The 140,000-nt window shown below is 49.0% G+C and overlaps 1 protein-coding gene across 1 annotated transcript; it reads left to right on the top strand.

The window, feature by feature from the left end:
• The first annotated feature begins 53,788 nt into the window (after positions 1–53,788).
• On the top strand, positions 53,789–133,979 carry TMEM8B (transmembrane protein 8B). The gene is made up of 13 exons (XM_029572179.1): positions 53,789–53,825; positions 64,093–64,282; positions 68,582–68,789; positions 80,901–81,034; positions 82,071–82,342; positions 93,163–93,542; positions 93,687–93,783; positions 98,747–98,870; positions 114,700–114,842; positions 124,141–124,319; positions 129,291–129,437; positions 132,161–132,277; positions 132,982–133,979. The coding sequence occupies exons 1-13, from the start codon at positions 53,789–53,791 to the stop codon at positions 133,315–133,317; spliced, it is 2,364 nt and encodes a 787-aa protein (XP_029428039.1). The 3' UTR covers positions 133,318–133,979.
• The last annotated feature ends 6,021 nt before the right edge of the window (positions 133,980–140,000 follow it).

Genomic DNA, 140,000 nt, shown 5'->3' with positions numbered 1-140,000 from the left:
TGCTCATTTTACTTACTGAATCACGCGGGAATGACTAATAGCGCCCGCAACGTGCATTTGCATGTTGCGGGCGCTATTAGTCTCCGGGGGGGGGGGTTGGACGCGCGTTTTCGACGCGCTATTACCCCTTACTGGATAAGGGGTAAAGCTAGCGCGTCAAAAACGTGCATCCAAATGCCGGTTAACAGTGCGCTCCGTCGGAGAGCGCACAGTGCTGTATCGGCCTGTGAGTGCTTGCTTTCCCAAGGATTTTCCCTCATTCTGTGCCTACGGGAAAAATGTTTAGCAAATGAAGCCCTACGGGAGAAGTTGAATGGCAATGATTTGGGCGGGTCGGGAGCCACACATGCGTGAGAGCCGTGGCTCGCTACGCTGTCCGGCCTCTTTGCGGGTGATAGCAGGCCCGCCCATGCCTCCTGCGCACCGGTCGGGCACCGGTGCGGCCATGAACGCCTGGCAATGTTTTACGGCGCTCCTGCGCCCCTCGTCAGCTAGGCAGCTGCTGCGGGCGTTTACTCCAGTTAGATCAAAGCCCTTCAGAAGCTCATCATTAAAAGGTGCCGGGGCTGCGCTTCAGTGTCTGCAAACAGTTTCCTAGGTGTAGGATCATCACGCCGCGTAATTGTGCCCGCCAGGCAGGTGCAGGTGCCGAGTTCTTCCAGTTCCCGCTACGCTCCTGCTGCTGTTTGTTCGTGCGACGTCAGCTGGATAAACGAGCTCTCCCGTGCCCGTTCCCCCGCAGTGCTCCCTTCATGAGAAAATCAGGCTCCCAAAAACAGCCGGGCACTATTTCAGAACCACCGCTGACGTGTGACAGGCTTTGCACGTCTCGTAATTCGGATTCTTGCTTCTAAGGCGGTTCCTCAGCAAATTCTTCCAGCTGAGAGGGCTCCGTGATTTCCCCCTCTGTCCCCTGGACTGCCGCTCGTGTCTTTCGAGGGATCACAAGCAACCTTGCATTGAATGGGGTCCTTTTGGTGCAGGCGGTGCACGTGTGCGGAGCAGTCTCATTTGTGGTATCCCGGCTGTGGTGGGGCAGGATAACTCTCCACAGGGCCACTCGTGCCTGGGTGGTGCCATGGGTGAGGAGGCTTTCACTTCCCTGCTGCCCCCGGGAAGAGCTTGGGGAGGGGTTGCACTTATACACAGACTTGTGCATTTGCAATTTTTTTCATTTTCCCTAAATAAACCACCTGCTCATATTAGCAGGTGTAATTGTGCGCTGGTCATTTTGGAGGGATACATTTCAGAGGGAAAACTTGTGTGTACATTCCCTGGGCAAACTGGTGCCCATTCCATGGGTAATTCATTTGAAATCTGTATGGGCAGGTACAAAATTACCCTCTAAATGTCCTTTTTAAGGCCAGCTCCCTGGGCGGAGGTGAGGACTCCCAGAGATGCCTGGGAGGGGTGGAGGAGAGCCAGATGCAAGGATAAAAGAGTCTTTTTACGAGCCAGTCCTGCTGTTTATGAGTCCTTCGGGGGGCCTGTGAGATTATGTCACAAACATAAACGTCTCTCTTGTTTTCCTCCAGGTGATGTGAGATGTTCTTTACCTGTCTTCACATTTTAAGCACACAAGGTAGAGCTATTTTGAGACTTGCATCATTGTACCTGCCCGATTGCTGGCATGGAAACAGGTGCGAGGGTCCATGCGTGGAAAGTATGCAGGAAGGTTTCACAAAGGGAATCATTACACCCTCCATCTACGACCATCCCGGTGTTCATGCTTGTGTCCTTTTTCCCCCACGTACAGGCAGGGCTATTTTCAAAGTAAGATTTTACGTAGTTCAAGATGCATTTACTTGTGGAGGAAACTTAGATTCCCGAATCCCATTTGCCTTTTACCGTGGAGGGAATCTAAGTATTCCCTCTTTATCACAAAACAACGGATGAACGAATTATGATCTTGTTTACGTCAAGAAGTGTCTTGTTGGTCAGGGGTTTTGTTTGACAACTTTCTTAAAAAGAAAGATCCCGTGTGTATGACATATACTAGATGTATGGAATGGACAACAGGGTCACAGCTGAAAATGCGTTTTCCGTGTTTTTCCAAAATGCCCAGCAGCAGGATTAAAATGCCTGGAGGCCTCTTCAGGGAAAGTGGGATAACCAGTGGAGAACTGCATGGCTCCGTCTTTGGGATTGTTCTCTTCACTATTTTCATAGGTGATATTGCGGCTTGCTTGGAGGGATGGGTCGTCTTTTTACAGATCCCATCAAGATCTACAAGGGAATGGATACTCCTGATGGAGCTGAGGGAAAAAGGCAGAGTCTTGGAAAACTCAAGGAGCGGTTGAGTGCTTGTCAGCTTAAGACTGAATGCAAAAAAGTTCAGGGTCTTCCATTTGGGGTGCAGATATCCAAGAGAGCGGTGCATGATAAAGGGAGAGAATCCCGATGTGCACTAAGCAGAAGAGACACCGTGAGCTGATCATGTCTGATGACCTCAAGGTTGTCAAACAGAGCGACAAGGCAATGATGAGAGCCGGAGAGGTACTGGGGGGTGCATTGGGAGAGATATAGCCAACAGGTCATAATATCCCTCTGTGCAGGTCATTGGTGAGACTGCATCTGGAGAATCATGTCCAGTTCAAGAGGCCATACTACTGAACTGGATACAGACAGAGTTGAGGTAGTCCAGAGAAAGGCCATCAAAAATGGTGGAAGTTCGGCATCTAAATCACCATGAGATGAGAGTTAAATATGCATATCCTACAGGTGAGGAGAGAAGGGGGAATATGATATGACTCCAGCACCTCAAAAGTATTAGGAGGCAGAGCATGTTTCAGTGAAAGAAAATCCTAGAACAAGAACAGGAGCTGAAAGTATGAGACTGGCAGACTCGGGGCCAACATAAGGAAATGCATCTTCCCGGAAAAGGATGGTGGATGCATGGAACAGCCTCCCAGTGGAGGTGGTGGAGACCAAAACAGGAAGAGCCGAATTCAAGGCAGCCTGGGATACTGATAATATGTTTGGTATTCAAGGAGCTCAATGTTTGCTTTTTGGTGGGGCAGGGGAGCTTCAGAGTTGCTGGATAGATTGTGGCTTCTTCTTCCTTTCATTGGTACGGGGGGGGGGGACACACACAAGTCATTTCCCAGATGTTGCTTTCATCAGCTCTGGGCCCAGCGGACGCCTGCATTGTTTGAGAAGCAAAGGGCAGCATCTCAACCCTCCCTGCCCAGCTTCTCAGTTTCCCATGGGGAAACTACCACGCGGACAGGAAGCTCAGATGAGTTGCTGCCAGCCAGGATAATCTCCAGGGCCCGCAGAAGGAGCTCCTGGAGGCGCAGGTGGACGATTCTGGAGATTGCATTCAATATTGTGGTAGAGCCGACAGGGTTGGGGCTGGAGGGGGGCCCAAGCCGAACGAATGCTAAGGCAGCCGAGCGAGAAGATCGGGTATTTCAGGCCGGTGCAGGGCTTTTTACTGTTATTTGCCCCGTGGCTGATTCATTTCCTCTCCTGTGGCTTTGCTGAGAGTTTAAGTGTGGGACTGTGTGGGGGAGCAGGCAGCACCTCAGGAAATAACCCTGCAGGCCTTGCCACTTGCCGATTCCCACGCAGAGGACAATGCTTTGAAGAGCTTTGGATTAGAAAGGCAAACTCTTAGAGGAAACTACCGAGCAGGACGTCACTCGGGAAAGCTGATTGCTTCTTTTATCCGGGGGTAAGGACTTCAGCAGGGTGAGGAGCTTCCAGTCCCATGGTTTGCCCGGGTAACTGGAAAGGGACCCAGACTCAACCCCCTTTGAAGATTGACCTCTTGGAGGTCCAAGTTATCGGCCAAGGAGCCCTTTCTGGTGTCCAAAAGAGGATGGCGGATACCGAAGACGGCCTCTGGGAGTGGAGGACTCTGTGTGCTTTACTGCAGAAGGAGACACAATTCAGAGAGAGCTAAACATCAAATGAGAACCGACAGGACTTGGCATTACCCTGCAGAGCTATTCCAAGATATCTAAGTCGAGGTTTGAACATTTACGGAGAGTTCAGTTCCTCCTCTTCCTGATCAGCAGGTTGGATCTCCGAATCTGCCCCTCAGGGGTCGGGAGAAATCTCACTGTTACTTTTTCCTAACTTGGATGCTTCTGGATTTTTTTTATTTCTTTCTCCCTCCGCGGTTACTTTGATTGTGGAAACAGCTTTCGACCCTTAAATAGGAATTTGATCCTGGAGTCCTTCTTTGCTCTCTTTGAATGTGGCAGCTTCCCCGAGGTGCGTAGGCCTGCTGAGGTTGGTAGAAAGAGGAAGGTCAGATCTCTCTCTCTCTCTCTGTTTTTGGTTCCCTGCTAAGATTGGAGGATTCAGAGTTTATTCCTTTGTCCCGGAGCACGTAAAGAGTTTCATTAGGTCCCATCAGCTGGATCAGGAGGATGCACCACAGCAAGGACGACTTCTTCGGCAGAGCCCTTGTTTGGCTCATCTTAAATTTGTCGTTTAATTTCGGATTATGCCGGGGTGCGTCACCCTTCTTTCTCCTTTATCCATTACTGGCCCGTTTGGACGGTTTATTTCTGATAGGCTGGTAATCTGTCCTTTTCCTTTCAGTCTCAGGTTTTGGAGACAATGTATTTTTGTGATCTTTTCTAAAGGGGGGGGGACAGTCGCAGGAGATGCAGGTATCAGCGGGATGCTAATGCACGTGGGATGCACCCCTAAAAGGTCTCACGTGGCCAGCATACTGCTCACCCCCCCTTCCCCTCAGGTTTCTCTGGCAGGGGTATTTGTGGGTTGTTTTTTTTACACCACATGGAACTTTTGGTGGGGGCTCTGAGAGGGCTTGCGTGGCTCCTAGTCTGACATCCGCCCATTCTCGTGATCATTGGGGTTGCCCCGTATCATCCGTAAAGCGTCACTACACCAGAGCAGCGTGCCGGTGCAATGAAGCGCACCCAGGCTAGTGCACGGGCTTTGCACGTGCTTGGACGGGCATTTTTGGAGGCGCTAGAATGGCACCCGGCGCAATAAGGAGATTAGCTCGACCAAAACGCTCGCCCGAGCAAGCGCATAGCCGATAGCGCTCATCACATGCAAATTCCATGTAGACAAGGCAATTAGCTATTACCACGCGATGCATAAAATCGCCGGGTGCCCAACGCAACGCCTTTTTAACGTGGCAAATTTAACTGCAGCCCCGGAGGTGGCGTTAAGTCATTCCGCCAGTGAAGGGCTCACGAGAAAGGAAAGAATACAGTTCTGTGGGGTTCCTCCTTCTAAGTATCGTTGTGATGCTTCGATCTCCTGCTTGCAGCGTTTAAGACTGAAGGAATAATCTAATGACCTGATCTAAAAATAAAATAAATGTTCTGGACGCACAATATACACGTCCTAGGCGTGTATAATGTGCATGCATATTGGGTGAAAAGCACTGAGGCAGGATAAAACGGACACTTGTATTGCGTGCCCATTGCAGCCACATCTCCTGGGCGCCCAATGCATTTGCGTGCTAAGGGACGCTCAAATCTTCCCTAGCGCATGCTTTTCAATGCAGCAGCTCATTTCAATATTGCATTGGGTGCCCAGGAGTCGGGACTGTGCACACATTACAAAAACGGGCACCCGGTTTGGAGGCACGTTTTTACGTGCATCTTATCGCATTGGCTTGTCATGGCGGTGATCGTGCAGTAGGTGGCCCTCTGGGCGATGTTTCCGCACCCCTCAGCAGGTCTCCTGGGATCTGGTGGCTGGGAAGATGGAGAGGAGTGGCCCGGCCACTGACGGGCTGAACGGGAGAAGAGTCAGGAAGCAGGCACCGCTAGCCAGGAGCCAGGAAGAGGAGGGCCGGCGCGTGCAATGCGGGTGCAAAACACCTACGTTCCTTGCGTCTGCATTGAAGCGTGTGCTAGGAAAGTGCACCTGGAAACCTGAACGTGCAATCGCCGGGCTCACGTCCTCTTGCCCTCCTAACTTATTCCAATGACTGAAACTGCCTGTGAGCAGCATTATGCACTTGTATCTGCACGGGGAGGGTGGAAGAATGCAAACGCACCTAACCCTGTCAAAACCTTTCATTATTGATCCCCACCTCTCCCCCAGCCTTTACTGTTGAGGAGAAAAGTGGCCCTTAACAGATACACGAAGAGAAGTGAGAGAAGGCGAGAAGGAGAGAGCCAGGAGAGGGAGAGGGAGGAGATGGCAGTGCTGGGAACATAAGACTTCCCGACCTGAAAATCAATCCCACATTAGCAGACAGATCAATGTTTTCTCACATTGACCTGCGGCTTTCCAACCATAGCTGTAAGAACCACAAGTGCTAAGCGGCAGAGGTCAGGCTCAGAGACCCAGAGGGAGCAAGGGAGGGTGGAGGGACCTGGGGGAGGAGCAGAGGTCAGGCTCAGAGACCCAGAGGGAGCAAGGGAGGGTGGAGGGACCTGGAGGAGGAGCAGAGGTAAGGCGCAGAGACCCAGAGGGAGCAAGGGAGGGTGGAGGGGCCAGGGGGAGGAGGCAGGGGTCAGGCACAGAGACCCAGAGGGAGCAAGGGAGGGTGGAGGGACCTGGGGGAGGAGCAGGGGTCAGGCTCAGAGACCCAGAGGGAGCAAGGGAGGGTGGAGGGACCTGGGGGAGGAGCAGAGGTCAGGCTCAGAGACCCAGAGGGAGCAAGGGAGGGTGGAGGGACCTGGAGGAGGAGCAGAGGTAAGGCGCAGAGACCCAGAGGGAGCAAGGGAGGGTGGAGGGGCCTGGGGGAGGAGCAGGGGTCAGGCACAGAGACCCAGAGGGAGCAAGGGAGGGTGGAGGGACCTGGGGGAGGAGCAGAGGTCAGGCACAGAGACCCAGAGGGAGCAAGGGAGGGTGGAGGGACCTGGGGGAGGAGCAGAGGTCAGGCTCAGAGACCCAGAGGGAGCAAGGGAGGGTGGAGGGACCTGGGGGAGGAGCAGAGGTCAGGCTCAGAGACCCAGAGGGAGCAAGGGAGGGTGGAGGGACCTGGGGGAGGAGCAGGGGTCAGGCTCAGAGACCCAGAGGGAGCAAGGGAGGGTGGAGGGACCTGGGGGAGGAGCAGAGGTCAGGCACAGAGACCCAGAGGGAGCAAGGGAGGGTGGAGGGACCTGGGGGAGGAGCAGAGGTCAGGCTCAGAGACCCAGAGGGAGCAAGGGAGGGTGGAGGGACCTGGAGGAGGAGCAAGGGTCAGGCATAGAGACCCAGAGGGAGCAAGGGAGGGTGGAGGGGCCTGGGGGAGGAGCAGGGGTCAGGCTCAGAGACCCAGAGGGAGCAAGGGAGGGTGGAGGGACCTGGAGGAGGAGCAGAGGTAAGGCGCAGAGACCCAGAGGGAGCAAGGGAGGGTGGAGGGGCCTGGGGGAGGAGCAGGGGTCAGGCACAGAGACCCAGAGGGAGCAAGGGAGGGTGGAGGGACCTGGGGGAGGAGCAGAGGTCAGGCACAGAGACCCAGAGGGAGCAAGGGAGGGTGGAGGGACCTGGGGGAGGAGCAGAGGGTCAGGCACAGAGACCCAGAAGGAGCAAGGGAGGGTGGAGGGACCTGGGGGAGGAGCAGAGGTCAGGCTCAGAGACCCAGAGGGAGCAAGGGAGGGTGGAGGGACCTGGGGGAGGAGCAGGGGTCAGGCTCAGAGACCCAGAGGGAGCAAGGGAGGGTGGAGGGACCTGGGGGAGGAGCAGAGGTCAGGCACAGAGACCCAGAGGGAGCAAGGGAGGGTGGAGGGACCTGGGGGAGGAGCAGAGGGTCAGGCTCAGAGACCCAGAGGGAGCAAGGGAGGGTGGAGGGACCTGGAGGAGGAGCAAGGGTCAGGCATAGAGACCCAGAGGGAGCAAGGGAGGGTGGAGGGACCTGGGGGAGGAGCAGGGGTCAGGCACAGAGACCCAGAGGGAGCAAGGGAGGGTGGAGGGACCTGGGGGAGGAGCAGAGGTCAGGCACAGAGACCCAGAGGGAGCAAAGGGAGGGTGGAGGGACCTGGGGGAGGAGCAGGGGTCAGGCACAGAGACCCAGAGGGAGCAAGGGAGGGTGGAGGGGCCTGGGGGAGGAGCAGGGGTCAGGCACAGAGACCCAGAGGGAGCAAGGGAGGGTGGAGGGACCTGGGGGAGTAGCAGGGGTCAGGCTCAGAGACCCAGAGGGAGCAAGGGAGGGTGGAGGGACCTGGAGGAGGAGCAAGGGTCGGGCATAGAGACCCAGAGGGAGCAAGGGAGGGCGGAGGTACCTGGGGGAGGAGCAGGGGTCAGGCTCAGAGACCCGAGGGAGCAAGGGAGGGTGGAGGGACCTGGGGGAGGAGCAGAGGTCAGGCACAGAGACCCAGAGGGAGCAAGGGAGGGTGGAGGGACCTGGGGGAGGAGCAGAGGTCAGGCTCAGAGACCCAGAGGGAGCAAGGGAGGGTGGAGGGACCTGGGGGAGGAGCAGAGGTCAGGCGCAGAGACCCAGAGGGAGCAAGGGAGGGTGGAGGGACCTGGGGGAGGAGCAGGGGTCAGGCTCAGAGACCCAGAGGGAGCAAGGGAGGGTGGAGGGACCTGGGGGAGGAGCAGGGGTCAGGCACAGAGACCCAGAGGGAGCAAGGGAGGGTGGAGGGACCTGGGGGAGGAGCAGAGGTCAGGCTCAGAGACCCAGAGGGAGCAAGGGAGGGTGGAGGGACCTGGAGGAGGAGCAAGGGTCAGGCATAGAGACCCAGAGGGAGCAAGGGAGGGTGGAGGGGCCTGGGGGAGGAGCAGGGGTCAGGCACAGAGACCCAGAGGGAGCAAGGGAGGGTGGAGGGACCTGGGGGAGGAGCAGAGGTCAGGCACAGAGACCCAGAGGGAGCAAGGGAGGGTGGAGGGACCTGGGGGAGGAGCAGGGGTCAGGCACAGAGACCCAGAGGGAGCAAGGGAGGGTGGAGGGGCCTGGGGGAGGAGCAGGGGTCAGGCACAGAGACCCAGAGGGAGCAAGGGAGGGTGGAGGGACCTGGGGGAGTAGCAGGGGTCAGGCTCAGAGACCCAGAGGGAGCAAGGGAGGGTGGAGGGACCTGGAGGAGGAGCAAGGGTCGGGCATAGAGACCCAGAGGGAGCAAGGGAGGGTGGAGGTACCTGGGGGAGGAGCAGGGGTCAGCCACAGAGACCCAGAGGGAGCAAGGGAGGGTGGAGGGACCTGGGGGAGGAGCAGGGGTCAGGCTCAGAGACCCGAGGGAGCAAGGGAGGGTGGAGGGACCTGGGGGAGGAGCAGGGGTCAGGCACAGAGACCCAGAGGGAGCAAGGGAGGGTGGAGGGACCTGGGGGAGGAGCAGGGGTCAGGCACAGAGACTCAGAGGGAGCAAGGGAGGGTGGAGGGACCTGGGGGAGGAGCAGGGGTCAGGCACAGAGACCCAGAGGGAGCAAGGGAGGGTGGAGGGACCTGGGGGAGGAGCAGGGGTCAGGCACAGAGACCCAGAGTGAGCAAGGGAGGGTGGAGGGACCTGGGGGAGGAGCACAGTCTGTATAAGAGGAAGTAGGGGCCGAGTTTAGGGATTGGGATAGGGGGAGGAGGGGTCTGTTAGAGGGACCTGGAGGGAGTAGGAGTCAGATATAGGGAGAAGGAGAGGAAGAGGCCAGGTTATATGGACTCAGGTGGGACTGAGGTTTGATGTAGGAACGGGGACCAGAGCAGGTTACGAGTGTAGGGGCACAGAAGAGAAGGTGCTGGGTACAGAGACCTGGAGGAGCAGGGGTCAGGCATATGACACCCAGGGAGGAGCAATGGTCGGGTGTAACAACCCAAGGGGATCAAGGAGCAGATACTGGAAACCCAAGACAACAGGGCCCAGGCAGACAGACCCCCGGGGGAGGGGGAGGTCAGAGGTCAGGTGATGAGTGCTGCATAGAAACTCTGGGGGAGACAGGGCCCAGGCATACAGACCCCGGGGGAGGTCAGAGGTCAGGTGATGAGTGCTGCATAGAAACTCTGGGTGAGACAGGGCCCAGGCATACAGACCCCGGGGGAGGTCAGAGGTCAGGGGTCAGGTGATGAGTGCTGCATAGAAACTCTGGGTGAGACAGGGCCCAGGCATACAGACCCCCGGGGGAGGGGGAGGTCAGAGGTCAGAGGGTCAGGTGATGAGTGCTGCATAGAAACTCTTGGTGAGACAGGGCCCAGGCATACAGACCCCCGGGGAGGTCAGAGGTCAGGGGTCAGGTGATGAGTGCTGCATAGAAACTCTGGGTGAGACAGGGCCCAGGCATACAGACCCCGGGGGAGGTCATAGGTCAGGGGTCAGGTGATGAGAGCTGCATGGAAACTCTGGGTGAGACAGGGCCCAGGCATATAGACCCCAGGGGAGGTCAGAGGTCAGGGGTCAGGTGATGAGTGCTGCATAGAAACTCTGGGTGAGACAGGGCCGGGCATAGGGACGAGACCTCAGAAAGTACAGGAGAAGTTTCCACTTCTCTCCAGAATGAGCTGAAGGCTTGCGCTGGGCCTCTGTTGCTGGTCCGATTCCCCCCGGAACCTATCAGAACCATAGACACCTTCTCCTGCAGGAGGACCTGCTCCCCATGGCTCCCCATTCCTCCCTGCCCAGCTTCCCCTACCTCCAATGAAGGATCCATTCAAGTCGTCACTGCAGAGATACTCAGAGGGATGTCCTGGGACGGCTGAAGCCTATCCCACAATGCACTGTGGGGAAAAGCAATCTGGCATCGGGTCCCTTACATGAAAAGAATAACTCGTCCTATAATGGGCCCCCTGTCCCCTACCACCTGACCCTCCAAGGCTTAGAAAAAGCAGTGGTTTCTCGTGCGGGACCCTCTCCACTCACCCAAGTACCCAAAAATAGTGAAATCATTCCATCAAAAGGGCGGGCAGCATCCCCTAAGCCCCATTTTGGGAAAACGGTGCCAAGTGGACCCAGGGCTAGGGGGCATCCTGGGCTCTCACTATAGGGAAGGGGTGAGTGGGAGGAGGGGCCCCCACTGGAAAGCAACGTCCTGTGGGAAGGGGCCACTGGAAAGCAATGAGGTATCTTATTCATTTTGGGAATGGTAGTGGTGGTGGTGGTGGTGGTGATGTGGGGAGTATTCTATTGGTCAGTTTTAGAGGTGAGAAGGGGACGGAGCTACCTTCGGCCATGCTGATCGGGCTGAGGGATTCCTGTCATTCTGTGACCACTTGTTAATTATTTTTGTGTTTGTTTTTGGTGCCACCTTGAGTGATGGTCCTAGGGTGAGGATTTGGTGCCACCTTGAGTGATGGTCCTAGGGTGAGGATTTGTGCCACCTTGACTGATGGTCCTAGGGTGAGGATTTGGTGCCACCTTGAGTGATGGTCCTAGGGTGAGGATTTGGAGCCTCCTTGAGTCATGGTCCTAGGGTGAGGATTTGGTGCCACCTTGAGTCATGGTCCTAGAGTGAGGATTTAGTGCCACCTTGAGTCATGGTCCTAGGGTGAGGATTTGGTGCCACCTTGAGTGATGGTCCTAGGGTGAGGATTTGGAGCCACCTTGAGTCATGGTCCTAGGGTGAGGATTTAGTGCCACCTTGAGTCATGGTCCTAGGGTGAGGATTTGGTGCCATTTGAGTGATGGTCCTAGGGTGAGGATTTGGTGCCACCTTGAGTCATGGTCCTAGGGTGAGGATTTGTGCCACCTTGAGTCATGGTCCTAGGGTGAGGATTTGCTGCCACCTTGAGTCATGGTCCTAGGGTGAGGATTTGGTGCCACCTTGAGTGATAGTCCTAGGGTGAGGATTTGGTGCCACCTTGAGTCATGGTCCTAGGGTGAGGATTTGCTGCCACCTTGAGTCATGGTCCTAGGGTGAGGATTTGCTGCCACCTTGAGTCATGGTCCTAGGGTGAGGATTTTCTGCCACCTTGAGTGATGGTCCTAGGGTGAGGATTTTTGCCACCTTGAGTCATGGTCCTAGGGTGAGGATTTGGTGCCACCTTGAGTCATGGTCCTAGGGTGAGTATTTGCTGCCACCTTGAGTGATGGTCCTAGGGTGAGGATTTGGTGCCACTTTGAGTCATGGTCCTAGGGTGAGGATTTGGTGCCACCTTGAGTCATGGTCCTAGGGTGAGGATTTGGTGCCACTTGAGTGATGGTCCTAGGGTGAGGATTTGGTGCCACCTTGAGTCATGGTCCTAGGGTGAGGATTTAGTGCCACCTTGAGTCATGGTCCTAGGGTGAGGATTTGGTGCCACCTTGAATCATGGTCCTAGGGTGAGGATATAGTGCCACCTTGAGTCATGGTCCTAGGGTGAGGATTTGGTGCCACCTTGAGTCATGGTCCTAGGGTGAGGATTTAGTGCCACCTTGAATCATGGTCCTAGGGTGAGGATTTGGTGCCACCTTGAGTCATGGTCCTAGGGTGAGGATTTGGTGCCACCTTGAGTCATGGTCCTAGGGTGAGGATTTGGTGCCACCTTGAGTCAAGGTCCTAGGGTGAGGATTTGGTGCCACATTGAGTCATGGTCCTAGGGTGAGGATTTAGTGCCACCTTGAGTCATGGTCCTAGGGTGAGGATTTGGTGCCACCTTGAGTCATGGTCCTAGGGTGAGGATTTAGTGCCACCTTGAGTCATGGTCCTAGGATGAGGATTTGGTGCCACTTGAGTGATGGTCCTAGGGTGAGGATTTGGTGCCACTTGAGTCATGGTCCTAGGGTGAGGATTTGGTGCCACTTGAGTGATGGTCCTAGGGTGAGGATTTGCTGCCACCTTGAGTCATGGTCCTAGGGTGAGGATTTGCTGCCACCTTGAGTCATGGTCCTAGGGTGAGGATTTAGTGCCACCTTGAGTCATGGTCCTAGGGTGAGGATTTGGTGCCACCTTAAGTGATGGTCCTAGGGTGAGGATTTGGTGCCACCTTGAGTCATGGTCCTAGGGTGAGGATTTGGTGCCACCTTGAATCATGGTCCTAGGGTGAGGATTTGGTGCCACCTTGAGTCATGGTCCTAGGGTGAGGATTTGCTGCCACCTTGAGTCATGGTCCTAGGGTGAGGATTTGTGCCACCTTGAGTCATGGTCCTAGGGTGAGGATTTGGTGCCACCTTGAGTCATGGTCCTAGGGTGAGGATTTAGTGCCACCTTGAGTCATGGTCCTAGGGTAAGGATTTGGTGCCACCTTGAGTCATGGTCCTAGGGTGAGGATTTGGTGCCACCTTGAGTGATGGTCCTAGGGTGAGTATTTGGTGCCACCTTGAGTCATGGTCCTAGGGTGAGGATTTGGTGCCACTTGAGTGATGGTCCTAGGGTGAGGATTTGGTGCCACCTTGAGTCATGGTCCTAGGGTGAGGATTTAGTTCCACCTTGAGTCATGGTCCTAGGATGAGGATTTGGTGCCACCTTAAGTCATGGTCCTAGGGTGAGGATTTGGTGCCACCTTGAATCATGGTCCTAGGGTGAGGATATAGTGCCACCTTGAGTCATGGTCCTAGGGTGAGGATTTGGTGCCACCTTGAGTCATGGTCCTAGGGTGAGGATTTGGTGCCACCTTGAGTCATGGTCCTAGGATGAGGATTTGGTGCCACCTTGAGTCATGGTCCTAGGGTGAGGATTTGGTGCCACCTTGAATCATGGTCCTAGGGTGAGGATTTGGTGCCACCTTGAGTCATGGTCCTAGGATGAGGATTTGGTGCCACCTTGAGTCATGGTCCTAGGGTGAGGATTTGGTGCCACCTTGACTCATGGTCCTAGGGTGAGGATTTGGTGCCACCTTGAGTCATGGTCCTAGGGTGAGGATTTAGTGCCACCTTGAGTCATGGTCCTAGGGTGAGGATTTAGTGCCACTTGAGTGATGGTCCTAGGGTGAGGATTTGGTGCCACCTTGAGTCATGGTCCTAGGGTGAGGATTTGGTGCCACCTTGAGTCATGGTCCTAGGGTGAGGATTTAGTGCCACCTTGAGTCATGGTCCTAGGATGAGGATTTGGTGCCACCTTGAGTGATGGTCCTAGGGTGAGGATTTGGTGCCACCTTGAGTCATGGTCCTAGGGTGAGGATTTGGTGCCACCTTGAGTCATGGTCCTAGGGTGAGGATTTAGTGCCACCTTGAGTCATGGTCCTAGGGTGAGGATTTGGTGCCACCTTGAGTCATGGTCCTAGGGTGAGGATTTGCTGCCACCTTGAGTGATGGTCCTAGGGTGAGGATTTAGTGCCACCTTGAGTGATGGTCCTAGGGTGAGGATTTGGTGCCACCTTGAGTCATGGTCCTAGGGTGAGGATTTGGTGCCACCTTGAGTCATGGTCCTAGGGTGAGGATATGGTGCCACCTTGAGTCATGGTCCTAGGGTGAGGATTTGGTGCCACCTTGAGTCATGGTCCTAGGGTGAGGATTTGGTGCCACCTTGAGTCATGGTCCTAGGGTGAGGATTTAGTGCCACCTTGAGTCATGGTCCTAGGGTGAGGATTTGGTGCCACCTTGAGTCATGGTCCTAGGGTGAGGATTTGGTGCCACCTTGAGTCATGGTCCTAGGGTGAGGATTTAGTGCCACCTTGAGTCATGGTCCTAGGATGAGGATTTGGTGCCACCTTGAGTCATGGTCCTAGGGTGAGGATTTGGTGCCACCTTGAGTCATGGTCCTAGGGTGAGGATTTGGTGCCACCTTGAATCATGGTCCTAGGGTGAGGATATAGTGCCACCTTGAGTCATGGTCCTAGGGTGAGGATTTGGTGCCATCTTGAGTCATGGTGCTAGGGTGAGGATTTGGTGCCACCTTGAGTGATGGTCCTAGGGTGAGGATTTGGAGCCACCTTGAGTCATGGTCCTAGGGTGAGGATTTGTGCCACCTTGAGTCATGGTCCTAGGGTGAGGATTTTTGCCACCTTGAGTGATGGTCCTAGGGTGAGGATTTGGTGCCACCTTGAGTCATGGTCCTAGGGTGAGGATTTGTGCCACCTTGAGTCATGGTCCTAGGGTGAGGATTTGGTGCCACCTTGAGTCATGGTCCTAGGGTGAGGATTTTTGCCACCTTGAGTCATGGTCCTAGGATGAGGATTTGGTGCCACCTTGAGTCATGGTCCTAGGGTGAGGATTTGGTGCCACCTTGAGTCATGGTCCTAGGGTGAGGATTTGGTGCCACCTTGAGTCATGGTCCTAGGGTGAGGATTTGCTGCCACCTTGAGTGATGGTCCTAGGGTGAGGATTTGGTGCCACCTTGAGTCATGGTCCTAGGGTGAGGATTTGGTGCCACCTTGAGTGATGGTCCTAGGGTGAGGATTTGCTGCCACCTTGAGTCTTGGTCCTAGGGTGAGGATTTGCTGCCACCTTGAGTCATGGTCCTAGGGTGAGGATTTGGTGCCACCTTGAGTCATGGTCCTAGGGTGAGGATTTGCTGCCACCTTGAGTCATGGTCCTAGGGTGAGGATTTGGTGCCACCTTGAGTCATGGTCCTAGGGTGAGGATTTTTGCCACCTTGAGTCTTGGTCCTAGGGTGAGGAGGTGGGTCGTGCTCGATCCCCGTACGTGGCTTTGCTATATTGACCTGTTTTTGGTGGTAAGGGTGGCCCTTTAAATCTAACGTGGGAGCATTGGGACCTGCGTTAGGGGCTCGATGCTCCCGCATTAGATTGTTTTTCAAACAGATGTTGCAAAGTTAACATGGCTGACAACTTTCTGAATCGACAGTGTTAATTTATCAACATCAGATTGCCTATGCATGAGCTGCTTTGCATAATTCCTGTCTACAAATGCGCTCATTGGGAGTCTGGGCCCAGTTTTGCCAAATATTGCATGGTATAGGCTGTTAAACATACATTAGAGCCCTTCCACTGCTTGATGTATCCATCAGGGCCGGCGCAAACCACTCTGCAAGTCATGCACGTGCACGAGGAGGTGGCCTGAAGGGGGCGGCGACCTGGGGGGCCACAGTCAGCCCCGAGATGAAGACAACGTGGCTGGCGCTGCCACCATCGGACCCCACCAGGAACAGGAAGAGGCCGCTGCCATGCAGCAGGTTGGGAGCGCCGGGTGACCCCGCAGCACCTTCTTCTTGGGTGTGTGGCAGGTTGGGACTGCTGCACCTTGCGGCTGAGAGGAAGGAGCTGCGGGCAACTTCCTATTCTTGGCCTCCTGCTGGGGTCCAGTGGTGGCAGCGTCAGCCGCATTGTCTTCCTCTTGGGGCTCCAGGTCCCTGCCCCCTTCAGGCCGCTGTCCTGTGCAAGTGCACGGCTTGCACAGTGGGTTGCTTCGGCCCTGCAGATTATATCAAGAAAGGTTGTGGTATCCAAGCATAGGGTGTTCTCTGAAAGGGTAGGAATTCAGGCCTGCCACTTCTCTTTGTGTGTGTGTGACATGGCATATGTGTGTGTGTGAAAGAGAAAGTGTATGTGTGTGTCTGAGCATGTATGTGTGAGAGGGATCGTGTGTTTGTCAGCATGTGTGTGGTGTGAGAGAGAGGCTGTATGGGTGTGTGTCTGAGCATGTATATATGAAAGAAGGAACATGTGTGAGAGCATGTATGTGTGTCTGAGCATGTAGGTGTGAGAGGGATCGTGTGTTTGTCAGCATGCATGTGGTGTGTGAGAGAGAGAGGCTGCATGTGTGTGTGTCTGAGCATGTATGTGTGAGAGGGATCGTGTGTTTGTCAGCATGTGTGTGGTGTGAGAGAGAGGCTGTATGTGTGTGTGTGTCTGAGCATGTATATGTGAAAGAAGGAGCATGTGTGATAGCATATGTGTGTGTCTGAGCATGTAGGTGTGAGAGGGATCGTGTGTTTGTCAGCATGCGTGTGGTGTGTGAGAGAGAAGCTGTATGTGTGTGTGTGTCTGAGCATGTATATGTGAAAGAAGGAGCATGTGTGATAGCATATGTGTGTGTCTGAGCATTTGGTGTGAGAGGGATCGTGTGTTTGTCAGCATGCATGTGGTGTGTGTGAGAGAGAGGCTGTATGTGTGTGTGTCTGAGCATGTATATGTGAAAGAAGCAACATGTGTGAAAGCATGTTTGTGTGTCTGAGCATGTAGGTGTGAGAGGGATCATGTGTTTGTCAGCATGTGTGTGGTGTGAGAGAGAGGCTTATGTGTGTGTGTCTGAGCATGCATGTGTGTGTCTGAGCATGTGTATGTGAAAGGAGCATGTGTGAGAGCATATGTGCGTGTCTGAGCATGTAGGTGTGAGAGGGATCGTGTGTCAGCATGCGTGTGGTGTGTGCGGGAGAGGCTGTATGTGAGTGTGTCTGAGCATGTTGGTGCGAGAGAGAGAGATCTTGTGTGTGTGTATGTGAAAGGGAGCGTGTGCATGAGAGAGAACGCATGTTTGTGTGTGTATGTATAGATATATCTATATCTATGAGAGAGGGAGGAGAAAACTTGTACGTCCCTCTCCCTCTAATCTATGACATTCTCAGGGTGACTGGAAATAAAAAATTCCTAAGTATGGAGAGCATGAAGCCTTATCCTTATTATTTATTAGTTTTAATTTTTGGATATTATTTGATGTGTCTGTTGTTTTGAAATATTTTATTGGTATTTGGGCAATTTAAAATAAATTTTATATGAGTTTTTAATTATTGGATCTTCCATTCATGAGCTGTTTTGAAATATTTTATTATTAGTATGTTTATATTATTATGATATGTGTGTTTGTTATAGTTCTTGATTTTATTGTTTCATGGCTGAGGATTGGTGATAGCTCTGTTTTTCCATTGTTGCACTGCATTCAGAGTCTGACTTGTAGTTTCCAGGACAGTTTTTGCCTGCATGTTTGTTTCTATTTATACTTTATGGTTTCTTTTTTCTGTATTTGGTGAGGGTCTGCCTGTGTTCTGCATGTGTGACCGAGGAGGGGAATTCTGCTAGCATTTAGGGATCTATCACAGCTTGGTTTGTTCTGTTTTCCTAATAGGAGGTGTATTGGTGTTGATATTTGCAGGGCTGCCTTCTCATTGATAGGATTCTTACTTTTAAGTGTTGGCTGTTAGTGCTGTTTTGGTATGGGAGGCTTATTATATTTTAATTGTAATGTACTGAGGGTGAAGCCCACACCCAACACGCGTTACAGTAGTCCTAGTGCCATATGGGTTCTAAGTGTCTTTTTTTGCAAGGTTTTCTGGTTGGCGCTATAGCAGTGCATGTAAATATAATATACATGTTGTGATATTTTTTATCTCAGAGATTGTACTGTGAATATTATTTTTCATATAAAATCTGTTATTATGAATGCATATTTTTAACTGTGTGAGGAGAGGGTGGGTTCCAGGGGAGGGGGTGAAGATCCGGAGGTGGGGTGTGTGTGTGTGTGACAGTTTTTAAAGTTTAGGTTGCTGGAAGGAGCTGGGCTGTTTTTGGTGGGACTAAGACAGACTGAATGAAATGTGTGTGTGATTGTGTGTGTGTGTATGTGTGTGTGTGTGTGTGTGTAATTGTGTGTGCATGTGTGTGTGTGTGTGTATGTGTGCGTGTGTGTGATTGTGTATGTGTATTTGTGTGTGAGTGCTTGAGTATGTATGTGTGTGTGCGTGTGTATGTGTATTTGTGTGTGTGTGTGATTGAGTGTGTGTGTGTGTGATTGTGTGGGTCTGTGTGTGTGTGAGTGTTTGTGTGTGATTGTGTGTATCTGTGTGTGTGATTGTGTGTGTGCGTGTATGTGATTGTGTGTGTGTGATTGTGTTTAATTGTGTGTGCATGTCTATGTATATGATTGTGTGCGTCCATGTGTGTGTGATTGTGTGTGTGTGTGTATGTGTGTGTGAGTGTGTTTGTGTGTGTGTGATTGTGTGTGTGAGTGTGTGTGAGTGTGTGTATGATTGTGTGTGTGTGTGTGTGAGTGTGTGTGATTGTGTGTGTCTGTGTGTGTGTTTGTGTGTGTGAGTGTGTGATTGTGTGTGTGCGTGTTTGTGTGTGTGAGTGTGTGATTATTTGAGTGTGTGTGTGTGTATGATTGTGTGTGTATGTGTGTGTGAGTATGTGTGATTGTGTGTGTGTGATTGTGTGTTTGTGTGTGTGATTGTGTGTGTATGTGTGTGATTGTGTGTGTATGTGTATGTGTGTGTGAGTGTGAGATTGTGTGTTTGTGTGATTGAGTGTGTATGTGTGTGTGTGTATGTGAGTGATTGTGTGTGTATGTGTGTGATTGTGTGTGTGTGTATGTGTGATTGTGTGTGTGTGTGTAATTGTGTGTGCATGTGTGTGTGTGTGTATGTGTGCGTGTGTGTGATTGTGTATGTGTATTTGTGTGTGTGTGCTTGAGTGTGTATGTGTGTGTGCGTGTGTATGTGTATTTGTGTGTGTGTGTGATTGAGTGTGTGTGTGTGTGTGATTGTGTGGGTCTGTGTGTGTGTGTGAGTGTTTGTGTGTGATTGTGTGTATCTGTGTGTGTGATTGTGTGTGTGCGTGTATGTGATTGTGTGTGTGTGATTGTGTTTAATTGTGTGTGCATGTCTATGTATATGATTGTGTGCGTCCATGTGTGTGTGATTGTGTGTGTGTGTATGTGTGTGTGAGTGTGTTTGTGTGTGTGTGATTGTGTGTGTGAGTGTGTGAGTGTGTGTGTATGATTGTGTGTGTGTGTGTGTGAGTGTGTGTGATTGTGTGTGTCTGTGTGTGTTTGTGTGTGTGAGTGTGTGATTGTGTGTGTGCGTGTTTGTGTGTGTGTGTGATTATTTGAGTGTGTGTGTGTGTATGATTGTGTGTGTATGTGTGTGTGAGTATGTGTGATTGTGTGTGTGTGATTGTGTGTTGTGTGTGTGTGTATGTGTGTGTGATTGTGTGTGTATGTGTGTGATTGTGTGTGTATGTGTATGTGTGTGTGAGTGTGAGATTGTGTGTTTGTGTGATTGAGTGTGTATGTGTGTGTGTGTGTGTATGTGTGATTGTGTGTGTGTGTGTGTGTGTGAGTGTGTGTGTGTGTGTGTGGCAGCATAATAACTGTTTGCCCAGGGCAGCACATAGGCTAGCACTGGTCCTGGAAGCAATGGAGGGATGAAGTGATTTACCCAATGTTACAAGGGGCAGCAGTGGGATTGGAACTCTTGGTTTGCAGACCACGTCTCTGACCGCCAGGTTACTCCTCCACTCTGTCTGCGGTCCTTACGCTCTCTGTTTTACATCTATGAATCTGTGCAAGGTGTCCGAGCCGGGACACTTTAACCACAAAACGCTGCAGAAGGACAGTGAAGCGCGCTGGGCAGAGGCGAGCCTGGAATAGACTGAGGACATTGTCAGGGTAGTAGCACCACCTGAACCCAGGTCAACTGAGCAGGCAGCTCCAGACCTGGTTTTCTGCATGGCCGGCATGGAGTTCCAGTTCTGGTTTTCCCATTGATTTCCTGAAGAAAACCAGAATGACAAATTCATGAGTGCAACAGGGGAAATCCAGGACTGGACCAGCTTGTCCAGCTTGCCTGTTCTGCGGGGTGGCAATCCCACCACCGGGACAGGAAGAAGCCAATGCCAGCCCGGTGGCCTGGCATGAGAGATGCTTCTCCGTCCACGTTACCCAGGCACGCCGTGCTCACCAGCTCCCCGGTCTGATTTGGGCTGGAGCTGTGAGTCTGAGGGAACTTTAATTCCATTTACAAGGTTAAGAACATAAGAACATAAGACAATGCCATACTGGATCAGACCAAGGGTCCATCAAGGTTGGCAGCGAATAACTAAACATCTCAGACAATTTCAAGCCCGGAGAGAAATAATGAGAACTGTGAGAGCCAGCCCAATGCCTTCTGTGATTTGGATATTTTCCTCTCCTGTGTGAGAAAGCTGAGGCAGGGGAGGGACTCACAGTGAATCAGGAGTGTGCCAGAGTCTGTCTCTGACGTCCCACAGAGAGCCCTGCCTGGCTGCTGTCACCGGCACCTCCTCAGGTCCTTCTCTGGTGATGCTCATCACATCCCAAGTCATTACTCCATAGCCGGCACCTTGTGCCATCCTAGTACTCAATTAACACCTTTTAATTAGCGCCGGCAGCACTGACACATCAGTATATCCCTGAGTAAGCGTTCCTGCCATGCAGGTCAATGCCCCACAGTAACACCAGGCAGAGATGTGACTGCAACCCACCGGGAGGAGAGCTCAGGTCAAACAAGGAGTCCTAACACATTCACCCGAGTACTCTGGCACTCACAGATTTCCTCTTCTCAATGAAAAATCTGCAGATCCAACCCTGATTTCTCTGGGGAATAAGGAAAAGGCTCCTCTCTCTACTCCCAGTGCTGAGCTGTAAGGGACTCTCAGAGACAGCCTCCTCTCTCTGCTCCCAGTGCTGAGCTGTAAGGGACTCTCAGAGACAGCCTCCTCTCTCTACTCCCAGTGCTGAGCTGTAAGGGACTCTCAGAGACAGCCTCCTCTCTCTGCTCCCAGTGCTGAGCTGTAAGGGACTCTCAGAGACAGCCTCCTCTCTCTACTCCCAGTGCTGAGCTCTCAGGGACTCTCAGAGACAGCCTCCTCTCTCTACTCCCAGTGCTGAGCTGTAAGGGACTCTCAGAGACAGCCTCCTCTCTCTGCTCCCAGTGCTGATCTGTAAGGGACTCTCAGAGACAGCCTCCTCGCTCTGCTCCCAGTGCTGAGCTGTAAGGGACTCTCAGAGACAGCCTCCTCGCTCTGCTCCCAATGCTGAGCTGTCAGGGATTCTCAGAGACAGCCTCCTCGCTCTGCTCCCAGTGCTGAGCTGCTACAGACTACCAGAGACAGCCTCCTCGCTCTGCTCCCAATACTGAGCTATCAGGGACTTTCAGGGACAGCCTCCTCTCTCTGCTCCCAGTGCTGAGCTGTCAGGAACTCTCAGAGACAGCCTCCTCTCTCTGCTCCCAATACTGAGCTATCAGGGACTTTCAGGGACAGCCTCCTCTCTCTGCTCCCAGTGCTGAGCTGTCAGGAACTCTCAGAGACAGCCTCCTCTCTCTGCTCCCAGTTTTGAGCTGTCAGGGTCTCTCAGAGACAGCCTCCTCTCTCTGCTCCCAGTGCTGATCTGTAAGGGACTCTCAGAGATGGCCTCCTCTCTCTACTCCCAGAGCTGAGCTCTCAGGGACTCTCAGAGACAGCCTCCTCTCTCTGCTCCCAGTGCTGATCTGTAAGGGACTCTCAGAGACAGCCTCCTCTCTCTGCTCCCAGTGCTGAGCTGTCAGGGACTCTCAGAGACAGCCTCCTCTCTCTGCTCCCAGTTCTGAGCTATCAGGGACTTTCAGGGACAGCCTCCTCTCTCTGCTCCCAGTGCTGAGCTGTCAGGAACTCTCAGAGACAGCCTCCTCTCTCTGCTCCCAGTACTGAGCTGTCAGGAACTCTCAGAGACAGCCTCCTCTCTCTGCTCCCAATACTGAGCTATCAGGGACTTTCAGGGACAGCCTCCTCTCTCTGCTCCCAGTGCTGAGCTGTCAGGAACTCTCAGAGACAGCCTCCTCTCTCTGCTCCCAGTTTTGAGCTGTCAGGGTCTCTCAGAGACAGCCTCCTCTCTCTGCTCCCAGTGCTGATCGGTAAGGGACTCTCAGAGACAGCCTCCTCTCTCTGCTCCCAGTGCTGAGCTGTCAGGGACTCTCAGAGACAGCCTCTTCTCTCTGCTCCCAGTGCTGAGCTGTCAGGGACTCTCAGAGACAGCCTCCTCTCTCTGCTCCCAGTGATGAGCTGTCAGGGACTCTCAGAGACAGCCTCCTCTCTCTACTCCCAGTGCTGAGCTGTCACAGACTACCAGAGACAGCCTCCTCTCTCTACTCCCAGTGCTGAGCTGTCACAGACTACCAGAGACAGCCTCCTCTCTCTGCTCCCAGTGCTGATCTGTAAGGGACTCTCAGAGACAGCCTCCTCTCTCTGCTCCCAGTTCTGAGCTGTCAGGGTCTCTCAGAGACAGCCTCCTCTCTCTGCTCCCAGTGCTGATCGGTAAGGGACTCTCAGAGATGGCCTCCTCTCTCTACTCCCAGAGCTGAGCTCTCAGGGACTCTCAGAGACAGCCTCCTCTCTCTGCTCCCAGTGCTGATCTGTAAGGGACTCTCAGAGACAGCCTCCTCTCTCTGCTCCCAGTGCTGATCTGTAAGGGACTCTCAGAGACAGCCTCCTCTCTCTGCTCCCAGTGCTGAGCTGTCAGGGACTCTCAGAGACAGCCTCTTCTCTCTGCTCCCAGTGCTGAGCTGTCAGGGACTCTCAGAGACAGCCTCCTCTCTCTGCTCCCAGTGATGAGCTGTCAGGGACTCTCAGAGACAGCCTCCTCTCTCTACTCCCAGTGCTGAGCTATCACAGACTACCAGAGACAGCCTCCTCTCTCCACTCCCAGTGCTGAGCTGTCAGGGACTCTCAGAGATAGGCCTCCTGACTTCACTCATAAGCTGATATACTGGAATAACTCGGAGACAAGCTTCATCTCTTCACTCCCAGTGCTGAGCCATCAGGGATGTTCAGACGCAGGCCTCATCTCGTCATGCCCAGTGGTGCATGTGAATTGCATTGGGTGGTAGAACTGCCTTTGATCCCATTACAGAGATTCACCAGGGGGATCCAAGATGGCTGCATGTTAGTAACACTGTTTGGGTTGGCCCAGCTAACTTTCCTTCTTCACTTGCTTTTTGGACTCCACCTCTTGAGATCTGGTCAAGCATAAAGGCAAGCTATGGATGCACCCTGTAATGTCCAGCTCGTTTCCTCAGGAACCAGTGGGCAGGTTCACAGTGTGCTGACCCATCAATGGACATTGTCCCAGGTGCTCCTTGGGAAGTCGTGTTTATTGTATAGACCAGGGGTCAGGAACCTTTTTGGCTGAGAGAGCCATAAACGCCACATATTTTAAAATGTAATTCCATGAGAGCCATACAATATGTTTAAAACTAAATACAAGTAAATGTGTGCATTTTATGTAAGATCACACTTTTAATGTACAATAAGTCTCTGAAAATATTACACCAGGCCTTAAGACACCAATACATACATCTCCTATTAGGAAAACGGACCAAGTCAGGCTGCTATAGAGTCCTACACAGAAACAACACGCCAGCAGAAAACCTCACCTGAATCACGTGCTGTCCCTCACCTAACATAGAATAAAGAGACCAAAACGCATAACAAGAAGCATGCAGACAAAAACTGAATTGGAAACTGCAACAAGCCAGAGTCTCTGTATGCAGTGTAACAAAGGAAAAAAGAAACATCACCCATCCTTATAAAACAAATCAAGAAATATAAAATCATCAGCATTAAAACTGTACTAACAAAAAGAACATATTTCGAAACAGCTGATGAGTGGAATATCCAATAATTAAAAACTCATAAAACATTTCCAGATACCAACAAAATATTTCAAAATAGCAGACACAAAGATCCAGTAATGAAAAATAATAAGGATACAAAAATTTTTTTGCTCTGCATACCTGGGAACGTTTGATATCCAGGTGTCCTGAGATTGTTCTGAATTAGCAGGAGGCGGGGTGGTTTGCTTGGAACTTTCTCCTCTCTCTCAGTCACATACCAGCGCTCTCTCTCACACTGGCTCTCAATGACACACCTATACACACATGCTCTCAGTACTCACTTATACCCATGCTTTTTCTCTCTCACTTATATAGGCTCTTAATTACACATTTACACACATGCTGTCTATCTTTTCACGCTTACACACACACACAGGCTTTCAATCACACACATTTCTCTCACACACAGACTCTCATTCACATGCTTACAAACATGTCCTCTCTTTCTCTCATTTACACACAGGCTCTCAATCACATACTCACATGCTTCCTCACCTAAATCAGCTCTCAATCACACACAGACACACATAGTCTCTCTCTCTCATTGAAACACAGGCTCTCAATCACATACTCCATCACCTAAACCAGCTGTCAATCAGACACAGACACACATGATCTCTCTCTTACTTATACACACAGGCTCTTAATCATACATACACATGATTTCTCTCACACACAAAGGATCTCAATCATACACACATACTCTTTCACACAAACAGGTTTTCAATCACAAACTTACACATACAGGTTCCCAATGGTAAACTTACATTCATGCTCTCTCTCACAGGCAGGCTCTCAATCACAGACATACTCTCTTTCACATATACAGGCTCTCAATCATTCACATACATGCAATCTCTCACTCACACACACAGGATCTCAAACACACATGCTTGCTCGCTCATTCACTATCACTCTCCCCCACCCCCACCCCGGGAACTCGCGGCAGCAGCAGCAGCCTCTTCCCAACGCTAACCTCCTTCATTTTCAGCCCTCGCGGAGTCGAAGGCGGAGTCCCATCGGTCGCGGTTGAAACTCTTCATTTTCCTCTGAGCTGCGCTGCAGTCTTCTTCCCATCGGACATTAGCGTGGCCTCTTCTTCCCGCGCAGGCACCCGATGCTCACCACTTCCTCTACCGGGCCGCGGGAAGAAGAGAGCTCGCTGGTGCGCTCTCTTCTTCCCGCGGCCCGGAAGAGGAAGTGGTGAGCATCGGGTGCCTGCGCGGGAAGACTCCCGCGCAGGCACCCGATGACTCCAGCGCTGGCACCCGGCTGACACCCGATGACTCCCGCGCAGGCCCCCGGCTGACTCCAGTCGGGCCGCTGGCTCTCTCTTCTCCTCCCCCCCCCCCCGCGGCCCGGAAGAGGAAGTGGAGAGCATCGGGTGCCTGCGCGGGAAGAAGAGACCACGGTCTCTTCTTCCCGCGCAGGCACCCGATGCTCTCCACTTCCTCTTCCGGGCCGCGGGGGGGGGGGGGGGGGGAGGGAGGAGAAGAGAGCACGCCGGTGCCGCTGACTCCAGCTGTCCTGCCGCGTTCCGCCCGGGCTGACAGCATTTTAAGCCCGGGCGGCGGAGGACCGGGGAGCAGCTGGGTCAGCGGGGAACCGCGAAGTGTGGCGACACTTGTCCGCGAGCCAGATGCAGCCCTCAAAAGAGCCATATCTGGCTCGCGAGCCATGGGTTCCCGACCCCTGGTATAGACTATTGAAATGCTGATATTTGCAATGCAATATTATTGCTCCCTAGACTCAATGTGCAACACACTCCTTCTATGATTCGTCAGCTCTGATATCTTTTTGCAATGATAGCATTCGTTGAATTGTTACATTCATCATTGAAGTAAGACATGAGAGTTCACAGGTGCTTTAATGGGACTTTTTCAGGTCACCAAAAAGCTGGTGTCAGGTTGATGTTCAAGGAAAGTGCTGTATCTTGTGATAAGCCTTGGGCTTTACGTTTTATTCAGATGGCAATGTTTTGTGACAACGCACTGGAATTACGTATGCATGCTCTAATTGGACAGCTGCTCCACAATGACAGTTGGTTTTGAATAGATTTTGAACCAATTTCTTTGTGGATAGTATATGATTACATTTCACAATGCAATATGCTAATCACTAAGTGACCTGTGCATATACAGTATATAGGATACCACACACATCATTTGGAATCTGCATGCAATACAATTTGTAAAAAAAATGTTTTTGAATTCACTGTGTATGTTTTGTTGTTACTTGATCATCCCTTGATCACCAGTAGAGGCAAGTCTGTAATTTCAGGTCTGAGTTCCTTTGGAGCTCTGCAGTGAATGATTGGGATACGGCAATACCGGGCTATAATTTGTTAAGGAAAGACAGAGAGGACAGAAAAGGGGGAGGACTGGCTCTTTATGTCATAAACAATATCCAAGCAACTGAACTGCAAGGAAGTGGGGTAGAGAAGAAGCATTATGGGCCGTCCTAAAAAAAGATGACGGTGCATCCATTTTTATTGGAGTGGTGTACAGGCCTCCGACTCAAACAGAAGAACTAGACAGAGATCTGGTCGAATACATCCAAACGTGGGAAAGGGAGAAGTGGTGATTGCTGGAGACTTTAATCTGCCGGATGAGGACTGGAGAATCCCTTCTGCAGAATCTAACAGTAGTAGAGAGATAGTGGATGCCCTGCGAGTGGCTCTGTTCAAACAAATGGTAATGGAACCCACGAGGGAGGGAGTTTTACTTGATCTAGTGCTCACTAATGGAGATAAAGTCTCTAATGTCCGGGTGAGTGCCCACCTCAGCACCAGTGATCATCAAACGGTACGGTTTGATATTGCAAACAGGACCCGGAGAAGTCACACAAAGACCCGAGTTTTGCATTTCAAAAATACGGACTGTTTTACAATGGTGAAGTACCCAGAGGAAGAACTGGAAGACTGGGAGAAAATGGGAGATGTGGAACCTCAGGGGGCCAAACTAAAAGCAGCAATTACAAAGGCAGCAAATCTGTATGTTAGAAAAGTAAACAAAATCAAGAGGAATAAGAAACCAATCTGGTTCACAAAGGAGGTGGCTGATAAAATAAAAGCAAAAAGAAAAGCGTTCAAGAAATATAAAGGATCCCAAAGGGAGGAGCACAAGGAAGAATATCTGGTGGAATTGAGGGAGACAAAGAAAGAAATCAGGAAAGCAAAAAGTCAGGCAGAAGAAAGGATTGCCAAAGAGGTAAGGAGAGGAGACAACACATTTTTCAGGTACATCAGAGAAAGGAGAAAGGTCCAAAGTAGTATAGTGAAATTGAAAGGTGAAAAGGATCAATGTGTGGAGAGAGACGAAGAAATGGCAGAAATATTAAATGAATACATCAGCTCGGTGTTCACTAAAGAGGACCCTGGAGAAGGACCGTCACTAGTTAACAAGATACTGGAGGGGAGTGGAGTAGATGTAACTCCATTTACAGTGGAGAATGTATGAGATTAGCTGGGGAAACTGAAAGTGGACAAAGCCATGGGGCCTGATGAGGTTCATCCCAGGATACTGAGGGAGCTCAGAGATGAGCTGGCGGCTCCGCTGTGTGACCTGTTCAATAGATCCCTGGAAATGGGAGTGGTGCCGTGGGATTGGAGAAGAGCGATGTTGATCCCGCTTCACAAGAGTGGGAACAGAGAGGAGGCAGGAAAATACAGACCAGTTAGCCTCATCTTGGTGGTGGGAAATATAATGGAGACACTGAAGGAAAGTATAGTGAACTATCTACAGTCAGGAGGATTGCTCAACCCAAGGCAGCATGGATTCATCAGGGGAAGGTCTTGTCAGATGAATATGATTAATTTTTTTGATTGGGTGACTAAAGAATTGGATTGAGGAAGAGCACTGAATGTGATCTACTTGGATTTCAGCAAAGCTTTTGATACGGTCCTGCATAGGAGGCTTGTGAATAAAATGAGAAGCTTGGGAGTGAGTGTCAAGGTGGTAATGTGGATTACAAACTGGATGATGGTTAGAAGATAGCATGCGATGATAAATAGAACCTACTTTGAAGAGAGCACGGTGTTAAGTGGAGTGCCACAGGGATCATTGTTGGGACTGGATCATTGTTGGGACTTCCTTGGAAGAAGGATCCAACAGAAGAAAATAGGATAATGCATAAACATTGGCAAGTTAAATGTAAGACATTGTTAAGACAGGCTAAGAGAAAATTTGAAAAGAAGTTGGCCGTAGAGGCAAAAACTCACAGTAAAAACTTTTTAAAATATATCCGAAGCATAAAGCCTGTGAGGGAGTCAGATGGACCATTAGATGATTGAGGAGTTAAAGGGGCACTTAGAGAAGATAAGGCCATCGTGGAAAGATTAAATGATTTCTTTGCTTTGGCGTTTACTGAAGAGGATGTTGGGGAGGTACCCATACTGGAGAAGGTTTTCATGGGTAATGATTCAGATGGACTGAATCAAATCACAGTGAACCTAGAAGATGTGGTAGACCTGATTGACAAACTGAAGAATAGTAAATCACCTGGACCGGATGGTATACACCCCAGAGTTCTGAAGGAAGTAAAAAATGAAATTTCAGACCTATTAGTAAAAATTTGTAACCTATCATTAAAATCATCCATTGTACCTGAAGACTGGAGGATAGCAAATGTAACCCCAATATTTAAAAAGGGCTCCAGGGGCGATCCGGGAAACTACAGACCGGTTAGCCTGACTTCAGTGCCAGGAAAAATAGTGGAAAGTGTTCTAAACATCAAATTCACAGAACATATAGAAATACATGGTTTAATGGAACAAAGTCAGCATGGCTTTACCCAGGGCAAGTCTTGCCTCACAAATCTGCTTCACTTTTTTGAAGGAGTTAATAAACATCTGGATAAAGGTGAACTGGTAGGTGTAGTATACTTGGATTTTCAGAAGGCGTTTGACAAAGTTCCTCATGAGAGGCTTCTAGGAAAAGTAAAAAGTCATGGGATAGGTGGCGATGTCCTTTCGTGGATTGCAAACTGGCTAAAAGACAGGAAACAGAGAGTAGGATTAAATGGACAATTTTCTCAGTGAAAGGGAGTGGGCAGTGGAGTGCCTCAGGGATCTGTTTTGGGACCCTTACTTTTCAATATATTTATAAATGATCCGGAAAGAAATATGACGAGTGAGATAATCAAATTTGCAGATGATACAAAATTGTTCAGAGTAGTTAAATCACAAGCAGATTGTGATAAATTGCAGGAGGACCTTGTGAGACTGGAAAATTGGGCATCAAAATGGCAGATGAAATTTAATGTGGATAAGTGCAAGGTGATGCATATAGGGAAAAATAATCCATGCTATAATTACACAATGTTGGGTTCCATATTAGGTGCTACAACCCAAGAAAGAGATCTAGGCGTCATAGTGGATAACACATTGAAATTGTCGGTTCAGTGTGCTGCGGCAGTCAAAAAAGCAAACAGAATGATGGGAATTATTAGAAAGGGAATGGTGAATAAAATGGAAAATATCATAATGCCTCTGTATCACTCCATGGTGAGACCACACCTTGAATACTGTGTACAATTCTGGTCGCCGCATCTCAAAAAAGATATAATTGCGATGGAGAAGGTACAGAGAAGGGCGACCAAAATGACAAGGGGAATGGAACAGCTCCCCTATGAGGAAAGACTAAAGAGGTTAGGACTTTTCAGCTTGGAGAAGAGACGGCTGAGGGGGGATATGATAGAGGTGTTTAAAATCATGAGAGGTCTAGAACGGGTAGATGTGAATCGGTTATTTACTCTTTCGGATAATAGAAATACTAGGGGGCACTCCATGAAGTTAGCATGGGGCACATTTAAAACTAATCAGAGAAAGTTCTTTTTCACTCAACGCACAATTAAACTGGAATTTGTTGCTAGAGGATGTGGTTAGTTCATTTAGTATAGCTGTGTTTAAAAAAGGATTGGGTAAGTTCTTGGAGCAATGGTAACATGGAATAGACTTAGTTTTTGAGTACTTGCCAGGTTCTTATGGCCTGGATTGGCAACTGTTGGAAACAGGATGCTGGGCTTGATGGACCCTTGGTCTGACCCAGTATGGCATGTTCTTATGTTCTTATGATATTAGGGATAGAAGGTAAAAATTTGTCTTTTTGCAGATGATACTAAGATCTGCAACAGAGTGGACATGCCAGAAGGAGTACAGAGAATGAGACGAGATTTAAGGAAGCTTGAAAGTTGGTCGAAGAAATGACAGCTGGGATTCAATGCCAAGAAGTGCAGAGTCATTCATCTGGGGTGTGGTAATCCAAAAGAGCTGTATGTGTATTGTGCACAGAGCAAGAGAGGGACCTTGGGGTGATAGTGACTAGTGATCTGAGATCAGGAAAGCAATGTGACAAAGTGATAGCTAAAGCCAGAAGAATGCTGGGCTGCATAGAGAGAGGAATAACCAGTAAGAAAAAGGATCTTATAATCCCCTTGTACAGGTCTTTGTGAGGCCTCTCCTGGAGTATTGTGTTCAGTTCTGGAGACCGAAGGGTGACCAAAATGGTAGGAGGTCTCCATCAAATGAGTTATGAAGAGAGGCTGAAGAATCTGAATATGTACACCCTAGAGGAGAGGAAGTGCAGGGGAGATATGATACAGACCTTCAGATACGTGAAATATTTTAATGATGCACATTCGACAAATCTTCTCTTTTGGAAAGAAATCAGTAGAACTAGGGGTCATGGAATGAAACTCCAGAGAGGATGACTCAGAATCAATGTCAGGAAATATTTCTTCACAGAGAGGGTGGTGGATGCCTGGAATGCTCTTCTGGAGGAGGTAGTGAAAGCCAAAATGGTGAAAGATTTCAAAGGGGCATGGGATAAACACTGAAGATCCCTAAAGGCTCGAGGATGGAAATGAGGAAAAGAGCACATGGGGTAACTTGCTGGTGTGAGGTTTACTACCCTTAACCAATAAGCCTTCATACTGTTGAAGCAACCCATTATTGCTTTCTGCTTTAACGGCAGGGGGAAAGGAGGAAAAATGGAATTTGTTTTGGACAGCAACCACCAAGGACGTTGAATTTTACAGTCTAGGAAAACAAATAAGAATGGGGTAATTGCTGATGCAACTGTTACTACCCTCAACCAATACGCCTTAAACGTGAGATGTAACTCCAACATTGGCGAGGGGGCTCGATTTCCCTGCAGTGAACTGGGTTCTTCAGCTAGATTGTCCAGAGGATGCCAGTACTTACATCCATCGGGTGGGGAGAACAGCCAGGTATGTTCTGAACTTGCCGTTGCAGCATAGCTCCCTGCTGCAACGGCAGGGGAGAAGAAAAACAACCAATAAGGGCTGAATAACACAGTCTGGGTAAAACAAATAAGCATGGGTGTAGCTTGCTTATTGCGGCGGTTACTTCCCCTACTACCCATAACTAATCAAGCTTGATATTTCACTTGGTTGCAGCTCCATCACTGCTCTCTACATTAATGGTGGGGGTGGAAGGGAAATAGAACCAAAGAGCTAAGAGAAACAGATAAGTATGAGAAAAAAAAATGTGAAGCTTGCTGGGCAGACTGGATGGGCCGTTTGGTCTTCTTCTGCCGTCATTTCTATGTTTCTATGTTTCTATATTGCTCTCTGCTTCATTGGCAAGAGATAAGAGATAACAGGGAATTGGACTCATACAGGGTCAACAAGGATCCTGACTTTAATGGTTAGGGAAGCTAAGTAAGGGGGTAACTTGTATGCTACGGCAGATGCCACCCCCCTGATGCTACTATTATAGGGGAGACCTGTATGGTGCAGCTGATGCTACCATAAGCTTGGTGGGCAAACTGGATGGACTGGTTGGTCCTTTTCTGCTGTCATTTCTATATTTCTATGAATACCGTTCTGGTGATTTGCTATTATTTAGTCACACACCTCTTCCAGATTCACAGTGATTCAGAATCATCACCTACAAAGAATGATTCTCATGTATGTATCTCCCCAACATCCTCAGTAAGGACTCAAGCAAAGAATTAATTTAGTTTTTCTGCTATGACCTTATCTGCTCTGAATGTCCCTTTTAACCCCTAGTCATCTAATGGTCAACTGAGGGCCTCGCAAGTTTCTTGTTGATGATGTACTTGTATTATTAGTTTTTGCATATATGTATGTTCAGTTACATGTGAACCGATGTGATATCTCGATCGAATGTCGGTATAGAAAAACAAATAAATAAAAATAAATAATTATGTACCCACATATACCACATATACCATGACAGCTAGCTTATCTCTAGCACTCTAGCAATTCACTAGTAATAGCAGTCTTTCTTATTAGGATCTGATGATTAGGAATATAGATAACCCAGGGGACCTGGAGATGCCAAATTATAAAATACTGTATATCAAAATGACAGAAAAGATAGAGATGGTGGTGGGATAGTACCATATGTTAAGGATGTTGTAGTTTCAGGAAGAATACAAATTTTTCAGGAAGCAAACGGCACTCTAGAATCTCTATGAATAGAAATTCCATGAATGATAGTGAAGAGTATAACACTGGGGGGTTTACTGCCATTCACCTGACCAAGATAGTAAAACAGATTGTGAAATGCTAACAGAGAAGGTTAATCTCTTTCCTCTGTCAAAGTTTCAGGCAGAGGCTGGGAGTTTCTTGCTCTCTCTTCTCTCTCTCTCTCATTTTAATTGCTTTTATTTAATGAAGCATTTTACTTTTGCAGCATTTATTTCTGATGTCACAAACCTTGGAAAGAATGGGAGATTTAACTCATGCATAAATATTTTCAATGTGTGATTTCTTGGCATCCAAAACCCTTTGCAGGCATTGACAGAAATTTTCCATAACTGCAGATAAACATTTCTACAGTGATGCTATTTACACAAGGCGTAATTTTTTCCTTCAGTTCTTGAACCACATCTGAATTATTCCTGTATACAAGAGGGTTGATGTTCCAAGACTGCAGAGTGGATAAAATAACTGGGTAAATGTATCCAATTATCGTTACATGAATAGTTAACTGAAATGAATAAGTTGTTTTTTGGCAGACTATCCAGCTAAATTTAGCCAGTTACTGGTGAACATTGTGAAAACCATTTAAATTTCAGTATTTACCCTGAGAATGTCTCTGACCTGGCCCTTTTTTTTGCCTGGCTCAATTTGTGTGGCTTGTGATTAACCCCACATTAATTTAATCGGTTAGAGGGGGCCAAAGTTTTGGGTGGGTAGATTTACCAGCTAGCACCCAATATTAACCAAGTAAATTTTCTGAGTATCAACCTTATTATCTTTAAGAGATTCCCAAAAAAACCAATCATGCAGATTCAGATCAGTTATCCAGGACCAACTAATCCCAAAGTGACCAGGATATCAAGTTGAGAAAACTCTAGTCTTGGTATATTAATTGCTGATAGCATTGATTTATTTATTTTGTCAGATTACTGAATATTAGCAAAATGATAGTAATGAAGTCTTCTTGTCACAATCGTGCCCCCATGGCTTTGTGCATGTCCATCAATTGAGCATTGATGGTTGGGGTGGTGGGGTATTAATGCTATATCACAACAATATTAAGGTTGCAACTGAAAAGTTCTGCATGACTTTTAGTGAAATGCAATCATAAAGATTGGGTTGGCTTGTTGCTAGCTTGGAGTGTTCCTCATGATTCTGGATTCTCTTTACCAGACTTATTGGAAGTTTTTGCGGAACCTGCTTAAACATTTCTGAGACTTACCTTTCTCGGTGATTTTAATTTACATGTGGAATTTGATCCCTCATAGGACTAGAGCTACCCTTCATGATGACATCTGGCACAACTGATTAGGGAGCCGACTCATTTGGCTGGGCATACTCTTTACTTTTGTTTGTTGTTCTTACGCTGGCCTTTTAGCAATAAAGATAAAGGAGTTAGAAATGAGCTCAATTTCATGATCTAATCATTTTTCGATTAATGTTAAATCATCTTATAATATTTCGAGAAAAGGCAGTAAAGACCATTATCAAAACCCAGTCCAAAAGCAAAATGAATTCAGATAATGTTGTTGCTATCTTGGGAGACTTTGTATCCAAATTCTCAAGTCTGTCTGTTGCTACCATGGTAGATTGCTAGTGTAAAGAACTAGCAAATGCTAGAGATGAATAGTTCCAACTAAAGGGGGTCATTTACTAAGCATTTCCCCCATAGATACAGAATGGGAGAAAACCTTTAGGGGTAGATTTTCAGAGGGTTACGTGCGTACATTACGCACGTAACCCCCAAAAACCTACCCCAAACCCCCCCCTGCGCACGCCGAGCCTATCTTGCATAGGCTTCCAGCGCGCACAAAGCCCCGGGACGAGCGTAGGTCCTAGGGCTTTCCTGGGGGGGGGGGGGTGTCAGGGGGTGTGTCGCAACCGGCACATAATCGGGGGCGTAATGCGGCTGGCGCATCATCCGGGGTGGGGCCGCCTGCGTGGTTCCGGCCCAGGGGCGTTCGGGGGGCATGGCCTCGAGCAGGCGTAACTTTCGCAACAAAGGTAGGGGGGTGTATATAGGGCCGGGGAGGTGGGTTAGATAGGGGAAGGGAGGGGAAGGTGGGGGGAGGCCAAAGGAAAGTTCCCTCTGAGGCCGCTCTGATTTCGGAGCGGCCTCGGAGGGAACGGAGGTAGGCTGCGCGGCTCGGCATGCGCAGGCTGGCGATTTTGGGCAGCCTTGCGTGCGCTGACCCCGGATTTTAATGGATATGCACAGCTATGTGAATATCTATTGAATTTCCGCGTACTCTTGTTCATGCCTGGTGCGTGAACAAAAGTACGCGTGTGTGCAAATTTATAAAATCTACCCCATAGTGAATGACCCCCAACATTTGGTATCTTGTTGGAAACATGTTTCATCTTATTTGCTGGACTGCATTGAGTTACTAGTATTTATTTTTCTTTAGAAGGTATTAACTTATCAAACTCTGTTATGCCACAAATCTCTAACAAAAAAATGGGTTAGAGGCCTGGGCAATGAAAAAGAAGATACAGAAAAAGCCAGAACAGATAAATATATCACATAGCCAGAGTGAGATAAGCTCCCAAACTAGAGAAAAAACAATAAGAGAAATCAAGTCAGCGAATTACAGAGATAATTTGTTAAACAGCAGCCTTTGTAGAAAAGATTTTCTATGAAAAAATTGAAAGTAAGAGCTATTAAAACATGTCTGAAAATACTACAGATCATATTTAAATGTTGAAATTCAGCAATTATTCAACCTGGAAATTTAAGATGATGAATCTTCTAAAAATTAAGTGACTTTGGAGAGTCATAGAATATGGTTCACTTAATATTATAGCTACAGGAAGTAAAAAATGGCTGGAAGAAAAATTATCAGGATTCCACGAACCCAATTTTCCAGAAATTAAGTGCTTCACAAACAAGTTATGTATTATTAACCAGACTACCAAAAAAGGCATTTGGCAACATTTGGAATAGGAAAATAGAGGATACATCCCTGAAAAATAAACCCCTGAATCTTAAGTGTGAGATAAAGATTATCAAGTGGAAGAGAGTTTAGTACTACATCCATGCAGCATGTGGAATCATTAGCTGAACAACTCTGAAACCTAGAATATCCAATAGAGGAGGTAGAAGTTGCATCCCTAACAATTCAAAGACTCCCATGGTCAGAAGTTTTGATGTATGCAACATGTCTGATCTGATTTCAGAAAAATGTTTGTAATGTAGTTTTGCAATACAAACAATACAAAAAAAAAAAAAGGATCCTCCAGATACTGAATCATCCTATAATGCATGCAGAGTCTGGAGAAAGTTCAGAGAACATGACAGACAAAAAATAAAATGTTATCACTGCAAGAATTTTGGACATTTTACAAGGAAATTCTATTTTGCACTCATGGGAAATTGGGAAATAATCTTAAAAATGCAAAAGGGGCTAAATATTTTTCTAGCAATGACAGGGATGAAAGAAAAAAAATAATCATTGAGCAAAAATAGCCAGAGACATCTAATGATGAGAAAACCACTGGATTCACTAAGAAGCAATATGCATTCCATGTGAAAACAAACCATATACATCCAGAGACAATTGATAACAAAAAGCCATTTTCAGTATATTCTGGTGCCTCAGTCATTTAACTGGACAGTGCGAATTACTCCTTAAATATGCTACAGTACAGGACAGATCTGTAACAAAGGCAGATGGGCTTCCAAGGAAGCAGTGGAAGTGGGAGTAGGAAAGCCATATGGAGACATCAGCTATGAAAGTCTGATAGCCAAAGATATACTGTATGTCCCTGGATTTGTTGACAATCTCATATCAGCTTCAAAGTTAACAGATGTTGAATTGACAGTGATTTTTGAAAAGGGCAGCAGCAAGGTCAAAAACAGCAATAAACGTTTTCTTCACGGCATGAAAAGACCATGGTATTTATTGGATGAATGCCAAGACTATACCAGTGAATGACCATGCAAATGTTGTTTCTATTTGAAAGGTGGTATATTAAGATTAAATAAACTAAAATATTGCACAAGCAGCTAATGCCAAGCTGTGGCATGAACACCTTCCAGATTTGAACTACGACACTCTAGAATCTATGATTGAGCATGGAAAAATCAAAGGTATGCACCTGAAGAAATGAGTTCTAAAGATGTGATGATTCCATTAAAGATAAATGGTCATGAAAACCATTGAAGGCAATTTCTAAGGAACCAACAAACACTCATTGGAACTAGGAGGAGTAGTAGCCTAGAGCCGGGTATTAAACAAACTTAGCTGAATAAGAAGAGGAGGGGGGTAAACCTTGAGGATACACTGCAGAGGAAAGAAGAGCTACTCTGCTCCCTAATCCAGTCCTCCTTTCCTCTTGTTCTCTCTTCCACGTCTGTCTCCAAAGAACAGAAGAGGAGGGGTGAAGCTGGAGAGAACAGCAAACAAAGAAGAATTCAGTTTTTCTTTGCACATTTCAGTTTCTAATTTGTGGTGACTTATTCTGTTTGATGAGGGTCTGTCTGGGTTCTGTGTGTATGACCATGGTAAGGTGTTCTGGTAGTATGTATGTAACCCCTTCTTGGTTGTGCCAGGACCACAATTTTCTCCCAGATCATATTCTTTTGGATAATACAAGGACTAGGGGACACTCCATGAAGTTGGCAAGTAGCACATTTAAAACAAATTGGAGATTTTTTTTTTTCACTCAATTCACAATTAAACTCTGGAATTCATTGCCAGAGGATGTGGATAAGGCAGTTAGTATAGCTGGGTTTAAAAAGGTTTTGGACAATCTCCTCTATAAAGTGCTTTTAATGAATAGGGAATAGCCACTGCTTGTTGTCAGCATTAGTAGCATGGGATCTATTTAATGTTTGGGTACTTGGATTGGCCACTGTTGGAAATGGGATACTGGGCTTGATGGACCCTTAGTCTCGCCCAGTATGGCATATCTTATGTTCTTAAGTTCTTTCACTTGTTCACAATGCATCAGGCTTCAGCCGTGGGTGCTGGAGTTCCCTGGTGGGGAGGAGGTATACACTTCTGGGGTGCTTGGTGCATTGGTAGGGATCAATATCACAGTCACTCACTTTCACCCCAATTACAATCACTGGTCAGCTTGTACTCACAGGGAGAGAAGTCCCCTTGATGCAATCAGCTCCTCAAACATGGCAAGAAGTCAGCTGTGGTGCTCAACTCAAAAAAATTCATTAAAGTTTAAAAAACAAAATCCATGCAAAGCATGGCAAAACTCGTCTAAAGCATTGGGAAAATCATAATCACAAAAGCCACAGCTCTTTCTCCACAGTGCATGGTCTGATAGCCCCTCTGACTTCCTTTGAACCAGTGCCCAGAGAAGACTGGGAAAATTCTCTTCTTCTAGCGTGTGCTAGAAGGGAGCCAAACATCCAAAATCCCTCTTCCATCAGATGGGTCAAAGTCTCCTTCCAAAATAGCAGTTTCCAACAGTTTTAACCCTCTATTGACCGATCGTGGGCAGAGAACCACCAGCAACCTTCAGCCCTTCCAACGGAGGGGAAAACTGGCCCTTTTGTCAGAAATTGGTCAAAACAGCAGAGGAATTCCAGCATCTCAGAAACCGAGACCCACGCAAAACCTCCTCTCACGAAAAGCCTTCTACTGAGCAAGAAACCCCCAAGTAGCTTCTCCAACTCCTTGGTCCATCAACTGGAGGAGAAGAAAGAGCTTTTGCGCATGCTCCAATCACACTTTCTATGGTGGAGCTAACCAATCCCAAAAGGCTGAAGGACTAGCTAGGCTATACTAGAGGAGGATCTCAGTATGCACACTCCCAAAAACATGTCACGTGGGAAAGTATTAGTGGCAGAGGCAAAGCCCTGCTACATGCAGTTTCCGTGCAGGGGTCTGTAGCAGTCCAGCTTGTTCTGGTTTCCTGGTAGGAAGTGTTTTGCTGTTTAGAACTGGTGCAATATTTGCATTACTGCCTCTTCATAGATGGGATTGTTGCGGTTTGAGTTCCGGGAGTTGCTGCTGTTTTGATGTGCAGGTATCATATAGGGGTGGTGGGTGGCATTTTTGCAGGGTTTTGTGTTACTTCACACAGTGTCTGGTAATGTAGAGAGTTTGTGTCACTGTTACTGAGGCAACACATTCATTTTAATTTTTATTCTATGGACACTAGTAAAAGGAAACATCCAGCCACGTCAGAGATTACCTTCAAACAACGCAGTGTGGATTTCTTCTCGTTTATAAATTTAGCTCTTTCTTGATTATTTGTCAGTGCAGTCTACACCGTGCATCTCAGATGACACATTCATCAGACCCGATGACATGATTTCTGAAGTATATTTGTATTGTGAATATATACTGTACACACACACACACACACACACACACACACACACAAAAGAAAGGTTAACATTTAATAACATAATGTAAAATTATGCATTTTTACAGGATTGCTCTGGGAGGGGTGGTGATGGGATCATAATGATTGTTGAATTTAATTCTTAAAATCTCAGGGCAGGGCCTGTAGGCCTGAAAGTGAATTGGAGGAGTGGCCACAAGCTTGAAGGTTCACCTAAGACATTGGGTTCCAAGCCTGTCCTGGTCTGCTCCCTGCCCGTTAGGCTTTCGGGATGTTGCAATGAAAATGCATGACATAAGTTTGCACGGAATGGATGCGTGTACGCAGATCTATTTCATGCACATTCGTTTTGTGTATATTCTGCTGGGGGTTTGGGAGCCACTGCGCTTAGGGGCTTAATACCCTTGCACCAGGCTTGCCCATAGTGCAGGGACCTTAACACCACATCCATGCCAGCCTGCACGGGCCGGAAGGAGGAAGAGGCCACGTGCCACGTTTGCATGGGTCTGTGTTGGCCAGAATGGGCCAGAATGAGCAGGCAGCAATGCAGCCGCCTTACTATCAGCCGACGCAGAAAAGGCACAGTAGGCTGGCAGCGTCAGATTAACAGGGGGGGAGGAAGGCAAGGGAGGAGGGGCAGTCAGTGGTACCCTCGTGGTTGGCTGAGAGGGCTGGAAACCAGGGAAGCCAGGGTTCAAATCCTGATTCTCTCACCGATGCTCCTTGTGACCTTGGACAGATCACAGCCCTGCGTTGCCTCATGCGGATTGCAGGGTCTCTGGGGCATGGAACTACTTATTGTATCCGACTGAACCTTGCAAAGGTGAATAATTAAATCTAAACTCCAGATCCCAGTGTGTGTAACCCTTTCCCACGGATGGCAAATTTCCTAAGGGTCCATAACAGAATGTTTTTATGTGGGCAGGTCCTTTGTCCTTTCCCTGACACCTCTGATTTCCCGGTACGAGGGGATAGGTGTCATGGCCGCCGGCTGCGGCGGTCCACGGCCGGAACCAGGTACTCACCCGCGAAGGGTGGGCCCGGAGGCGCCTGCAGGAGCAGGGAGCCTCCTCTGGCAATTCTTCCCGTGGCCTCGGCCTGCCCAGGCTGGCTGCGGAGCCCAGCGGGGCTGAGCTGACTCCTCCCTCTCCCTGGCTGCATAGAGCCCCGCGCGCGGGGCTGAAGAATAGATTTAAAGGGGCCACGACAGGAAATGTCGTGGCTCCCTCCTGAGGCTCCTCCCTCTTTCCAGGTATTTAAGGCAAGGTCTGCTCCTCAGACCTTGCCTTGGTATTGAGGTTCTGGTCCTGGATCCTGTGCTGGTGTTCCTGGTCTTCGTCCCGCTTCTGTTCTCCTTCCTTGTTGGACTGATTCTTGGCTCCTGACCCTTGGACTGACCCTTCTCTCGGCTTGACCTTGGACTGGCTGCGGACCCTTCTCCTGGCTTCGACCCTCGGAACGGTTCTCGACCGCTCTTCAGCTTTTCCTCCTGGACTGACTCGACCTGCTGGAGGCGCCAGCCGTCTGGAACCTACGACCTGCAGGAGGCGCCTGCATCCAGACCAATCTTCAGTCTTCAGGGAGTCTCCTAAGTCCCAGCGGCCGGGTTCCTATGGGCTCCTCCTGGGGGAACCGCGAGCTTCCTGGGCGAAGTCTTCACTCGACGGGTGAACGTTCAAGCCTCGCCCTCCGACAGTAGGGACCAGGGAGGGTTAACTCCCTCTCTGGCAGCGCTAACCTTACCTCGGAACAGGGGTCCACTTCCGGATCCGTAACAGTAGGGGGATAACCTTCTGGGCTCAGAAGCTGGAAACCTTCCCTGGATGTGTGTGTTACCCTTGCTCTTCGGGACAGGTACCTGGAGAAAACAGGCGGGTCTCGCTGGATGGGTGTTCAAAATAATATTGACTGGAACTGATTGTAAGAAAGTCAATAAAGTGAAACACTAAAATGCCCAAATACCCCGGGATTCCTTGCCTTTGGTGTGGTGCACGTTTGCTTGATGTATCCTTCTTCTGTGGAAGAGTCCCCTTTCTACTGAAACCTGGAACTGGTAAAGTATCACCACCATCCAGGAGGAAAGGCCGTTTCTGGAGCAGCTCCTACAGTCCCGTTCTGGGCAAGGAAGGGGCAGCAAAATGCCTTCCATCCCTGAAGGTGGAAAAGCTTAATCGAGCCAAAAGTACTGCTGCATCTTTCCTTCAGTTCTCCGCCCCCTCCTCTTGTTGGGATGAAGGGGGTTATACACAGATCTTTCCTGCACCCCTGGAGAAGGGAAGCCAGGCCCCCAGAAGTGCAGGTCAAAAAGAGCAAAAATCCTAATTCTCAGATGCAAAAATAGAAAAACCCCCCTCAACTTTCTAAATCCCTGTCCCCTCCGGTCTGCCACCAGGACTGGCAGGGCAGTGCCTGTCCCTTTTTTCCTCACGTTGGAGAGCGCACCGAGCTCACATCTGTCCTCTCTGGGGACGAGGGCCATCTGGTGGAGATCCCTACATGGGGAACAACGAAGACGGAGCCCATCCACAAAGGTTTGCCCAGGGGTCCCTAAGTTGTTAAAAGCAGCCCTGGCTTGGGAGTCGATATTCATGCTTCACTTTCTATGCAGCCACAGATAACAGCTGCTCTTTTTATTAGCTGCAGCAGGTACCTCTACTCCTGTCCCAACAGGGTTTGGTTTTAGGTCCTGACCTTTCCAAATCTGAGCTCAGGTTCAGGAACTTGGTCCCTTTCCCAGAGGGCTTACAGTTTATTTATGTTGGTAGCCAGAATGAAGTGAACTTGTCCAAAGGCACAAGTAGCATTGGTGGCAGAAGTGGGATCTGAGCTTTAACTGCTAGGCCTCTCCCCCATGCCTCTGAATAGCTGACGGTCATGTACAGGGATTCAGAACTTCACATCTGGATTATTGTAATTCTCTCCGTGTACTCGGAGATTACGTCTGATCCAGGGGCTCGCTTCACTGAGGATTTGACCCCGGAACTCACATTAGGCCACTTTTGGAAAAACCTTCCTTGCTTCCCGGTCTGTTTTCAGGCTTTAAATGACTTGGGCTCCTTACATGGGACGCAGTCCCAGCACGGAAAGCGATAAGGTCCCGGCTCGTCACCTCTGCCTTCGGAGGCTGAGTGGAATAACGCTCGAGATTAGTTTGAGAGCAGTTTTACTCCGGGAGATGAATGGTTTCCCGGGTTTTAATGTCTTTTGAGGAGAGACTCCAGATACAACCTTATTTGATTTTGCCTTTTTTTAGAGTAGGATTAGCAGCCGGACTCTGTCTCAGCTTTTATTACATTTGCCTCGCCCTGGCTTTTATCTCCTTTTAGCAGGATCACTGACATTTATTTTGATTTAGGATTTTTAATCTCTTTGTATCGGCTGAGATATTAGTTGAACTGTTTCTCGCTTTTATCGTATTATTCTGATTTATCTGGTGTAAACTGTCTCTCAGTTTTATTGTAACGTATTTTGCTGTATACTGCCTCGAGCTAAACTTTGGAAAGGCGGTGCACAAATCCCAAAACAAATAGAGAAAACAGAGAAATAAAACCTCAGAACTGCTCTGGCCGCAAGCCGCCATGCACCATCTTACCGGGAAAAAAAAAACATTTCCTTAAGGCCAACGTCTGTGCCTTGACAAAATGAGGCAAATCGGTCCGGGAGGACTCTCAGGCGCTGATCAGCTTCCGCTCTCTCGTCGTGAGAGATGAATCCAACGTTCCTGCTCTGGAAATAGCGCATCAGCCCATGGATTTCCTGCATGCAGAGCTGTTCCCATCATTTTATTTTTTTTTGGGAAAAGGGGGAGGATGTTAAAAGTTCCTATGCCCTTAGATGTATGTTCAGGTGCAAGCACATTTGATCAGTAAAACCCAGTGCTTCAAATAACTCTAGGATCACCTGCTAAAAATCGCCGGAATGGGCCATGAAAGTCAAAACACTTGTTTTCTGCTAAAAGACCGTTTCACTTGAATTAGGATGGAAAGCATTTTCCATTATTCCAAAGCATCTGGAAGCTGACATTTCGTTTCTGTCAGGCTGTTGAGTCATCTGCCAGGTTGGCCAGGACTCCGAACGAACGCTTCCCGCACACGAGGAACGTTCGTCTGGCATCCTCGCGGTCGTCCTCTTGCCAGTGGCGCTCTGCTTCTCGTCAGTAGCAGCACCGGTCTCCTCAAACGTTTTACTTAATCTGCTTACTGCTGATCTGCTTGGAGATTCTCTGCGCTCAAAGCTCATCCTGCATTGCCACAACACCCCCCTGACTGATAAAAGCATTTTCACAAGAAACTCCTGCTGCCCTGCCGCGCTCGTCATTTTGTTCGCTGCAGGGCACAGTTTAACGAAGCGACCGGGGCTACATTTACCTATGGGCAAAAGGGGCAGCTGCACCAGGGCCTGCAGAGCAGGGGGACCCATTACAGGGCTCCACCTCATGAGTTTATTGGGCCTGTGCCCCAAATGTCAGGCAGCAGAGAACAGCCCCCGGCTTCCTGCACCAGCACCTAAGCTACCAGGCAGTGAGCAGGGAACAGAAGGGTGAGCCTGGACAAGATAGAGCACCAAGTACTGCAAAGGAAAACCACTCCCACTCCTCTATCCAGCCCCTCCCTTCCAGTTATTAAGGAACAGGAGGAGGGGGGGTGAGCCTAGATAAGACAGAGCAGACAGAACACGAAGCTCACCAGAGAAAAGTGCTCTGCTCCTCTATCCAGCCCCTCCCTTCCAGTTATTAAGGAACAGGAGGGGAGGGGGTGAGTCTAGATAAGACAGAGCAGACAGAACACGAAGCTCACCAGAAAAAAGTGCTCTGCTCCTCTATCCAGCCCCTCCCTTCCAGTTATTAAGGAACAGGAGGGGAGGGGGTGAGTCTAGATAAGACAGAGCAGACAGAACACGAACCTCACCTGAGAAAAGTGCTCTGCTCCTCTATCCAGCCCCTCCCTTCCAGTTATTAAGGAACAGGAGGGGAGGGGGTGAGTCTAGATAAGACAGAGCAGACAGAACACAAAGCTCACCAGAGAAAAGTGCTCTGCTCCTTAATCCAGCCCCTCCCTTCCAGTTATTAAGGAACAGGAGGGGAGGGGGTGAGTCTAGATAAGACAGAGCAGACAGAACACGAAGCTCACCAGAGAAAAGTGCTCTGCTCCTCAATCCAGCCCCTCCCTTCCAGTTATTAAGGAACAGGAGGGGAGGGGGTGAGTCTAGATAAGACAGAGCAGACAGAACACAAAGCTCACCAGAGAAAAGTGCTCTGCTCCTCAATCCAGCCCCTCCCTTCCAGTTATTAAGGAACAGGAGGGGAGGGGGTGAGCCTAGATAAGACAGAGCAGACAGAACACGAAGCTCACCAGAGAAAAGTGCTCTGCTCCTCTATCCAGCCCCTCCCTTCCAGTTATTAAGGAACAGGAGGGGAGGGGGTGAGTCTAGATAAGACAGAGCAGACAGAACACAAAGCTCACCAGAGAAAAGTGCTCTGCTCCTTAATCCAGCCCCTCCCTTCCAGTTATTAAGGAACAGGAGGGGAGGGGGTGAGTCTAGATAAGACAGAGCAGACAGAACACAAAGCTCACCAGAGAAAAGTGCTCTGCTCCTCAATCCAGCCCCTCCCTTCCAGTTATTAAGGAACAGGAGGGGAGGGGGTGAGTCTAGATAAAACAGAGCAGACAGAACACAAAGCTCACCAGAGAAAAGTGCTCTGCTCCTCAATCCAGCCCCTCCCTTCCAGTTATTAAGGAACAGGAGGGGAGGGGGTGAGCCTAGATAAGACAGAGCAGACAGAACACAAAGCTCACCAGAGAAAAGTGCTCTGCTCCTTAATCCAGCCCCTCCCTTCCAGTTATTAAGGAACAGGAGGGGAGGGGGGTGAGCCTAGATAAGACAGAGCAGACAGAACACAAAGCTCACCAGGGAAAAGTGCTCTGCTCCTCTATCCAGCCCCTCCCTTCCAGTTATTAAGGAACAGGAGGGGAGGGGGGGTGAGCCTAGATAAGACAGAGCAGACAGAACACAAAGCTCACCAGAGAAAAGTGCTCTGCTCCTTAATCCAGCCCCTCCCTTCCAGTTATTAAGGAACAGGAGGGGAGGGGGTGAGTCTAGATAAGACAGAGCAGACAGAACACAAAGCTCACCAGGGAAAAGTGCTCTGCTCCTCTATCCAGCCCCTCCCTTCCAGTTATTAAGGAACAGGAGGGGAGGGGGTGAGCCTAGATAAGACAGAGCAGACAGAACACAAAGCTCACCAGAGAAAAGTACTCTGCTCCTCAATCCAGCCCCTCCCTTCCAGTTATTAAGGAACAGGAGGGGAGGGGGTGAGTCTAGATAAGACAGAGCAGACAGAACACGAAGCTCACCAGAGAAAAGTGCTCTGCTCCTCAATCCAGCCCCTCCCTTCCAGTTATTAAGAACAGGAGGGGAGGGGGTGAGTCTAGATAAGACAGAGCAGACAGAACACAAAGCTCACCAGAGAAAAGTGCTCTCCTCCTTAATCCAGCCCCTCCCTTCCAGTTATTAAGGAACAGGAGGGGAGGGGGGTGAGCCTAGATAAGACAGAGCAGACAGAACACAAAGCTCACCAGGGAAAAGTGCTCTGCTCCTCTATCCAGCCCCTCCCTTCCAGTTATTAAGGAACAGGAGGGGAGGGGGGTGAGCCTAGATAAGACAGAGCAGACAGAACACAAAGCTCACCAGGGAAAAGTGCTCTGCTCCTCTATCCAGCCCCTCCCTTCCAGTTATTAAGGAACAGGAGGGGAGGGGGTGAGCCTAGATAAGACAGAGCAGACAGAACACAAAGCTCACCAGGGAAAAGTGCTCTGCTCCTCAATCCAGCCCCTCCCTTCCAGTTATTAAGGAACAGGAGGGGAGGGGGTGAGCCTAGATAAGACAGAGCAGACAGAACACAAAGCTCACCAGAGAAAAGTGCTCTGCTCCTCAATCCAGCCCCTCCCTTCCAGTTATTAAGGAACAGGAGGGGAGGGGGTGAGTCTAGATAAGACAGAGCAGACAGAACACAAAGCTCACCAGAAAAAAGTGCTCTGCTCCTCAATCCAGCCCCTCCCTTCCAGTTATTAAGGAACAGGAGGGGAGGGGGTGAGTCTAGATAAGACAGAGCAGACAGAACACAAAGCTCACCAGAGAAAAGTGCTCTGCTCCTTAATCCAGCCCCTCCCTTCCAGTTATTAAGGAACAGGAGGGGAGGGGGTGAGCCTAGATAAGACAGAGCAGACAGAACACAAAGCTCACCAGAGAAAAGTGCTCTGCTCCTCAATCCAGCCCCTCCCTTCCAGTTATTAAGGAACAGGAGGGGAGGGGGTGAGCCTAGATAAAACAGAGCAGACAGAACACAAAGCTCACCAGAGAAAAGTGCTCTGCTCCTTAATCCAGCCCCTCCCTTCCAGTTATTAAGGAACAGGAGGGGAGGGGGTGAGCCTAGATAAGACAGAGCAGACAGAACACAAAGCTCACCAGAGAAAAGTGCTCTGCTCCTTAATCCAGCCCCTCCCTTCCAGTTATTAAGGAACAGGAGGGGAGGGGGTGAGCCTAGATAAGACAGAGCAGACAGAACACAAAGCTCACCAGAGAAAAGTGCTCTGCTCCTCAATCCAGCCCCTCCCTTCCAGTTATTAAGGAACAGGAGGGGAGGGGGTGAGTCTAGATAAGACAGAGCAGACAGAACACAAAGCTCACCAGAGAAAAGTGCTCTGCTCCTTAATCCAGCCCCTCCCTTCCAGTTATTAATGAACAGGAGGGGAGGGGGTGAGTCTAGATAAGACAGAGCAGACAGAACACAAAGCTCACCAGAGAAAAGTGCTCTGCCCCTTAATCCAGTCCCTCTCTGCCTGCTATTAAGAGACAGGAGGGGAGGGGGTGAGCCTAGACCTGACAGAGCGCAAAGCACATCATAGAGCCACTCTGCTCCTTAATCCTTTCCCTCCCTTCCATTTCTGTACAACTCCCTAGACTTTATTATGAGTTAAAACGTGATCCTTTCCAGCAGTGGTGTACGAAATAGTGATATAATGGAGGGGTCGAGGGTGTTAATGTGGATAGCTCCAGTGAATTATAGGGTGGAGCTCTAGCCCAGCGGCTCTCAACCACACTTCCCGGTCCCCTGCTGACCCAAGCGACATAGGTCTTCCGCCTGATCTTAAAATGCTGACAGCCCGGGGCAATGAGCCAGGAGAGCTGGAATTAGAGGCACTGGCATGGTCTCTTCTTCCCGCGCCCCGGAAGAGGAAGTGGTGAGCACCGGGTGCGTGCACGGGAAGAAGAGACCATGCTAGTGCGGGCAGCATCAGCCCAAGGAAAGAAGAGAGGCACGGCCTGAAGGATGAGCAGTGCAGCTCGGAGTAAGATGAGGAACAATGTCAAGCCCCGTGGCCGATGGGACTCCTTTCTCCACGAGGGCTGAAAGTGAAGGAGGTTGCTGCTGAATTTAGAGTTGGGAGGAAGCTGCTGCTGCTGCTAGCTTGGAGGGGGGGGGGGTTTGTGAGTGAATGAGCAAGCATATGTGTTTGAGATCCTGTGTGTGTGTGTGTATATGAGTGAGACAGCATGTATGTGAATGATTGAGAGCCTGTATATGTGAGAGTATGTGTGTGATTGAGAGCCTGCGTGTGAGAGAGCATGAAGGTAAGTGTATGATTGAGAACCTGTATGTGTAAGTTTGTGACTGAAAACCTGTTTGAGTGAAAGAGTACACGTATGTGATTCAGATCCTTTGTGTGTGAGAGAATCATGCGTATGTATGATTAAGAGCCTGTGTGATAAGTAAGAGAGAGATCTGTGTGTGATTGAGAGCAGGTTTAGGTGAGGGAACATGTGAGTATGTGATTGAGAACCTGTGTGTAAATGAGAGAAATAGAGAGAGCATGTGTGCTGTGTGTGACTGAGAGCTGGTTTAGGTGAGGGAGCATGTGAGTATGTGATTGAGAACCTCTGTGTAAATGAGAGAAATAGAGAGAGCATGTGTGCTGTGTGTGACTGAGAGCTGGTTTAGGTGAGAGAGCATGTGAGTATGTGATTGAGAGCCTGTGTGTAAATGAGAGAAAGAGAGAGAGCATTTATGTCTTTTTGTGATTGAGAGCTGGTTTAGGTGAGGGAGCATGTGAGTACGTGATTGAGACCCTGTGTGTAAATGAGAGAAAGAGAGAGAGCATGTTTGTAAGCATGTGAATGAGTCTGTGTGTGAGAGAAAAAAACAGCATGTATGTGTGTGATTGAGAGCTGGTTTTTGTGAGGGAGCATGTGAGTATGTGATTGAGAGCCTGTGTGTAAATGAGAGAAAGAGAGAGAGAGCATGTGTGTCTGTGTGTGATTGAGAGTTGGTTTAGCTGAGGAAGCATGTGAGTATGTGATTGAGAACCTGTGTGTAAATGAGAGAAAGAGACAGCATGTGTGTCTGTGTGTGTTTGAGAGCTGGTTTAGTGAGGGAGCATGTGAGTATGTGATTGAGAGCCTGTATGTAAATGAGAGAAAGAGAGAGAGAGCATGTTTGTAAGCATATGAATGAGAGTCTGTGTGTGAGCGAAAAAGACAGAATGTATGTGTGTGATTGAGAGCTGTTTTTTGTGAGAGAGCATGTGAGTATGTGATTGAGACCCTGTGTGTAAATGAGAGGAAGAGAGAGCATCTGTGTACTGTGTTTGTGTGTGATTGAGAACTGGTTTAGGTGAGGGAGCATGTGAGAATGTGATTGAGACCCTGTGTGTAAATGAGAGAAAGAGACAGCATGTGTGTCTGTGTGTGATTGAGAGCTGGTTTAGGTGAGGGAACATGTGAGTAAGTGATTGAGAGCCTGTGTGTAAATGAGAGAAAGAGAGAGAGCATGTTTGTAAGCATGTGAATGAGAGTCTGTGTGTGAGAGAAAAAGACAGCATGAATATGTGCTATTGAAAGCCTGTGTGTGTAAGCGTGAAAAGACAGACAGCATTTGTGTAAATGTGTAATTAAGAGCCTATATAAGTGAGAGAGATAAAGCACGTGTATATGTGAGCGATTGAGAGCCAGTGTGTGTGTGAGAGAGAGAGAGTGAGGAGAAAGTTGCAAGCAAACCATTCCTCCTCCTGCTAATTCAAAACAATCTCAGGGCACCTAGATATCAAACATTCCCAGGTATGCAGAGCAAAACATTTTTTGTATCCTTATTATTTTTCATTACTGGGTCTTTGTGTCTGCTATTTTGCAATATTTTATTGGTATCTAGAAATTTTTTATATGAGTTTTTAATTATTGGATATTCCATTCATCAGCTGTTTTGAAATAATCTGTTCTTTTTGTTAGTATGGTTTTACTGCTACTGATTTTATATTTCTTGATTTGTTTTATAAGGACTGGTGATGTTTCTCTTTTTCCTTTGTTGCACTGCATACAGAGACTCTGGCTTGTTGCGGTTTCCAATTCAGTTTTGTCTGCTTGCTTCTAGTTATGCGTTTTGGTTTCTTTATTCCTTGTTAGGTGAGGGTCAGCACATGTGATTTAGGTGAGGTTTTCTGCTGGCGTGTAGGGCTCTATAGCAGCCTGACTTGGTCCGTTTTCCTAATAGGAGGTGTATTGATGTCTTAAGGCCTGGTGTAATATTTTCAGTGTTGCCTTTTCTTAGGTAAGGTGGTTACTGTTTGAGTGCTGGAAATTGGTCGGGCATGTAAAATCAACATAGATGTGTGTAGATGTGGGCTCTGTGCGCAGAAAGCAAACACGCATGTGCTGAAACACATGCGTGTGCTTTTGGGGCGGTGATAGGCAGCTCCCCCTGCGGGTGGGCTGAGTTAGGTGCACAAATGGAAGTTCCCCTCATGGAGGGTATGTGTGTGTGAGTGGCGCTGTAACTCAGCACACGCCTGCAGAGCTCGGTGCACGTAAGGTTCCCCCCCGCCCCCCCCTGCAGCAGGAGCCACCCCGAAAGTAACACGACTTTCGGTACATGCAGTGATCCGCCTAGGAGCTACACCTGTATTATAAAGCTCCGTGCACATGCAACGCTTTACACATTAAATCGTTGTCACGTGTGTGCATGACCCTCGGTGTATGCCTGGAGTCAGGCATTTTATAAAGCTGGCTGATGAACGCACACACGCCACTTATGAAAATGATCCTTTGTGCTGGCTCGTCCAAGCACCCCGTCCACTCACACCCCCCACCCGAACACCGCAGGCAAAGGAAGCTGAGCTGAATACCTGCGGCTTGCCTAGCAGGTGCGGATCCCTGTGCGTGCTCCGCGGCTAGCCCGCAGCAATGCATGAGCGCAGTCTGTTCATAAATCTGACAGCGTGCACGTACCTCCAAGCCTTGCCCCAGAAGACCCTTCCCCCACGCACCGCGCCTTTCCACGTGGCTGCGACAGTCTGCTCGTCAGTCCAACCCTTCTGAAAATTCAATTACCTCTCACGGAAACTGCTGTATCCCCCTCTTACAGGGGCAACTCCCCACTGTGCACACGTACACCCATGAAGTCTCTCTGCTGTCGTTGTCTCTCAGTCTCTGTCCCCATCGGGATTCAAGAAACCTTCTGAGCCTGAACAGGACCTCATTACAAAGTACAGCAGCCGAGAGATAAGCAGGAGAAATCCCGGGACCTGGGGCTGGGCTCCGGGGTCTCCGGCCAGGTTTCACTTCTGGCCTGGTGGCGGGACCCCTCTCTTCCCCACTGTGGTTATTCAGAGGTTTTCCTGCTCACTCTTTTCGGGGAAGTCTTGGATTTTTCTCTCTCTCTGCTCTGGGAACTGTGCAGCTCTGATCTCTTTGTATTTTGCCCAGCACAGGGGGAAATGCATTTCTGTTTCTATTTCTCTGCTCTTGCGCTGCCCACAGAATCTGGCCTGTTGCAGTTTCCTGTATAGTTTTTTGCTTCTGTTTATATTGTATGCATGTAATGTTCTGCATCTGTGACTGAGGGGGTTCTGGGTAGAGATCCACAGTGGTTTAGGTCTGCTCTGCAGCCATTATTTCGGGAGCTTCTGTGGACTCGGGGTGTCTGCAGAACTGGAGGTGCAGGGGGTCTGTCTCTTTCTCTATATTTTGGATTAACGACAGACCCCAGACGACACTGACATAGATTCTACTCAATACTTTTAATAGTAATTTTATTGGCAGGTTAAAACTAGTCAACGGGTTTCTTTATCACACTGAAGGCCCTTAGAGCTTGTTTATGTGGGGTCTTTATGAGTAAATAAGCATCAAGGATTCACAGAAGCGGGATCCAGGAAATCTGTGTAGAAATGAATCTGTGAATTCTGCTATACAAGGACCCCTATGAGAGAGCCCTGAAATTGCATAGCATGGAGGGACTTAGTCCTCCCAGATGCTGTTCAACATTGTTAATTGACTTGGCTCTTTTTTTTCTTGTTGCTTGCCCACCCAGTTTAAAATGCCCAGATACTTTTAGTGTCATGCCAAGGTAGAGAAATGGTAAGGTATGTTCAACATTTTGGTTAATTTGGTAAAATGTATCTCTTCTAGATTAACCTTTAGGTTGCATGATTTGCAGTAGATTAACCTTTGTGCTGTGTGATTTGCAGTAGATTAACCTTTAGGGCACATGATTTGCAGTAGATTAACCTTTAGGGCGTGTGATTTGCAGTAGATTAACCTTTAGGGCACGTGATTTGCAGTAGATTAACCTTTAGTGCACATGATTTGCAGTAGATCAACCTTTAGGGTGTGTGATTTGCAGTAAATTAACCTTTAGGGTGTGTGATTTGCAGTAGATTAACCTTTAGGGCACGTGATTTGCAGTAGATTAACCTTTGTGTTGTGTGATTTGCAGTAAATTAACCTTTAGGGCACATGATTTGCAGTAGATTAACCTTTAGGGCGTGTGATTTGCAGTAGATTAACCTTTAGAGTGTGTGATTTGCAGTAGATTAACCTTTAGGGCACGTGATTTGCAGTAGATTAACCTTTGTGTTGTGTGATTTGCAGTAAATTAACCTTTAGGGCACATGATTTGCAGTAGATTAACCTTTAGGGCGTGTGATTTGCAGTAGATTAACCTTTAGGGAGTGTGTTTTGCAGTAGATTAACCTTTAGGGCACATGATTTGCAGTAAATTAACCTTTAGGGCGTGTGATTTGCAGTAGATTAACCTTTAGGGTGTGTGATTTGCAGTAGATTAACCTTTAGGGTACATGGTTTGCAGTAAATTAACCTTTGGGGTGTGTGATTTGCTGTAGATTAACCTTTAGGGCACATGATTTGCAGTAGATTAACCTTTAGAGTGTGTAATTTGCAGTAGATTAACCTTTGGGGTGTGTGATTTGCAGTAAATTAACCTTTAGAGTGTGTAATTTGCAGTAGATTAACCTTTGGGGTGTGTGATTTGCAGTAAATTGTGTTTTATGCTCAGAAACTTCAGGTACAGCACCCGAGACTAACATTAGCCCAAGTAGCTTTACTGCAGGTCTGACCGGGAGGTAAGCCAGTACACGTCTCTGGATCGAGAAGGACTGGCTAATGCCTTTGAAAACTCTGTATAACCACCACTAGAGACAGCTATCTACTAATTTATAATCATATCAAGAACAGAGTACTATTCTATCGCTGTGAAAAAAAATATTTGTTTAGTTTATTAATATCTTATGTTGCTTGCATTGTTCTTTCCAGTACCTACACGCTATGTGGGTCAATCTATTTTAAAAAGACTTGTTTTGCTATCTGAAAAAAAATTTTTTGGAAAAAGTAGAAGGTTTCATATATAGTGTAGGTGTCCTCGCACCAATTTGTTGCAGATTATAATCATTAACCTCCTACTGCCTCCTTGTTAATGTTTAAAACATTTATTTTGAAACATGTTGACAATAAAGTCCCCAAAATATAATGGCATCCGTCGTATTATTGGCCCTGATCTATTTGCGAGGAAAGGTAAATGAGTTCTTTCCTTTGGAGTTTACTGATGAAGATGTCGGGGTGATACCAGTTCTGGAGACGATTTTCAAGGATGATGATCCAAATGAACTGAACCAAATCACGGTGAACCTGAAAGATGTAGTAGATCAGACTGACAAACTGAAGAGTAGCAAATCACCAGGACCGGATGGAATACACCCCAGGGTTCTGAAGGAACTAAAAAATGAAATTTCAGACCTATTACAATTAATTTGTAACTTATCATTAAAATCATCCATTGTAGGTGAAGACTGGAGGATAGCTAATGTAACCCCAATATTTAAAAAGGGCTCCAGGGCCGATCTGGGAAACTACAGACCAGTTAGCCTGACTTCATTGCTGGGAAACATCTTGGAAACTATTATAAAGAATAAAATCACAGAACCTATAGATAGACATGATTTAATGGGATACAGCTAGCATGGATTTACCCAAGGCAAGTCTTGCTTCACTAATCTGCTATATTTTTTTGAAGGGGTGAAAAAACATGTGGCTAAAGGTGAATCAGATGTGATGTATTTGGATTTTCACAAAACGTTTGAGAAAGTCCCTCATGAGATGCTTTTAAGAAAACTAAAAAGTCATGGGATAGGAGGCAAGGTCCTTTTTGGTTTGCAAACTGGATAAAAGACAGGAAACAGAGAGTAGGATTAAATGATCAATTTCTTATTAGAGAAAGGTAAACAGTGGAGTGCCTCAGGGATCTGTACTTGGCCCGATGCTTTTTAATATATATATATATATATAAATGATCTGGAAAGGAATACGACGAGTGAGGTTATCAAATTTGCAGATGACACAAAATTATTCAGAGTATAAATCACAAGCGGCCTGTGATAAATTGCAGGAGGATCTTGAGAGACTGGAAGATTGGGCATCCAAATGGCAGATGAAATTTAATGTGGACAAGTGCAAGGTGTTGCATAGGGAAAAATAACCCTTGCTGTATTTGCACGATGTTAGGTTCCATTTTATGAGTTACCACCCAGGAAAAAGGTCTAGGCGTCACGGTTGATATTACATTGAAATCGTTGGCTCAGCTGCCAAAGATGACCCATATGAGAGCAGGGTTACACGAGGTGGCATGAACACACCCAAGCTCCTCATGAGCCAGAGAACAGGTAAGATGACCTGGACAGTTTTCTCCTATCCTAGAAGAGTTTAGAAGAGAACCTAAACCTGCCAAAGACCCTACTGCAGATCCTGGGCCCTGCAGGTGAATCGGGATAGGGCAGAAAGCTCAATCTTCCACAAATAGCCCCCAAATCTCCAACAAGAGCCGACATTTTGCATAAACAACCAAGAATTAAGAGTGCGCACCCCTAGACCACCATGCAGGTTTTAACCTGACAATAAGTGCATCTGGGAGTCCTGAACTGACCTTCGACGCTAGAAGGAACCCCCTGGCCAGCTGCAGCCCCCAGCTTGTTAGAATTATTTATGAGCACCATTCAGCCAATCTTCTTATGTGGGAGTGAGGCTCCTACACTCTGTGCCCCTGGGAACAGCTCCTAATGATGGGCGCAGAGCAGGATAAGGAATGCCGCCTCCTCACTACTCCCCATGCAAAAGGGAATATTCAGATTCTGGTGACACGGGCCTGCTTCCGGTACCAGGATCCTGGCGAAGCAAGAGAAAGCAGAACCCGTTCAGCACAGGCTGGAAACCTGCCATCCCAACCCAGCACTAACTGCTGCCAGGGCTCGCAGCAATAACCCTGCCTGTGAAAATCCTGCCAGTACCCTCCTCCTGGGGCACCAGAAGTGCACGCCAGCAGAAGGCCTCAGCAGAGACAGGATCAGGGGCGCGAGAAAGATGCAGACAGAAGCTGAGCTGGAAACCCCAAGGAGCAGGGCTTGGCATGCAATGAAGCAGAAATTGCACCTCCTCCCGTGCCGTGCAAAGAGATCAGAGCTGAGAGAGAAAATCCAACACTTCCCACAAAAGAAGGAGCAAGAAACACCGCCTAACCCAGGGGGAAGAGAGCAGCAGAATCCGAGGCATCCTGCTGCCGGGATCAGAGACACCGTGGACCAGCACCAGAACCCGGGACCTGCCTTTCCCATGCTCCATTCTCTGCTTTCTAATTGTATTTTATTGCAATCTTAGTTTTCTCATTTTTACTTTTTAACCGTTTCCATCCTGGGTTCCTAACGTGGGGAGAGGGGGAATGGCAGAGATTCGCTTCCCTGCCTGTTTGGCGCAGTGAGTGCTCCTGCAACCAGATGGTCCCCCCTGTTCCCTGCTCTCCCACTCCTCTCACTGCTCGTTAATGGCTCTTCCAATTAAAAGCCATCTGTCTGGGGAGAGCCTATTAGATTAAGCTATAATTAAGCAGCAAGGGCAGCAGGATCGTCTTTGCTTGAGCTCCAGAGGCTGCTCTTCCTCACACCCCCGGAGTTTGCAAGGGACTTTATCTCCGCTGCAGCTCCTTCTTTTACTTAAACAATATTATCCAGATAAGAAAATAAGATGTTGCTGTGGTGGCTCAGACCAAGGGTCCATCAAGCCCAGCATCCTGTTTCCAACAGAGGCCAATCCAGGCCACAAGAACCTGGCAATTACCCAAACACTAAGAAGATCCCATGCTACTGATGCAATTAATAGCAGTGGCTATTCCCTAAGTAAAATTGATTAATAGCCATTAATGGACTTCTCCTCCAAGAACTTATCCAAACCTTTTTTGAACCCAGCTACACTAACTGCACTAACCACATCCTCTGGCAACAAATTCCAGAGCATAGTTTAGTCCTGGGGGAATGAAGCACAGAATTCCCCCCTGCACAGAGTTACCAAATTTTGTGCAGAAAATGTCAGAGGAGACCCCAGCATGCTGCGAACAAAGCGCCATTCACTGCAAAGATGAAGGCCCCAGTGAGAGTGAGTGTGTGTAGAGAGGTGTGTGTGTGTGTGTGTGTGTGTGTGTGAGGAGGCGGAGGGGAGAGGGGTGTACGAGAAGGAAGGGGAAAGGGGTGTGAGTGCGAAAGGGAGGATGAGAGAGAGGAGGGGGAGGGGTGAGAGAGAGCGAGCAGGGGGGAGGGAGAGAGAGACAGCAGGGGGAGGGTGTGAGAGCGAGAGAGCAGGGGAGGTGAGAGAGTGTGGGGGGTTGCTTGAGTGTGGGTGCCAGAGAGAGGGAGTCTATATGAGGAGATATGAAGGAGTTTGTATATGTGTGCGAGACTGGGAGCTGGTGTGTATGAAAAAGGGATTGTGTGTATGTGAGGGTGCTGGCCTGTGTGAAGGGATTGTGTATGTGTGAGAGGGAGCCTGTGTGAAGGAGTGCATGAGAGACATAGGGAGCCTGTGTGAGGATGTATGCGTGAGAGAGAAAGGGAGCTTGGGGGCATGTGTATGCAACAGAGAGGGCCCTGTATGAGGGGATGTGTGTGTGTGTGAGAGAGGGACCTGTATGAGGGGATGTGTGAGAGAGAGTGAGGGAGTCTGTATGAGAGTGTATGTGCACTAGAGAGAGGGAGCATGTGTGTGTGAGAGAGGGAGGGACAGAGGGAGCCTGTGTAAGGGGCAGTACTGAGAATGGGGTCAAACTCTGGGACTGGTGATAGAATGGAAGGGGTTGAGCCTAGAGGTGGAGGGGAGAGATACTGGCAGGTGGAGGAGTTGGGGCCTGAGAGGGCAAATGGCCAGGGGAGAAGGGAGAGCGAGTGGAAGGGACACACTTACAGTGAATTTCTAGGGAAATTCTGCTCAAAATATTTAAAATTCTGCACTGCTAAGTAATAACTTTTTTCTGTATTAATTTAAAATGTAACTACTTAAAGACTGTCATGTAAATTGAGTTATTTTGGCCAATATAAAGTTTGCAGAATTTTAAGTTTGTGTGCACAGAATTTTACATTTTTTTGCGAAGAATTCCCCCTGGAATAATAATTGTGTTGAGTTAAAAATAATTTTCTCCGATTAGTCTTAAATGTGCTACTTGCTAACTTCATGGAGTGCCCCCTAATCTTTCTATTATCTGAAAGTGTAAATAACCGATTCACATCTACCCGTTCTAGACCTCTCATGATCTTAAAGACCTCTATCATATCCCCCCTCAGCTGTCTCTTCTCCAAGCTGAACAGCCCTAACCTCTTCAGCCTTTCCTCATAGGGGAGCTGTTCCATCCCCTTTATCATTTTGATTGCTCTTCTCTGTACCTTCTCCATCGCAGCTATATCTTTTTTGAGATGCGGCAACCAGAATTGTACACAGTATTCAAGGTGCGGTCTCACCATGGAGCGATACAGAGGCATTATGACATTTTCCGTTCTATTAACCATTCCCTTCCTAATAATTCCTATCATTCTGTTTGCTTTTTTGACTGCTGCAGCACACTGAGCCGATGACTTTAAAGTATTATCCACTATGATGCCTAGATCTTTTTCCTGGGTGGTAGCTCCTAATATAGAACCTAACATCGTGTAACTACAGCAAGGTTTATTTTTCCCTGTATGCAACACCTTGCACTTGTCCTCATTAAATTTCATCTGCCATTTGGATGCCCAATCTTCCAGTCTTGCAAGGTCCTCCTGTAATGTATCACAGTCCACTTGTGATTTAATTACTGTGAATAATTTTGTATCATCCACAAATTTGATAACCTCACTCGTCGTATTCCTTTCCAGATCATTTATATATATATTGAAATATATTATAGATTATATATATATTGAAATATTAGTATTTATATATATATTCAATATATATGATTTTTTACCTGCCGGTGAGAGATTGTATGTGTGCATGGAGGGATTCTGTTAGCATGTACTGCCTGTGTAGGGATCTGTAGCTTGTTCTGTTTTTCAAGCAGGAGGTGTATTGGTGTTCTAGGGCCTGTAGTAGTAACTGTAGTGCTTCCCTCTCATAGCTAAGGTTGGTGCTGTTATAGTATTGCAGTTTGCTACAGAAGTTCTGAGTATGTTTTTAGCAGGGTTTTGAAGTGCATCACAGTGCACCTGGTAGTGGAGAGCGCGTTTTGTTGTCAGTGAAAGCTAGACTCTAATTAGTTTAATATAATAATAATACCATAATTCAACAGAAGAGAAAAAGGCATGAGATTATTATTGTTTAAGACACACACACACCTTTTTCCATCCCTATTTGTTTATACAGAAAAGAGATCATTTTTGTTTTAGAATGTGTTGGAATGGGTTGTGGATGTTATAATTACTGTGCACAGTTTAGAGATTTTTTTTTTTTATAACAAGTGATATATTAAATTAAAAGAATGAATGAATACATGAATAATCATTTGTGTAAAGATTAAGGGTCACATCCATATTTACCTATGGGTCACAATTTTGGGATCAGGCTCACACTGATATCTATTTATAGATTGTAAATAATAATGTTACGTTGTAAGTTAAAATTTAAGCTCGTGTTGTGTATGGAGCGAGTGGGTACTTTTTTTTTACTTGGCTACGGCTCTGCCCTTCTGGACAAGGACTGAACCATTGCAGGCATCCTCAAGGGGAGATGCTGCCAGGAATGGTCTCTCCCTCCCAGCATTTCCCTAGCAGACAGAGATCTAGGGGCTGCTAGTGGGAAACCAGGGGTCCAACGCGCTGGGTATCTTCTTCAACGGGAACTTCTGTAGGCTGGAGGGGGGTGGTCTGGATGGGCACGACGGGTTTGCTGTTTCAGCAGAGAGATGTGGAATACGTCATGAATACAGAGAGACATGAGTATCTCCAGGTTATAGGTGCCGGTTGGTGGGGAAACGGTCCCACAAATTTTGGGGAGAACTTGAGCGAAGGCGTTCTAGGGCGCAGAAGTTTTGGTTGGAGTGACAGGACCGGGCAGTGCCTCTTATCCGCCTGCCTCTTCAAACGCTCCGCCACTTGTTCCAGGAGATGCTGGGTCTTCTGCCAGAGATCCTGGAATTCACGCCCCCCCATTAAGCTGCCTAAAGGACGAGCAACGGAGACCGGGATAGGCCGTCAGTTCTGCGACATGCGCCTCATTCTTCATGATAGGATGGGAGCCGTGGGACCTCCACGAGTGCTCTGGGTAGACGCGCCCCCAGGGGCTTGTGTCGAGATCCTTGAATGTACACCCTGCTGCATGGTGGGTCTCGTTTACTTTCCTTCTCTTCATAGCCCCCCTCCCATGTTTTATTGTAGCGTCCCTTCCTCTCACCCCCAGGGGCTTGTGTCGAGATCCTTGAATGTACACCCTCTTGCATGGTGGGTCTCGTTTACTTTCCTTCTCTTCATAGCCCCCCTCCCATGTTTTATTGTAGCGTCCCTTCCTCTCGCCCCCAGGGGCTTGTGTCGAGATCCTTGAATGTACACCCTCTTGCATGGTGGGTCTCGTTTACTTTCCTTCTCTTCATAGCCCCCCTCCCATGTTTTATTGTAGAGTCCCTTCCTCTCACCCCCCAGGGTCTCGTGCACATTTCTCTCAGGTCGGCCACATCATTTCAAGCTACTAAGGCTGCCCCCGCGCCTGCCATTCTGGCTTGTGCCCCAAAGCATTCTGGGGGATGTGCTCCGGTTTTCGTGTTAGGAATAGGAAGATCGTGAATGCTAGCAAGTCTGGGAGTGCGCCAGCCTGTCACGCGTGATCTGGAGGCATAGCCGGGGCGGGACCCTCTTTCTGATGGTGGCTTAAGGCCATTCCTGGTTCGCGTCTCTCATCCTAGTGCACTGTGGGGTTTGTCATCCTGCTTCTTCCTTTCAAAATATGCACTAAGGGACCAAAATAGATCCATGTTGGGGAGGTGATGGAGGACAGGGGGGTGGTGGTTTCAGAAACTGCGGTGCCTCTCCAGTCTAGGATGACGTTGCCGTAACCCCAGCCTGGCCAGTGACCCCCAGAAGCCAGATCCAGAGATGCTCTGATGAGGAGAGATGTGGGATGTTGGGAGACGATTAAGCCCTGCACCATCAGTCTGGAGAGGAGATGATGCTTAGCACCGCTTCCTTCTGTCCTGGGAGTGGGCTCCGTAAACCAGCACATGAAATCATTTATTTAGTTCCAAAATAAGCTTCCGGAAACGATTCATGCCTCTGTTTTTAGAGCTTTGCATGGGCGTCACGCCCTCTGCACCCCCGGCTGGATCCGTGGCCCTCACTTAAGAACCCTGAGAGCCCAGGCGCTGCCGTCACAGGTTGCCTCACAAGGAACTGACTGGCTCATGCAGTGCATGTCGGGTCCCTTGTGATGTCCAGTCCAGTTCTCTTCATTTCATGAGTTCAGGGGAATTATGGACAAGCAGCTCTCGCGGGTATCAGGGGATCTGGGATACTGCCCGGGTGTCGGATTCCTTCTCGCCTTGCAATGGAACTGGAATGGAGAATGAAGACACAATTATCAGGTCATCAGCCATTGGGACATCAAAGGATTTCCCTGCACCCGGACCCAGTGATTGCCCCCACCCTGAGAAGTAATGCTCTCTCCCACCAAACCCATGATACAGCAAAGTCCCCCTCCCACCCCCCAGCTGTAGAGCCTTCCCGCCCACCAACCAACGTCATACAGGCCCTCGAGCGGCCTCGCCCCACTCTTCCCACTAAGATGACCCACCCCTCTGCCATCTCAAGCTTCTTGTTCCTGAGGGTCTTCAGTTTTTTTTGCAGGCGGGAGGGACACAATCCCTGCCTCCTGCTGGCACTGCTCACCGACACTGAATGATGTTTCATAGCAGCAGGCGGCATCATTAAGCTTTCGCCAGTGGTGCCAGGAAGAGGGAAGATCTGGCATCTAGATGAGGTGCTCAGCCTTAGTTGACAATTGGCCTTCATCTGTTCCTTTCTATATTTAGTCCGTGATCCCCTGTGTGGTGAGGGTCTGTGCGTCTTCTGAACGTGTGACCGAGGTGAGGGATTCTGCTTTACTGTACGGATCTGGAGCAGCTTGGCTTGCTTTTCCCAGCAGGAAATGTATTGGTGTTCTAGGGCACTTTGGAATATTTGCACGGCTGCCTTTTGATAGGTGGGGGTTGTTGCTGATTGCGATCTGGGTGTCAGTGCTGTTTTGGTGCAAATGGTTTACTACGCGTGCGCTGAGTTTCTTTTTGGCAGGGTTTTATGTTGGGTCACGGAGTGCCGGAGCTCGTGTTGCTGTTTCGGAGATGACACCGGGATTTGAATATTCATTTTCTTGCATGATGAGGGGGAAGCTTCCTAATTCTGCCCTGTACCCAATAGTAGGGGTGTTGTTGCGGACATGGAGGGGGGGGGGGGCGGTCAGTATTCAAACCCGTTTAGACGGATAACTTTTAATTATGCATCTAAACGAGAAGCTGTGGGATACTGAGCCTCTTATGTGGACCCGTTTGTGTGGCCGGATAACTTCACACTTAACTGGTTCTATTGGAAAGAATATATAGCCGGTTATTAATGCAAGAAACGATTACAGATTTTACGGGCCTCTTCCCGTCTCCCTCCCATCCGAACTCCAGGCGCTCTGCCACCTCCTCCTCCTCCTCCTCCTCAGAGAGCTGCGTTTTTAGCTTTCAAAAATAAATATACCGGGGCCGCGAGTCCCTGCCGCTTATTCTCCGCCCCCCCAGTCCCTGCTCCCGCTTCCTGCATTTCAAAGGTTGAGATCTCGTGTCTGGACCCTTCCCCCTTCCCCCTGCCACCCCAGCCCTTTCCCTGCACCCCCCTCCGGTACCTTAGCTTCCTGTACGCTTGCAACGTGGTGGCCTGGCCACGGCAGGCGCGCCGGGTTCGGATCTCGGTCGGACGTTACCGCGATCCCCATGAGAAGATGAAGGTACCCCGGGGGGAGGGGTAGTAGGGGAAGAGTTGTGGTGGCCGGTGGGGGTGGGGGAGGCACTGGGGTCACGGTCTTTAGGGAGGAGGCAGGGCCTCTGGCATTTGGGTGGGTGGGGCAGAGCTGGGCAGGTGCAATCTATTCTATATATATATATTTTTTTTTCAGAAACGATACTTAACTGGATACATCCTTCTCGATATAATCTGCTTAAGCCTCAAGTTATCCGGCCACACAGAGCCGCACAACCTTAGACATAACCGGAGACCTTGAAATGAATACGTGGAGATGCTTAAACTGGCCGGATAAGTTAAATCGGGGAATATTCAGAAAGAAACTCTGAGCATGGCTTTTCAGCCAGGCCTTTTCGGAGAGATGATCGCTCACGGAGGCCCCCCTGGTCCCTGCTATGGACTACCCTAAAGTCCTCTTCACGCCCCTCTAGTCCAATCACATCATGTCCATCCCCGCACCAGCCCGCTGACGCCGAGCCCCCTTTAACTTAATAGAACTAACCCTGCAGCCCATTCGTCCTCCAGCTCCTTAACTACCCGTGAGCCTGAGAGTGTATTAAACCCGTAAGCTGGCTGCCCGCCCGCCACGCAGCTAGAAGTCGCCTCGTCCCCTATAACTGAACCTGTTAGCTAATAGTTAGTCGTTCTCAGTGTGTTATCTCTCTCTGTCCTGTGTAACTTGCCTGCTGGTTTATGTTAAGTTCAACCCGTTACCCATTAACTTACTCCAGTTCTCACATAATTATTGCGTTCACCAAAAGTGTATTTGCAGTGATATCATGTATAGCCCTATGTCTTTGATCATGCTAGATTATAATTTATTCGTATTACATGTTCCTTTATTTCAAGTGATATCATGTACAGCCTTATGTTTTTGATCATACTAGATTATAAGTTATTCGTATTACATGTTCCTTTATTTGAAGTGATATCATGTATAGCCCTATGTTTTTTGGTTATATTATATTATAAGTTATTCGTATTACATGTTCCTTTATTTGAAGTGATATCATGTATAGCCCTATGTTTTTGGTTATATTATATTATAAGTTATTCGTATTACATGTTCCTTTATTTGAAGTGATATCATGTATAGCCCTATGTTTTTGGTTATATTATATTATAAGTTATTCGTATTACATGTTCCTTTATTTGAAGTGATATCATGTATAGCCCTATGTTTTTTGGTTATATTATATTATAAGTTATTCGTATTGCATGTTCCTTTATGTGAAGTGATATCATGTATAGCCCTATGTTTTTTGGTTATATTATATTATAAGTTATTCGTATTACATGTTCCTTTATTTGAAGTGATATCATGTATAGCCCTATGTTTTTTGGTTATATTATATTATAAGTTATTCGTATTGCATGTTCCTTTATTTGAAGTGATATCATGTATAGCCCTATGTTTTTTGGTTTTATTATATTATATGTTATTCGTATTGCATGTTCCTTTATTTGAAGTGATATCATGTATAGCCCTATGTTTTTTGGTTATATTATATTATAAGTTATTCGTATTACATGTTCCTTTATTTGAAGTGATATCATGTATAGCCCTATGTTTTTTGGTTATATTATATTATAAGTTATTCGTATTACATGTTCCTTTATTTGAAGTGATATCATGTATAGCCCTATGTTTTTTGGTTATATTATATTATAAGTTATTCGTATTGCATGTTCCTTTATTTGAAGTGATATCATGTATAGCCCTATGTTTTTTGGTTTTATTATATTATATGTTATTCGTATTGCATGTTCCTTTATTTGAAGTGATATCATGTATAGCCCTATGTTTTTTGGTTATATTATATTATAAGTTATTCGTATTGCATGTTCCTTTATGTGAAGTGATATCATGTATAGCCCTATGTTTTTTGGTTATATTATATTATAAGTTATTCGTATTACATGTTCCTTTATTTGAAGTGATATCATGTATAGCCCTATGTTTTTTGGTTATATTATATTATAAGTTATTCGTATTACATGTTCCTTTATTTGAAGTGATATCATGTATAGCCCTATGTTTTTTGGTTATATTATATTATAAGTTATTTGTATTACATGTTCCTTGTATCTCGCCCCAAGGCGACAGTTCAGTTCCTATGTTAAACCGGTGCAATATGTATCCTATACAGGAACATCGGTATATAAAAGTTATAAATAAATAAATATTCAGTGGGACGTTTATGCCTCTGAGTGTTTGTCGACCCTGGCGTGCCTGTTTAGAGAACTGAAGGAGTAGCTTCTCTCCCACGCTGTATAGATTAGGGTGAGTGAAAGACCTGAGATCTTGACGGGAGGGTAGGTGCTCCGAAACTGGTCGTTGGTTTCTTTATGGCATAGAAAGCTCTTACAACTTTGTTCTATATCTCTAAGCTCTCTCTCTCTCTCTCTCTCTTGCTTGCAAACAGAAGGATATTTTTCTGTAGGTCTAGGGGAGCTGCCCACTGCGTGCCTGCCACGTAGGGCTGACTCTCGCCAGCCCATGCATGCCCCGCCCGCTTGCTATCCTGCCCGGCTGGACGCTGACCTTCACCCCCTTTGGCAGAACGTATCCAGGCTGTGCGCCAGCTCGCTGGCTCCTCACGCACTGGCGCTCATGCTTGTTCTGCACCTCTCGCTTCCCCCCCCTTTGCAGATGGGCTCTTTGTGACGGATTATTTCACTCGCACCCCCCGGAAGCTGAGTCCCTTTCGGTCCTTCGGCAGCGTGGAGCTCTTCCATTTCAGCGTTCCCGAGGACACCATCATAGCCGTCTGGAACCTCATCACCTTCAAGGAGCAAGGAGGGACGTTCGGAGACCGGTGCCCGGACCGCAGCGTGACAGTGTGAGTAAGGACCCCGAGGCACGGGGATGAGCAAAAGTGTCTCCCGCGTGCACACACAGTCGGGGCGAGCCAGTAAAGATCGCGGGAGAACGGGCGCCTCCTTGGCCCAGGAGAGGTGGCTCTGTCGGCGATCGATTAGGGAAACGGGTGCCGGTAAAATTGAGCGTCCATTTCCCCATCCTGACCGGCCGGCCCATTTTTTTTTATTAAAAAAATTTATTTTTTTACATTTTTGGTTCAGAAAAGCAGTATTTTCTGGGTTGCTCGTTAATTTATGAGTGTAAAATGTGCGGACTAATGGACATTTTACTTTTTGAATCAGAGGTGACTGACTAGTAGCCTCATCAACGTGCATTTCCATGTGATGAGCGCTATTAGTTTTCACAGATGTTATAGATGCCCATCGAAAACATGCGGCCAATCTCCTCTTAAACAGTGTGCATGGCTGAGCACACTTTACAGAATGAGCCTGAGTGTGAGTAATACCCCTGGAGGCACAGTGTGATATTATCCTGGGGACAGAGTCTGAGAAATACCTCCCCCCACATGCATTGTGACAGTATGAGGAATACCCCAGAGGTACAATGTGATACACTCTCACAGTAAGGGGATGAGTAACACCTCCCTCCTGATAGTGTGATACTAGTGAGTAATACCCCTGCACACACAGTGTGATATTATCCTGGGGACAGAGTCTGAAAAATACCTCCCCCCACATGCATTGTGACAGTATGAGGAATACCCCAGAGGTACAATGTGATACACTCACAGTAAGGGGATGAGTAACACCTCCCTCCTGATAGTGTGATACTAGTGAGTAATACCCCTGCACACACAGTGTGATATTATCCTGGGGACAGAGTCTGAGAAATACCTCCCCCCACATGCATTGTGACAGTATGAGGAATACCCCAGAGGTACAATGTGATACACTCTCACAGTAAGGGGATGAGTAACACCTCCCTCCTGATAGTGTGATACTAGTGAGTAATACCCCTGCACACACAGTGTGATATTATCCTGGGGATAGAGTCTGAAAAATACCTCCCCCCACATGCATTGTGACAGTATGAGGAATACCCCAGAGGTACAATGTGATACACTCACAGTAAGGGGATGAGTAATACCTCCCTCCTGATAGTGTGATACTAGTGAGTAATACCCCTGCAGGCACAGTGTGATATTATCCTGGGTATAGAATCTGAGAAATACCTCCCCCCACATACATTGTGACAGTATGAGGAATACCCCAGAGGCACAATGCAATATGCACTCATAGTAAGGGGATGAGTAATACCTCCCTCTCAATACAGTGTGATACTAGTGAGTAATACCCCTGGAGACACAGTGTAATATTATCCTGGGGATAGAGTCTGAGAAATACCTCCCCCCACATACATTGTGACAGTATGAGAAATACTCCAGATGTACAATGTGATACACTCTCACAGTAAGGGGATGAGTAATACCTCCCTCCTGATAGTGTGATACTAGTGAGTAATACCCCTGCAGGCATAGTGTGATATTATCCTGGGGATAGGGTCTGAGAAATACCTCCCTCCACATACATTGTGACAGTATGAAGAATACCCCAGAGGCACAATGCAATACGCACTCATAGTAAGGGGATGAGTAATACCTCCCTCCCAATACAGTGTGATACTAGTGAGTAATACCCCTGCACAGACACTGTGTGATATTATCTTGGGGATAGAATCTGAGAAATACCTCCCCCCACATACATTGTGAAAGAATGAGAAATACTCCAGATGTACAATGCAATACACACTCATAGTAAGGGGATGAGTAATACCTCCCTCTTGATAGTGTGATACTAGTGAGCAATACCCCTGGAGGCACAGTGTGATATTATCCTTGGGATAGAGTCTGAGAAATACCTCCCCCCATATACATTGTGACAGAATGAGAAATACTCCAGATGTACAATGTGATATACTCTCACAGTAAGGGGATGAGTAATACCTCCCTCTTGATAGTGTGATACTAATGAGTAATACCCCTGCAGGCACAGTGTGATATTATCCTGGGGATAGGGTCTGAGAAATATCTCCCCTCCATATATTGTGACAGTATGAAGAATACTCCTGAGGTACAATGCGATACACTCTCATAGTAAGGGGATGAGTAATACCTCCCTCCCAATACAGTGTGATACTAGTGAGTAATACCCCTGCACACACACTGTCATATTATCCTGGGGATAGAGTCTGAAAAATTCCTCCCCCCACATACATTGTGAAAGAATGAGAAATACTCCAGATGTACAATGCAATACACACTCATAGTAAGGGGATGAGTAATACCTCCCTCCTGATAGTGTGTTAGTAGTGAGTAATACCACTACACACACAGTGTAATATTATCCTGGGGATAGAGTCTGAGAAATACCTCCCACCACATGCATTGTGACAGTATGAGAAATACTCCAGATGTACAATGTGATACACACTCATAGTAAGGGGCTGAGTAATACCTCCCTCCTGATAGTGTGATACTAGTGAGTAATACTCCTGGAGGCACAGTGTGATATTATCCTGGGGATAGAGTCGGAGAAATACCTCCCCCCACATGCATTGTGACAGTATGAGAAATACTCCAGAGGTACAATGCGATACACTCTCACAGTAAGGGGATGAGTAATACCTCCCTCTTGATAGTGTGATACTAGTGAGTAATACCCCTGCACACACACTGTCATATTATCCTGGGGATAGAGTCTGAAAAATTCCTCCCCCCACATGCATTGTGACAGTATGAGAAATACTCCAGAGGTACAATGTGATACACTCTCACAGTAAGGGGATGAGTAACACCTCCCTCCTGATAGTGTGATAGTAGTGAGTAATACCCCTGGAGGCACAGTGTAGTACTCTCCCACAGATAGGGGTTCAGTAGTGCCTCTCCTCGCTCACAGTGTGAGCAATCTTCTCCACATTTCTGTCTGACATAAGGTTTGTTTAATTTGTAAGTATTCTATGTACATCCCAATGGTTTTGTGTTTTTCTTCACTATCCGCCTAGAACAGCATTTGCTGGCTATTTAAAATAAACAAGGTGCGCGGGATGCCACCCCCCTGAACGCGGTGCGCAGTAATGCTACCCCGTGCGGTGTGGTCTGCGTGCCCTTCCAACCCAGTGCAGTCTGAATAATCTTCCTCGGTGGCTTCCCCCAAACACAGGGGCCACTTCTCACCAGGGGAGACACGGTTTAACACCGCCCCCCTCAGTAATACTGCCGGGGTATCAGCGATGCTCCGCCATTTACGTAATGAGGCCCATTGTCACGGCGAGTTCTGTGGGTTCAACGAGCCGTCTGAAAAAGTCAACCCGCCCAAAAAAGCCGCTGCCGTGACTGTGCAGACTTTGTACCCACGGGGATGTTCACAGAGAAAGGGCACATATACTTTCATTTCCAGGACAGGCACAAGGCTCACAGGTAAAAAACTGTGTCCCGGTGCAGATGGAAGGAAACGTTCCCCTCCCCGTGGAGTTAATCATCCACCTCACGGGGGTAAACCTCATACGAAGACCTTTCACAACTCGCCCCGGCGCGTGCGGCCAACGGTGAGGGGCGTCGTCAACACAATAAACGTTTGCAGGAAAAGACCCGTCCAATCTGCCCGGTTGAGATTCCTCCGCTTTTTTGGGGGGAGATAAGCACGCAAATTCCTAGAGGCAACCCAACACCAACGCCCCCTCTCTCGGTCCTTTCCCTCCCGCTGCCGTCTGCCATATCTGTCTCAAGCGCGCCCAAAATCTTGCCGGCGATGGCCTCCGCCGTCTCAGGCCCTGCTATCACCTGACACCCAAACCCCTCTCACTACCAAACCTTGCAATATTCCTCACCTCCCTGAGTCTATTCCACACATTCACCACCTCTCCCGTCAGGAATATCCTTTGAAAGGTTGCTCCCCTTACTCTGCTCCCCCGGAACCTCGCGGCATGACCTCATGTTCTAGGTCGTTCTTTCTCCTGAGAAAGGTTCGATTCTTGTGCCTGAGTTATAGCTTTGAGGTCCTGAAATGTTTCTGTCATACCCCCTCTGTCTCTCCTCTCCTCTGGGGGGGGGATACACAGTCCCGTCCTTAGGTTTCATATCGTACGGCTTTTGCTTGTTACCCACCCTGCGCCATTTCAGTGCATCGCGTCACCTGGGACCAGGCTGTTAAGGGGCCTTCACTCTTCTTTCTAGGTTTTGCCTAAAGACAATGGAGCCCATTAACAAAATGTAACTGTGACCCTGGTGCGGTGACCGCCTTCCCTGTCTTCCTCCTGCCAGGTACTTCCGCTCGGGGGCCCCACCAGTGATCAACCCGCTCCGCAACCACTTCCCCAGGGACACCAGCATCCCAGGAGCCTTTGCGCTCACCCTGACCTGGACCCTGCCAAACAGGACCACGGGGGTGTTCAACGTCAGCAGCCCGCTGCCCGGAGACTGGTTCCTGGCAGCCCACCTGCCCAAGGACGGGGGAAAGATCTCCGTGAAGGTAATGGGGGGGACATCCGCGGTACAGAGGGGTCCCGAGGAGACCTCTCAGGCTGAAGAAATGCCGAGATGGGGAAAGCCAGGGGTGCTGGGGGGGGGGGGGGGGGCGTGGGATAGGGGGTAACGTCAGCAGGAAGGGGGGTCTTGTGCCCCAGGTCTGTTCATGAACCACCTGCTGGCTCTGTTACAGGAGAGGGGGCAGCTCGGGGCAGGAAGCAGGGGGGCATGGGGCTTAATTCAGGGGCTTAACCAGGGCCTTGGACTGAGCAGACTTTTAAGAAATTCGTTTAGGAAATTTCGTTTCATGTGAAGGTTTTCGAAGGATTCTGTTACTTTCACTAGCATTTGCAAAAGATACAAAAAAAATAGCAAAAAACGTAAAAATGGAGCTTGTGTGTTCGCCGAATAAAATGTCAAGTGCCCGGGATGCAGGTGATTCAGCAGGACGGGCTCCTCTGCCCAGCCCTCCCCTGTGATTCTGTGACTGCTTTTCCCGGCGCTGTGATGTGATTTGCCTTCTCTTTTGTGAGTGATGTCGGTCTGTATTAGGCCTGGCTCGGGCAGGTATTTTGCTGCTCCGTTCGATGAGCTCTCGTGGAAGCGCTTCCACTTTTGGCCAGCGACACGCCTTCCGCCCCCAGCACAGTAACTCTGACACCGCTCGCCTGAACGCCGGAGGAACCTTTGCGCGGAACTGCAGGCGGCGGCGCTGACGGAACGCCTTCAGCAACAACGAGTTTCTCGCGGCCTGCGCACTGTGAGAAAGCCGTAACTTTCTGCCCAGAAGCGGGATTTCGTGAGTGGACGGGATGCCGGCCCCGAGCAAACGTGCTCTCCATTTAATGCCTCCTAATTATCGATTCAAATAAATCACACGCTAGTCAATTTTGCAAGCAGACGGATGATTCATGAGCTGCCTTGGAAGAGAATTACCAGGTGCTAGATGTGCCGGGGCCTCTGATGCCAGGTCCCCTCCCCCCCCCCCCCCCCCCCGTGTCCTCTCTCTCTCCCCAAATCCTCTTCCTCCTGTCCCACCTCCCCCGTGATCCCCAGTCACTGAGCCTCTCTGCCTGCCCCAAGACTTTTCCCACTGCAGCCGTCCTCACATGGATTCTCCCCCTCCTTTCTTCTCTCCCCCTTCTCCCATGGCCCCTTCCTGGCTCCCCTCCCTCCCTCTCCCTGTTCCAATGCCCTCTTTCCAGCTCCTTTCGCTCCTACCCTCCTGTCGTCCTTACCCGGGTGCCACTGTCCCCGCCAGGCATCTCATTTGGCTGGTCCCAGGCTGGCAGAGGTCTTCAGCAGATGTCAATGGAGAGAGAAATCGGTGCAGGTCCTATCGAGCATCTCACCCCATGTGTTGGTCTTAGCCCCTTCTCCTGTAGGACTCTCCTAGGGTTTTCTGTTACCAAGAAAACCTGCGCGTGAGGTACGGCCACTGCAAATTATCGGCAGACAAATCTGATCAGTTTCTTTCATTGGATCGAGGGAGAGAGCTAGATGTGGTGTATTTGGATTTTATAAGGCCATTGACATGGTTCCACATGCGCGGATTATAAATAAACTGAGCACCCTTGACATGGGCCCTCGAGTGACCGACTGGGTTAGAAATAGGTTTGAGTGGGAGGCACCATGGGGTAGTGGTAAATTGACTTCCCTGTACGTACCCGGATCAGTCCAGACTCCTGGGTTTGGCCCCCCTCTAGCAGATGGAGACAGAAGTTTACAAACAAAAACTCCCGCCTATATCTAGGCAGGTGCCACCTGCAGTCCGGCAGTATTCTTCTGCCTCCAGCAGGTGCAAAACCTACAGTCTGTGCTAGGGCCTAGATTTAGGTGGTAGTTAGTGTGTAAAAAAAAAAGAGAAAGCAGTTTGAGAGTAGGAAGCCGAGGGATTGGGGTTGGGACCGCAGAGGCTTGCCTGCTGGTCACCCAGCTTGCCTCCCTCCTGAGGGGACCGTCCCCTCTGGTTGAGGCCGCTGTTACGTGGGGGAGCTCCACTTCCAGCGTCTATCAGGGCTGGGGGTGACATCGGGGTGCCCGGTTCCCTCCCCCCAGCTGGACCCGGACCTGATCTACCGGTAACTGTGTCTGTGTGTTTAAAAAAAAAAAAAGTACTGCCTGTTTTTTTCTTCTTTTGTCTGTGCCTCGTCTCTCCTGTCCCGTTCCTGTGAGGGGGGAGGTAGAGGACCGCCGTCGCCGGGGAGATCTTTTATGTTTTGTACTGTGCCTACCCTTTTTTCCTCGTCGGGGCCGCGATGCCGCGGAGAGCTGCATGTCAGGCCTGCGGGTCCGCGGCCACGCGGCTGTCAAGGGACAGCTTGTGTTCGTCATGCGTTTCCGGCGGGGAGGAGGGGGGGTCCGTGACGCCGGCAGGGTCACGGGGCAGCAGGCAGGTACGCGCCGATCCCGAGGTCGGCAGGCCGGCGATTAGTGCGGGGCCGGCTTCGGGGACGTTGGGTCCGGGCGCCATTTTGTTTTCTTTACTGGCGTTTTCGGCGGGAACGGCGGCCATTTTAGGTCCGAGGGAAGCCGCGGCAGGCGCGTTGCCGGCGTGTGAGGGGGAGGACGACCCTCCGCCGAGGTTATCCCCGCAGCGGGGGGGTCCCAAGGGGGACAGTCGCGCTTCTGCCAGGGGGGCTTTCTCTCCACATCCCTCTGAGGGGGAGGAAGAAGAGGCCTCGGACTCGGACTCGTCCTTTGGGTCCGCGTTTGTTCTGCTTATGCATAAGGCCTTCAAGGCCCGTAGACGGGTCAAGAAGAGGGCATGGGAGACCTCCACTCTGGATTCAGGGCCTCGGGCGGAGAAAAGGTCTAAGCCAGGTCCAGGGTCGGAGGGCCAGAGTAGGGTTCGACCACTCCGGTCCTCGGTTCCCGGGGGGAGCTGGAATCGACCACGGACACGGATGAGCCGGAGGACCCGTCCGGGGATACAGAGCTTCCATCCCAGCCCCCGAGGGGGGTTGATGGGGACGGAGACCAAGGGGCCTCGGGTTCCCAAGGGGCCCATGCTACCGAGGGGGATGACCCGAAGGTGATCCGTTTGTTTCGGAAGGAGGAGCTGGGACCTCTTATCCCGGAAATTCTGGGGGAATTAGGGATCCAGGTGCCGCAGGAGGAGTCCCGGCTCAGAGTAACGGATCCGGTCGTTTTGGGTCTCCGGGGGCCTCCTTCAGCCTTCCCTTTGCATTTTTCTGCCTCGGATTTGCTGTTTAAGGAATGGGACACTCCGGATTTGGGGCTGAAGGTGGCGAAGGTTCCCTCCCCCAGCTGGATAAACTCTATCCCTTACCGGAGGACGCCCTGGACATGCTGCGCATGCCGAAGATAGACTCGGCAGTAGTGGCGGTCACGAAGAAGACCACCATTCCGGTCACCGGAGGTACTGCTCTTAAGGATTTGCAGGACAGGAAGCTGGAGGTGCAGCTGAAAAAGATCTTTGAAGTCTCCGCATTGGGAATTCATGCGGTGATTTGTAGTAATTTTTCCCTTCGGGCAGGTCTCCACTGGGCACAGCAGCTCTTGGCCAATGAGTCTCTGTCGCCGGAAGAAGCACGCCAAGCGAGTCGCTTGGAGGCGGTGATCGCTTATAGTGCGGATGCCTTCTATGATCTTCTTCGCACTTCGGCCAGGACGATGGTTTCGGCGGTGGCCGCGCGGAGGCTGTTGTGGTTACGACATTGGTCGGCGGACGTGACTTCTAAAGCACGGCTAGCTTCCTTGCCCTTCAAGGGGAGACTGTTGTTTGGTAAAGAATTGGAAGATTTGATTGAATCCCTGGGGAAGAATAAGGTTCACCGTTTACCGGAGGACAGGCCGCGGTCTCAGGGGGCTGGCCCTTCCAGGTCGCATTTTCGCGGTAGTCGTCGGCCTCGAGGCTCCCGGGGATCCGTTTCTTCTTTTCGCCACAGTGCACAGCGTCAACAATCTTATTCGCAGTCCTTTCGCGGGCGCCGTTTCGGTCATTCGGGCGCCGGTCAGCTTGTGCAGGGGGGCAAACCTGCACAATGATGGGTGGCCGGTCCATTCCTCCGTTCCCAGAATTGGGGGGGCGTCTCGGCCGTTTTTACGAGGAATGGACCAGGATCATGTCGGACCAGTGGGTCCTAGATGTGATAAGACACGGTTACGAGTTAGATTTTTTACACCGGCCATTTCCGTTTTTTCTGGTATCCCCTTGCGGGTTCTCAGCGAAGCGACGGGCGATACGGGCCACACTAGATCGTCTCAGGAAGCTGGAGAGATCGTTCCCGTTCCGGTCAATGAACTTCGCAAGGGCCGGTATTCCATTTACTTCGTAGTACCAAAGAAGGAAGGAACGTGTCAGCTCATCCTGGACCTGAAGGGGGTCAACAAATGTCTGCGGGTTCCTCGGTTTCGAATGGAAACTTTACGGTCAGTGATCGCGTCCGTGCATCCGGGGGAGTTTCTGGCCTCCCTGGACCTCACGGAGGCGTATCTCCACATCGGCATTCAGGCAGAGCATCAACAGTTCCTTCGGTTTGCAGTGCTGGGGCAGCATTTTCAATTCCAGGTGCTCCCGTTCGGTCTGGCCACAGCGCCTCGAACATTCACCAAGATTATGGTGGTAGTGGCAGCGCACCTCCGGAGGGAAGGTCTGTTGGTGTACCCGTATTTGGACGATTGACTAATCCGTGCCAAGTCAGAGACGCTCTGCCGAGCAGTGATCCAGCGGGTTCTCCAATTGTTGGACAAGCTCGGTTGGATAGTCAATGTCTCTAAGAGTCAGTTGACGCCGTCGCAGTCCCTGGAGTTTTTGGGAGCGTTGTTCAACACGCATCAGGGAACGGTTTCTCTTACACAAGACCGAATGTTCACATTACAAGCACGCATTCGCAGATTGTTATCCAAGCAGGTGCCCATTGTCTGGGACTATTTGCAGGTGTTGGGGTCCATGACGTCAACACTGGAATTGGTACCTTGGGCGTTCACTCATATGCGGCCCTTACAGTCAGCGTTGCTCTCCCGATGGAACCCGGTCTCGGAAGAATTTCATCTGCCCCTGCCCCTGACTCTGGCAGCCAGGGACAGCTTGGATTGGTGGTTGTGTCTGGCCAACTTGAGTCACGGGGTTCCTTTAGAGATCCCGTCTTGGATGGTCATTACCACAGATGCCGGTCTGCTTGGCTGGGGAGCAGTGTGCTTACGGCATTCAATACAGGGGCAGTGGTCTCCTCAGGAAGTGTTGTGGTCCATAAATCGTCTGGAAACCAGAGTGGTTCGGCTGGCTCTTCTGGAGTTCCTACCACTCATTCACGGCAGGGCAATCAGTGTTGTCCGACAACGCGACCATGGTGGCATACATCAACCGACAAGGGGGAACCAAGAGTCAGGCTGTAGCGTCCGAAGCTCGTCTCATGTTCGCCTGGGCGGAGCGTCATCTCAGTTGTCTCGCAGCCTCCCACATAGCCGGGGTAGACAATGTTCAGGCCGATTTCTTGAGCTGAAATTGGCTGGATCCAGGAAAGTGGGAGCTAGCAGAGGATGCCTTCTGGCTCATTTGTGCTCGCTAGGGCACACCTGCGATCGATTTGATGGCAACCTTCCGCAATGCAAAAGTGCCTCGTTTTTTGCTCGAAGGCGGGAGACGGCAGCAGAGGGAGTAGATGCTCTGGCTCTTCCATGGCCGACGGACGTACTACTCTATGTGTTTCCTCTGTGGCCACTCATAGGAAAGGTGTTGTGGCGGATCGAGGCACACTCGGCGGACGTTGTTCTAGTGGCACCCGAGTGGCCACGGCGCCCGTGGTTTGCAGACCTCCTGAACCTGGCGGTAGAGAAGCCTCCGTTTCCCGTATGTTCCGGACCTTCTGCACCAAGGACCCGTGTGTTTCGACCAGGTCGATCGCTTTTGTCTAGCGGCCTGGCTTTTGAGAGGCAAAGGCTGAGATCTAAGGGCTATGCGGAACCGGTGGTCGCTACTCTATTACGCTCCCGGAAGACGTCTACTTCCTTATCTTATGTTAGGGTCTGGAAGTTGTTTGAATCGTGGTATCTGGACCGGGACGTGGTTCCTAAGCGAGCGACCGTGCCGGATATCCTTCTGTTCCTGCAGGACGGTTTGTCTAAGGGTCTTTCATGTAGTTCCTTGCGGGTTCAGGTGGCGGCGCTGGGTTCCTTACGTGGTTTGATTCAGGGGAAACCAGTGGTGGCTCATCCTGATGTAGCACGTTTCCTGCTAGGGGCGAAACATCTGCGGCCTCCGATTCGTCAGCCTTGTCCGTCCTGGAATTTGAATCTTGTTCTTCGGGCCTTGTGTGGCACTCCGTTTGAGCCTATTCGCAAAACCCTTGAAGGATTTGACACTGAAGGTAGTGTTCTTAGTGGCCATTGTTTTGGCGCGTTGGATTTTCGAGCTTCAAGCTTTGTTGTGCAGGGAGCCCTTTTTGAGGATAGCGGAGTCAGGGGTATCCTTGCGTATGGTTCCATCCTTCTTACCCAAGGTGGTTTCTTCTTTTCATGTCAACCAGTCGGTTGAGTTACCGTCGTTCTTGCAACTCGATGATTCGGATCCTTTGGCTAAGGACCTTCGTAAATTGGATGTGCGGCACGTCCTGTTATGTTATCTGGAGGTAACTAATGCGTTTCGGGTTTCCGAAACATGCTCTGGAGTGGTCCTCGAAGGGGCTATGCGGCGTCCAAGACTACCATTGCGCGATGGTTGAAAGAGGCCATCAATTCAGCGTATATGTTGCAGGGTCGGTCCCTGCCCTTGGGGCTGCGTGCCCATTCTACTCGCTCTCAGGCTATTTCTTGGGCGGAATATCAACATATCTCGGCGGAAGAGATTTGCAGGGCGGCCATGTGGAAATCTTTGCATACTTTTTCCCGGCACTACCGTTTGGATGTCAAGGCTCCCGGTGCGGGAGGGTTTGGAGAAGGTGTGCTTAGAGCGGGCCTCTCCGGATCCCATCCCAGGTGAAGTGCACTTGGGTACATCCCAGGAGGGATGCTTTGCTTTGCCTGACCACGTCGTTGACTCTCTTCAAGCCCGGACCTCTGCATTGCCTGACTACTCCGTTGCCTCTCTCCAAGTGCAGACCTCTGCATTGCCTGACTACTCCAATGCCTCTCCCCAGACCCAGACCACTGCATTGCCTGACTACTCTGTTGCCTCTCTCCAGACCCAGACCTCTGCATTGCCTGACTACTCTGTTGCCTCTCTCCAGACCCAGACCTCTGCATTGCCTGACTACTCTGTTGCCTGTCTCCAAGCCCGGACTTCTGCATCAACTGACTACGCTCTTGACTCTCTCGTCGTCCAGATCTCAGCCTTGCTTGTCACTGCTTCCAGATTGCCACTGGCCCTGACTCCAGCTTGCCCTATGACACTTCTTCAGTGTATTCAGGCTTCGGCCTGTTCTTGCTCGGGCGCCCCCTGTCTGACTTTGGTTCTATTGGCGCCCGGGTCTCAGGGACTCCACCTCGTCTAGTACAGACTTCTTCTGTCCACTGTTGCTGCCTCTGGGCTGACCTCTCGATCCTTCCATCGATGACGACATACGGAGGCCCACTCAAGTCCAGCCGGCCCTGGCACCCAAAGGCTCAACCCGCGTGGAACGAGGGCTGGTATTGGTGAAGCACCAGCCAGCCTCCGTCCTTCAGCCCACTCTGCCTGCCGAAGGTGGGGACCCATAGGATCTGTCCTATGGGTAGTGTCAACCCCACCTCAGTCCAAGGGTCCACCTCCGGCGCAACACTTTCCTGTCCCTTCAGTTCCAATCCTGGGATTCTCTTTGACTCCTCTCTTTGCTTCTTTAAGCACATCTAAAACATGTTGACTTCAAGATTCAGGTTTATTAGGACCCTAACACCTGCAATAAAGGAGAGAGAGAGAAAGGAAGAGAACCTGTGTATAGAGTCACTGTGACATGCTATTTATCTAAATGTAAGGAAATTGGGCAAAAGTCAAAAGTATAAAGTGCTTAATTGTTAAATACAAAGAAAAAACAGAAAAAAAGCACTGTTCAGCTTATCTAGAAATACGTTATTTTATTTAAATATACGAAAGTTAAAATAAAAGAGCAGCACCTGCTATATTGAACATAACACAGATTGTTTTATAACAAAATAAAATATACAACTGTAAAGTATTTGAAAAGAACTTATGTAAACATATTAAGTGGCGTGAAATACAAAAATAGCAACATGCAGACACTCGCATGGCCCACCTTACACTACCATAGAGCCATCTGCCATGCAATCATCTACCATACCGACATCGTGCAAGAACGTATTGCATATATATATATATATATATATATATATATATATATATATATATATATATATATATATATATATATACCACTGTAAGAGGGGGCACTTTCATCTCGGGGTGCCACATACACATTCAGAAGAATTAACTGCAAATTTGATATGGCTGATGAATTTCTATTATTTGAATCAATGAACGGTACCAACAATACCATCTTTATTACTACAGAGCAGTCTCTACAGCATTGTACAAATTAACTCCTCTTGCTGAATCATTGATTCAAATGATAAAAAGTCATCAGTCATATCAAATCTGCAGTTAATTCCTTTCACTGTGTATGTAAACCAGACCCCAAACCAAGCCCATGCCCCAAACCCGCCCTGAGTTGTAAATGTCCTTCTTACAGTGCTATATATATAGCATATCACACAGTGACTCTATACAGAGGTTCTCCATCTCTCTCTCTCCCCCTCTCATTACCTGTGATAATATACGATGTATATAAAAACATGTAAAGATAGCCAGAGAACCTTATCTGCCTAACTGTAAGACAGCTGAGGATATCCAGCCGATTATATCCTTCTCAAGTAAGCAGATAAGCTTATCCAGCTAACTCTAAGACAGCTGAGGATATCCAGCTGAATATCCTTCTCAAGTAAGCAGATAAGCTTATCCGGCTAACTCTACGACAGCTGAGGATATCCAGCCGAATATCCTTCTAAAGTAAGCAGATAAGCTTATCCGGCTAACTCTAAGACAGCTGAGAATACCCAGCCAAATATCCTTCTCAAGTAAGCAGATAAGCTTATCTGGCTAACTCTAAGACAGCTGAGGATATCCAGCTGAATATCCTTCTCAAGTAAGCAGAAAAGCTTATCCGGCTAACTCTAAGACAGCTGAGAATACCCAGCCAAATATCCTTCTCAAGTAAGCAGATAAGCTTATCCGGCTAACTCTACGACAGCTGAGGATATCCAGCCGAATATCCTTCTAAAGTAAGCAGATAAGCTTATCCGGCTAACTCTAAGACAGCTGAGAATACCCAGCCAAATATCCTTCTCAAGTAAGCAGATAAGCTTATCCGGCTAACTCTAAGACAGCTGAGGATATCCAGCCGAATATCCTTCTCAAGTAAGCAGAAAAGCTTATCCGGCTAACTCTAAGACAGCTGAGGATATCCAGCCGAATATCCTTCTAAATTAAGCAGATAAGCTTATCCGGCTAACTCTAAGACAGCTGAAGATATCCAGCCGAATATCCTTCTAAAGGAAGCAGATAAGCTTATTCGGCTAACTCTAAGACAGCTGAGGATATCCAGCCGAATATCCTTCTAAATAAGCAGATAAGCTTATCCGGCTAACTCTAAGACAGCTGAGGATATCCAGCCGAATATCCTTCTAAAGTAAGCAGATAAGCTTATCTCACTAATTTTGCTAGCAGCAGAGCGGATGGAAATGAAGCCCCCTTGTTTCTAAGTCTATAATATCACTAAAATCCACCTTTTCCTTTTTCAACACACTACCAAAACCCTTATGCACTCTGTCACCTTCTGGTTGGTCTACGGCAATCTGCCATTGAGTTGTCTTTCTCCACAGCGTTCTTTTCAAAATTCAAATTCCTCCAGTACTTCTATTACCATCTTCCCCCTCTTCTCACGGCTCTGTATTGGCTCCTTATCTGTTTCAAGAGCTCAAGCTACAAATCTACAAATGCATTCACTCTGCAACACCACACTGCCTCTCCTCTCTTATCCCCTACTACATCCCTCCTTCTGACCATTCACTCTGCAACACCACACTGCCTCTCCTCTCTTATCCCCTACTACATCCCCCCTTCTGACCATTCACTCTGCAGCACCATACTACCTCTCCTCTCATATCTCCCACTACATCCCTCCTTCTGACCATTCACTCTGCAACACCACACTGCCTCTCCTCTCATATCTCCCACTACATCCCTCCTTCTGACCATTCACTCTGCAGCACCACTGCCTCTCCTCTCGTATCTCCCACTACATCCCTCCTTCTGACCATTCACTCTGCAACACCACACTGCCTCTCCTCTCATATCTCCCACTACATCCCTCCTTCTGACCATTCACTGTGCAGCACCACACTGCCTCTCCTCTCATATCTCCCACTACATCCCTCCTTGTGACCATTCACTCTGCAGCACCACACTGCCTCTCCTCTCATATCTCCCACTGCATCCCTCCTTCTGACCATTCACTCTGCAGCACCACACTGCCTCTCCTCTCGTATCTCCCACTACAGCCCTCCTTCTGACCATTCACTCTGCAGCACCACACTGCCTCTCCTCTCGTATCTCCCACTACATCCCTTCTTCTGACCATTCACTCTGCAACACCACACTGCCTCTCCTCTCATATCTCCCACTACATCCCTTCTTCTGACCATTGTGAGTCAAGCAAATGCTCCTATCTCTGCCCTGTTACCTTCTTTGCTGAGTGCAGATCACATGCTTTCTGTCTTGTCTCTTGCTCCTTCCTGGCCATGCTCAATGCCTGGAGCCACCTCGTTGATATTGTTTTTCAATCCGGAAAGCCCTGACTCTTCCTAGTCTTGACCCTCTCATGTTAAACATGTTTTAGTGCAACAGTGGAGAGATTGCTTCAGAATTGTGTTCTTGTGACTGTAAACTGCATGGAGCAGGCTCTGTCTCCGTGGTGCATCTGTAGAGCGCTGCCTATGCCTCGCAAGGCCGTGGTCATGTTAGGTTGCCGTAATAGGTGAGGGGAGGTTGGTGATCGATTGGGGTTGGTGGTGGTGTACCTGTCCGATAGTGAGGTGGGATGGACTGGATAGGCGTGAGGGTCCTTGTCTGCTGACATACATGGTTGGGAGGTTGCAGTATTGTAAATGGCAAACCCCTGCATTCTCTCAACCTGCTGGACAGCAGAGGTAAGGGGAGAGATGATAAGGTCAAGACCGAGGAAAGGTAACGCACGGCCCAATGACGCTGCCGGCCATGGGGCAGCCAGGTCGGGGACAGCAGGCTCCAAGGCTCCAAGAAGCAGCTGGGTTGAGAGTGGCAGGCTGGAGGTGACTGGATACTGTCCATCAAGGCTGGGGGGATGGAGGAGGCCGGGTGTTCAGACAACAGCCTCCCTAATTTTTTGTGTAGCTGTTTAGATTAGTGCAAAGCTTGGGGGGGGGGGGGGAGAGGGGAGTGGGTGTGCTCGGTGATGGATTAAGTATGGGATGGAGGAAATCGATAACAAATTATTTGGATAAAGAGAGATATCCCACAGGCAGTCAAACGTCTACCGCTGGTAGCTGGGAGATATCCTAGCAGCGCGGAGAGGAATAAATGGGCGGTTGGATGGGCGACTTTGCCCTTCTGCCATCACCTACTGTGTTACTGTCGGTCCAGAGAGAGCTAATCTGAGGTTCGATATCAGTTGATTATTTATCTTCCTAGAGGCGTTTTGGGAGGATCTAAACCCCGATTTTATGTGACCCCTGGAGCTGGGCGTGTAAAAGCCCGCAGGAAAGGGATTTTGCAGTTTTCCATGCAATACAAAGGGGGCGGGGGAAGGATTTCTGCCCATGCACTGCGCGCACCCCCGCACGCAGGAGTCTGCTGTGGAAATCCAAGCTGGGAGCAGAAAGGACCTGCAGATCACAGCCTACGAGGGATCGCTCCTTGCAGCTCCTGCTAATTGCCTTTTCATCTCTTCTCTCCAATCCGTCCTCCCCCTTCCTCTCCCTCATTCCTCTTCTATCACTTCTCTCTCTCTCTCTCTCCTGTAATCCACTCCCTCTCCCCCTGCTCCCTCTCTCCCTACCTCCCCTCCTGCCTCTTCCTTCCCTCCTTTCACCCCTTTTCTCCCCTATCTCCCACCTCTCTCGCCAGGGTCTCTACGATGAGTGCCAGTACCTCTTCCAGCCCCAGCTGATAGTGCAGCGTCTGATTGGGATACCGGTCTTGTACCCCGACTACATCACAGAGCAGATGATACCGGCCCACAACCACTCCGTCCTCTATAAGTAAGTCTGGAGAGTCACGGCGTGCCGCGGAGAGCCCTAGATCTCCTGGCTCATTGCCCTCATAGACAGCACGGAGCCGTAGATCCTAGGGGTGTGCATTCATTTTGAACGCATATGTAAAACGCAACTTTTTTTTTTTTTTAACTTAAAAAAGTAATGAGGCGCAACGATCGCGATTTCCAACGTATTCAACATAGCTATTCAACAAGCTGGCCAAAAGTTCTGGTTGGGTCCAACGGGGGTCCCGGAGCGGAGGCGCGGTGAATCACGTGACGTCCGCGTCACTCCGACGTGACGCCGACGTCACGTGCTCCTCGCAAAGGAATACAGGAATGGCTTCCTGACTCCCCGCTGGACCACCAGGGAGTTTTGGTAAGTCTTGGGCGGGGATTAAGGAGGGTGAGGGGTTTAAATTTTTATTTAGGGAACCGGTGAACATATGGACATAGCCTCAACTTATGGAATTCTCCATATGTCCATATTGACCGAAATTGACCCTCACCTTCAACTTATGGACTTATCAACATAAACTTTTTGTCTGCAGATCCCTAGTAGATCCCCTGGCCCGTCACCAGTCGCACAGCGCATGGAGCCAGAGTGCTCCGGGGACTGCACAGAGTCGGAGATCTTGTCATCCATTCCCCATCAGAGAGTGGGTACAGTAGGGGGGGTCTCCTGACTCATTGCTCATCACAGAAAGCGTGGTGGAGCCATGGATCCTTCAGTTCACCATCCATGCTAGAGAGGTTCCTGGTGTCTCACCCACTGCAGTGAGAGTGGAGTCAGAGATCTCCTGGCCCATCACCCATCACAGAGAGTGTGGGACAAGAGGTAACAGACAACGCAAAGTCTGTAACAGACAACGCAAAGCCAGAGACCTCCTCCTCCAAATCCAGAAACCATTCCAGTAGAAGGTCGTGCAACTGGAGAAAATCCCCAGCCCCAAGGATGTGGGAGCGCCTGCAGCTCTGGGTGACTGCGTTGTGGGGAGTACGGGGCTCACTTTGTGTTTCTGTCGCGTCTCTTTCTCCTGCAGGGTGTTTGTGCCAAGCTACACGTCTGAAGTGCACGTCCTGCTCCTAGACTGCCGAGTGGGGAACAAGACCGGGGAGGGCTGCCCCGTGTACCTGAAAATGCGAGCCAAAGCCCCCCCGCTCCACAACTCCACGCTGCAGGACTGCAGGGAGCCTGCCGTGTGCCGGCTGTGTGTGCAGCTCCCCTCCTGGCAGCACTGGCACTACGTCCTGGTGGAGAAGCACAGCAGCATTGCCAGCCCCGTTTATTTCCGAGTCACGGTCCAGTTCAAAGGTGAGGGCTGTGTGCAGGTAATTGTAGTGCTCGGCAGGTTCACTCTAGGGTAAAACAGTGGCAATAACACAAGAACAATTCTTCAGGTGCCCACAAACAACTGCAGGGCACATGCATAAGAACATAAGACTTGCCATACTGGGTCAGACCAAAGTATCCTGTTTCCAACAGTGGCCAATTCAAGTCACCACAAGTCCCTGGCAGGATCCCAAGGGGCAGAGAAATTCCAAGTTGCTTATCCCAGGAATGAACAGTGGATTTCCCCAAGTCCACCTTAATAATGGTACATGGACTTTTCTTCCAGGAACTTGTCCAAATCTTTTTTAAATGCAGCTTCGCTAACAGCTTTCACCACATCCTCTGGCAACTTAATCAGAGCTTAATTATGCATTGAGTAAAAAAATGTTTTCTCATATTAGTTTTAAATGTATCACCCAGTAACTTCATTGTGTGTCCCTTGGGCTTTGTACTCTTTGAAATGTTTACTCGTTCCACTCCACTCATTATTTTATAGACCTCTGTCATATCCCCCCTCAGCCGTCTCTTCTCCAAGCTGAACAGCCCTAACCTCTTCAGCCTTTCCTCATAGGGGAGCTGTTCCATCCCCTTTATCATCTTGGTCGCCCTTCTCTGTACCTTCTCCATTGCAGCTATATCTTTCTTGCACACACACTTATCCACCAAAGTCCCAGTACAGCAGGGACACTGCCCATCAGAGCACATAACAGGAGGGGCATTGTAAAGAAAACCGAAGATAGACCGGCTCTGAAAAGCTGCAGGAATGGCTGAGTGCACGTGGGATGCAGCAGGAAAGATACAGGTGGAAGATCCGTGTCAGAGGACTCAGGGACCCATTCAAATGAAACCTTTTCCCGTAATGCCTCATAGAAAAACCAATGACAGTGCTCAGCGTGCTCTCAAATCCAGCATAGGCAGTTCCAGCCAAGAATCCCGTGCATTCTCTACCAGGAAGTATCTGGAGGCCGGTGAAGGTGCAAGAACAAGGAATAAAACTCTGAGACAAACGATCAGCAAAGGGACGGAAACTACTTCTCAAAAGTGCTTCTATCGCAGGGAGTAACGTACAAGCCTTGGGTTAACTTTCCATCCCTGCACTGTGGTACGGCTGTGGAATCAGAGATCAGTCCCTGCAGGTCCTTAGAGAGTTGGGTTTAAGAAAAAGAAAACTCTTCCATGCCTGTGTTGCGCTTCTGCTTTTCCGCCTACCAGCGGCGGTGGGTTTGGGCGAGGTCGTGGCGCTTAGACTCGCGGGTGGTTTGTTCGCGGCGCGGCTTTGTTGGACGCGCCGGTCCTCAGGCCGGAGGCAGGGGCTTTGCTTCCGGGATCGGGTCGTCGTTGGGGCTCTGCTGGGCACGCGACCGGGCTCAGTTGTCTTCCTCGGGGTTGGGTTTCCCTTGTCATCGGGTCTCCGTCGCGCGGCTAGTTTACTTTTAAATGTAAAGGGCAGTGGCTTTTCCCCTCGAGGCCAATTCAATGACAATCCAGTGCAGGCACTATACAAGGAAAGTCCCTGTCCCTGTACTGAAGGCAAAGACAGAGTGAAAGCTGAGCCCTTTAGTAGGGCTGAGGTGGACAACGCCCAGGGAGGGGTCAGCAGGGGGGCCACACCTGGCTGGCCCTGGAAAAGGAGCAGAGAGACGCGCGCTCGTGCCCTAGGAAGCTGGAGAGAAGAGCTGGAAGCTGGTGGCGTCCTCAGCCACGTGGAAGGCCAAGGAAGCAGTGGAGCAGCCCTGGGCTGGAGCTGGGTGAAGGCAGGTCAGTGGAGCAGCTCCCAGCTGCAAGGACAGAAGCAGGAAGAAGCAGAGAGAGGTAAGGCTGGCTGCAGAGGAAGCAGGGGAAGGGCTGACTGCAGGAACGGCTCCATGCCGTGAAGACAGCAGGCAGAGCAGAGAGCTGAAGCAGGCTGCAGGCACTGGCAGGGACGGCTTCCCAGCCAGGCAAGGACCCGGGCTGTAGCAGCACGTCGGGGGAAGGCAGGAACAGTAGCAGAGAAGCAGACCGCATGGCAACAGCTGTGGAAACGGCCCCAGCTGATTCAGGGAGAAAGAAGCAGCCCGACTGGCTGTCTGTGGAAGGTAAGAGCCTGCCCATGCTTCTTGTGGGCAGGAGCGTAACATTTGGTGAGGGGTCTGGCTGTGTTCTGCCTGTGTGACTGAGGTGAGGGATTCTGCTAGAGCTTAGTTTCTGCCTGGGTTGTTCTGTGTTCGTAATAGGACGCGATGGTGTTGTAGGGCCCAGTGTAATAATTACGTTCGTATTAGCATCATTTGCATAGTGCATACCAGATGCATGCAGTGCTGTATTTATTTATTTATTTATTTATTTATTTATTTATTTAACACATTTATAAACCCTGTTACCAATATGAAAATTGACCAAAGCGGTTTACAACAACATAATTATAAATCAAAACTAACTTAATATATAATTTAAAAAAATGTAAGAAACATAATAAAATAAGCAAATAAAGTTTGAATAAAAATGCAATTAAAAACATAATCAATAACATAAAATTTGGATGACTTAAGGTTATAGATAATTGGCTGCTACATTACAAAACCAAAAGAAGAGAAAAAAAGAACAAAAGCAAATAGACTAAGAGGTGATTAAGGACGTCTTTCAGTCCTCAGTAATAGGTTATAGCAGAATGGCTTCATGACAGTTTAGCTGTTAATTGGTGCTTTCTATCTTCCCGAATGCTTCCTTGAATAAATCCATGGACACATGGTGATCTTTTTCAGAAGAATTTGCCCAGGTCCCTGCTTTGTGGGTGCAAGTCGTCCTGCTGGGGGTGGGTGGATGGGGAGGAGTCTGGGGAAAGCCTGTGCAGAACACGATTTTACACGTAGCTTTCCCTGGGCTGGTGATATCCCGTTCTGGGAAGGGGAGCGTGGAGTTGAAGCGGGGAAAACCCTTTGCACGCATTCTGACGACTTCCCCAGGCCTGCGGTTAAGTGACAGCTGCCATACGGACGTCCCCACCTGTTCCGGTGCAACTCGGGAATTTTCAAACATGACTAATGCACCAGGCCTGCTTCGAAAGTTCAGGAGCTTACATTCTGGTTAAGACAGACTGACAGGCAGGACACGCAGCGAGAGCAAATAAAAGGCTTAGCGTTAAGGATTGGGAAGAGCTCAGCTAGGTGGGAGAGAGTTGGCATTAACTGAGGACGGGGCAGGAGCACCGCACTCTCCGATGCCAGGCTGAGCCCCTTCTTTCCGTCACTCTGCTCCTCTCTTTGTGTCTGGCTCGCTTCCTCGCCCTCTCTCCTGTGAAATGTCAGAGCTGCAGAATCTATAAAGCCTCAAATGTGACAGCGCAATACAGAGAAGCAGGCAGGGGAGAAAAATCTAATAAAGGCTCCCAGACACACAGGTCTCCTCTGGGAGCTGCAGCTGCTATTGGCATGTCGGCTTCAATAAGCAGCAGCCCGGCTTCCTTCCTTCCTGAGGCAGGCCCCCCCGCTCTCCTCTCCCATCCTCTCTCCAAGGACTCTCTCCACTCACCCTCACCGGGCAGCAGGGACCGTGCACCTTGGCTCTGCATAAGGAGGAAAAGAGCAGACAAGGAGAAAGCACTGAAAAAAAGAAGAAAAGCCTTTTGTTCATAGCTCACTGAGGAAGGGTCTGGCGAGGACTGATGTAGGCATCTGAAACTGTCCCTCAGGAGATTAAACTGTCATGGGATGGGAGGCCGCGGTAACTGGTTAAAGGGTAGGACGAAATGGTCAGATTCCCCGTTGGGCGATCAGATTTACAGATGATCCAAAATATTAAAAAAAAAAAAAAAATACAGGCAGCGTGAGGAACTGCAGAAGGGAAGAGGCAGCCACTGTAAATGACAGATGAAAATTAATGCAGACAAGTGCACGCAGGGGAAAAAAAAAACCCTAACTATAGCTACACAACGCTGGCTTCCAAAATGAAAAAGCACCGCGCAGCGAAAGGAGCTCGTCATGCCGAGATCAGGGTGCGGCGGCGGTCAGAGGAGCAAACAGAACGTCGGGGATCATTTGGAAAGGAGAATGGCGCACTGCCCCTGTGTCAGTCCATGCTAGGATCACATGGTAAGCACCGAGTGCAGCTGCGGTCGCCCCCTTTCACCAAGACGTAGCGGAACCGGAAAGATTAGACATGAGGGCGACTGAAAGGATAAAGGGGATGGATCGGCTCCTCGGTGAGAAAAGCTTGAACAGGTTAGGGCTCTTCTGCCGCGAGCGCGGACGGACACTCGGGAGCGTGAGCCCCGGTGCTGCGGCGGCGCGGCCTGCGCAATCCGGTGCCTGGCCGTGGTCCACGCTGCTGGTGGGCGAACACATGCAGACCTGGGCTGACTGGAACTGGAATACTCTGACTGACTTGGAGGCAGCAACTCTCGGATGCCCAGCGGGCACCAGGAAGGGATAGCCCTGCAGCCACTCTGAAAGCCCTTCCTCTCGGGCTTGCCGCTTGGGAATGGCTTGTGCGTCAGCACAGTCGAAGGCGGGGATGGAAGATGACGAGGGCTCTGAAGACTTGGACGCAGGAACGAAGAGGCCAGGGACATGGAGGAGCACAAGAAACAGGCGACCGGGTGAAAGGCCTGGAGCAATGGAAGAAGTGGCCCTTTCAAGGCCTGGCGCAGTGATATCATCAGCAGGGGCCATGGGGCTTTTCCCACTGCAGTCCCTTTAAATATTGAGCAGGGGCACGTGCACATCTGTCCTAGGGAGGACAGGAGCAAGCGGTATCGCAACAGTATCCCCTCCTCAAAACCACCCCTCAAGCCTCTTTTCTTTGGTTTCAGAAGAGACATAGGTAATCCCTTACCAACAGGGGCTTGTGGGGCAAACACAGGATCCGAACATACTTGGATCTGAAGCGCCTAAGAGGAAGCAGGAAGGAATAGGAAGTACGCTGGACAGCGGCGCCCAGCCGCACGGAGGAAACCGAGCAAGGAGGAGCAGGCAGGCTACAGGACGGCCTCTGGCCATCGGACGAGGACCCCAGGGATGACATCGCGGCTCCCTGCCGCGGGAGGAGCTGGTAGGCGCGGGAGGAGCTGGTAGGCGTGGGAGGAGCTGGTAGGCGCGGCCACACCAGGTCCTGGCGTGAGCGTCGGCAGGAGCGGCACCAGGCCGCAACGAGGGAGGGGTCATGCGACTTGGGCTGCGGAGGAGCGGCAGTCACAGCGGGTCCCTGCTGCGGAAGGCAGCGCAGTGGTCCAAAGGTGAGAAGCCTGCTCACGGAGAGTAGCTGTGCGGGCAGGGATCATAACAACAAGCTGAACTAAGAACATAAGAACATAAGAACATGCCATACTGGGTCAGACCAAGGGTCCATCAAGCCCAGCATCCTGTTTCCAACAGTGGCCAATCCAGGCCATAAGAACCTGGCAAGTACCCAAAAACTAAGTCTATTCCATGTAACCATTGCTAATGGCAGTGGCTATTCTCTAACTGAACTTAATAGCAGGTAATGGACTCCTCCTTCAAGAACTTATCCAATCCTTTTTTAAACACAGCTACACTAACTGCACTAACCACATCCTCTGGCAACAAATTCCAGAAAAGAAAGTGCCGGAAAAGTGGACTATAGATAAATAAATACATAATTATTTTTTTTTGGGGGGGGGGGAGGGGCTGATCTACCCCATCTCACTTTCCCCGGAGAAGTCATGCAGGCTGCCCTTTGCGTCACTAATCTCTCCAGTGTCAGTCAGGAGGGCTTCAAGCTGATGCTTGCCTCCTCAATAAGCCTGGGCACAGATGTTTCTCTCGGCGCTGCCACCCATTCTTCACCCTCTGGTTTCCTGCACCTCTTTATCACTTTCTTCCGGACAAAGCCTCAGCATTTCTCCTTGGCTTCCAGCCCTAGAGCATCCCTTGCTGCCAGGTACAAAAGTTCACCTCCCAGACCCCCCATCTTCCAGAATCTTTTTTTTCATGCTAGCGCCACCATGACAGTGAGAAGTAAACTGGGAATGACAGCCCTGTCTCTCTGGGCTAGCTGCCAGCCCTCCATCGTCTTCCTTACTGCTGATAAGATATATTGACCAAGCAGTGGCTGATATTCATCAGCTGGGCATGCAGCACAGCCCTCCTGAACTCCTCTGATCCTCCCCTGCTAGAGAGAGCTGCCTGCCCCTGCCTAGGCCAGCTACGACCAGTTTGCCATCATGGCGGGGTAGGCATGCGCGGCGTTCTGGGTGCTCCAGATGTTGCTGATGAAGTAATGGTTGCTATTCCTTTCCACCTTGGCCAGCTGCACATGGAGGTGAATATAGCGGTGAGCGTACAGACTGAGTGGGGATAACCTGCCAGATGTTCTCCAGGAGGTCTCTGTATAATGGGGGATGAGGGGCGTGGCAGCCGTTTAAAACCCCATGCCATCTACAGTCTCTAGAGGGGCTGCTCATCCAGGATCATCCCTTCCCCAGTGCGCCTGCGCCGCGTCACCGTCTTTCACGCTGCTTGCCTCCTACTACGGGACGGAAATGTGGCGAAAGACTTCATCTGCTCCTTCAGGGCTTGAGGCTGACAGGGGAAAGAGGCCAAGAGGTCAGCTTGGAAGACAAAGGGCTCTTTTGCTGCTGCTGCTGGTTTGATAAGAAAAACAGTGGGAAACACTTGGCAGACTAATGGTCAGATCTCCTGATACAGACTTTTTCAGAATGATGCTGCGCACCACCATTTGTAAGACGCCACATTATCTTTCCTTCCTCGATGTCCTTCCAACAATGAATGCTTTCTGCAAACCACTGGTGCTCCCTAATACTAAAGTACCTCCATGCCTCTGATATATTCCAGGATCTCCTCTCCCTCCCCGGATCCTTGGGTGCTGCTGCTGCCGGGGGTCGGTGCTGAGGGTGGACCGGGATGGAACAGTCCACTGCCCGCTTTTTCTGGGGGTACCTCGGTGGCGTCATTTTCTGCCTCCTGCAGTGCAAACCACGCTCGCAGACTCTACAAGCCCTGCTGAGCTGCTAGAAGTTCAATGTCCTCTGAGTCTGAGCATCTGGCCCAATATTTATGTATTTAAATATCTGCTGCACCCAGTGCTCAGGAGAAATGGGAAGTGCTGTGCTGCTTTTAGTGCCCCTGCCCCTCCGCTGCTGATGCCACCCTCCACTAACTCTGTCTTCTTCCTCGCACCGTAGGAAAACAAGACGGGAGCAGGTGGCAGATGGCTCTTCCAGCTTGAGCTTCTTCTTGCTCGACCCTTTCTCTGGTTTCCCCCTGCTAAAGAGCAGTCTCTTTGTATCTTGGGCATGGGACTCCTCGTCTTCTCACTAGCACGGTCTGAACTAGCCACAGGGCTCTGTAGAAGAGAATGCCTTGCCTCTTTGCCACCGTTGTTCCCACTGGTGCCTATGCCCACCTTCTCCTCCCTGTGGCATCACTGAACTGGAAACCCTCAGTCGGAGTTTAGTGTGACAGCATACTCCACCCAGCTCTGAACACCAGTAAACGTGTGAGGACTCACAGCAGAACAGACACAGCATGCCACACCCTGGCGTCTTCCTGACACAATTTGTGGAAAAAGAGTCTCACACACACTGTAGTCAGTGTAGCCTGACTTCCTTTTCCATATAGAAAAAAATCCGAGAGAACAAAATAAAAAATTGTCTGCTGTCACTAAGGCTCTCTCTGCACTGCACACAGAGACACACGCTTGCTCCTGACCAATCAATGATACAGTAACACTGACTGACAGTGAAGAGAGAGAGATGACATTGCAGGGTCTCCTCTCACACAGCGACACTGTGACAACAGGCAACAGCGCACACCACCTTGCCAGTATCTCTTTCCTTTCCAAAACATTTTCATTGGCTCTGAAAAAGGCCTTCGGAATCACAACCTCTCTTTCTGAAATCCAAGAGAAAAATGCTTCAAAATGATGACTGCTTCAAAGTTGCTCCCCTTTCAGGCTTTAAAACAACTGAGGACATCATTGTCAATCTATGCAGCTTCCGGCTGGGATCGGCTAATTGAAAAGGTGCTTCACCTTGCTTGGTTCTCTTCCTTCCTTCTCCCTTCCCTCCTCATCCCAGCTTTGATCTGTCTGACTTGCTTTTTACAGTGGAAAAAAAAAATCTTGAATGGGATCAAAAAATGAATGCAAGCAAAATGTTTCATTATTGTTGTAGCCCCATCTATTGTTTAGTTTGGCATTTTTCGGTTTGCAATACCCATTGGCTGTAAATGAATGCACATTCCTAGAGAGACTGAGAGGGGCTGTGAGATAAATAAGCTGAGCCGCCTGAGGGCTCGCTGCGTGGTGCTGGAGTGGATTAGAAACGACAGAGGATGCTGGTAAATGAAAGTCACTCTGAGGAGAGAAAGTGATTAGTGGAACGCCTCGAGGATCAGCTCTGTTTCATATCTTTGGGAGTGATGTGGGAGCACTGAGAGGAGAGGAGCACCTTGCTGGTGCTTGGAAAGGATCACTAAGTACTGCTTGGAGACATTTTTAAAACTTAAAAGTATTGGGGAGAAGTAAACTATTGGGATATATTATTTAGTGTGTTTGTGTGTTTTATTATAAACAGGTAGTCAGAAAGGCAGGCAACAGTCAGACGTTTCCCTAAGTCAGGATGGAACCAGACTGCTGGCGCTAACCTTTAAAAAGGAGATAGAGCAGCTTTTAAACTAGAACAAAGGGGAAAGCCGACAGTCGCTCAGCAGTGCATGGTTCGGAGAGAGGTATCTTCAAAGGATACTAATGATGCATTAGAATTAGGGCATCCCGACAGTGAGGTTCCAATAATTAGAAAAGTAGTCCAAGTGCCTGTAACTAAAAACTCACCTGAGCTAAAACATTCTAACTTATCCCTATCAATTAAAAAGCAGAATGAAAATACAAACAAAAAACAAACTTTGAAATGTTTGTATGCTAATGCCAGAAGTCTAAGAAGTAAGATGGGAGAATTAGAATGTATAGCAGTGAATGATGACATAGACTTAATTGGCATCTCAGAGACATGGTGGAAAGAGGATAACCAATGGGACAGTGCTATACCGGGGTACAAATTATATCGCAATGACAGAGAGGAGCACTCGGGAGGAGGTGTGGCGCTTTATGTCCGGGATGGCATAGAGTCCAACAGGATAAACATCCTGCATGAAACTAAATACACAATCAAATCTTTATGGGTAGAAATATTTTGTGTGTTGGGAAGACTATAGTGATAGGGGTATACTACCATCCACCTGGTCAAGATGGTGAGACGGACAGTGAAATGCTAAGAGAAATTAGGGAATCTAACCAAACTGGTAGTGCAGTATAAGAACATAAGAACATAAGAAATTGCCATGTTGGGTCAGACCAAGGGTCCATCAAGCCCAGCATCCTATTTCCAACAGAGACCAAACCAGGCCACAAGAACCTGGCAATTACCCAATCACTAAGAAGATCCCATGCTATTGATGCTACTGATGCAATTAATAGCCGTTAATGGACTTCTCCTCCAAGAACTTATCCAATCCTTTTTTGAACCCAGCTATACTAGCTGCACTAACCACATGCTCTGGGGTAATTAGGGAAGCTAACCAATCTGGTAGTGCAGTAATAATTACTGATCTATTAGTCAAAATTTGTAACCTATCATTAAAATCATCCATTGTACCTGGAACGGCTGCCCTATGAGGAAACTCTAAAGAAGTTAGGGCTGTTCAGTTTGGAGAAGAGACAGCTGAGAGGGGATAAGATAGAAGTCTATAAAATCATGAACGGACGTGAACAAGTAAATATAAATTGGTTATTTACTCTCTGAGATAACAGAAGGGCCAGGGGACATGCCATGAAGTTAGCAAGTAGCTCATTTAAATCAAATCCAAGAATATTCTTTTTCACTCAGTGCATAGTTAAGCTCTGGAATTCATTGCCAGAGGATGTGGTTAGTGTAACTGGGTTTCCAAATGGTTTGGATAAGTTCCTAGAGGAAGAATCCATAAACTGCTATTAATTAGTAAGTAATACTAGTTTGTGATCTATCTAATGTTTGGGTACTTGCCAGGTTCTTATGGCCTGGATTGGCCTCTGTTGGAAACAGGATGCTGGGCTTGATGGACCCTTGGTCTGACCCAGTATGGCATCTTCTTATGTTCTATGCTGTTATGGTTTGTTTTTTTCTGCGGATGACACTAAAATCTGGAACATAGTGAACACCCCCTCAGGGAGTAGACAGATTGAAAAGTAACCTAAGGAGGCTCTGAGTGGTTGAATGCTTGGCAGTTAAGATTCAATGCGAAAATGTGTAGAGCGCTGCGTTTAGGATTAAGGGAGTGGTGCACTATAGGAAGTGAGAGACTGATATGTGCAAGCAGCCAGGAGAAAGACCTCAGGATGACTGCGTCTGAGGATCTCGCGGCGGCAAAGCAAGGCTAGAACCAGAGGGATGCTGGGGTGCGTAGGAAGAGGCCTAAGCAGTAGGGAAAAGAAGGCGATAATGCCTCTGAACCGGTCATCGGTCAGGCCTCGCGTGCAATACTGGGTCCAGTTCTGAAGGCTGCAACTCCAAAAAATACGGGGCAGTGCCTGCAGCGAAAGTCCTCTCAAAATGAGACTTCAGGCCCAAAATACATACACCCTGGAGGAGAGGCGGGTGGGGAGATGGAAAAGCTGCTCAGGTACCTCCAAATTATAAATAATGCAAAGGAACGGAAACGTTTGTAGGAGAGAGCACGCTCTAGTCTAGAACCCGAGTCCACGGCCTGAAGCTGCAATGAGATAGGCTCGGGGGTAACATCGGAGCCAGAGGCTCAGGCACACGCTGAGTCGCCGGCAGCTCAAGTCTCTCTTTCTTGCCCCCTTTCTAGACTGCTCCAGGCCTGACCACGTCAAGAGCGTCCTGCTGTCCCCCAGCTCGGCCCTGAACATGCCCCAGTCCTTCGGCTCGGCCGGCAGCGGCTCCTCCACCGGCTCTCTCCCGGCTGCCGGGGTGTCGAGCCGGCCAGGGAACAAGACTCGGGGGGCGCCCGGCGAGAGCCCCTCCGCCCCCCGCCCCCCGCCCGAGAGGTCCTGCTGGCCCATCCGCCCCACCCTGCGCAACGAGTTGGACACCTTCTCCGTCCACTTCTACATCTTCTTTGGGCCCAACATCTCGGTGCCTCCTGACCGGCCGGCCGTGTTCGTCATCAACCTGCTGCCGGTGCTGGACAGCGGGGGCGTGCTGAACCTGGAGCTGAAACTCAACACGGTGAGAGCGCGCCTGCTGCTTCCTCCCCCCTCTCGAAGACGCCCCCCCCCCCGAGCCGCAGCCCGGTCGTTGCCCGTGCCCCGCTGATTCTCGGCTCCATTCATGGTTGCTTTTCCTGACCTTCCCACCTTTCTTTCTGTCCAGTCCTCAGTGAAGGGGGAGAACGTGACCGTCGTCGGATGCCTGAACCATGGAGTCCCTCTGGTTTCAGAGGACAACGCAACGGTCAACTGTGAAACAGGTAACGTTGAAATTTCAGAGACAGAGGGGGGGGGGGGGGGGGGTCAGTCATGAACCCAGGAATGAAGTGAGAAGCATCCTAAAGTACTGACCACAGTCACTCTCACAACAGTTCAGGGACGCTTGCTGTGGGGGGAGTTCCCAGCTCCTGCTGTCCCAGTCTCTCCCAGTAAGAGGTGCTGTAGGGAATGGCAGAGGAGCACTGGGTGTATTGGAGGTCTCAGCTCCTGCAGTCCTAGTCTCTTCCAGCAGGAGGTGCTGTAGGGAATGGCACAGGAGACTGGGTGTATTGGAGGTCTCAGCTCCTGCAGTCCTAGTCTCTTCCAGCAGGAGGTGCTGTAGGGAATGGCAGAGGAGCACTGGGTGTATTGGAGTTCACAGCTCCTGCAGTCCTAGTCTCTTCCAGCAGGAGGTGCTGTAGGGAATGGCAGAGGAGCACTGGGTGTATTGGAGTTCACAGCTCCTGCAGTCCTAGTCTCTTCCAGCAGGAGGTGCTGTAGGGAATGGCAGAGGAGCACTGGATGTATTGGAGGTCTCAGCTCCTGCAGTCCTAGTCTCTTCCAGCAGGAGGTGCTGTAGGGAATGGCAGAGGAGCACTGGGTGTATTGGAGGTCTCAGCTCCTGCAGTCCTAGTCTCTTCCAGCAGGAGGTGCTGTAGGGAATGGCACAGGAGCCACTGGGTGTATTGGAGTTCTCAGCTCCTGCAGTCCTAGTTTCTTCCAGCAGGAGGTGCTGTAGGGAATGGCAGAGGAGCACTGGGTGTATTGGAGGTCTCAGCTCCTGCAGTCCTAGTCTCTTCCAGCAGGAGGTGCTGTAGGGAATGGCAGAGGAGCACTGGGTGTATTGGAGGTCTCAGCTCCTGCAGTCCTAGTCTCTTCCAGCAGGAGGTGCTGTAGGGAATGGCACAGGAGCACTGGGTGTATTGGAGTTCTCAGCTCCTGCAGTCCTAGTTTCTTCCAGCAGGAGGTGCTGTAGGGAATGGCAGAGGAGCACTGGGTGTATTGGAGGTCTCAGCTCCTGCAGTCCTAGTCTCTTCCAGCAGGAGGTGCTGTAGGGAATGGCAGAGGAGCACTGGGTGTATTGGAGGTCTCAGCTCCTGCAGTCCTAGTCTCTTCCAGCAGGAGGTGCTGTAGGGAATGGCACAGGAGCACTGGGTGTATTGGAGTTCTCAGCTCCTGCAGTCCTAGTTTCTTCCAGCAGGAGGTGCTGTAGGGAATGGCAGAGGAGCACTGGGTGTATTGGAGGTCTCAGCTCCTGCAGTCCTAGTCTCTTCCAGCAGGAGGTGCTGTAGGGAATGGCACAGGAGCACTGGGTGTATTGGAGGTCTCAGCTCCTGCAGTCCTAGTCTCTTCCAGCAGGAGGTGCTGTAGGGAATGGCACAGGAGACTGGGTGTATTGGAGGTCTCAGCTCCTGCAGTCCTAGTCTCTTCCAGCAGGAGGTGCTGTAGGGAATGGCAGAGGAGCACTGGGTGTATTGGAGGTCTCAGCTCCTGCAGTCCTAGTCTCTTCCAGCAGGAGGTGCTGTAGGGAATGGCAGAGGAGCACTGGGTGTATTGGAGTTCACAGCTCCTGCAGTCCTAGTCTCTTCCAGCAGGAGGTGCTGTAGGGAATGGCAGAGGAGCACTGGATGTATTGGAGGTCTCAGCTCCTGCAGTCCTAGTCTCTTCCAGCAGGAGGTGCTGTAGGGAATGGCAGAGGAGCACTGGGTGTATTGGAGGTCTCAGCTCCTGCAGTCCTAGTCTCTTCCAGCAGGAGGTGCTGTAGGGAATGGCACAGGAGCCACTGGGTGTATTGGAGTTCTCAGCTCCTGCAGTCCTAGTTTCTTCCAGCAGGAGGTGCTGTAGGGAATGGCAGAGGAGCACTGGGTGTATTGGAGGTCTCAGCTCCTGCAGTCCTAGTCTCTTCCAGCAGGAGGTGCTGTAGGGAATGGCAGAGGAGCACTGGGTGTATTGGAGGTCTCAGCTCCTGCAGTCCTAGTCTCTTCCAGCAGGAGGTGCTGTAGGGAATGGCACAGGAGCACTGGGTGTATTGGAGTTCTCAGCTCCTGCAGTCCTAGTTTCTTCCAGCAGGAGGTGCTGTAGGGAATGGCAGAGGAGCACTGGGTGTATTGGAGGTCTCAGCTCCTGCAGTCCTAGTCTCTTCCAGCAGGAGGTGCTGTAGGGAATGGCAGAGGAGCACTGGGTGTATTGGAGGTCTCAGCTCCTGCAGTCCTAGTCTCTTCCAGCAGGAGGTGCTGTAGGGAATGGCAGAGGAGCACTGGGTGTATTGGAGGTCTCAGCTCCTGCAGTCCTAGTCTCTTCCAGCAGGAGGTGCTGTAGGGAATGGCAGAGGAGCACTGGGTGTATTGGAGGTCTCAGCTCCTGCAGTCCTAGTCTCTTCCAGCAGGAGGTGCTGTAGGGAATGGCACAGGAGCACTGGGTGTATTGGAGGTCTCAGCTCCTGCAGTCCTAGTCTCTTCCAGCAGGAGGTGCTGTAGGGAATGGCACAGGAGCACTGGGTGTATTGGAGTTCACAGCTCCTGCAGTCCTAGTCTCTTCCAGCAGGAGGTGCTGTAGAGAAAGGAACAGGAGCTCTGGCTGTGGGGGAGTTCACAGCTCCTGCAGTCCTAGTCTCTTCCAGCAGGAGGTGCTGTAGAGAAAGGAACAGGAGCTCTGGCTGTGGGGGAGTTCTCAGCTCCTGCAGTCCCAGGCTCTTCCAGCAGAGGCACTGTAGGAAATGGGGGAGCTCATAGCTTTTGTTGTGTAACTCAAGTGGCACAATCGCAGGGTGAACAGTGATGTAAATAGGGTTAGTGGAAGGATGTACAATAAGGGTGCAGATGTGTAGCTAAGGTAGGGGTTCCCGGTGGCGTGCATAAGAGATGATACTGTGGGTGCATGGAGGTAGGTCTATTGAGGGGTATAGTGAAGGTGCAGATTGGAGGGGGTACAGTGGATCTGTAGTGTCATACGGGTGCCCTTGCTGGCTCTTCTTATTCCCTGGCATCATAGAGCAGCTCAGAGCTATCCAGCAACACTCACTACAGCACTGGAAGAACAGGAAATAGGCAGAAAGGGCCTGCATTAGAGAGTGCATCCCATAATATGCCACAGCAGCACAGACCGGCAGGAGGGAAGTGAAGGAAACTCCAAGAAATCATTAGATGATGAGGTCTGGTTATAGGGATGATTGTAAGGAAGCAGCAGAAGCTGTCACCTTTTCTCAACTGCAGGTCGTATCTCTAGTGGAGGGAGATCCTAAGGGTTTGAGCCATGTTATAATGTCAGGCCTTTGGGGTGCCAGGTCCTCCACACACTGGGGTGCAGGTCCTTCACACGCTGGGGTGATTGTTCCTTCACACGCTGGGGTGCAGGTCCTTCACACGCTGGGGTGATTGGTCCTTCACACGCTGGGGTGATTGGTCCTTCCCATGCTGGGGTGCCAGGTCCTTCACACTCTGGGATGCCAGATCCTTCACACGCTGTGATGGCAGGCCCTTCACACACTGGGGTGATTGGTGCTTCACACGCTGGGGTGATTGGTCCTTCACACACTGGGGTGCAGGTCCTTCACACACTGGGGTGGCAGGTGCTTCACACACTGGAGTGCAGGTCCTTCACACTCTGGGGTGGCAGGTCCTTCACACGCTGGGGTGATTGGTGCTTCACACGCTGGGGGGATTGGTGCTTCACACTCTAGGGTGATTGGTCCTTCACACGCTGGGGTGGCAGGTGCTCCACACACTGGGGTGCAGGTCCTTCACACTCTGGGGTGATTGGTCCTTCACACTCTGGGGTGTCAGGTGCTTCACACTGTAGGTGATTGGTCCTTCACACTCTGAGGTGGCAGGTGCTTCACACACTGGGGTGCAGGTCCTTCACATGCTGGGGTGGCAGGCCCTTCACACTCTGGGGTGATTGGTCCTTCACACTCTGGGGTGTCAGGTGCTTCACACACTGGGGTGTCAGGTCCTTCACACGCTGGGGTGATTGGTGCTTCACACGCTGGGGGGATTGGTGCTTCACACTCTAGGGTGATTGGTCCTTCACACGCTGGGGTGGCAGGTCCTTCACACGCTAGGGTGATTGGTCCTTCACACTCTGAGGTGGCAGGTGCTCCACACACTGGGGTGCAGATCCTTCACACTCTGGGGTGATTGGTCCTTCACACTCTGGGGTGTCAGGTGCTTCACACTGTAGGTGATTGGTCCTTCACACTCTGAGGTGGTAGGTGCTTCACACACTGGGGTGCAGGTCCTTCACACTCTGAGGTGGTAGGTGCTTCACACACTGGGGTGCAGGTCCTTCACATGCTGGGGTGGCAGGCCCTTCACACTCTGGGGTGATTGGTCCTTCACACTCTGGGGTGTCAGGTGCTTCACACACTGGGGTGTCAGGTCCTTCACACTCTGGGGTGTCTGGTCCTTCACACTCTGGGGTGTCAGGTGCGTCACACTCTGAGGTGGCAGGTTCTTCACACTCTGGGGTGTCTGGTCCTTCACACTCTAGGTGATTGGTCCTTCACACTCTGAGGTGGCAGGTGCTTCACACACTGGGGTGCAGGTCCTTCACACTCTGGGGTGATTGGTCCTTCACACTCTGGGGTGGCAGGTCCTTCACACTGTAGGTGATTGGTCCTTCACACTCTGAGGTGGTAGGTGCTTCACACACTGGGGTGCAGGTCCTTCACACTCTGGGGTGATTGGTCCTTCACACTCTGGGGTGTCAGGTCCTTCACACTCTGAGGTGGCAGGTGCTTCACACTCTGGGATGTCAGGTCCTTCACACTCTGAGGTGGCAGGTCCTTCACACTCTGGGGTGTCTGGTCCTTCACACTCTAGGTGATTGGTCCTTCACACTCTGGGGTGGCAGGTGCTTCACACTCTAGGGTGATTGGTCCTTCACATGGTCCGTGTCCTGTGCATTTCTGGATCGCACTGCTCAATCAGTGGCCTTTTTCTTATCAGTTGTGACTTCTCTTCCCAGAATCCCTGGCTGGCTTCCTGCTGACGGTTAATGCTACGGTGAACCTCACCAGGCTGCGGATCCCATACCCCCAGACTGGGAGCTGGTATCTCAGCCTGCGCTCTGTCTGTGCAAATGAGCACAGGTAAGGAAAATCCCATTTTCCCCTTCCCCTGGATTATCCTGTACAGAAACCCAGAAACGTGGCAGCAAAAAAAAGCCATCTGACCTATGTAGTCTGTCCATCCACACAATCACTGAACTCTACACTCCCTAGCACTCCCTCAGAGATCCCCCGTGCTTGTCCCGTGTTTTCCTGAATTCAGATCCTGGCCTTGTTGCCACCGCATCCACTGGGCGGCCGTTCCATGCATCCACCAGCCTTTCTGTAGAGAAATATTTCCTTATATTCCTACCTTCTTTCACCCTCGTCCCATGACTCCTGGTGTTAGAACCTCCTTTCTTTTGTTTTTTTTTTAATTCTTGATTTATCAATTGTTTACATTACAAAAACCAAATTTTGCAAATACGGAAAAAAAAGAGCGAAGGGATGAAATATTTTTTCTGCACTTACATTTTTCCAAAAGTAAAATAAATAAGCATTCCTTCCTTTCTTAATCTATAATTCAATATAGTACGTTTACACTGGATCCGAAATTATAGAGAGATAATTATAAGTAGCAAAAAATGTTTAAACTGAAATAATTGCTGCACCTCTAGCAGCTATTTCTCAATCATTACATATTTATGGGGGATGAAGTGATAGGAGTTTTTAATTGCAAAAAGGATTTCAATTGTTCAACAGTAAAAAATTACATTTACTTCAGCAGCTTTCTTTAATACACATTTACAAGGATATTTTAACATGAAGGAATACCCCAACGGAATTGTTTCTTGGTGCAGGGTTAAAAATCCCCTGCGCCTCTCTTGTGTTATAGAAGAAAGATCTGGAAAAATGTTTACATTTTCATTGAGAAAGGAGGTCGGGAACTTTCTAAAATAATTTTTCATTATAGTTTTCATTATAGTTTGAACATTTACTAAAGATATAAGTGAGACCAGTAGAGTAGCTCTATCTAATATTTCAGTCAAGTTATCTTGAAGATTAATTCTATTTATTGTTGAAACAGCTTCAGGGAGGAAATAACATTTATTTATTGCTGGTAAATTAGTTTCCTCAAAACCAAGGACCTCTTGGAGAAATCTTTTCAAAGAAACACCCAAAACACGAGGAAAATTTGGGATCCCGATATTTAAATGTCTAGAAGCATTTTCAAGAGCTTCCACTCTTTTGGCTAGAAATTCTTTGTCTTTAACAACTGCAGCTTTAAATTTTAAGTTCTCTCGCTCCTTCTCCTCCAAACTCTCCACTTTCACACTCAGATTATTTACTGTGGTTACTATCCCCACCATTAAGACCCATAATGCGGCCATGGTGATGACCTCAGGGCATTCAGGAATCATTAGGGGCTTTATTTCTGGGGTATTCACTTCTGGTAACTGCAGGATATTACCCTCACGACTTACCCCATCTGCCCCTTCTTCGAGTCTGGGTCTTGGTGTTTCTCGGTATCTCACCCGAGGTAGCAGCAATTGCTGATACTGCCTGAAAGGCTGCGGTCGAAGTTGGAATCTCTGCAGGCAACCCGGAAGAGGTTCCCTCGTTCAACGCGTAGGTTTGGAACAACAACCCTGATCTTTGCGTCGGCACTGGCCTTAGGTCTGGGCTCAGTGTTGTCTCCTCCGGTGCTGAAACTTCTCTCTCCGTTTCCTGCACCAAGGGTTCCTCGACTCCTGCAGTTTCTAAAGCTGACGAGGTAAGTAACCAGATAATCTCCTGCTGCATAGCCGTTGATTGTGGGGGTGTAGAAGCCGGGTATACCTTAATTTTCCCCTCCTCTTTGGAGGCATATCGATACAGGAAAACAATGAATTTTCGCCAGAAGTAGGATACCACTCCGCACCTACTCGCGACGTGCAGCCAGAACCTCCTTTCTTTTGAAAGTGGCTCACTTCCTGTGCATGGAAACTTTGGAGTTATTTAAATGTCTTTATCATACTTCCACTATCCTGCCTTTCCTCCAGGGTGTACATGTTTAGATTCTTAAGTCTATCCCCATATGCTTTAGAATGAAGATCACTGACCATTTTAATAGCCTCCCTCTAGGCAGACTTAATTCTGTTTATATCCTTTTGAAGGTGAGATCTCAACAGGGACCTAAACAGGGGCAATATCACCTCCCTTTTTCTGCTGATCTTTCCTCTCCCTATGCATGCAAGCATAACTCTGGCTTTTACTATCTCTTTATCTACCTGATTGGCCACCTTAAGATCATCAGATACAATCACCCACACATCCCACTCTTCCTTTGTGCTTAGAAGAATTTCATCGCCAACAATGTACCTTTCCCTTGGAGTTTTGCACCCTAATGCATTATTGTTGGAAACGTGGACCCTTGGACGAGGTGGAGTTAGCACAACCTGCAGGGAAGAGTCCCATAGGACTCCACCATGAGCAGGAGGAGTCCAGCTGGAGTTTCTCTTTTACCAGTCCATGTTCCCCCCAGGTTGAGCCTTTGGGTGCTGGGGCTGGCAGGACTTAGGGAGGGGCCTCTGCCAATGGTTGGAGGATAACGTCAAGATCGCTGGATAGTGTAGGCAAAACTGGAAACAGACTGGGGGCAGTGGCAGGCGGTGTTCAAGGAGGTTCAATAATCTGGCAATGGTCAGTGGCAGGAGGTGTTCAAGGAGGTCCAGAAGTCAGGCCAAAGTCAATACCAGGTATCCATCTATCGGAAAGGTGGGACAGAGAGGCAGGGCAGAAAGGTGAGGAGGAGCAACACAGGAGGCAAGGCACACTGAAGAACAGAAGAACTGAAGACTGACCATGGGGACTAATGAATGACATGAGAACCAAAGAGCTGAAGAACAAAGACACTGGAACTGAACACACAAGCTCGAGAACTGGGGAATGCAGAAATAGGATCACTGAGACAACTCACGCTACTTGGCAGTAGGGAGACCTGTTGCCAAGGCAAAGAGGGGATGCAGCAGAGGCCTTTTATAGGCCTTTCCCTGTGAGGTCATCAAGGGGCATCGCTGGCCGTTTCCTGCCATGGGCCTTTTAAGTGAAAGGAAAGCAGGTTTGCATGTGCCTTGGGAAGGCTTTGGTGCCATGCTGCCATGGAAACTGTTGGCAGCATCCCGTCACGTGGGAGGGAAGAGAGATGTGGTGGCATCAGAGAGCAAACGGTGAGGCCCGGCCCGAGGGGTAAGTGTGGCGTTTTGCGGTAAGGGCCTGCAGACCGCCAAATGCCACACTACCCCCCTCCCCCCTTAAATCTCCCTAAGGCTTGGGGTTTCTTGGAGTGACATGAATAGAACTCCTATAGTAGGTTACAATCCGATATGTTAGCGGCTGGCTCCCAAGAGTTATCTTCAGGACAATAACCCTTCCATGAGAGCATGTATTCAACTTTATTGCCTCTGCAGCATGAGTCCAAGACTTCTGTAACTTCATATATTGCGTCTCCATCAGTGGATATTTCCTGTGGTTCCAGTGGTGCCCTAGAGGGCCATGTGAGCACCAGTAGTTTGAGCAGGGATACATGGAAGATGTTATCTATCCTTAGAGTAGCTGGCACCTTTAATTGGTAAGTGACAGGCACCAATCATCAAAGTACTAGGAAGGGCCCAATGTATCGCGGGGCTAGGCACATAGATGAGTCTTCCAAGTGTAGGTGCCATTTGCTTACCCAGACTTTTTCTCTGATTTTAAATTGAAGGGTTGGTCTCCTGTGGGTAATTTTAACCCTTTTAGTGGCCTTCTAGATTAGATTGTTGGTCTGAGCAATTCCTGGGTAGATAGTTGGGCTGCTGGAGAGGGCACTGTGACTAGTAATGACAGGGGAGAACATTTGTCTCCCATAGACCAATCGAAAGGGAGAGGACCTGGTGGTTGCATTTATATGGGTATTGTGAGCAAACTCAGCCTAGGATAAAAGGGTAGCCCAATTGTCCTATCACTCATTGAAATATGAGCAGAGGAAGGTCTTGAGAGACCAATTGGTGCATTTAGCTTGTCCGTTTTCTTATGGGTAATATGCTGCCACAAAGTTTAGCATGATTCCTGTATTTTTACAGATGGAACACCAGTATTTTGCTGTAAATTGTACTCCTCGATCTGACAGGATGTACTTGGGCAAGCCATGCAGGCAGAAGATGTGAAGAATAAAGAGGCGGGCCAATTCTGGTGTGGATGGGAGACCCTGTAGTGGAACAAAATGTGATATTTTAGAGAAATGATCTGTGACCACCCAGATAATGGTGGTGCCATCTGAGAGGGGAACGTCCACGATGAAATCCTTGGACAGGTAGGTCCAGGGTTCCCTGGTGGCTGACAATGGCTGTAACAGCTTCCAGGGTTGGCCAGACATGGTTTTTGTTATCTTGCTTCATTTGGGGCCACCAGTAGCACCGCCAAAGCAGTTTGAGGGTTTGAGCCCGTCTAGGGTGACCTGTGACATGAGAGTCATGGGCCCATTTCAATACTTTTTCATGTAGTTGGGAATGGTCAACCATCTTCCCTGGAGGGATGGTCATGGAGGTAGCCAGAAGAATTTTAGCAGGGTTCTGGGATGACCTCAGTCTGGAAGGAGTGTGAAAGGGAATCCACCTGTTGGTTCTTGAGCAATGGGTGAGGGTGCAGCTCAAAGTTGAAGCAAGCGGAGAATAAGGACCGGTCAGCCTGCCTTGATTTCAGTTGCTGAGCATGGTACAAACAGATGTTTCAGGTTTTTGTTGTCAGTGTATATGGTGATACAGGTGTTGAGCCCCTTCAAGCAGGTGACACCACTATCCAAGAGCTAATTTTACTGCCAAGAGTTCTCTGTCTCCAATGCCATAGTTGTGTTTTATGAGAGACAGTTTTTTCAAGTTAAAAGAACAGGGTCGAAGTGTTCCTTCTGGTGAGTATTGGCTTAAGACTGCCCCTATGCCCAGTGTGGAGTTGTCGACTTCCAGGATGAAGGGCCATGTGGGATCCAGATACCTTAAACAGGGTCATTTGTTTTTTTGTCATTTGTCAAATTTATTATTCGCTTAACACAAATAAGGCCTAAGCGATGTACAAAAATGAAAAATATTCATAATAATAAATACAGAATAATAAATACATGTATAGAAGACATAAAAACAATACAACAAAAACACATAAAACTCGAACTGCCATAAAATAGTCTTGTACGCTATTAAATTATGAAAGCCAAAGATGCAGTTCTTAATAAAATGCCTGTTTTAACAAAAAACTTTTTAAAAGAAGTCTTAATTTCTTGACACAATCAGCCATCTGGAGTTCAATGGGCAAGGAATTCCAGAAAATGGGTGCCACAACTGAAAAAATGGAGTCTCTTGTAGTGGAGAGACGGGCCTGGAGAATTGAGGGCACACCTAGTAAACCGCAATTCGAAGACCTCAATTGTCAAGATGGTTCATACATTTTTAATAGGGCATTGGACCAGGGACAGGAATCTACATTTAACAATTTAAACAATGTCATACCAATTTTGTAGAAAATTTGTTGCTGAATCAGTAACCAATTTAATTTATTTAGTACAGGAGTCCTTCCCAAAAGGAATTCTTCAATTTGTGAAATGCCTCCAAACCTTCGGGAGGCCAGTTCTTGGTATTAGCAACTTTACGGGTAAGAGCAGTGAGAAGAACTGCCATGGAGAAATATTTTGGGATTAACTGACAGTAATAGTTGGCAAATTCCAGGAACCTCTGAGGTGCTCGCAGTCCCTACTGGACAAGGCCAGTCCCTGATGGATTTCACCTTATCACGATCCATGTGGAATCCGTTGTGTGAGACTGTGCTCCCCAGCTTGGCAAATAAATTGTTCTCTCGTAGACGATGCAGGACCATGTGCACATCCCAGCAATGGATACTGAGATCTTGAGAGAAGATCAATATGTCATCTAGATACACAACCACACATTTTAAAAACAATTCATTTAGCATCTTTTGAAAAACTGCTGGTGCATTGCAAATCCTGAAGGGCAATGCTCGATATTCATAGTGTTCATCATGTGTACTAAAAGATGTTTTCCACTCATCGCTCACCTTAATCCAGACAAGATTATATGCCCCCAGGTGTCCAGGTTAGTAAAGATATTTACACCTTGAAAGCGGTCAAAGAGTTCAGATATTAATGGTAAGGGGTATCAATCCTTCTTCATGATAGTGTTCAACTCTTTGTAGTCAATACATGGCTTGAGGGAGCCATCCTTCTTAGCCATAAAGAAAAAGCCAGCTCCAGATGGGGAGGAGGAAGGGAGGATGAACCCATATTCCAAGTTTTCCTGAATATATTTGGACATGGCTTAGGTCTTCAGCTCTGACAAGGGATAGACCCTACCCCATGGAGTCTTGGCATCAGGTAGGAGCTCAATTCCACAGTTGTATGAGTGGTGAGGAGGCAGGGTTTTGGCCTTTTTCTTGGAGAAAACATATTCAAAGGCCACATATTACGAAGGGAACCTTGGCAGAATTGTAGCTATCCTCAGGCAGCGAGGAGGTTTCACACACTCAAGGCAGGAGACCCAGCAGTCTTGACCATGTATGGTGATTTGAAGTGTGGCCCAATCGATTTGGGGACAGTGCTGCTGGAGCCGGGGGAGCCCTAGGACAAAGGAGTGGATGGCCCTGGGCATTATATGCAAGCAAAGATTTTCCTGATGGAGCAGACCCATGCATAAGGTCAATGGTGTGGTGGTCATGGTGGTCTGGCCAGGCAGAGAATCTCCATGGGTGGACGAGATTATCAAGTGAGAGGTTCTGCGGATGGTCAGAATGAGAAGCTGGTTCACTAGCTCTTTCATGATAAAGTTCCCATTGAAACCTGAATCCACAAATGCCTTCTTAGGAACTGTGGGTTAGTGGATCCTTGGCCCGCAGTGAGAGATGGTACCGCCCACAGGGAGGAGACCCATGGGACTTCACTGTCGGGAGGCAAGGCCAGCAGCAACAAGTGACACAACCCAGAGAGTGCAGAGAGAGGGATGTGGGTATAATGGCCAGAGTAGGTCCCCCTAGTTGTGAGGAGCCATACAGGCCTGAAACTTGGGGATGCGACCTGAGTATGAAGGAGTGCAGAGAGAGAGCATCCCCAGGGGCAGAGTCACGGAGAGCGTCAGCACAGAGGGTATGACGTAGGCTTATCCGGGGAGCGGGCAAGCCCAGGGGTCTCTGGCAGTGATAGAGAGTGCGCTATCCAGAGGAGCAGGGAAGCACAGCACAGTCACAATTACACTATGCGCTATACCGAGGAACGGGTGGGCGCGACACAGTCACAAAGGGAAGGCAATGGCCCGCGGAGCGGGATACATCTCTGTAGATCTCCACGAAACAAGTAGTGAGGTAATGGCCCGCAGGACAGGGTACACCTCCGGTGGTCTTCACAAGTAGAGTAGTGAGGCAATGGCTGCAGGACGGGGTACACCTCCAATGGTCTCCACAAGCAGGGTAGAAAGGCAATGGTCCGTGGAGCGAGGTACACCTCCGTAGATCCCACAAAGCAGAGAAGGAAGGCAGAGGCCCGCAGGGCGGGCTACACTCATGTAGCAACTTCACAAGGTGGAGTGGTTCCAGGGTTATCCCGAGGAATGGGGAAGCACAAGGCAGAGTCCGAGGAGCAGATAGCCGGAGACAGGAACAGGGCCCCCCGAGGAGCGGGTACCCGAGAGTGTCTCATGCCAGGAAGAACCGGAACCAGGAACTGACGTCCATAGAGAGATCCATAGGAATCAACAAGGAAGGAAACTGTTGCCAAGTCGATTAGGGCCAGGCCCCGATGGAGCTTAAGAGTCTAGGGTTAGTGATGTCATCACGGGGAGACGCCCCTGAGGTTCCCGCCTTGGCATCCATAATCAGGGACCATTTAGCATGCACCTAGGGAGGCCCGGAGGAGACATGGTGGTTGGCGGCGTCCTTGCTGCTCTGGGGAGACCAGGACTGGAGCAATGAGCAATGGAAGCGGCTGGCCATAGCTGTGAATTTCCCCAAGGGAGAGAGAGAGGCAGAACACGCAGTGAGTAATAGCGGTCGCAGCCATCTGCAACCGAGGGTCGTAACTTGCCTGAGTGGAAAAGATGATATGACCCAGTTCCAAGGTCATGGGTAGCAGGAATTTGGTTGCTGGCGTGGTGAGGCCTAGGGTCATCTTCCTACTGGACTCTAGGCGCTGGAGTTTCCTGGCTTCATCGGGCATTGGTCCACGAGGTGTCCCCAAGCAGCACAATATAAGCATAGGCCCTACTGCTTACAGCGGAGTCTCTCCTCGGGAGTCAGGCAGCTGCATTCCATTTTCATGGGCTCTTCAGAGGTGGCAGCGGTCAAAGGTGCAGGGACCGGAGGCCACAGTGGCTGCTGGAGCCAGGGGGGCCAAAGCAACATTCCTGCATGGAGGGTGAACCTCCTATGCCCTCTGCTGGAGTTGGCGGTCGATCTTCCCGGTGAGGGTGATAATCTCTTCTAAAGAGACTGGGAGGTCTAGGGCAGTGAGTTCATCGATCTTTGGAGCTACTGCCTCCAGGAAGATGGTGGTTAGGCAATCTTCCTGCCAATTAAGACCACATTACGCCTGTACTTAAAGAACTTCATCAGCTCCCTGTTTTCTATAGAATCTAGTTCAAATGTCTATCCATGATACATAAAGCTCTTTATGAAGACAAAATAGAATGGTTAAATTCTGCCTTATACTTTCATACACCACAACGGAATCTACGTTCATCTGGTAAAGCTTTATTATCAATTCCTTCACCTAAACTTGCACACCTCAATTTCGTTCGCGACTGAGCATTGTCATTGGCGGGCCCAAAAATTTGGAATAGCCTACCCACTGAACTAAGATTGGAGCCCCACCTAACACGTTTAAGAAAAAGTTAAAAACTTGGCTATTTGAGCAGGCCTTTAGCAACTTACGGGCCGATACAGTAAAAATCGTGGGAGAGCGGGCGAGCGCCCGCTCTCCCTACACGCACACAGGCCACTCTCCTGTGCACACGATTCAGTAACTTAATTTATTTAAATTAGGGCCCGTGGTAAAAAGAGGCGCTAGGGACACTAGCGCGTCCCTAGCGCCTCTTTCTTGACAGGAGCGGCAGCTATCAGCGGGTTTGACAGCCGACGCTCAATTTTGCTGGCATCGGTTCTCAAATCCGCTGACAGCCACGGGTTCGGAAACCGGACGCCGGAGCGCACTGTACTGTATCGGCCTGTAAGAGTCTATCTTCTTACCCTTGCCTTTCCATCCCTTTTATAGTTTTATCATCAGTAAGAGATTTTATGACAATAATATGTGGTAATGTTAGGTATGTTATTCTATTTTATAGAGTGTTATTATAGTGAATTTAAGATGTCTTTTAATGTTTGTAATAATTTTTTGCTTGTAAAATGTAGACCGATATGATAATTATTTTTTGAATACCGGTATATAAAAGTGAACTAACTAACTAAATAAATAAATAGCTAAGGTCCAAAAATTGATGTCATACTCTGCCAGAGTTGAAAAGAACCAATCCAAGGACCGAACCCCGATGCACACTGCTAGTAACACCTCCTCCTCAGAGAAAACTCCATTTAGCACTACCCTTTGTCGTCTCCCTCTCAGCCAGTTTCTAACCCTGTCGTTCACTCTAGGATCCATACCAAGGGTTCACAATTTATTTATAAGTCTTCTGTGTGAAACCGTGTAATAGGCCCCACTAAAATGCAAGCATACTACGTCTAGCATTCTCCCTTGATCCAACTCTCTGGTCATCCTATCAAAGAAATTGATCAAATTCGTCTGACAAGATTTCTATCTCGTAAAACCATGCCTCAGATCTTACAATCTGTTCACTCTCCTCTTATTTAGCATTGTTTCCTTTAGTTTGCTCACCACAGAGGTCAGACTAACTGGCCTGTAGTTTCCAGTCTCCTCCTTACTTCCACGTTTATGAATAGGAAACACATCTGCCCCTCTCCAGTCCTCCAGATCTACTGCCAGTTCTGAAAAATCATTGAAAATGTCAGCCAGCGGAGCTGCCAGGACATCTCTGAATTCCCTTAATCCCTCTCGGATGTGACCCATCTAGTACCATCACCTCATCTACTTTAAATGTAATTAGCTCCTCACAAACACACTGTTCTGAAAATCGATTGAGTTTTACTTCACTCCCAATCTTATTTGTGTTTGTTTTATGTGGTCCTGCTCCAGGCCCTTCCACAGTGAACATCAAACAGAAATATTTAAGTAATTTCGCTTTTTCCTCTTCAGCCTCTACGTATTCCTCCCCTTCACCTCTGAGTCTCACAATGACACTTTTGCACTTTCTTCTATCACTAACAGATCTAAAAAAAAAAAAAAGTCTGGTTCTGCCATTTTACCATATTTGCTATATTTTTCTTTTATTCGAATTTTCGCATTCCTGACTACTTTTCCAGTTTCTATTAGCTTTTCCAGATATTTCCTTTTCTATTAGCTTTTCCTATCTTCCTCTTTCTGCGATCTCTTGTACCTTATGAATACGAACCTTTTCTCCTTTACCTTTTCAGCTTCTTTATAAAACCATAAAGGCCTCTTTCCTCGTCTCTTTATTTGCTTAACAAAAAGATTAGTTGCCCTTATGATATCTCTTTTTAGTTTTTCCCACTGTCCTTCTACTTCCCACAGATTTTCCCATCCAGGTAACGACTCCTTGAGGTTCTCCCCCATTTAGTGTTCCTGAAGTCTAGGACCCTCGCCTTAGAATGGACCTTCCTCTCTTGTGCCCCAATATTGAACCTCAGCACTGGTTCCCAGGTTATCATCCACTACAACGTCAGAAACAGTGTCCCGCTGGTGAGCACCAGGTCCAGTATCGCCCCCTCCTGTGTGGGTTCTGTTAAAATTTATAGAACAGTTCTGCTTCAGAGAATCCATGATCTCCCTGCTTTAGAAGAGAGTACAGAGAGGATGGAGGATTAGCCTAGTGGTTAGAGCAGTGGGCTCTAAACCACATAAACCCCATTTCAAGTCCCACCTTGAGCATGTCATTTGATTTCTATTTCACTTTTGGGCACTTCCAAGCAGATTACATTCAGGTACTGTAGGCATTTCACTCTCCATTACCTCGGGTAGAAAGTTAGATTGTGAGCCCTGTGGGGAGAGAGCAATACCTACAGTACCTGAATATAATCTCTTCTGAATGACTGAAAAAGCAGAATATAAATCAATATCCAGCGGACTGAAATCCCCCAGCAATAGCACTTCCCCTTTCACAGCAGTCCTGTGCATATCCTCCATTAAATCTCTATCCATCTCCTTGGTCTGTGATGGAGGTCTGTATATATTACAGCAGTATAAATAGATGTACATTCCCTCTTTCCAGATTAAATCTCTATCCATCTCCTCAGTCTGTGATGGAGGTCTGTATATATTACAGCAGTATAAATAGATGTACATTCCCTCTTTCCAGATTACATCTCTATGCATCTCCTCGGTCTGTGATGGAGGTCTGTATATATTACAGCAGTATAAATAGATGTACATTCCCTCTTTCCAGATTAAATCTCTATGCGTCTCCTTGGTCTGTGATGGAGGTCTGTATATATTACAGCAGTATAAATAGATGTACATTCCCTCTTTCCAGATTAAATCTCTATCCATCTCCTCAGTCTGTGATGGAGGTCTGTATATATTACAGCAGTATAAATAGATGTACATTCCCTCTTTCCAGATTAAATCTCTATCCATCTCCTCAGTCTGTGATGGAGGTCTGTATATATTACAGCAGTATAAATAGATGTACATTCCCTCTTTCCAGATTACATCTCTATGCATCTCCTCGGTCTGTGATGGAGGTCTGTATATATTACAGCAGTATAAATAGATGTACATTCCCTCTTTCCAGATTAAATCTCTATGCGTCTCCTTGGTCTGTGATGGAGGTCTGTATATATTACAGCAGTATAAATAGATGTACATTCCCTCTTTCCAGATTAAATCTCTATGCGTCTCCTCGGTCTGTGATGGAGGTCTGTATATATTACAGCAGTATAAATAGATGTACATTCCCTCTTTCCAGATTAAATCTCTATGCATCTCCTCAGTCTGTGATGGAGGTCTGTATATATTACAGCAGTATAAATAGATGTACTTTCCCTCTTTCCAGATTACATCTCTATGAATCTCCTCGGTCTGTGATGGAGGTCTGTATATATTACAGCAGTATAAATAGATGTACATTCCCTCTTTCCAGATTAAATCTCTATGCGTCTCCTGGGTCTGTGATGGAGGTCTGTATATATTACAGCAGTATAAATAGATGTACATTCCCTCTTTCCAGATTAAATCTCTATGCGTCTCCTCAGTCTGTGATGGAGGTCTGTATATATTACAGCAGTATAAATAGATGTACATTCCCTCTTTCCAGATTAAATCTCTATGCGTCTCCTGGGTCTGTGATGGAGGTCTGTATATATTACAGCAGTATAAATAGATGTACATTCCCTCTTTCCAGATTAAATCTCTATCCATCTCCTCGGTCTGTGATGGAGGTCTGTATATATTACAGCAGTATAAATAGATGTACATTCCCTCTTTCCAGATTAAATCTCTATCCATCTCCTCGGTCTGTGATGGAGGTCTGTATATATTACAGCAGTATAAATAGATGTACTTTCCCTCTTTCCAGATTACATCTCTATGAATCTCCTCGGTCTGTGATGGAGGTCTGTATATATTACAGCAGTATAAATAGATGTACATTCCCTCTTTCCAGATTAAATCTCTATGCGTCTCCTGGGTCTGTGATGGAGGTCTGTATATATTACAGCAGTATAAATAGATGTACATTCCCTCTTTCCAGATTAAATCTCTCTGCGTCTCCTCGGTCTGTGATGGAGGTCTGTATATATTACAGCAGTATAAATAGATGTACATTCCCTCTTTCCAGATTAAATCTCTATGCGTCTCCTCAGTCTGTGATGGAGGTCTGTATATATTACAGCAGTATAAATAGATGTACATTCCCTCTTTCCAGATTAAATCTCTCTGCGTCTCCTGGGTCTGTGATGGAGGTCTGTATATATTACAGCAGTATAAATAGATGTACATTCCCTCTTTCCAGATTAAATCTCTCTGCGTCTCCTCGGTCTGTGATGGAGGTCTGTATATATTACAGCAGTATAAATAGATGTACATTCCCTCTTTCCAGATTAAATCTCTATGCGTCTCCTCAGTCTGTGATGGAGGTCTGTATATATTACAGCAGTATAAATAGATGTACATTCCCTCTTTCCAGATTAAATCTCTCTGCGTCTCCTCGGTCTGTGATGGAGGTCTGTATATATTACAGCAGTATAAATAGATGTACATTCCCTCTTTCCAGATTAAATCTCTATGCGTCTCCTCAGTCTGTGATGGAGGTCTGTATATATTACAGCAGTATAAATAGATGTACATTCCCTCTTTCCACATTAAATCTCTCTGCGTCTCCTCGGTCTGTGATGGAGGTCTGTATATATTACAGCAGTATAAATAGATGTACATTCCCTCTTTCCAGATTCACCCACAGCTCCTCCTCCTTACCTCGTAAGCCCTGCAATTCTATTGTTCTTGAATGTCCCGCGCCATTACTTCTCCCTTCCTTCCTGGAATACATTGAAGCCGGGTATAACTGTGTCCCAGTCGTGCTTTTCCCTACACCAGGTCTCCGTGACTTCCGCTGTACCTAAATCCAGCCTCTGCCACGTCTGCCTCATAACCCGGACTGCCAGCATTATTAGTGTGCAAAGCTCTCCAAGGGTTGCCTTTTCCCCATTTCTAAGCAAGTGATAAATGTTTTACTTAACTGCTCAGCTTTGTTCACCCACCCCCAATGATCATACAGGAGATTTTTATAAGAACATAAGAAAATGCCATATTGGGTCAGACCCACTATCCATCAAGCCCAGCATCCTGTTTCCAACAGTGGCCAATCCAGGCCATAAGAACCTGGCAAGTACTCAAAAACTAAGTCTATTCCATGTAACCATTGCTAATGGCAGTGGCTATTCTCTAAGTGAACTTAATAGCAGGTAATGGACTTCTCCTCCAAGAACTTATCCAATCCTTTTTTAAACACAGCTATACTAACTGCACTAACCACATCCTCTGGCAACAAATTCCAGAGTTTAATTGTGCGTTGAGTAAAAAAGAACTTTCTCCGATTAGTTTTAAATGTGCCCCATGCTAACTTCATGGAGTGTCCCCTAGTCTTTCTACTATCGGAAAGAGTAAATAACCGATTCACATCTACCCGTTCTAGACCTCTCATGACTTTAAACACCTCTATCATATCCCCCCTCAGCCGTCTCTTCTCCAAGCTGAAAAGTCCTAACCTCTTTAGTCTTTCCTCATAAGTCAGCTGTTCCATGCCCCTTATCATTTTGGTAGCCCTTCTCTGTACCTTCTCCATCGCAATTATATCTTTTTTGAGATGCGGCAAACAGAATTGTACACAGTATTCAAGGTGCGGTCTCACCATGGAGCGATACAGAGGCATTATGACATTTTCCGTTTTATTCACCATTCCCTTTCTAATAATTCTCAGCATTCTGTTTGCTTTTTTGACTGCCGCAGCACACTGAACCGACGATTTCAATGTGTTATCCACTATGACACCTAGATCTCTTTCTTGGGTTGTAGCACCTAATATGGAACCTAACATTGTGTAATTATAGCATGGGTTATTTTTCCCTATATGCATCACCTTGCACTTATCCACATTAAATTTCATCTGCCATTTGGATGCCCAATTTTCCAGTCTCACAAGGTCTTCCTGCAATTTATCACAATCTGCTTGTGATTTAACTACTCTGCACAATTTTGTGTCATCTGCAAATTTGATTATCTCACTCGTCGTATTTCTTTCCAGATCATTTATAAATATATTGAACAGTAAGGGTCCCAATACAGATCCCTGAGGCACTCCACTGTCCACTCCCTTCCACTGAGAAAATTGCCCATTTAATCCTACTCTCTGTTTCCTATCTTTTAGCCAGTTTGTAATCCACGAAAGGACATCGCCACCTTTCCCATGGCTTTTTACTTTTCCTAGAAGCCTCTCATTAGGAACTTTGTCAAATGCCTTCTGAAAATCCAAGTATACTATATCTACCGGTTCACCTTTATCCACATGTTTATTAACTCCTTCAAAAAAGTGAAGCAGATTTGTGAGGCAAGACTTGCCTTGGGTAAAGCCATGCTGACTTTGTTCCATTAAACCATGTCTTTCTATATGTTCTGTGATTTTTATGTTTAGAACACTTTCCACTATTTTTCCTGGCACTGAAGTCAGGCTAACCGGTCTGTATAAATCCACAATGTTTTATCGCAGGGGGTGGGGGGTGAAATATCTCAGGAGGGTGTTCCTGTAATATTTTCCCCCGCATTCCCAGGTGTTTTTCTGGCGATATTATTGATCACAGAAGTAACCTGCGAGAAATCAATGCATGGGGCTGCGATGACTCTGAAACGCCCCTCACCACGCCTGGGGGCATCAAGCAGGACCCTCACCCCCCCACCCCCCACCCCCCCCACTGGGAAGGGCGCTGGGGCAGCGCTGTGCGATATTCCCTGTCATCTTTCTGGTATTATTCACCCTTCTTGCCACTTTGACAGGTGGTGCCGGGGGTGGGCGGAGGTCTCGCGTGACCCCCGGGTCGTTGCTGCGAGGAGTAGGGTAACCATTTTTTTTTTTTGGCCTGGTACCCTTTTAAGAGGCCTCCTGGGGTCAGTGCGATGCATCACGACGTCCCCGGGGAATAAAAATAATGCACCTCCTTGCGATGCACTACAATAAGGGGGAGGAGGGCTGTGTTTTTTCCCGTAAGTGGGCTGCTTTATTCTATTGACATTAAGCTGCTCCGCAGAGGACCCCGCCTGACCCTCGTGCCCTTCTCCCCTCTCCAGGTACGAGCCCTGCGGGAACGTGACGGCGGAGGTCTACCTGCGCACCTACCTCTCTCCCTGCATCAACGACTGCGGGGCCTACGGGCAGTGCAAGCTCCTGCGCACCAACAACTACCTGTACGCAGCCTGCGAGTGCAAAGCCGGTGAGGAGGCCGCCCCTGGCCCCGCAGCTTACGCCAGGAATGACGCGCATTCGCCCTTCTTTTATGTGGTTTCAAAACGAAACAATAGGGAAAAAAAAACAACCCACAACAGTTTGGGTTTTTCCTTCTATTGTTTAGTGTGCACTGTTTTTAAAACCTAAAAACCCACAAAAAATGTTTGGGAAGCCTCCTCAGCGGCCCCGGCATGGTCCCCCAAACCTTGCAGACACCCGACCTTGTGACCCCCAAGCTCAAGCCAGGGTGGACTTGCGCCATGGACAGGGAGCCACAGGGATAACACAGGAACGGAGCCGAAAACACCTGCCCAGGATCAGCTGGGATCTGCAATGTTTTATTTTTAGATTTTTTTAATTCATTGCATGTTGATTACTTTAGTGTGCTTATGTTATTGCGATGTGCCTGTAGGACTTCAGCTACGCGTTGTTTATGAAGAGAAAACCAAAGAAACAATGTGAATCAGGAGTCCCCACACACAGCCTGTGCGAGCAGAGCTCAGATCAGTGGCCCCCCAAACCCACAGCCTGTGGGCGCAGGACCCACGTGTCCATACATTCACTGTATCCGCTACTCTCTCCCCCAGCAGTGTGTTGGTGGCGCCTGGTTCTGATCCGGCTTGCTGCTCGCTCACGCTGTCTTTATGGGTGTGTGTACGGAGGTGTGTGTTGGTGACACCTGGTTCTGATCCGGCTTGCTGCTCGCTCACACTGTCTGTATGGGTGTGTGTATGGAGGTGTGTGGGGGACACCTGGTTCTGATCCGGCTTGCTGCTCGCTCACGCTGTCTGTATGGGTGTGTGAATGGAGGTGTGTTGATGGCACCTGGTTCTGATCCAGCTTGCTGCTCGCTCACGCTGACTTTATGGGTGTGTGTAGGAAGGTGTATGTTGGTGGCACCTGGTTCTGATCTGGCTTGCTGCTTGCTCATGCTGTCTGTATGAGTGAGTGTATGGAGGTGCGTGTCTCACCTGGTTCTGATCCGGCTTGCTGCTCGCTCACGCAGACTGTATAGGGTGTCTGTATGGAGGTGTATGTTGGTGACACCTGGTTCTGATCCAGCTTGCTGCTCGCTCACGCTGTCTGTATAGGTGTGTGTATGGAGGTGTGTGTTGGTGACACCTGATTCTGATCCAGGCTCTCCCCTCCCACAGGCGGTGTGTATAGGTGTATGTGTGTGTGTGTGTGTGTCTATGATCTGGTTCTGATCCAGCTTGCTGCTCGCTCACACTGTCTGTATGGGTGTGTGTATGGAGGTGTGTGTGTCTCACCTGGTTCTGATCCGGCTTGCTGCTCGCTCACGCTGTCTGTATGGGTGTGTGAATGGAGGTGTGTGTTGGTGACGCCTGGTTCTGATCCAGCTTGCTGCTCGCTCACGCTGTCCATATGTGTGTGTGTATGGAGGTGTGTGTGTCTCACCTGGTTCTGATCCGGCTTGCTGCTCGCTCACGCTGTCTGTATGGGTGTGTGAATGGAGGTGTGGGTTGGTGACACCTGGTTCTGATCCAGCTTGCTGCTCACTCCCGCTGTCTGTATGGGCGTGTGTATGGAGGTGTGTGTCTCACCTGGTTCTGATCCACCTTGCTGCTCGCTCACGCTCTCTGTATGGGTGTGTGTATGGAGGTGTGTGTTGGTGACACCTGGTTCTGATCCATCTTGCTGCTCGCTCACGCTGTCTGTATGGATGTGTGTATGGAGGTGTATGTTGGTGGCACCTGGTTCTGATCCGGCTTGCTGCTCGCTCATGCTGTCTATATGGGTGTGTGTATGGAGGTGTGTGTTGGTGGCACCTGGTTCTGATCCAGCTTGCTGCTCGCTCATGCTGTCTGTATGGGTGTGTGTATGGAGGTGTGTGTTGGTGGCACCTGGTTCTGATCCAGCTTGCTGCTCGCTCACGCTGTCTGTATGGGTGTGTGTATGGAGGTGTGTGTCTCACCTGGTTCTGATCCAGCTTGCTGCTCGCTCACGCTGTCTGTATGGGTGTGTGTATGGAGGTGTATGTTGGTGGCACCTGGTTCTGATCCGGCTTGCTGCTCGCTCACACTGTCTGTATGGGTGTGTGTATGGAGGTGTGTGTTGGTGACACCTGGTTCTGATCCGGCTTGCTGCTCGCTCACGCTGTCTGTATGAATGTGTGTATGGAGGTGTGTGTTGGTGACACCTGGTTCTGATCCGGCTTGCTGCTCGCTCACACTGTCTGTATGGGTGTGTGTATGGAGGTGTGTGTCTCACATGGTTCTGATCCAGCTTGCTGCTCGCTCACGCTGTCTGTATGGGTGTGTGTATGGAGGTGTATGTTGGTGGCACCTGGTTCTGATCCGGCTTGCTGCTCGCTCACACTGTCTGTATGGGTGTGTGTATGGAGGTGTGTGTTGGTGACACCTGGTTCTGATCCGGCTTGCTGCTCGCTCACGCTGTCCGTATGAATGTGTGTATGGAGGTGTGTGTTGGTGACACCTGGTTCTGATCCGGCTTGCTGCTCGCTCACACTGTCTGTATGGGTGTGTGTATGGAGGTGTGTGTCTCACATGGTTCTGATCCAGCTTGCTGCTCGCTCACGCTGTCTGTATGGGCGTGTGTATGGAGGTGTGTGTTGGTGGCACCTGGTTCTGATCCAGCTTGCTGCTCGCTCACGCTGTCTGTATGGGTGTGTGTATGGAGGTGTATGTTGGTGGCACCTGGTTCTGCTCCGGCTTGCTGCTCGCTCACACTGTCTGTATGGGTGTGTGTATGGAGGTGTGTGTTGGTGACACCTGGTTCTGATCCGGCTTGCTGCTCGCTCACGCTGTCTGTATGAGTGTGTGTATGGAGGTGTGTGTTGGTGACACCTGGTTCTGATCCGGCTTGCTGCTCGCTCACACTGTCTGTATGGGTGTGTGTATGGAGGTGTGTGTCTCACATGGTTCTGATCCAGCTTGCTGCTCGCTCACGCTGTCTGTATGGGCGTGTGTATGGAGGTGTGTGTTGGTGGCACCTGGTTCTGATCCAGCTTGCTGCTCGCTCACGCTGTCTGTATGGGTGTGTGTATGGAGGTGTATGTTGGTGGCACTTGGTTCTGATCCGGCTTGCTGCTCGCTCACACTGTCTGTATGGGTGTGTGTATGGAGGTGTGTGTTGGTGACACCTGGTTCTGATCCGGCTTGCTGCTCGCTCACGCTGTCTGTATGGATGTGTGTATGGAGGTGTGTGTTGGTGACACCTGGTTCTGATCCGGCTTGCTGCTCGCTCACACTGTCTGTATGGGTGTGTGTATGGAGGTGTGTGTCTCACATTGTTCTGATCCAGCTTGCTGCTCACTCACGCTGTCTGTATGGGAGTGTGTATGGAGGTGTGTGTTGGTGGCACCTGGTTCTGATCCAGCTTGCTGCTCGTTCACGCTGTCTGTATGGGTGTGTGTATGGAGGTGTATGTTGTGGCACCTGGTTCTGATCCGGCTTGCTGCTCGCTCACACTGTCTGTATGAATGTGTGTATGGAGGTGTGTGTTGGTGACACCTGGTTCTGATCCGGCTTGCTGCTCGCTCACGCTGTCTGTATGAATGTGTGTATGGAGGTGTGTGTTGGTGGCACCTGGTTCTGATCCGGCTTGCTGCTCGCTCATGCTGTCTGTATGAATGTGTGTATGGAGGTGTGTGTTGGTGACACCTGGTTCTGATCCGGCTTGCTGCTCGCTCACACTGTCTGTATGGGTGTGTGTATGGAGGTGTGTGTCTCACATGGTTCTGATCCAGCTTGCTGCTCACTCACGCTGTCTGTATGGGCGTGTGTATGGAGGTGTGTGTTGGTGGCACCTGGTTCTGATCCAGCTTGCTGCTCGCTCACGCTGTCTGTATGGGTGTGTGTATGGAGGTGTATGTTGGTGGCACCTGGTTCTGATCCGGCTTGCTGCTCGCTCACACTGTCTGTATGAATGTGTGTATGGAGGTGTGTGTTGGTGGCACCTGGTTCTGATCCAGCTTGCTGCTCGCTCACGCTGTCTGTATGAATGTGTGTATGGAGGTGTATGTTGGTGACACCTGGTTCTGATCCAGCTTGCTGCTCGCTCACGCTGTCTGTATGGGTGTGTGCATGGAGGTGTGTGTTGTGACACCTGGTTCTGATCCAGCTTGCTGCTCGCTCACGCTGTCTGTATGGGTGTGTGTATGGAGGTGTGTGTTGTGACACCTGGTTCTGATCCAGCTTGCTGCTCGCTCACACTGTCTGTATGAGTGTGTGTATGGAGGTGTGTGTTGGTGACACCTGGTTCTGATCCGGCTTGCTGCTCGCTCACACTGTCTGTATGAATGTGTGTATGGAGGTGTGTGTGATGGTAAACGGACGGTAAACGGAAGACAATGTGTGATGGTAAACGGAACCTTCTCTGAAGAGAGAGCGGTTTTAAGCGGTGTACCGCAAGGATCGGTGTTGGGACCGGTCCTGTTCAATATCTTTGTGAGCGACATTGCGGACGGGATAGAAGGTAAGGTTTGTCTTTTTGCGGATGACACTAAGATCTGCAACAGAGTGGACACGCCGGAAGGAGTGGAGAGAATGAGACGGGATCTAAGGAAACTGGAAGAGTGGTCGAAGATATGGCAGCTGAGATTCAATGCCAAGAAGTGCAAAGTCATGCATATGGGGAGCGGAAATCCGAATGAACTGTATTCGATGGGGGGGGAAAGGCTGACGTGCACGGAGCAGGAGAGGGACCTTGGGGTGATAGTGTCTAATGATATGAAGTCTGCGAAACAATGCGACAAGGCGATAGCAAAAGCCAGAAGAATGCTGGGCTGCATAGAGAGAGGAATATCGAGTAAGAAAAGGGAAGTGATTATTCCCTTGTACAGGTCCTTGGTGAGGCCTCACCTGGAGTACTGTGTTCAGTTCTGGAGACCGTATCTACAAAAAGACAAAGACAAGATGGAAGCGGTACAGAGAAGGGCGACCAGGAAGGTGGAGGATCTTCATCGCATGACGTACGAGGAGAGATTGAAGAATCTAAATATGTACACCCTGGAGGAAAGGAGGAGCAGAGGTGATATGATACAGACTTTCAGATACTTGAAAGGTTTTAATGATCCAAAGGCAACGACAAACCTTTACCATAAGAAAAAAATCAGCAGAACCAGGGGTCACGATTTGAAGCTCCAGGGAGGAAGATTCAGAACCAATGTCAGGAAGTATTTCTTCACGGAGAGGGTGGTGGATGCCTGGAATGCCCTTCCGGAGGAAGTGGTGAAGACCAGAACTGTGAAGGACTTCAAAGGGGCGTGGGATAAACACTGCGGATCCATAAAGTCAAGAGGCCACCAATGAAGAGTGGGTGACTCGCCAGAATGATGGCTACTGCCTGGAGACAATACCCTTAGTCAATAAACATACACATGGTTACTGTGACTCCAACATCACTCTAAGATTCAACAGCATGAGGAAATGTGGAAAAAAGGATTTGCACTCACAATGACGGGAGTAGCTGGCTTGTTACGGCGGTTACTACCCCAAACCAAATATCCAGATTACTACCTCCACCTTCCTCTATTCCTGATGCCTTTCAACTAGCTTGATCACTCCATTCTTATACTTCACTTTCAATGCATATCCAGCATAGTTCTCTGCTTCAACAGCAGGGGAAAAGAAAAACTGTTACTTCACACATCCAGCAGAGCTCTCTGCTTAAACGGCAGGGGAGAAGAAAAAAGGGTTCGCACTCACAAAGCGGGGAGTAGCTGGCTTGTTACGGCGGTTACTACCCCAAACCAAATGTACCTGATACTTCACTCTCGACGCATATCCAGCATGGCTCTCTACTTCAACGGCATCGGAGAAAGACTGATACATCACGAATTTCCAGCATAGCTCTCTGCTTCAACGGCAGGGGAAAAGAAAAACTGATACTTCACGCATATCCAGCATAACTTCAACGGCAGGGGAGAAGAAAAAAGGATTCACACTCACAAAGCGGGGAGTAGCTGGCTTGTCACGGCGGTTACTACCCCAAACCAAATGTGCCTGATACTTCACTTTCGATGCATATCCAGCATAGCTCTCTGCTTCAACAGCAGGGGAGAAGATAAACAACCAATAAGGGCTGTATAACATAATCTGGGTAAAAACAAATAAGCATGGGTGTAGCTTGCTTATTGCGGCGGTTACTACTCCTACTACCTCTAACTAATCAAGCTAGATATTTCACTTGGATGCAGCTCCTCCACCGCTCTCTACATTAATGGCGGGGGTGGAAGGGAATTAGAACCAAGAGCTAAGAGAAACAGATAAGTATGGGAGAAGAAATGAGGGAAGCTTGCTGGGCAGACTGGATGGGCCATTTGGTCTTCTTCTGCCGTCATTTCTATGTTTCTATGTTATATGTATGTGTATGGAGGTGTGTGTTGGTGGCACCTGGTTCTGATCCAGCTTGCTGCTCACTCACGCTATCTGTATGGGCGTGTGTATGGAGGTGTGTGTTGGTGGCACCTGCTCTGATCCAGCTTGCTGCTTGCTCACGCTGTCTGTATGGGTGTATGTATGGAGGTGTATGTTGGTGGCACCTGCTGTGATCCAGCTTGCTGCTCGCTCACGCTGTCTGTATGGGTGTGTGTATGGAGGTGTAAGTTGGTGGCACCTGGTTCTGATCCGGCTTGCTGCTTGCTCACGCTGTCTGTATGGGTGTGTGTATGGAGGTGTGTGTTGGTGACACCTGGTTCTGATCCGGCTTGCTGCTTGCTCATGCTGTCTGTATGAGTGAGTGTATGGAGGTGTGTGTTGTGACACCTGGTTCTGATCCAGCTTGCTGCTCACTCACGCTATCTGTATGGGCGTGTGTATGAAGGTGTGTGTTGGTGACACCTGGTTCTGATCCAGCTTGCTGCTCACTCCCGCTGTCTGTATGGGTGTGTGTATGGAGGTGTGTGTTGGTGACACCTGGTTCTCATCCGGCTTGCTGCTCGCTCACACTGTCTGTATGGGTGTGTGTATGGAGGTTTGTGTCTCACATGGTTCTGATCCAGCTTGCTGCTTGCTCACACTGTCTGTATGGGTGTGTGTATGGAGGTGTGTGTCTCACATGGTTCTGATCCAGCTTGCTGCTTGCTCACACTGTCTGTATGGGTGTGTGTTTGGAGGTGTGTGTTGGTGGCACCTGCTCTGATCCAGCTTGCTGCTCGCTCACGCTGTCTGTATGGGTGTATGTATGGAGGTGTATGTTGGTGGCACCTGCTGTGATCCAGCTTGCTGCTCGCTCACGCTGTCTGTATGGGTGTGTGTATGGAGGTGTATGTTGGTGGCACCTGGTTCTGATCCGGCTTGCTGCTCGCTCACGCTGTCTGTATGGGTGTGTGTATGGAGGTGTGTGTTGGTGACACCTGGTTCTGATCCGGCTTGCTGCTTGCTCATGCTATCTGTATGAGTGAGTGTATGGAGGTGTGTGTTGTGACACCTGGTTCTGATCCAGCTTGCTGCTCGCTCACGCAGACTGTATAGGGTGTCTGTATGGAGGTGTGTGTTGGTGACACCTGGTTCTGATCCGGCTTGCTGCTCGCTCACGCAGACTGTATAGGGTGTCTGTATGGAGGTGTGTGTTGTGACACCTGGTTCTGATCCAGCTTGCTGCTCGCTCACGCAGACTGTATAGGGTGTCTGTATGGAGGTGTGTGTTGGTGACACCTGGTTCTGATCCAGCTTGCTGCTCGCTCACGCAGACTGTATAGGGTGTCTGTATGGAGGTGTGTGTTGGTGACACCTGGTTCTGATCCAGCTTGCTGCTCGCTCACGCAGACTGTATAGGGTGTCTGTATGGAGGTGTGTGTTGGTGACACCTGGTTCTGATCCGGCTTGCTGCTCGCTCACGCTGTCTGTAGGGGTGTGTGTATGGAGGTGTGTGTTGGTGACACCTGGTTCTGATCCGGCTTGCTGCTCGCTCACACTGTCTGTAGGGGTCTGTGTACGGAGGTGTGTGTTGGTGACACCTGGTTCTGATCCGGCTTGCTGCTCGCTCACACTGTCTGTAGGGGTGTGTGTACGGAGGTGTGTGTTGGTGACACCTGGTTCTGATCCGGCTTGCTGCTCGCTCACGCTGTCTGTATGGGTGTGTGTATGGAGGTGTGTGTTGGTGGCACCTGGTTCTGATCCAGGCTCTCCCCTCCCACAGGTGCTGTGTATAGGTGTGTATAGGTGTGTATAAGTGTGTGTGTGTCTATGACTTGGTTCTGACCGGTTTCTCTCCTTGCACAGGCGCTGTGTATAGGTGTGTATAGGTGTGTATAAGTGTGTGTGTGTCTATGACCTGGTTGTGACCGGTTTCTCTCCTTGGACAGGCGCTGTGTATAGGTGTGTAAAGGTGTGTATAAGTGTGTGTGTGTATGAGCTGGTTCTGACCGGTTTCTCTCCTTGCACAGGCGCTGTGTATAGGTGTGTAAAGGTGTGTATAAGTGTGTGTGTGTCTATGACCTGGTTCTGACCGGTTTCTCTCCTTGCACAGGCGCTGTGTATAGGTGTGTATAGGTGTGTATAAGTGTGTGTGTGTCTATGACCTGGTTGTGACCGGTTTCTCTCCTTGCACAGGCGCTGTGTATAGGTGTGTAAAGGTGTGTATAAGTGTGTGTGTGTCTATGACCTGGTTCTGACCGGTTTCTCTCCTTGCACAGGCTCTGTGTATAGGTGTGTAAAGGTGTGTATAAGTGTGTGTGTGTCTATGACCTGGTTGTGACCGGTTTCTCTCCTTGGACAGGCGCTGTGTATAGGTGTGTAAAGGTGTGTATAAGTGTGTGTGTGTCTATGACCTGGTTGTGACCGGTTTCTCTCCTTGGACAGGCGCTGTGTATAGGTGTGTAAAGGTGTGTATAAGTGTGTGTGTGTCTATGACCTGGTTGTGACCGGTTTCTCTCCTTGGACAGGCGCTGTGTATAGGTGTGTAAAGGTGTGTATAAGTGTGTGTGTGTCTATGACCTGGTTGTGACCGGTTTCTCTCCTTGGACAGGCGCTGTGTATAGGTGTGTAAAGGTGTGTATAAGTGTGTGTGTGTCTATGACCTGGTTGTGACCGGTTTCTCTCCTTGGACAGGCGCTGTGTATAGGTGTGTAAAGGTGTGTATAAGTGTGTGTGTGTCTATGACCTGGTTGTGACCGGTTTCTCTCCTTGCACAGGCTCTGTGTATAGGTGTGTAAAGGTGTGTATAAGTGTGTGTGTGTCTATGACCTGGTTGTGACCGGTTTCTCTCCTTGCACAGGCGCTGTGTATAGGTGTGTAAAGGTGTGTATAAGTGTGTGTGTGTCTATGACCTGGTTCTGACCGGTTTCTCTCCTTGCACAGGCTGGAATGGCTGGGGCTGCACGGATAACACTGAAGCCTTCTCCTACGGTTTCCAGCTTCTCTCCACCCTGCTCCTCTCCCTCAGTAACCTCATGTTTATGCCTCCCGTCGCCATTGCCATTCGCAGCCACTACCTCCTGGAGGCCTCCGTCTACATCTTCACCATGTTCTTCTCCACGGTAAGAGGCGCTGGTAGGACAAGAAAACCAGACACCAAAGCACTACCCGCAAAGCCACGGGGCAGTAAGGTTATCCATATCACCCCCTGCCGGGAAAGGTGAACCACAAATCACCACCCACAATGCCCTGGGGCAGTTCTGCATGCATGACTTCCTCCCGGCTCGCAGTGCAGAACAGACACCTCACCCTCTCCTAAGAAAAGGGAGCCACAAATGAGCACCCCCAATGTCCTGGGGCACCTCTGCGCGGAGCAGAGCATCTCAGGTTAGACATGGTGCAGAACACTAGCAACAATGTCGTCACCCTATGGGCCATCACAGGCTTCACAATACCACCCACAATGCCTGCCAGCAGTTATACACACACTAATGTGTTGCAGAACACCACAGGCAACATCATGGGGCAGATCTACGTACACTAGGGCAAGAGCGAGACAAAGTGCCATCCACGGTGCCGTGGGGCAGCTCTTCAGACATCCCGCCGTCCTAGGACAGGAGCACCACCCACGCCACTCACAGCTGTGCGCCCCCCTCCCAGTAAGGTAGCGATGGAGAGGTCCGGGATGCAGAGGCGGGAACGCAGCGCTCTCGGGGTTCACATGTCAGCACAATATTCAAGCTTCCTGGCATTAGCAGGGCCCTCTCTGTGGTGCAGTGCTCAAGAGCTTAGTCTGATGCCGGGGTGAGGGAGAACGACAGATAAAGAGGCACAGAGAGCTAGAGGGACTCTTTCTAAGTCACGCATCGAGATTCAGTCACAGAACTGGGGATGAGAACTGAATTACAAGCAGATGAAATGACTCCCCTGGGGTCAAGCAGAGAGTCGGTGACAGAGCTGGAATTAGAACTGAGGCACATGCAGATAAAATGACTCTCCCAGGCTCACGCAAAGAATCAGTGACAGAGCTGGGATTAGAACTGAGACACAGAGAGATAAAATGACTCTCCCAGGCTCACACAAAGAGTCAGTGACAGAGCTGGGATTAGAACTGAGGCACATGCAGATAAAATGACTCTCCCAGGCTCACGCAAAGAGTCAGTGACAGAGCTGGGATTAGAACTGAGGCACATGCAGATAAAATGACTCTCCCAGGGTCACACAAAGAGTCAGAGACAGAGCTGGGATTAGAACTGAGGCACATGCAGATAAAATGACTCTCCCAGGGTCACGCAAAGAGTCAGAGTCAGAGTCAGAGCTGGGATTAGAACTGAGGCACATGCAGATAAAGTGACTCTCCCAGGCTCACGCAAAGAATCAGTGACAGAGCTGGGATTAGAACTGAGGCACATGCAGATAAAGTGACTCTCCCAGGCTCACGCAAAGAATCAGTGACAGAGCTGGGATTAGAGCTGAGGCACATACAGATAAAGTGACTCTCCCAGGCTCACGCAAAGAATCAGTGACAGAGCTGGGATTAGAGCTGAGGCACATGCAGATAAAGTGACTCTCCCAGGCTCACGCAAAGAATCAGTGACAGAGCTGGGATTAGAACTGAGGCACATGCAGATAAAATGACTCTCCCAGGCTCACGCAAAGAATCAGTGACAGAGCTGGGATTAGAACTGAGGCACAAGCAGATAAAGTGACTCTCCCAGGCTCACGCAAAGAATCAGTGACAGAGCTGGGATTAGAGCTGAGGCACATGCAGATAAAGTGACTCTCCCAGGCTCACGCAAAGAGTCAGTGACAGAGCTGGGATTAGAACTGAGGCACATGCAGATAAAGTGACTCTCCCAGGCTCACGCAAAGAATCAGTGACAGAGCTGGGATTAGAACTGAGGCACATGCAGATAAAGTGACTCTCCCAGGCTCACGCAAAGAATCAGTGACAGAGCTGGGATTAGAGCTGAGGCACATGCAGATAAAGTGACTCTCCCAGGCTCACGCAAAGAATCAGTGACAGAGCTGGGATTAGAACTTAGGCACAAGCAGATAAAGTGACTCTCCCAGGCTCACGCAAAGAGTCAGTGACAGAGCTGGGATTAGAACTGAGGCACATGCAGATAAAGTGACTCTCCCAGGCTCACGCAAAGAATCAGTGACAGAGCTGGGATTAGAACTGAGGCACATGCAGATAAAGTGACTCTCCCAGGCTCACGCAAAGAATCAGTGACAGAGCTGGGATTAGAACTGAGGCACATGCAGATAAAGTGACTCTCCCAGGCTCACGCAAAGAATCAGTGACAGAGCTGGGATTATAACTGAGGCACATGCAGATAAAGTGACTCTCCCAGGCTCACGCAAAGAGTCAGTGACAGAGCTGGGATTAGAACTGAGGCACATGCAGATAAAGAGACTCTCCCAGGCTCACGCAAAGAATCAGTGACAGGGCTGGGATTAGAACTGAGGCACATGCAGATAAAGTGACTCTCCCAGGCTCACGCAAAGAATCAGTGACAGAGCTGGGATTAGAGCTGAGGCACATGCAGATAAAGTGACTCTCCCAGGCTCACGCAAAGAATCGGTGACAGAGCTGGGATTAGAACTGAGGCACATGCAGATAAAGTGACTCTCCCAGGCTCACGCAAAGAATCGGTGACAGAGCTGGGATTAGAACTGAGGCACATGCAGATAAAGTGACTCTCCCAGGCTCACGCAAAGAGTCAGTGACAGAGCTGGGATTAGAACTGAGGCACATGCAGATAAAGTGACTCTCCCAGGCTCACGCAAAGAGTCAGTGACAGAGCTGGGATTAGAACTGAGGCACATGCAGATAAAGTGACTCTCCCAGGCTCACGCAAAGAATCAGTGACAGAGCTGGGATTAGAACTGAGGCACATGCAGATAAAGTGACTCTCCCAGGCTCACGCAAAGAGTCAGTGACAGAGCTGGGATTAGAACTGAGGCACATGCAGATAAAGTGACTCTCCCAGGCTCACGCAAAGAATCAGTGACAGAGCTGGGATTAGAACTGAGGCACATGCAGATAAAGTGACTCTCCCAGGCTCACGCAAAGAATCGGTGACAGAGCTGGGATTAGAGCTGAGGCACATGCAGATAAAGTGACTCTCCCAGGCTCACGCAAAGAATCAGTGACAGAGCTGGGATTAGAACTGAGGCACATGCAGATAAAGTGACTCTCCCAGGCTCACGCAAAGAGTCAGTGACAGAGCTGGGATTAGAACTGAGGCACATGCAGATAAAATGACTCTCCCAGGCTCACGCAAAGAATCGGTGACAGAGCTGGGATTAGAGCTGAGGCACATGCAGATAAAGTGACTCTCCCAGGCTCACGCAAAGAATCAGTGACAGAGCTGGGATTAGAACTGAGGCACATGCAGATAAAATGACTCTCCCAGGCTCACGCAAAGAGTCAGTGACAGAGCTGGGATTAGAACTGAGGCACATGCAGATAAAGTGACTCTCCCAGGCTCACGCAAAGAATCGGTGACAGAGCTGGGATTAGAACTGAGGCACATGCAGATAAAGTGACTCTCCCAGGCTCACGCAAAGAATCAGTGACAGAGCTGGGATTAGAACTGAGGCACATGCAGATAAAGTGACTCTCCCAGGCTCACGCAAAGAATCAGTGACAGAGCTGGGATTAGAACTGAGGCACATGCAGATAAAGTGACTCTCCCAGGCTCACGCAAAGAATCGGTGACAGAGCTGGGATTAGAACTGAGGCACATGCAGATAAAGTGACTCTCCCAGGCTCACGCAAAGAATCGGTGACAGAGCTGGGATTAGAGCTGAGGCACATGCAGATAAAGTGACTCTCCCAGGCTCACGCAAAGAATCAGTGACAGAGCTGGGATTAGAACTGAGGCACATGCAGATAAAGTGACTCTCCCAGGCTCACGCAAAGAGTCAGTGACAGAGCTGGGATTAGAACTGAGGCACATGCAGATAAAATGACTCTCCCAGGCTCACGCAAAGAATCAGTGACAGAGCTGGGATTAGAACTGAGGCACATGCAGATAAAGTGACTCTCCCAGGCTCACGCAAAGAATCGGTGACAGAGCTGGGATTAGAACTGAGGCACATGCAGATAAAGTGACTCTCCCAGGCTCACGCAAAGAGTCAGTGACAGAGCTGGGATTAGAACTGAGGCACATGCAGATAAAGTGACTCTCCCAGGCTCACGCAAAGAATCAGTGACAGAGCTGGGATTAGAACTGAGGCACATGCAGATAAAGTGACTCTCCCAGGCTCACGCAAAGAATCGGTGACAGAGCTGGGATTAGAACTGAGGCACATGCAGATAAAGTGACTCTCCCAGGCTCACGCAAAGAGTCAGTGACAGAGCTGGGATTAGAACTGAGGCACATGCAGATAAAATGACTCTCCCAGGCTCACGCAAAGAGTCAGTGACAGAGCTGGGATTAGAACTGAGGCACATGCAGATAAAGTGACTCTCCCAGGCTCACGCAAAGAATCAGTGACAGAGCTGGGATTAGAGCTGAGGCACATGCAGATAAAGTGACTCTCCCAGGCTCACACAAAGAATTAGTGACAGAGCTGGGATTAGAACTGAGGCACATGCAGATAAAGAGACTCTCCCAGGCTCACACAAAGAATCGGTGACAGAGCTGGGATTAGAACTGAGGCACATGCAGATAAAGAGACTCTCCCAGGCTCACGCCCCTGCCATAATTCTGCCACCTCTGCCCTGTGCTGCGGGATAGTGCCGCTCCTGCAAGCAGCACTACTCCGCTGCCCTTTGCATCTTCACGGGCCAGCTATGCTGACCTGACAAAGCCGCAAAGCCAGTCCACGAGATCTGCCCGGGCTCTCAGGGCCTCGGATGTATGCAGACGTGCTGGCGTGGGGGGTGGCAAATCCTGACATGAGAACCTGCAAAGCACAGGGTAACTCGGTCTTGGTAGGAGAGAGCGCGGTTTCATGGAGAAGTGAGACAGGGAGCTCTCAATGTTACAACGAGTTACCACTCAGTACCGTAGGATGGCTTGCTACTAGTATGAAACTTGTGAAGTGAGGTTGCTGATCCCTGGGTTCTCCTTCTACAGTTCTACCACGCTTGTGACCAGCCGGGTATTGTGGTCTTTTGTATAATGGAGTACGACGTGCTGCAGTTCTGTGACTTTCTGGGCTCCCTCATGTCCGTTTGGGTGACCGTCATTGCCATGGCTAGACTCCAACCCATCTTTAAACAGGTGAGGACACTACCCAGTATCTCATCTTTTCCATCCCATATCCTTCTCCTGATCTTGACCTCCATGACCAAGCACCATCCTACGATTAAACAGTTGAGGACACCACCCAGTATCTCATCTTCTCTATCCATACCCTTCTCCTGATCCTAACCTCCATGACCAAGCACCATCCTACCATTAAACAGTTGAGGATACTGCCCATATCTTACCTTCTCCATCCCTTACTATTCCCCAAATTCTTACCTTCATGATTAGGCTCCAACTCACCATTAAACAGGTGAAGACACTACTCACTAGTTCATCTTTTCCATTCCTTACCATGAACAGACTCCAACCCACCATTAAACAAGTGAGGACACTACCCAGTTTCTCATCTTTTCCATCCCATATCCTTCTCCTGATCCTGACCTCCATGACCAAGCACCATCCTACCATTAAACAGGTGAGGATACTGCCCATATCTTTCCTTCTCCATCCTTTACTATTCCCCAAACTCTGACCTCCATGATCAGACTCCAACCCACCATTAAACAGAGAAAGACACTGCTCACTAGCTCATCGTTTCCATTCCTTACGCTTCCCCTGACTCTAATCTACATGACCAGACTCCAAACCACCATTAAAAAAGTGAGGACACTACCCAGTATCTCATCTTCTTCATTTATACTATTCTCCTGATCCTGATCTCCATGACCAAGCACCATTCTACCTTTAAACAGGCGAGGATACTGCCCATATCTTTCCTACTCCATCCCTTACTATTCCCCAAACTCTGACCTCCATGATCAGACTCCAAGCCACCATTAAACAAATGAGGACACTACCCAGTATCTCATCTTCTCTATCCACACCCTTCTCTAGACCCTGACCTTCATGACCAAACACCATCCTACCATTAAACAGGTGAGGATACTGCTCATATCTTACCTTCTCCATCCCTTACTATTCCTCAAACTTTGACCTCCATGACTAGACTCCAACCCACCATTAAACAGGTGAAGCACTACTCAGTAACTCATCTTTTCCATCCCGTACTCTTCCCCTGACTCTAATCTCCATGACCAGACTCCAACTCACCATTAAACAAGTGAGGACACTACCCAGTATCTCATCTTCTCCACTTATACTATTCTCCTGATCCTGAACTCCATGACCAAGCACCATCCTACCTTTAAACAGGTGAGGATACTGCCCATATCTTATCTTCTCCATCCTTTACTGTTCCCCAAACTTGACCTCTGTGGTCAGATTCCAACCCACCATTAAACAGTGAGGGCAATACTCACTTTCTTACGTTCTCCATCCCTTTCTCTTCCTCGATCTCCATGATCAGACTCTAATCCATCATTAAACAGGTAAGGACAATATCACACTTTCTGTCTGCTTTACACTTCTTCTAACCGTCTCCTCCATGTCATGACTCCAGCCCATCATGGAACAGGTGAGGACACTACACACTAGCGTACCTTTTTCATCCCTGACCGACATCCCCGTGAGCAGGCTCCAACCTCCCGCCACTTCCAAGCTTCCCTCTTCTTGAATAACCATTTCATCACACTTGAATGTGCCCAAGTATGAGGTGAAGCTAAAAATCATAACTTCCTTATGACGAAAGGAGGCAACGCTGCAGAGGTCTTTGGCGAGACCTCATTTGGAGCATTGAGTTGAGTGTGGGAGGCCAATCCTTCCTAAGAATAGAGAGTGAGTGGAGGCAGTGCAGAGAAGGGCTACCAAAATGATGTGGCGTGTACTCCACAAGCCCTATGTGTCTGGGTGATTTTTTAGTATTGAGAGGGTAAGAGCTTTCCTTGAGTTTGCATAGTACAGGCCTGGTGGCTGAGGAGCCTTAGTCACTCAGTAGGCAGGTGCAGTCAAAATAATTTCGTCTCAGTTTGTTTTACATTTCGGTCAGTGGTTTGGGGGAAATCATTTTTTTTCCATTTCATTTTAATGCTTATTTCGATTTGGTTCATCTCCCCATGCGAAACAAGCATCAAAACAAAACAAAAAAAGCTGAACTGGAATGGGGCTTCCCAGGGCCCTCACCGTTGCTTCAAGGAGCGTTTTTTGGGCCCCCCCAATTCTAATCCTCAGAACCCGCCCAGCTCTCACCAAGATGCTGGGGCCCCAGATGACTTGGGCTGAGCTGAGCCAAGCCCAGCCAGGTCTTTGGTTCCCCCTCTCGCTCCAAACAATTCAGCTGAGGCCGAGGACCTCCCCATCCCACCCTAACCCATTCCTCACTGACTCCTGCCCCACCGTGACTCTAGAAAGAGGGCCCTCAGCCAGAAGATTGGCGTCATTTCCTTGTCCAGCCCTACGAGGACCCCCAGGGGAGGGGGAAATGCTGTGTGAAGGTTGGGGTTAAGTGTTTCGCAGACGCCACAGTGTGGCATCTCTTGCTCCAGCCCTGGTTGCCCCATGTGGCTTCCCTTCCACACCAGCGCTTCCAGGAGGTCACCTTGTGCAGTTATTACCCCCTGACTTGCCATTCCTTGCCTCCTGTACGCCTTTGAGGCCTTGTGGTGTCATTCGTAGGCCTGTGTCTGTTGACGGAGGTTCTTCAGAAGATTGACTTGCATGGGTTTCGCGGCCGATTTTAAGCCTCAGGTGAAATGAATGTGCGTTGGCCTCCATGACCTGCTGGTGGTGTTTTGGTGACCGGGTGTGTGTGATCAGAAAGCGTCTCTCGCTCATCCTCACCGCCTCTCCTCTCTCCCCAGGTTCTGTATCTGCTCGGCGCTATGCTGCTTTCCATGGCGCTCCAGCTGGACCGGCACGGGCTCTGGAACCTCCTGGGGCCAAGCCTCTTTGCCTTAGGGATAATGGCCATGGCCTGGGTAAGGCAGGCGTGCATGGGACTGAGGGAGGAGGGGTGCACCGATGTCAAATAAACCACCAGGGACGGGGAGGGGCAGAACCGGAAAATGGGCTCAGAGTCCCCAGGGGGAGGGAGACGCGACCCGGCAGACCTCTCTGCCCCCATTCTCCTTTCCTTCCTTCCTCTCCCTCCTTTAGCCCGTCCGCTCTCTTTCCTCCCCGTCTGCCTCGGTCTCCCTCCACAGCCTCTCTTAACTTCTCTCCCTCGCTCCTGCCGTTTCCTTCCCTCCCTCCCACAACCGTGGGCTGCCTGGAGCAATGTGAGCTGAGGGAGGGCAATAAATTGCCGGTAACCGCCCTGCCAGAGGGGACTGTTACTCTGAAGTACTCCCCGTCCCTTCGGTTGGGTGGTGTAGTAAGGTCACGCTAGGTGTCGAGGACAGAAGGAGAGACAGAGCGGAGCGCGGCGGCTTCGGCTCGCTGCAACCGGTTACCTAGAACCAGCAGGTGCCGTCTCCAGAAGCCACGCCCCCTTTCTCCAGCCAATCCCTTTGCTCGGAATCAAAACGGAACATTCAGTGGTGGGTGGGGTTCACTGGATTGGGGATCACAGACGGCAGAGCCGGGGAACCCAAGCAATCGCCCCTCACCCCAATCCCAGGACCAGGTAGTTTGCGGGGTTTGCGTGAACTTGACCGTCCCTTTTGCCTCTTCCCCTCCGCAGACCGTCAGGACCATCCGCCGCCGGCACTGTTACCCTCCCACGTGGAAGCGCTGGCTCTTCTACCTCTGCCCCGGCACCCTCATCGCCACCTCCGCCGTGGCCCTCTACGCCTTCGTGGAGACGGAGGAGAACTACTTCTACATCCACAGCATCTGGCACATGCTGATCGCGGGCAGCGTGGGCTTCCTCCTGCCGCCCCGCGCCAAGACTGACGGCAAGGTCACGCCCCTGCCGGGCCGCAAGGGCTGCGGCTACCAGCTGTGCGTGAACGAGCAGGAGGAGCTGGGCCTGGTGGACCCTGGGTCTGTGTCCATAAACAGCATCTGCACCAGCTGATGGCTCCGGCGGGGCCCCTGTCACTTGTTTCCAGCCACTGGGGGGAGGGGGGGGCAGGCTCAGCCGCGATCACCAGGAGCCGCTGCCCTTGCGTGGAGGTGCACCAGCAGGCCGTCGCCCCGCGGGGGACGGGATGGGAGGGGCGGCCAGGCACAAGATGGGAAAATTACCTCCGTCTTCCAGCATTCACCGTCTCTCGTTTTGTTAATGTGGGGGGTTGTTTTTTGTTTTTTTTTTTGAAAGGTGGAGGGAGACAAGGGGAGCAGCTGGATAGCACAGCTGGACTTCACGCCACATCTGCACCGGCGATGCTGCTGGCCTCCTAAGACAGCTGGATTTATAATTCTGGACCCTTGAGCACCGCAGGGACCTGTACATAAGCAGTGCTGGGGAAGACGTCTGACCGATAGCCATACCCTACAGGCCATTCCACTTTCTTACACTTTCTTGGAGACGTTTCAATACGTAATGGGCCCCAAACTTCCTGCATGCCTGGGAGCTACCCACACCAGTCCTCTGCCATTCCTGGGGGGTCTGCATACCAGTCCTGCTGTCTCCTGGGAGAGGGGACCCCCCCACACACACACACATGGTCTCCTTTGCTTCTCTCGGTTCTCCCCTGCAGGACTCTCGTACTCCTGGGGGTTGGGGAGTTCTGGGGGCAGGGGGGGGTCTCCCTACCACGTTTCTTGTCTTCTGGGCACATTTTGAAGGGAGTGGGTGATGTGGGGATGGTCTCCACACCAGGTCGGCCACATTCCTGGGATGGGGGCGGGGGGTGGGGGTTTCACGGTCGCTCACTTTCACGTCACAAGCGTTCTTCTCTTTTGTTGTTTAAAAACTTCAAAATGAATGTGAAATATGCAAATGGTCTTTGTTCTTGTTTTAATCGCCGGAGGAGGGGGAGGAGGGATGAGGAAAGGGACATGGGCTGGGACGAGGTGGAAGAGGTGGAGAGCACAGGAAGGTAAAAGGGAGGGTGAGGAGGTCCGAGGCCTCTCTCTTGCGTCCACGGTACTGACTTGCTCCAGGTCTGTGGGTCTCTGCAGGCTCCACACAAGACTCCTGTGGTTATGGTGCCCGCACCATCTCCCAAATTGGAAAAAGAAGGAGATGCTATGAGCCTCCTCAGCCTTGGCATGTATCATCACCAAACCCCAAAAAGACATGAACTGCCCTGCGCCATCTCATGCCCCTTCCCTGAGAGCTCCAGCCAATGGGGAGAAGCTGAGCCAGGCCTGGCTTTACCCCATCCGCTCGTACGAAATCCGGGAGCGGCTGGGCCTGGGCCCGAGGACCTGCAGCTTCAGAGGTCCATGAAAGCTTCTCAGCCTTGTCTAAGCCAAAAACATCAAAGCAGTGCACTCTCTGAGCTTCTTGAGCACTGTCTGAACGCAAGAAGCACAAGGCTTGCCTCCATCGTTCAACAAGACTGGACAGCGACACAGGAAAAGTCATCCATCTGGAGGACAGGATCAGCATTCAAGAAAGCACGGGACAAGCGTGGCGGATCTCTGAGGGGGTGCTAGGGAGTGCAGAGCGGAGCATTGGGTGAGGATGGGCAGACTAGATAGGCCATATGGACTTTTTCTGCTGTCATAAGAACAGAAGATCAAGGTGCCATCGAGCCCAGTATCTTGTATCCAACAGTGGCCAATCCAAGTCACAAGTACCTGGCAAGTAACCAGACATGAGATAGATCACAAGCTACTAATGCTGGCAATAGGCAGAGGCTATTCTCTATTGATTAATAGCAGTTTATGAACTTTTCCGGGAACTTTTCCAAACTTTTTTTTTAAAAACAGCTATACAAGTGACCTTAACCACATCCTCTGGCAATGAATTTCAGAACTTAATTGTGAACTGTGTGAAAAAGTATTTTCTCCAATTTGTTTTAAATGTACTACTTGCTAACTTCATAAAGTTCACCCTAGTCCTTCTATTATCATAAGAACATAAGAAATTGCTATGCTGGATCAGACCAAGGGTCCATCAAGCCCAGCATCCTGTTTCCAACAGAGGCCAAACCAGGCCACAAGAACCTGGCAATTACCCAAACACTAAGAAGAACCCATGCTACTGATACAATTAATAGCAGTGGCTATTCCCTAAGTCAACTTGATTAATAGCCATTAATGGATTTCTCCTCTAAGAACTTCTCCAAACCTTTTTTAAACACAGCTACACTAACTGCACTAACCACATCCTCTGGCAACAAATTCCAGAGTTTAATTGTGTATTGAGTGAAAAAGAATTTTCTCCAATTAGTCTTAAATGTGTTACTTGCTAACTTCATGGAATGCCCCCTAATCCTTCTATTATTTAAAAGTGTAAATAATCAATTCATATCTACTTGTTCAAGACCTCTCATGATCTTAAAGACCTCTATCATATCCCCCTTCAGCCGTCTCTTCTCCAAGCTGAACAGCCCTAACCTCTTCAGCCTTTCCTCATAGGGGAGCTGTTCCATTCCCCTTATCATTTTGGTTGCCCTTCTCTGTACCTTCTCCATCGCAATTATATCTTTTTTGAGATGCGGCAACCAGAATTGTACACAGTATTCAAGGTGCGGTCTCACCATGGAGCGATACAGAGGCATTATGACATTTTCCGTGTTATTAACCATTCCCTTCCTAATAATTCCTAACATTCTGTTTGCTTTTTTGACTGCTGCAGCACACTGAGCCAACGATTTCAATGTGTTATCCACTATGACACTAGATCTTTTTCCTGGGAGGTAGCTCCTAATATGGATCCTAACATCGTGTAACTACAGCAAGGGTTATTTTTCCCTATATGCAACACCTTGCACTTATCCACATTAAATTTCATCTGCCATTTGGATGCCTAATCTTCCAGTCTTGCAAGGTCCTCCTGTAATGTATCACAGTCTGCTTGTGATTTAACTACTCTGAATAATTTCGAATTGTCTGCAAATCTGATAACCTCACTCGTTGTATTTCTTTCCAGATCATTTATAAATATATTGAACAGTAAGGGTCCCAATACAGATCCCTGAGGCACTCCACTGTCCACTCCCTTCCACTAAGGAAATTGACCATTTAATCCTACTCTCTGTTTCCTGTCTTTTAATCAGTTTGCAATCCACGAAAGGACATCGCCACCTATCCCATGACTTTTTACTTTTCCTAGAAGCCTCTCATGAGGGACTTTGTCAAATGCCTTCTGAAAATCCAAATACACTACATCTACCGGTCACCTTATCCACATGTTTATTAACTCCTTCAAAAAAGTGAAGCAGATTTGTGAGGCAAGACTTGCCCTGGGTAAAGCCATGTTGACTGTGTTCCTTTAAAACAGTTTGAGCAGTGCAAATTATTTATTTATTTATTTATTTTACAGTTTTTTATACCGACCTTCATAGTAAATAACCATATCGGATCGGTTTACATTTAACAAGGGTATAACTGGAGTAACAATTCAAGTAAACGAAAGAAAACAATAGGTAGGAATGAGTCAAAGTTACAATCAACAGGGAAAGAGAACTTGGAAGCTTTGAACAAGCTGGAAAGAAGATAAGGCAGGAAATAATATAAAGTGTTACCATAGAGTGTACGGGTTAAAAGCTTAAAAGGTGCTTTAACCTGGAATTATAATCCATTTGACACGGTCCCATGACATGGAACTGTGTTTCGAGTGACTGTGTCAGGAGGGACCTTGAGCCAGAGAAGACCAGTTTCAGATTAGGCACTGCTCAAACTGCTTTCATGATTATTAGCCTTGTAAAAACCTATAAAAAAAAAATATCCTTCTGGCCTTGAAGTATTTTGACAATCCTCATGTTTGATCTTGGATTTCCTGCTTTGGATTGGTCTCTCACCACTTTGGTTTGCTGAGTCCCATTAAACCATGTCTAGCTCCATGTTCTGTGATTTTATTCTTTGTAACAGTTTCCACGATTTTTCCCGGCACTGAAGTCAGGCTCACCTGGTCTGTGGTTTCCCGGATCGCCCCGGGGTTACATTGGCCACTCTCCAGTCTTCAGGTAGAACGGATGATTTTTATGATGGGTTACTAATTACTTGTAATAGGTCTGAAATTTCATTTTCTAGTTCTTTCAGAACCCTGGGGTTTATACCATCTAAATACTGAAGCAAAGAATTAATTTAGTCTTTCCGCGATGGCCTTATCTTCCCTAAGTGCTCTTTTAAAACCTCATTTATCTAATGGTCCAACTGACTCCCTCACAGGCTTCCTGCTTTGGATATATTTTTAAACATTTTATGAGTTTTTACCTCTATGACTAACTTCTTTTCCACTTCTCTGTTAGCCTGTCTTATCAAGGTTTTACATTTAACTTGCCAGTGCTTCTGCTTTATCTTATTTTCTTCAGATGGATGGTTTTTCCATTTTTTGATGGAAGATCTTTTGCTAAAATAACTTCTGTGACCTCTTTTTTTTAACCATGCTGGCAATTGTTTGGCCTTCCTTCCACCTGGCCTTCCTTGCAACCAACAAGGTAGCACAGTCTGGGTAAACAAATAAGTGTGGGAGTAGCTTGCTTGTTGCGGCGGTTACTACCCCAAACCAATTAAGCCTGATACTTCACTTTCAATGCATATCCAGCATAGATCTCTGCTTCAATGGCAGGGGGGGTGATGAAGAAAAGAGGATTTACATTCAGAAAACAACCAACAAGGACTGAATTGCACAGTCTGGGTAAACAAATAAGCGTGGGAGTAGCTTGCTTGTTGTGGCAGTTACTACCCCGAACCAAGTAAGCCTGTTACTTCGCTTGGAAAGCATATCCAGTGCAGCTCACTGCTTCAATGTCAGGAAGAATGAAGAAAAGAGGATTTATATTTAGACAACAACCAACAAGGACTGGCTTGCAGAGTCTAGGTAAACAAATAAGCTTGGGGTAGCTTGCTTATTGCAGCAGTTACTACCCCTAACAAATTAAGAACATAAGAACATAAGAAAATGCCATACTGGGTCAGACCAAGGGTCCATCAAGCCCAGCATCCTGTTTCCAACAGTGGCCAATCCAGGCCATAAGAACCTGGCACTCCACTTTGAATGCATATCCAGCGCAGCTCACTGCTTCAACGGCAGTGGGGAATGAAGAAATAGGATTTACATCCAGACAACATCTAACAAGGCATTGATCTGAGCAGTATGAGTATACAAACATCGGGGTAACTTGCTCGATACGACGGTTACTACCCTCACTTTGATGCAGCTCCAACACTGCTCTCTGCACCAATGGTGGGAGTGGAAGGAAATTAGAATAAAAAAGCTACCATTAAGGGCCCTAACTCAGCGGTTGGAGTAACAGATAAGTATGAGAGAGAAAATAAGTGTGAAAGCTTGCTGGGCAGACTGGATGGGCCGTATGGTCTTCTTCTGCCGTCATTTCTATGTTTCTTAATGTGTGGAATACATATGGACTGTGCTTCTAGGATTGCATTTTTTAACAATGTCCATGCCTGTTGCACACTCTTAACCTTTGTAGCTACACCTTTCAGGTTTTTACGTATTTTCTCTTATTTCATCTAAGTTTCTCTTTTTTTTTTTTTTTGTATGTAATCTGTTTTTATTGTCTCAACTGGAAAGCATAATACAAAACAAATCAAAGCGGAACACATCAAACATCGACAACTGACATCCCGAAGCATCTTATACATGTGTCTCGGAGACAATTTACAATAGAAAGGTGAAAAGTGAAAAGTGAAAACACCCCCCCTCCCCCTTTCCCGCCCCCTGCTGGAGAGCAATGCAAACATAGCATAGATAGTATAAATTGGGTACATCATGTAAAACCAAAATAAAAGAAAAAGCTAGGATCACTAGCAACCTGGAAGCAAAAATCCACTATACAACAAGGTGAGAAGAGATCTGCCACTTAGATTGGTCAGGGAAAGTGCTCCTTGCTATAGTTTCTCTTTTAAATCTTTTTAATCGGAGAAAATTCTTTTTTACTCAACGCACAATTAAACTCTGGAATTTGTTGCCAGAGGATGTGGTTAGAGCAGTTAGTGTAGCTGTGTTTAAAAAAGGATTGGATAAGTTCTTGGAGGAGAAGTCCATTACCTGCTATTAGGTTCACTTAGAGAATAGCCACTGCCATTAGCAATGGTTACATGGAATAGACTTAGTTTTTGGGTACTTGCCAGGTTCTTATGGCCTGGATTGGCCTCTGTTGGAAACAGGATGCTGGGCTTGATGGACCCTTGGTCTGACCCAGTATGGCATGTTCTTATGTTCTTAAAAGTTTAGTGTTAGAGCTGTAGATTTACATATTGTCCCCCTTCCAGTCATTAAATCAAATTTGATCATATTATGATCACTATTGCCAAGCGGCCCCACCATCGTTACCTCTCTCACCAAGTCCTGTTCTCCACTGAGAATTAGATCTAAAATTGCTCCCTCTCTCGTCGCTTCCTGAACCAATTGCTCCATAAAGCTATCATTTATTCCATCCAGGAACGTTATCTCTCTAGCGTGACCCGATGATACACTTACCCAGTCTATATTGGAGTAATTGAAGTCTCTCATTATTACTGCACTAGCAGTTTGGTGAGCTGTCTCATCATTTTGGCCATATGGATGGCAGTATACGCCCATCGCTAACCTCTTCCCCAATGCACATAGGATTTCTACCCATAAAGATGTGAGTGTGCATTTACTCTCGTGCAGGATCCTGTTAGACTCTATGCCAC

This window comes from Rhinatrema bivittatum, chromosome 1 (genome assembly GCF_901001135.1).
Source record: "Rhinatrema bivittatum chromosome 1, aRhiBiv1.1, whole genome shotgun sequence".
Taxonomy (NCBI): domain Eukaryota; kingdom Metazoa; phylum Chordata; class Amphibia; order Gymnophiona; family Rhinatrematidae; genus Rhinatrema; species Rhinatrema bivittatum.
Note: the sequence above shows the minus strand (reverse complement) of the source record. Positions and strands in the feature narration are given on the sequence as shown.

Excerpts from the sequence above, each read along its gene's own strand:
- TMEM8B (XM_029572179.1), top strand. The coding sequence starts at position 53,789 with ATGAACACACCCAAGCTCCTCATGAGCCAGAGAACAG. Across the intron at positions 114,843-124,140 it reads AGCCTGCGAGTGCAAAGCCG|GCTGGAATGGCTGGGGCTGC; the intron begins GTGAGGAGGCCG and ends CTCCTTGCACAG. Across the intron at positions 124,320-129,290 it reads TCACCATGTTCTTCTCCACG|TTCTACCACGCTTGTGACCA; the intron begins GTAAGAGGCGCT and ends CTCCTTCTACAG.